The sequence below is a fragment of the Colossoma macropomum genome, unplaced genomic scaffold, assembly GCF_904425465.1.
Source record: "Colossoma macropomum unplaced genomic scaffold, Colossoma_macropomum, whole genome shotgun sequence".
Classification (NCBI taxonomy): Eukaryota; Metazoa; Chordata; class Actinopteri; order Characiformes; family Serrasalmidae; genus Colossoma; species Colossoma macropomum.
The window spans coordinates 11,961,280-12,105,458 of NW_023494797.1; the positions used below are offsets into that span (position 1 = coordinate 11,961,280).

General features: G+C 39.5%; 1 protein-coding gene across 9 annotated transcripts; it reads right to left on the reverse strand.

The window, feature by feature from the left end:
- Positions 1–5,624: 5,624 nt before the first annotated feature.
- mtss1lb (MTSS I-BAR domain containing 2b) lies at positions 5,625–109,508 on the reverse strand. 9 transcript variants are annotated; one of them, XM_036584300.1, is made up of 16 exons: positions 108,846–109,508; positions 89,057–89,118; positions 88,865–88,938; positions 33,548–33,632; positions 29,664–29,755; positions 29,476–29,550; positions 26,988–26,996; positions 25,566–25,723; positions 24,660–24,767; positions 22,569–22,666; positions 19,551–19,683; positions 18,917–18,991; positions 16,586–16,735; positions 15,937–16,113; positions 13,742–13,907; positions 5,625–13,298 (listed from the first exon to the last, which is right to left on the reverse strand). In XM_036584300.1, exons 1-16 carry the CDS (start codon positions 108,912–108,914, stop codon positions 12,499–12,501), a joined length of 2,331 nt encoding a protein of 776 aa, XP_036440193.1. In that variant the 5' UTR covers positions 108,915–109,508; the 3' UTR covers positions 5,625–12,498. The 9 variants fall into 9 exon arrangements, with proteins under 9 accessions (XP_036440193.1, XP_036440190.1, XP_036440189.1 ...); XM_036584297.1 differs by having other exon boundaries at positions 19,551–19,770; XM_036584296.1 differs by having other exon boundaries at positions 19,551–19,773.
- Between the last annotated feature and the right edge of the window lie 34,671 nt (positions 109,509–144,179).

The following is a 144,179-nucleotide window of genomic DNA, read 5'->3' on the forward strand; positions in this document are numbered from 1 at the left end:
CATCGTGGATTAGGTTGTACTTAATCAATGCAATCAATTGAACAGTCAATCAGTGACGGGCATCTCACATAAAGGCCAATTTCAAATAAACCATATATATATATATATATATATATATATATATATATATATATATATATATATATATATATATATATATATACATATATGTGTGTGTGTATATATACATACTGTATAGTTAAAAATAAAAGTGCTAAAAGGGTTCTTTGAACCTTGGTTCAGCTCGCTGAGCACCTGCACCAAACAAGGGAATTCAAAATGACCTTTTCTATACTTCGAGCAGAACATCAGAGCTACACTGACCTCATAATCTGCCTGTTTTCACATTTGACTCTGAGCGGACGCTCATGTCATTCATGCTGAGTGCTGCAGCTAGCAATAAATTAATAACGAAGCAATACATTCGATTATAGCACATGAAACATGGAACATATTCTTGGCCAGTACATCAGTAAGCTGCCTGGTTAAATTGTTAATTAGAATTTAACCAATCATAAAGCAGAGTAGGGTTGTAGGGTTATGTAGGGTTTGCTTTTATTGCTTTGATTGTGAAACACGTAGATGTAAAATGTTCCATTTTCATAAAACAAGGTAGTATAATACATTTAATTCTACAATATATGTGAGATATAGTACTGTGCAAAAGTCGCAGACCACCCTTCATTTATTTCACTTCCAGAAAAAACAGCCATTAAGTAGAAAGTAATGATTTTTCAGGAGATACAGTGACCTCCATAATGTTTGGGACAACGGCTTAACTTCTTTTTAATAGTTTTAAAATTGTACTACAACAATTCACACGTGGTTAAAGTGCACATTCTCATCCTGTGTCTCTGATCTGTCAGACAGCTGTATGGGAGTTTTCTTCATTATGGTGAAAATTCCTCTGTCATCAGCTGTGGGGGTCTTCCTTGTCCTACCAGTCCCTTTATGGTTACAAAGCTCTCCAGTTTTCTCTTTCTTCTTAAATGTTCCAAGTGGTCCATTCCGGTAAGCCAAAGTTGTGGCCAATGTCTCTTACTGTTTTATCCTTGTTTCTCTGTCTGTTAATGGTCTCCTTGAGTTTCATTGTAACAACACTGCTGACAAACAGCAATATCAGACTCCAAAGATGACCAAAAGCCTAGAATCAGGACTAGATGCTGAAAGCTCTGTTATACCAGCACTAATGAGGAAATTAAACATTCTATGTATAAAAAGTACATGGTAATTCTAAGATGTATAGAAATACCATTTTTTAAATCTGAGAATGTGCTCTTGAACCACGTGAATTGTTTGAGTATAAAAACTGTGGAGTATAGAGGCAAATAAAAAAATATGTATTGGTCCAAAATAATAAGGAGGGCACTGTATTTCTGGGAAGATTGGATAGAAAATAATACACTTGCATAAAGAACGGTCTGTTGAATAGAATGGAAGCTACAATAAAAGCAAAGTGTGGACACACTAAATGCTGAAAATATTCTATCATATTTGGTTGTTGAGGCCTCTGTGTAATTTTCTGTTAAATATATGTTTTCCTGATGAATAACTTGTACTTAACAGACATTTTGACTGGAAATAAAAAAAAATTAAGGGTGTTTTCTGATTTTTGCTCAGTACTGTATAATGAAAGGCTTGCAAACGTTGAAAAAGGTCTGTTTTTTGGCACTAACGGAGGCAAGTGTAAGAGTAACAGGGCGCTTGTATCTCTGCCAATTTGGTGCACTTTTGCCGTTGCACTGCAAAACAGACCCAACACAAAAACCCAAGCTCTGGTGCAGACTGGAACAAATGAAGTGTGTGTGAAAACTATCCACTGCATTTATAGCATAGGTTTGTTTCTATGGACAATATTTTCAACTGTACTTCCAACTATACTCTCCCTGTCCCTATATGGTAATCAACTATATGCTACAGATGCGGCAGATAGAGGAATATTCCTCAAACTACCTCCCACTGAAAGTTTCTAATACACCTGGTGGTTCCTCCAAGTTGTTTGCCATTATTTCAAAAAGCAAACATTATGTAGATGTCACCATAGATTATAAATCTTTTTTGTACATATAAGTACATTTCTGGTTCTGTCTGTACTTGATAGCCTTCAGCGATGCCAATAATTGAGTAATAGCTCAATTCAGCGCTCCATTCGTCGTGCCTTTGTAAACACAGCTGGACATGTTCTTTTAAACATTTAATTAGTTTTACAGAATAGCAGGCTAAGCCGAAGCAGCATATGAAACATCCCTCTGTTTCGCACCCTGAGAGTCTTATGTGTGGTTTTGCGCTCACACTGAATTTCATTGTGAACTATTTTCAAATTAACTGTGGCCTACTTAATTTTAATTAAAGTTGCCTTTGTGTAGTTTAAGAAGTCACAGGAGAGATGATGTGGTAAGAGGATCTGTCCTCATTAAGTTAGTGTATTATGTGAAGACAGAGAGACTCTACTATCATTAAAGGCGCACACTTGAGCTCGTAAAAGTCTATTGCACTGTTGGGATTCACTTATATACTCTAAGGAACAGCCAGTCAATATTGGATAGTTATTGTGACCTCTTGCCACACTGTACTTTTTAACCTACTCTCATGTGGGAGACATATCCTAAGTGTTGCCCCTCATATTACATTAAGCTACATCCTAACCATACTTAATAAATGGTGGGAAAAAAGATTGAGAAGTGTGCTGACTGTATGATCCAGCTGCAAGTATTCAAGTATTGGTGGCCCTCTGGAAGGTCACTGGTGCCCCCTGGCTTCTGAGAGTGAAAATGCACAACCTCTCAAGTCGAAAGGGCTTTTTATTTTTTTTATTATTTTTTTTTTTTACATGGACACTTCCTCGGTCCTCGAACCATTAGCTTATATTGTAACTGGGATTGAGAGCGTTGGTTTGATTTTCCCTTAGATCCATTTGTGTGAATTTATGTACCAAAAACAGTCTGAATTAATTAGTGCTGTAGGCTGAATAGACCTCTGAAGTCATATCAGGTACTCTTGGTCTAAGCTGGTTTTCTCTATGACAGAAATGAACAGCATTATTCAAGAATGTCCATCGTCGCATCCTGTGATAAACCAAATTGCTCCAAATTTTGCTGTATGGACATTTTTCCTTGAAACGTTGCTGGATGCTCTGAAATATGGGGTCATTAAGGAGCTGAAATACAACATTGCTACATGCAGCTAACACTAAATTTACATCATATGACTGTTAACGTCACCAAAATACCCCACACAAACCAGCAAGCTTTATCAAATGTTGGTAGTTTAGAGGCATTGGCAGGTTTAGGCTGCTATTTGAATAGCTGATGTATAACAGTCAGATATATTAGCATGAAAAGTTAAGACTTACTTTTACTTACGTCATTAAATGAGCAGGAGCATTAACTTGTAGCATGTATGTTGCTTTATTCATATTGACTACTAAATGACCTCATAATTCAGAGAATCCAGTGACACTTGAAGGAAAAATGGACACAGGACACAACATATAAGTTTTGGAGCATTTTAGTTTAGGATGTGACAGCGTTGATTTTTCGAAAACGGCATCCATCTTTGTCATAGAAAAACAGAAAGACGCATGTTTTCAGAGGCCTATAGGCAACATAGGATATATGCAGTGGTGTGTAGTAGGCTAATGCCATACTTGAGTAAAAGTATTAACACTTGGGTAAAATAGATACTCGAGTAAAAGTACCTTCCCAAAAAACAACTTGAGAAGAAGCACGAAAGTATTGGGTCAAAAAATTACTTCTAGAACTGCAGAAGAACATCTTAGTAAATCCAGGATCTACCAGCAGAGAACTACTGTTTTTTTACGCTCTGTTCTTCTCTTTTTGGGATTTTGCTAAAGCTCCAAAGTCAGAGGTGTGACCAATCAGAACGCATTGCACATGTCACCACCAAAACATAATGGCATTAAACACAAAACAGGAATTAGTAACTAAATATGAATGGCTAAAATGTAACTGAGTAAAAGTAACTGAGTATTTCTTTAGTATAAAACGGATAGTTCCGGTCCTAAAATATGATTGGTTGAGCTGCGTTCAAGGCCAAATCCACAATATATGCACACCTATGACCAACTAACAGCAAGTGAATTCTGTACTACCACGTCACGGCACAGAAAAACATGCTAGATGGCTAACATGCTGGACAGCACCATCATTAATATCACAAGCTGGTATTAAAGTACTTGCGGTATGATTAACTGTAAAACGGCAGTATAGAAGTCTAAAAATGTCACTTGAATTGATTACTTGCTTCAGTTGTGTTTCGTGTTTCATCAGATGTAGCCTCAAACCCAGACTGAATCCCAAGTAGCTTTTTATTCCCTAAATAGTGGGCTAGCTCTAAAAGTTAAGAAATTCTAGCTTCTACAGCCAAACAGTGCATCATTTACAGAGTATGAATGTGTCTGAGTCCCAAATGACTATTTCTTAGATATATTTTGCACTGTTGGGCTGCAGGATCCAGTATTTAAATTCCTATGTAGTGCACTATGTAGGGAGCAGGGAGATATTTGAGATTCAGCTCCAGCAGAAGAAGAGGGGCACCGTTGGACTGGTGCTATATAAGACTCACGGTGGCAATTTGGTGACCACTTACAAAGCAAACGTTTTTGCATTAAATAGTGCTGTTATCATATGTTCATTGTTATATGACAAAAAAATTTTAAATTCATAAAATGACTGCAGTATACAGCGATGGGGAACCAAATGTTCTCCTCATTCAGTGGTTCATGGTTGCTTGGCAATGATACTATACTCTAAAGGAACTACATTCCTTGGCAGAATACGTGTTTGCTGCAATTTTATAAAAGCTATAAGCTACTTGAGGCTGTGCATTACTGGGATTTTATCACAAGGAAGGGAATTTTAGGCACTCCCCTTCACATTGTGCCTAATAACAGCCTTCCTGTGATAAAATCGCAGTAACTCACGGCCTCTTGTGGCTTATTGCTTAAATATGCTTGAGCATAAGTACTTAGGAGAGTACACATCCATCAGTGTTTTACTTAAGTACACATTCTAGAGTAAATGTAACTTGTTACTACCCACCTGGATATAAGAAAATCTTTTTGTTTTAGTGACCTCACAAAAACAATGCAATTCAAAACGATTGTTTGCAGCATTACTGCATTTGGACTGTATGGACTGGAAAGCGAATGTTTTGAAACTTTAACAATGCTAGCACATCAAACTTTTAGAGCAAAAAAGCTAGAAAAGGTTAGTTTTCCAAGACACTTTTGCTTTAAATAAGCATCCTATATATCACACTGATGATTAATTCTGCGCTGGCAAAATTTAGAGCCAAACTGTGGGAGTCAAATGTATGAGTTTAAGTGTGGTTAATATAATGTAGTGCATAGACAATGAGTAAGTGTTTCTTCCAGGACAGACAGGTGCTTGCAGCCTTTTCTACCACTTAAAAGCATGACTGTTTTCAGCTGTAGAGGTAGAAGTAAGGGCTTCATTTATTTAGCTGTAATTCAATTGGTAACTGACTCCCAAAACTTTCTGCTGTGTTTCCACACGCCGTGCTCTGTTGTGACACCTGGGTTCTCACTTCCCACGCAGACTTCAAATTACACAAAAAGAAAGTACATCACTGCCACGCGCACATAGAAACACACGGTTTAAGTACAACTTTTATTAATACTGGAATCATCACAGTGCGTTTTGTTACATTAGCAGTGACTAGAGTTAACAAAATAAAGAGGATAAATATTACAAAAAAGGAACAAAAAAAAACGTCATCAGCAACAGAGGCAAAGTAGCCTTAGAGAGAAATAAAAGAGAACACAATAAATTAAAGTGAGAGATAAAGAGAAGAGAGATAAAGAAGAAGGAGGACAGAGACGACAGCACCTGTAGCATTACTTGACTCCATTGGAGGAAGGGGGTGGGGGGGTGGGGGGGGGTTTACAAAAATTAATGCACACATTTTCTCTGGTGGTTAAGAACAGTGGCGAAGGCCGAGCCGCCTTTTTCGGGGCTCGGGAGCAAACCGAAGGATGAACGAGAGACTTAAGTGCAGGAGAAGAGTGCGCAGAGTGACGCCGTTAAGACATTCAGCTGAGTTACCATGGCACCTGGTTGCCGAGCATCAATCTCGGCTTGTGTGCGTGTGGAAAGGAAGCAGAGGTTCCACTGCTGGGCGAGATTCAGGGCCTCTCTGAACAACAGAGCTTGTGTGGGTGAGACTGAGTGGGTGTTGCATGTGTTCGGGCCAGAACAAACCAGGCCCAGCCAAGCGATGCGTTTTAGACTCATTTGAAATATGAAGAACAATGCGAGACCAATGAGATAAAAGAGGCAAAGCTGAGGATGCACTACAACCTTCAGTTTGGGTTCAGATGAGTTAAATCTACAGCATATGCTCACATAATTTTGAACACTTTAAGGTATCCAGCTGTTTCTTTATTAGAGTAAAGAGACCCTTATCAGAAGGTACGCTTTCTACACTCCCACTACCTGGTAGCTTAAATTAGAACACAAAGAACAATAGACAGGACCGCGCCAGCCTTGTTATTTTGCTTTTTGCACTAAATAAGTGGCAAATTGCAGGATTTATGTAACTAATTTCATAAACAGGCATTTTCATTTAGCAATAAACAAAAGTGCAGCTCTTATGAAGGGTTCCTGCTGTATGCTAATGGTGTTATTTTCAGCTTGGCTCTTCTACAGTGAAAAATCGTTGCAAGCCCAAAATCGATTTAATATGAACATGCATGCAGCTGTACCGGAGTTTGGACCATTCTGGAGATGATGCAATTATTTTTGCAATTACTGCTAAAGGCTATGAACATACAGTCTTTACAGATCCTTTTAGTCATTAAAAAAGAACAAATGCAAACTGAAAAGGCATTGTGGAATGATAAAATGGTTGGATTTTTGGAGCTACTATCTAATGTCCAGATGCTAGAATGATGAAAGCGAGTACAATGGGCTTATATATACACAACACAGAAACATGACATCACAAGCAAACTAGCATGGAAGCCTATATAGCTATTAGGGACGGGCATTTCAGTCAAATTTGAATGTGTAAGTCATTTCAAAAATATTCAAAAACACCCCTCCCCCACCCCCCAGAAAGTATAGGACATTGAAGGCTACAAGGCTACTGCACACTGGACATATTGGCATTAAACCCAGACCACAAATCCATTTAGATGACCAAGAAAGTAGCCAAACTGGTATTTTTAAGATAACAAACAAATGCTAATCATATGTCACAGCCTAGATAGCAAAAAGATAGTAGGCCACTGGTGGTTAAATGGTATTACACAAAATGCCATTTTTTTCCACTCACAGTCCAATTTACTTATTTTGCCTTTATCTCTTTCTTTCGTTCTCCTTTGTAAATTAATTTAGTAAATGATTCTAACAGCAATATCATAAGTAAAGCTGTGTAACCAGTCTACCACAGTGTCAGCAACAACATTTTCAACAAAATCATTTTATATCAGGCCTAGTTTTGTCTCTCAATTCTTTATAATATTTGTCTTAGTTTTATTTTCTAAAAGGCCACGGACATTTTAAAATCTGTTAGAGGAGATTACAAGCTAGTAGACCTTAATCTGGGTGGTCAGAGGCTGGATCAGCAGTGGCATATAGTCAGCAGGGTGCCGACTTTATCAAGGCAGCAGACTAGTTTGCTATCTGGGCTCAGCTAATGTTACTAGCCTAGGAAAACAGTGAGTTTGTTAAGTTAGTCAGCTGATCCCAAATGTTATAAATTCCCTAAATGATGTTGAAACTTTTATTCCATCAGCTCTACAAATGTAAGATGAGCTTGTTTATCTGCTCTTTTCTGTGATGCTTCCTATGAACTATAGCTGTGCTCTGTACTCTTTGTTACATGGCACCAGCTTCTTGCTCAGTGTGTGTTAGCCTTTAGCCAGCTGCAGAAACATTTCTACATTTATTTCTTTGGACTAAACAGATAAGAAACTCTGACCAAAACGTAACATGCACTGCCTTATGGTGGAGCATAGCATGTCATGATTTTCATGACTATTCAAATATCTGAAAACTCTGACTCATCCCTAATAGCTATGGAAAAATGTGAAAAATGAACTGCCTAACTTTGCAAGATAAACTGCTTATGATCTGTTTTTTACAGACTGTGGCCTATTTTATGTACAGGTTGGCTGCGTAGTTCATATCCAAGGCATTGAAAACCACTATACTGCTTATGGAGCTAGCTTTGAAAATGTTGTGTCTGATGTCTAAAATGTAATAGAGTCAAAGTAAATGGCTGCACTCTCTTCACTGTAAAGAATGCTTTAGGGCACCTTCTGACCAGCAGGGGAGAGAGCAAACATGCACTCCATCACACAGCTCCCTCTGCTCAGGCGGTGCTGAAGCTAACTTCAGCTAGCCCAGTAGGAGCACATGGAAAAGGAGGCGAGCACAAATTCAGCAGCATGTAAACATTAATATTAATGAGAGTCATTTCATTAGCTACATTAGCCTCTCTTAGGGAAACAGTGTCACGCCGGCCTTACAGAGACAGTCGCGGTGCAGTTTTTCGAGGAAACAGCATCTGAGCGAAGTCACACTTCTGGTACGAAATTTGGCATTCGACTGTTGGCTTGTAATAAGGCAGAACATGAATAATGCAAAAAGTAAGAATTTTAACAACCACGCGATATCATGGATATGAGTGAAATGGTGAATGATACAAACAATGGCAAAGGTATGTCAGAGAGGAAAGAGAGACAGACAGCGTGTCTCCTCCTCACCTGTGCCTGTGTACGTTCAATGCCCGAAGAGTGACAATAACCAGGTTTCCATCCAATTTGTGGCATATACTGGGTCTGATTCAATGCACAGTTCCATACAAGCATGATGATACTGTGTTATGCTGCTCTCTGAAATGGTATCCGTCAGTAAATGCACATAAGCTTAATGCACCATGTTTTGCTTTGCTATGGTGCTGGTATTCCCCACGCTGCAGTCACCCAGTAGAGCGGTTTAGTCACAGTATTGTACCAGAGCATGTCTAATTTTATTACATAGGCACCATTATGTCCAGTTTGTAACATTTTCATCTAAGAATGACCATCAACCAGGTATTAAACAATTCTCAATAGGATTTTGTTTTAAATCTGGGTCTTTATGCTAGCTGGCTAGTTCTGAAGTGCTAAAATACTTGTGCGACCTTTTTGTTTGTTTGCTTGTGGTGTTTTGTTTATATTTAATGCACATTATATGCACATCATAGCACTTGTTTTCTTACCTCACTTTAGTCGCACACCTCTACTGCATGATTTCATTTTTTCATAAACTTTAAAATGATTTCATGAAATTGGCTCAAAGTGGATGGAAAAATAGTTCCTCTTTTTCCTTTTAGTTTCCAGCATATGGTTTTTAAATCGTCTCACTGTAAGACATCAAGACTTGGCCTCATGCTCTGCCCACAAATGCATTCGTTCCTTGCAACTGTTGCAAGTTTGGACAAGCTTTACGGAACCACATTCAACCAAACTGTAGCGCACTTTGTATAGAGGTGCTACATAATGTTGGGTTCCCAGTTTAAAATGCTAATCTACTGATCTGCACTATGTTGTAGTTTTAGATTTGCCAGTATGCTAATGTTAGCTTTATTACATGACAAAAACATGTGATCTATCCTTATAGAGTGCAAAAAGGTGATTCAAGTTAATGAAAAACTGTAGCTCACAAATCAAAATATGTAAATTCAGAACGTGTTATTAATTACAAATGGCCAGTGTTATCATAATGGCACGTGTTGTTGCTTTTAACCTGCAAAGTCCAGCTCCATAGCGGGCATTTTAAACTGGAAACCGGAATCTAAACTCTAATCTAATATCATTAAGTTCGATGGGATTTTATCAAAGTTTGGCCTTGCAACTGTAGATATGAAGAATGCAGTCATGGGCGGAGCCTGGATATCAGTTATGCAGGGGAAGCTCTTCACTGTGCAGAGCTGTGGTCCTGGATGGAACCGCACAGCCCTGATATGGAAAACTAATGGTGAGTTCACTTCCTGGGATGATGCTCTACATTATACTCAGTCAATCTCCACTATTGGCTACACGTCTCACTCACAGCTGGATATATTTCGCAAACCACTCTGTAATTTTCATCTTCTATCCCACTCTGTCTCTCTCTCATTCATGCCTCCTCATTTCTCGGCTTTTCTCTCACTCACTGATTCGTCCGAAAGTCAGTGTGAATTATAATATCAGAGCAGACTAAGCATGAAAAGAAACTGAGACCATAGTAAATTAGCACGTTGCACATTGAAGAAACAGTATACAAGTACTGGATATCGAATTGTTAGACATGATCATATTCTCTTTTTTTTTCTAGAAAACTCCGCCATATTGCTGTCATACCCCGTGCCACTTGACCTCTGCTTTTCTCCAGGACTGTTAGACAATATTTGTGTCAGACACATTTTGTTATTTTTGTGATGAGGCTAGTACAGTTACTGTCCACCTTCTTTTACAGTACATGTATGTATATATATGTGAGTATATATACAAAGTTATGACCTGTGCTTTCTGGAAGAGTCTCTGTGGGCTGACCTCTTGGCCAGGGTCACTGTGGCTGGCGTGTAGTACTAGGCAGTGGTCCCCCTTCCTGCTCACTCCTAGCAAAGGATCAAACATTCTGGCACAGTCTTACTCTTGCAAAGCAGGTACACATTGTTTTTTTTTTAATTAGCTACAGGCATTCCTAAAACAGAGTGCTCTATTTATGCAAAATAAATAATCAAGAAAAAAAATCATTACGTGTCCATTTAGTCGCACATGTAGTGGTCATTTTCGAGCGACAGAGCTATGCGAGACGGCAGGGGTTATAATGAATCATGGGAGCACAGAAAGTCACTCACAGACAGATACTACAGGACTAAAACAGTGTTTTTGGCCACCTATGTACTACTCCATGTCCAGAGTCACCAATGATCATCCTTTTTCTCACACTTCAAAATGGGAACTCACGGGATGTCTCCACACGATACTTCATAAAATGCCAAAGTGGTTACTTACTTGCGTGAGTTGTCCTAAGTTCTAGATCAGGCAGTGGAATGCTTGCGTTAGAAAGAACTGGACTTGCTTTCCTTTGCCAGAGATCATTCTCTCTACCTCCCTGCTTCTTCGGCCTCATCCTCATCCTCATCTTTCTTTCGTTACTTTTCCACACCAGGTCCCTCTCAAACTCTTCCCAACCAGGTCTGTGCCTTCATCTTAGCTCACTGACCCACCTCCAGCACATACAGCTGAGTCAGGGGGCTGTGGTTTGAGGCTTGATGTCCAAAGGTGAGGCGAACCCACACCAATTCATGAAAAAGATATATATTCTATGTAAATACTCAACTTGGAACAGTTAAAAATAACAAGAGCATAAAAAATAACCATCACTTACCACCCCAACTCATTCCTTCTTTTACACTTCACTTTCTTTTCCTCTCTTTTTTCCAAGCCTGTTTACTTTCTACCTCCCTTAAGGTAAGTGCCTTTTCTCTTCTCTTCTGCACACTCACTGCACACAGTGCAGCCACAATGACACCCTGTGGTCAACATGAACACTACATCTTAAAAAGTGCTCTTCCTCCTCTTCACTTTGCTCCCCTTGTATTATGGCCAGAACTAAACCAGACAAAGCTCAGGCTCTTCTGCTGATAACCTCAGCACCCACACTGAAGAAAACTACAGCCAAACTACTCTCATGATTCCTTCTTTCTTCCACCAACGAAAAAAGAAAGAAAAGCTTTATTGCTCCACATTATATTGGCATTTTTTATGTCTACAAAATACATACACCTGACGCACGCACACGCTCTGGATCAGAATCTGGGATTAAGATTAATTGCTTAGAAAGAAAAGAGAACAACGAACAGAAGACAAGCCCCGCCCCCCTCACAGAACCACAAGCTGACCTGCAGCAGAGCCCCGCTCACCTCCAGCTTAACTGACAGCCACACCGACCAGTCATAAATGCACAACAGCTCCATCACCCTCACGTTCAGACGGCAGTGTAATGTCAGCGAGCTGGAGGTGGGGGTGGGGCGTACAGCACCTCCTCACCCTACATGAGCTTTTCCAGCACTGACTCCTGGGGTCCACATTTAGAGGGTAGATGTTGTACAGGAAAACTCAGTCCCCTACAACACCGGGCCTTTATTTTCAGACCCCCTTAAGGTCCCTGTCCCTCCTTCTTTCAGCCGCCCAGCGTCTCGCTACAGTCTGACTACAATCCCGCCGTGATTGGGTGGTGTTAATAAGACAAACATGCGTCCAGACACGCTAAAGAGTTATAGTGGCCTGAGCCTGTTGTTATTTAGCATTTTTACTTATTTTTTTTTGTTATCGTTATTTATCATTTCATCACGTATTTAATTCTAACGACTTCTTTAAACATTTAGCTTTTTTTTTTAATCCTCTTTTTCATAGGTCGTTCTCTACAAGAGTCCACAATGTGTAGTGTTTTTTTCCCCTCAATTTGCCTCAAGGAGCCATCACAAAATGCGAGGCGCCGAGCGGTCGTTGGAGACGGTCTTGCGCAGCCGTACGCCACGACGGATGGACACCAGCATGTCCTCGCCCTCCTGGGGCTCCTGCGGGTCAGCCTGGGCCTCCGGTCCAGGAGGAGGCCTGTCAGGGAGGGAAGGGAAGGGGAACTGACCTTCGCCCAGGGCGTGGGCGCTGGCCACCAGCTCGCCGATTTTTTCCACCAGGCTGTGGCGGTTGGCGGCCAGCAGCTGGTCCTCTTCTCCAGGCTGGCCATAAACGCTCATCTCCACTGCCCCTGCGCCCCAGGCAGTGTTAGGCAGGCTTAGACGCTTGGGCGATGCTTTCACGTACTCCAGAGCACTGGGAGAGGCGTCGTCCGGCACGTAGAACACACACTCCTCGCTCCCCACACGAGCAGGAGGCCCCGGGTAAGCACCGCCAGGCGAGTCGGGCACAGTGGGGGTCTTAACCGGCACTATTGGTGGGCGTATTGGGATGGGGCCCGCATTAGACAGGGTGCGTCTCACGCCGGGTTTGGTGGAGGGCGTCCGGCGGATGGTAGCAGTACCTGGGGTGCCCGGTCCTCCACCGCCCCCACCCCCTCCGCCGCTAGCACCCGGCGGGCCGCCCTGAGCACCCGCTCCGCTGGGTAGGCCAGCCGTGCTGGCAGGACGCTTGGTCTGGATCATGCGCCGGTAGTTCTGAGCGATGTTGCTGTGGCGAGGGATGGTGGAGGATTTGTCAAAATCGGTTTGACCATCAGCTTCAGCATCTCCATTTACAGAGTAGCAGTCGTAGTCAGAGCCTGAGGTGGTGAAAGGAAGATAGAGAGAAATGAATAACTGGAAAAATAACAATGTAAATGTGTTTTGCACATTATATTATACACTGTTATCTATAAAAATGAACTAATTTAAGACATACTGTGTCCTAAACCACAAGTTTAAGTGTGACATTAATGAAGACCTGGATGCAGTTGTGAGAAGTTTTGGGAATGTATTTAGGCGACTAATGACTTCTAGCTTCATTAATGTTTGCCTCGCAGCTCTAGCGCTAAACTGCAGAAGCAAATTCAGACACCAAATGTGTCTTGGCTGATTTACCACATCTTAGAGTAAGTATAAAGTTGCATAAATTTCATTTTAAGCCAAACCGTTTCTTTAACTTCTTAGAAATCAATATAAAAATATCTGCTGAAGATCACTGTCTATCATTAGTCTGAAAGAGGTGTGTGTATGTGTGTGTTACCCTGGGAGGGGATAGTGTCCTCAGAGCACGATGGTGTGGTTGTCTGAGTGCTGTATCCACTGGAGTACTGGAGCGAGTCTCTGCTGCTCTTCTGCTGCTCCATACTGAGGCCCCGCGTCAGCACCATGGCCAGGTCACTGGCCGCCGGAGACACTTCCTCACCGTGCTGTGACACACACATCTCCACTCAAACAAACACCCAGAAATGGCTACACAAAAGCTAAACAGGCTGTTCCACTTCGATTTCTTCTGTGTAGGCCATGACTTAAAAGTGCAGCTCCAGTCAAAAGATTCTTCAGAGCTGTTAAACAGTATTGCAGATATTTTCATCACAAAATGCATTAGAAACCACTATCATACGTTTTCTCTTTTTTATGAAATAGTTCGTTGGGAGTGGGTTTCACATCCATGAAATATGAATGTCATGTTATGATTAATACCATCTTTACCAGAGAAATAAAAATGCATTTTGCTAAATGTGTGTTAAATGTCAGCTGGTATTCATTTCACACCTCTTTTTCTTACAAATGGTTACATCATGCAAAGGTTTGGGCACCCCTGGTAACATTACATGTTTTGTTGATTTGTTTGTTGAAGCGAAAACAAGTCAACACATCCTCTACAGAGAAAACACTTCTGCACATTTTTGCAATAACTATTTGCTGAATTCAACACACTGGAAAAAAAAAAACAATATGGCCTGTGCAAACATTATCACACTTTATATGTTATGTTTTATTTTTTCCAATATGTTAAACTCAGCAAATAAACAGAAATTGTGCACTGAAATGTGCAGAAAAAATGCGCTCTCTGTACAGAATGTGTTGACTTATTTTCACTTCAAATCAACAAAACATGAATTTTGAAGTTTGCTGTAAATACACTATATGGACAAAAGTATTGGGACACACCTATTAATCACTGAATTCAGATGTTTTACTTAGTCCCATTGCCACAGGTGTATAAAATCAGGCACCTAGCACCTTACATCACCAAGAACAATGCCAAGCGTCAAATAGAGTAGTGTAAAGCACGCCACCACTGGACTCTGGAGCAGTGGAAACGTATTCTGTGGAGTGACGAATCACGCTTCTCTATCTGGGAGTCTGATGGACGAGTCTGGATTTGGTGAAGACTACCAAACACTACCTACCTGACTGCATTGTGCCAACTGTTTGGTGGAGGAGGGATGATGCTGTGGGGTTGGTTTTCAGGGGTTAGCCTAGGACCCTTAGTTCCAATAAAGGGAAATCTTAATGCTTCAGCAAACCAAGACATTCTGGACAACTGTATGCTTCCAGCTTTGTGGGAACAGTTTGGGGAAGACCTTTTTCTGTTCCAGCATGACTGTGTCCCAGTGCACACAGCATGGTCCATAAAGGCATGGCTGGGTGAGTTTGGTGAGGAAGAACTTGACTGGCCCACACACAGCCCTGACCTCAACCCCATCAAACATTAGAATTAGAATGGAGACTGTGAGCCAGACCATCTCGTCCAACATCTGTGTCTGACTTCACAAATGCTCTTCTGGATGAATGGGCAGAAATTCCCACAGACATTCTCCAAAATCTTGAAGAAAGCTTCCCAGAAGAGCGGAAGCTGTTATAACTGCAAAGGGGGGGGCAACTCCATATTAATGCCTATGGATTTAGAATGGGATATCATAAAAGCTCCTAAAGGTGTAATGTGTAGGTGTCTCAACACTTTTGTCCTTTGTTTCCTGAAAACATCTGAGCACAGAGATGATACATGAATGCTAGGTTGTGCGTCACACTGAACACTTTCTCTACCAGTTATGATGGTCTTAACACTAACTACTAATACTTTCGGGAAACTGGAACCCTGTTCAACTGAATTCTGTATTAATGTGCCAAGCTATTAAAAATAATGTGTTGTTAATGATATAATCTGTGATCATTATGTTGTTTGGCAGCCTTAGGCTATTGTTAATGAACTATATTTCTTAGTGGAAGAATTGCTTATTGTGCTTATTATTTATAATATATTAAACAATTCATTTAACTTTTGTGTGTTTTGGGTTATTTCCCATGCTTAAATGCCGTTGTAAGCAGAGTGGCTAAAATCTCCTTAACTGTGGTAAAATTACTGCATCTCAAAGACCTCGAGTGGCTTATTTATAATAATATAATTAGAAGAAAAATAGAAGATGTTTTGCTCTCCATTCTAAACATTACCTTAGCTGCTATGGTAGCAGGGGTCATCCTTGGCCTCTGAGGGTCTTCAGGATGGACCCCAGCATAGCCCTGTGATTGAGGCGATGCCTCTGACTCCCTTAGCCTATCCAAGGGCTCCTTCCTCCTCTGCAGCGTGTTGACCAGTGGCTGCTCATGTGGACCTGCCTTGGACCAGTCCTGAAGAAATGGGCATGGTTATTGCAAGTCTATATAATAAACAGAATCTGTTCTCTCTCGGATGAGAGGGAAGACCCGCCCACTATCCAGCAGTTTGAGCGTCCTTTCTTGCAAATATCGTAGGTGTGTGTTTTTGGTGCTGGCCAATACAGTGTTATGTGTCATTCTGAGTTGAGGGAACTCAAAAAGGACTAACAGGTACCATCCTTGGCCTGCTCAGTTTAACAAATCTCTAAGGCAGAGATTTGAAACCGGTATCCAGCAAACAGAAAAGGTTGATGTTAAGGAGCAAAATGAGGTAATGAATGAAGTTAAGCAGGAAATGAAATTAAAGCAGGACAATTGTAAATATGCATTATTAAGGACAAGCAAAAATTAATGCACACATAGATACAGACAAAGCAAAAAATATATAAATAAATAATAAAATAAAATAAATCACTGCAAAGAAAAAGTGCCCATGGAAACAAACCTTCCAGCAAGGAACCTTGGATGTGGGAGAGGAAGTGTTGGATCCAGGGGAGCGGTTATAGGGTGGGGACGCAGGAAGTATGACAGAGAAAGGCCTGATGGAGCCAGTGTGAGAGAGAGCAGGGCGGAAGGTAGCGAAGGACGAGCCAAACTGCGGAACGGAGAGACAAGATCGAGATGGTCAGAGTAGCCACACAGCCCCGCCCTCTCGTGACCCGGGACCGGAGGGGCTGCCTTATGATGGTCATAAGAGAGCACAGGGCAGATGAGTGGAGAGAAATGTGCTGTGCTGAGAGCAGAGAGAGCATCCACTCATGCCATTCTGTGCCATAACCCATAAGAACAGTACACAACAGTGAAGTACATACATTCAGCTGTCATATCAATACGCCAGTGGAGTGGATTTATGAATTTCCTATACACATATTAGGACTGCAACAAAAAGTTGGCAGCTGATTAATCAGCAATGATGTCAGTTTTGGAAAATGCCAATAGAAAGATGCAGCGTTTACTTAAAGCCACACAATGTAAGTTTGGGGGATTTTGGAGACCTCTCTGGTGGAAATGTGTAACTGCACATGAAGAAAAATTTCTAATGTTGTGCTTTGGACTCTTGGTGAAGGACGTTTTTTTTCTGAGCATGTAAGTGAATGAGCTACTATTGTCATCATACCTTCATCAGTATAATGCTGATTTCAAATTTGAGACCTAAAAATTCACCGGATCTTCTTTTTGAGCCTGTATGTGTGACTTTAATACATAAAAAATATAATGTCCAAAAATTCCTGGGAGATCTGACCCAAAACCTTTAAAAATATCATTTCAGGCTTTACAGAGTGACTTGCAGCAGCGCACGGACACCATATTAGCTATTTTTAATTCTTCTGGCAATGTGTCACCATTGGCTTGATTGTGGGGGCTTGAACCCAGATTTTTCTATAAAGCTGCTTTGTGACAACACCTGTTGTAAAAAGCGCTATATAAATAAACTTTGACTTGACTTGACTTGTATACGTGCTGGCGTGTCCAGGGTGTTTCCTGCCTCCGCCCAATGACCGCTGAGATAGGCTCCAGCTCCCCCCACGACTCAGAAGGATAAGCGGCTTAGGTAATGTGTGTGTGTGTGTGTGTTTCTCCTGACTCAGTAACTTCTGTTTCTTTTATTTTAACAAAAAAGATCTAAAGTGCTACTTTAAAAACAAAAGACCTCTATGATGCTGTATAACAGGGGTCACCAATCTCTTCAATAAGGGCCAGTGTGGCTGCAGGTTTTTGTTCTAATCAAGTAGAAGAGACTTGATTCCACTTGTTTAATCAGTTGTTCAAACAACTTATTAGCTATATGAGGGAAATCCTGCTGAGCTGGAATGAAAACCTGCAGCCACAGGTTTGTGTATAAGATTGGTAACCCCTGCTCTATAATGTTCATATGACAGAAGTGATCATTCTGGCAGACTGCAATATACTACAGGAACTTTTGGGGGCGATATGGCTTCTATTGCATCATGTCACTATAAAAGAAGAAATTCCTTCAGACAAAACTTTGGCTGTGTTCAAAATAGCCTGCTATCCTGCTTGCACACTAACTGTGCCCGAGGAGTAGTACTATACAGTATGTGACCAGCATAAGTTTCTCCAATACACCAAAGGTACCTGGATGATGTTTTACTCTGGCCCAATATTCCATCATGCAGCCAGAGCTATGCTGGTGATATACTGCATTCAATGTGAAAAATCAGCTTGCAATGGTTGCTTAGCAGTGACCGGGGGGCTAAGAAAATGAGGCGGGTCTTGGCATTGGTCTGGATGGCTCAGCCCCTGATGTTGGTATGGTCTAGTCATGCTCCCTGCCGTATAGTACGGTACAAGCAACATGATGGTAATTGTGGCATACAGGATACTATACTACATAATGACACAAGGAACTGTGTATGCAATATATACTGGCACAGTAGACAGTACACAGTACACAGTATGCTATTTTAAGCACAGCCATTGAATTCTGGTGGAGCTGAGATGAGGCAAAGCGAGAGAAGAAGTGTGAAAGGCATTATTTTTCCATTAGATGACAGAATTATCAATTTTAGGAATAATCATTAGTTGCAACCCTAATATGAATGTTGTGTTAACAGTGGTTAAAACAAATGGGATTAGCACATTTTTATATAAACAGTAAAAGACAAACACTGAGCCATAATAACTATATATAATGTCATGGATGTACAGAAGCAGATCTGGTACACCGATATGTATTGAATAAGCATGCTGTGGTAAAAGGGAGTAACAAAATATGCTTAAAAGCCACTGTGGGAGTGAAAGTGTGTGTACTTACTGTTGTAGGAGAGCTGCATTCACTCACTGACTGACAGGTTTCGGAGGCCTCTGAGGATGCTGAACTCGACGACTTCTACAGAACAAAGAAAGAGAGTAAAAGGATTTTAATGGGCAAACATATCTGTCTCAGTACCTCAACCTCAGTACTAACACTCAAAATGCTACACATGCAAATTTGTCTATAATAAAAATGAAACATTGAAATTTGTTGTTAGTATTTTGTCAATGTCCAGAAAATGTCTTTTTTATTTTTATTTTTACTTTTTTTGTGTAAGAATTTCACAATAAATAGTCTAATAGAAATGCTCCAAAATAGCTTGGAATGAAATCTCTTTTCAATGATGTGCATTTTAGGAAAAGAACATTTTTATTTAGGAAGTGATTAGTGCATAACAAAATCTCAAATTTCACCACAATTTAATTTGATTATTAATAATTACTTAAAAATACGCCGAATAGGCAAATGCAACAAATTATTTACACAGTGGTGAAATATAGACAGTAAAAAATGTTGTTTTTTTATTTTTACATTTGAATATTTTTTATTTTGAAATAGCTCAAAACTTAGTTTTGAATCACCAACTTCAACAGCTGTTGCTAACTGAAGCTCAAGCTAGCTGAGGCGGTGCTACCTGGCTGGTGATGTCCGATGGCATGGGCGAGGGGGGCTTGGAGTAGACATTGGCATCCTGAGAGATGAAGCCGGAGTCGTGGGAGGAGACGCTGCTGAGGCGGTGAGCGCCCCCCGGTGGCGGCTGGGCCAGGCTGCGGTAGCGACAGGATGAACTGGGTGAGTGAGTCTGAGAGCCTCCCGAGGAGCGAGAGGCGCTACTGTGGGCGCTGTTCACACTGCTGCTGGGCCGCAGACGACGAGGAGGACATGAAGGGTGTGGAGGGAAAGGTGGGGGGGGGGTTTGAAAGGGTGGAGGCAAGGGGTTCAAAAGCATGAATGATGGACATGAAGAGAGAAGGAGGGGTGTGGAGGGGTTTGAGCAAAGACATATGATCCGCAAAGTCATTCAGATGGAATGGATGGAATGGGGGGTTTTATAAGGTTGAGAAAATAAAAGGACCAGGGAGATCAATCACATACATGAGGAGAAAGGGAATAAATGTAAGAATGAATGTGAAGCAGTGGGAATGTAACAGAGAGGAATATGGTAGGTGATGAGAAAGATGGTTCAGATCATTTACAATGAAGATAACAAGGGGTGGGATGGAAGGCCATAAGAAGAAAAGGCCAGATTTCAACAGATTGACACAAATTAAGAAAGGACGATGTGTTTGGGGAGGTGAGGGGGTCAGAGCAGGGGAAGACACAGGTTGGAGAGAGTGTGAGAACGAGTAACATCCAGGCATGGGCTGACACTGTACAGGACAGGGGGCCTGGCATGGAGAGCATGGGTTGTGTCCACAGTGAGAAATCCACAAATGGACACTTCCCCTGCCTCCATGCAAGGCTGCTAACACACACAAACACCACACACATACACACAGCACAGCAGATCCACAGAGCACAGCTGGATGGAGAGCTTTAAGTGCTTTATAAATGGGCTTATCAACAATCCAGACGAATCTGTCTCAGACATTCATTTTTAATTTGACCTTGGTATCTATCAGCTGCAGCTGAAACATAATGCTTGGGGAGTTCTGCAGAACAGAGAGATTTTAAGGGCCCATATTTTTCTTATATTTTATTGTTGTTCTCTGAGGCCTGCTTGTAATGTTTGAGCGGTTGTATGCATTATACAGTAGCGTTTGTCTTGTACAAAACCATTTTCAGCCTGTCCTTATTTCTTAGAATGAAATAGGCTGTTTTTGTTATTGTACCTTTAAGAATATTTATATAAGATATATATAAATAACTCAGTTCTGATTTGCTGCCCTGTACTGTATCTCCGTCCAGGCTGGAATATGAGCAAACTGAAAAACTGTAAAAAAGGAATAGTCTGGTGAAGAAAACAAATCTTCACAATTTTCCACTTTCCTCAAATGTAGTCGATCAGCCAAAACATGTTTGGTGCCCAATTCTGCTTCTTTAGCTTGGTGCTGGAGCTGAGAGGCTAGCGTTGCTATAACAACAGACGTCAATAGTTACCCAAATCTTTTCCATAAATACATCCCCAAAACTTCTCTGCACCAGGTCTTCATTAAGGTGGCACAGACGTGTTGATGTGGTTTAGGACACAGTATGAAAATAAAAATAAACAAAACTTCACCGCATATATAAATGCAAAGTGTGTTGTGCCGAATTCTGACTCCTCTTCCCGTGCACACACTTGACACAAGCATATGGACAGACTGATTTCTGTTGTTTCTATTTGTAAATAATGGTTCATCTTGAATTTTCAAACTGAAGACATACATTTCAAAACAGAAACAACAGAAATCGCAAGCATTTACAGGTATCTTACTCACTTACTGTAAGCTATAAAGCTATTAACCACCTGTTGTCATTTAGCTACACTGTGAAGTTTTGTTCATGTTTACAGACCACTGTAAAACATACTGTGTTCTAAACCACATGGACAAGACTGTGCGACCTTAAAGTAGACCTGGATATGGTTTGGGTGGGTTAAGTAAAATTTCAGGGATGTATTTGTGGAAAAGGTTTCGGTGACTATTGACTAGTGTTTGTTAGCAAAATTAGCCTCATAGCTCCAGTGCTAAAATAAAGAAGCAAAATCTGAACTCTAAACATGTCTAGGCTGATTGATTACACCTGGGATAAGTGGAAAATTGTGTAAATTTTATATTTCCCCAAGCTGTTACCTTAAGTTTGAACTGAAATTATCAGGAATGTCTGCTTTTTTGGATGTGTGGATCCTTTGGAAGGCTGCACTGACACATTTGCTAAACAACCAGGAACCAGGAATGGGATTGTGACACCACAACCATGATGAATTCAAAATGATGTTTTGGCAGCTTATTATTCCATAAATGGACTGTGTGGACTGTGTGATGTGTGAAGGGCACAATGTTTACGAAGTACATCAACCTCTTATATTGGTTTTCCATGATATGGGCCCTTTAAAATCTCTTGTTTTCAGGTATCCTTTTTCAGTGGCTTAATTGCAAATCAGACCTCAGGGGATCACAGACAGCATCGGACTTACAACAGGTCTCTGAACTGCATTTACTGAAGCATTTGTCAAATGGCATAAAGGCAGAATAATTTGTCTCAAAATCGACAGGCGTAACCCGTAGCAGATTACATGCCCGATAACATATTATTACATTTCATTTGGATAGCCCACGGTTCAGCAGCAGGCCCTCACACATAATTATGGTTTGATATGGCCAGAGAGCACCACTCATGCTGGGTCATTAATGCACTTTGGGTTTGTTATGGGCACAAAGACAGGCACAGGATCACACACTGACACGTGAGCACTCTTTAGAAATACAAAGACAGAGAGGTCGCAGTGTGTGGGCCGGAGCAGCAGGTAGGCAGACATGCAAGCGCCACTTTAGCAGAAATCCCCTCTCACACACACACACTCATACACATACTGAGGCACAACTGAAGCACTATTCATAAAACACATTAAAAGTATAAATATACTGCAGCAACACTGAAAATAGTTAGAGAGAGAACGATCTCCAACTCCTCCTCCATCCCTCCTTCTCTATCTATCTCTGTCTCTCACCTGCACATGCTGCTTTTCCTAGAGCCGGAGCTGCTGGGGGAGGAAGGAGGGGTCTGGTAGGACCAGCTGTAGTCTGACCCCTTCAGGTCCTTTATTACCTGAGAGAGTGAGACAAACAGAGAGGGAGAGACATAAGCACTGACAATGATCATTTTTCAGGAAGACAATTAAAGCAGTAATTCTGTGAAAAATCATAAGTACATAATTTTATTTTTACAAATTTCGCTGATCAGCCAACATGTTTGGTGTACAAAGTTTGCTTCTTTAGTTTTGCACTGGACGTAGAGACTAACAGGTAGTGGAAGCTTATACACCACCAATCAACACAATTATTTGAGGTGACTTAAGAACTTGATGCAGTTTAGTGTCATGATTTAAGCAGTTTGTATGATGTTAATTGGTGAGTTGGTGAGCTTCCATTACCTATTAGCTACATTAGCCTTGTAGCTCCCTGTGTAAAAATAAAGAAGCAAACCTCGGACACCAAACATGTCCTGGCTATGTGAATAAGATCTTGAGGTAAAATTGAGAAAATTTTGTTTTTAGTTCTAAACAAGCCCACCTTGATCAGGATCAGTCCTGTAAGCATGACATAAGCAACTGTTTAAAACTTTAATCAAGCATATCTGGCTGTGTGGTGTTCAAAGGCAGTGATAATGACATGCTTTTCAAATGATGTTTATCGTGCCTGGCTATTTATTACTAAATAAATGACCAAAAAGTTCCTTTGTACTTTTCAGGTGGCACATATTTGTATGGGTTTTAGAAAGTACCTTAAAGTAATGAAAAATATAAGTGAAATTCATTTTTTTTTCAGGAAGTCCTACGTAAAGTAATCTCATTACAGTTTGAGTTTGAGAGTAAGTAATTAGTAATTTGTAATCTTTTTTTAATTTAAGTTTTTATTTAATGAAGTGGGCATGTAGCGATTATGAAACTGGTAGAGATTGTTTCAGAAAGTGCTAGAAAAACAATGGAAAAAGCAGAAAATAAGGAAAAAAATAATAAAGGCTAATTCATTCAGCGAGGTTTATTTATAATTTGATAATTTGACTAAAAGCTAATTGTGCAGTTATATGGTTCCTAAAACAGGCAAAAAGAATATTACTGCTCAGCTTTACAGGATGTTATTGTAGAAGATCATCTATCTGGAGGAGCTTCACCACTACCTTTACACATTACACCATTACACAAACACTAACACAACTGACAAACTGTATCTGAAATGTGCACATTTTGGTCTACACAACTTCTTATAGCACACTTAAACAACTCGCAGTGCACTGCTGGGTGTGCTATAGGAGAAAACGTCTGTTATAAGAGCGCAACATTTACAGATAAGATGGAGCTCAGCTCAAATAAAGGTCTGCTTTATAAAAGTCAGAAGAGTGAAGGAGGAACTTTAAAAATAAAAATAAATTTAAAAAATCAACAAAAAAATGGTCTATTTTTGATTTTTATTTTTCTACATCATTTGAATATGGCCATTGTCTCTGTGATTTTTATGACAAATGGACCAACAGAAATGCTCAAAAATCTCCTATTTTGCTCTAAAGTCTCCTGTTTTATAGATACATATATTTGTTCAGTGATGGTCATTGTTCTTCAGGAATATGGTCAATTTCTGCAGACCTGGCTCTCCAGGATCTGTGTTGGAGTATTTACATTTTTTGAGCAACTACCCCAACACTGGTCTTGGAAGGCCAGACTTCCGCAGGATTTGACCATATTCCTGCTCAAACACATGATCAACTCATCAGTTTATTGCCAAGTTTAGTTGGAGTGGTAAAGCAGGGAAAACACTCAACTGTGCTGGAGTCCAGCCCTCACTCTCCACCCCTGCTACATCCTTCTAGGATGAGTTTGGGTCATTTGGGACAACATGAAAGCAAATTACCTTAACTCACCCTTTTAATTAAGATAATAATGGAGAAATCTGTGTAATTTAGTCCAAAAAATAGCCCCAAATGTCTGATTAGGTTACCGTCCTGCCCATATTATTACTGAAAGAAAGTACAGTCTTCAGCAGTAGTGCTAATCCTTTACATTCAATGTTTTGCTGGGTTGAACTCGAGACCTGTAGGAGTGTACCTGCTCGCTGGCTGGGGGCAGTTTGTGGGGATCAGTGGTCAGCACAGTGAGGTCATCAATAATGGCCTGGAGATGTGTGATCTCTCCCAGCATGGCAATTTCTCCATTCTGGCAGGAGGAATAATCACAGATACAAAGGTTACTATATTTCTGACTATAACTGAAATGTACCATTTGTATCTAAAAAAAGAATATGTTCATTTAATGGTGCAGGCTTTCTAATTCACTGCCTCTTCATTCAAATAACAAAAAATGATACAGAACAATATGTGACATGAATAGTAATAAAGGGGAATGTGCCACTCTAGAGAAACGTACCACCTCAGAATTGTTAACAATGGTGGTCATAGGAACCAAACGTCTGAACTCCTTAATGCTTCTAAAAGCTACTTCACAGAAAGCCATCATATGGTTACAAACACATTGTTTAATGCCTGGGATATTTTTTATGATTTGTTTGGCCTAAAATATATATTTTTAATCCATTCATGGTGAAGAGGTACATGGTGTTGTACAGCAAAATCATGTCCAAGGTTTTCACCATGATCAACAATGATAGAAAATGAAATGGTTGTACTTGTAATGTACACATCAAAGCCTCTGGTTCCTATCACCACCACTGTAAATAAATCTAAGACAATAAACAAAAGGAACACACCATAAAACAAAATGAACATCCCAAGGATGTTAACAACAATATGTCATGCACAATGCACCATTTCACATCAGTGCAATGCATTCTGAATGACTGTGTTTCTCAAGGATTTACTTCTTAATCATATAATTATGCATACATTTTGAAAAAACCAGTGGAATTCCTCTTTTAATTTAATGAACACCAATATAAAATGTGAATACTCAGCATGAAATATGAGCACTATAATAAGCATTGTGCAGGGTTCTCACCACTACAGGCTGCAAAAAGCTGATGAAGGTGCAGAAGCGCCCTCTCTCCTCCACCAGGGCGCGCCGCACTGCCTGCTTCTCTGTCTCCTCCATCAGCAGGTACATATCATTCACATCCTGCATGGCACTGTCCAACTGAGGCTGCAGGTCCCCTCGGCCTACAGGGGGCAACAGAGTGCAGGGCACAAGAGGGACAGGAGGAGGAGAGATAGTAAACAAAAAAAGGGGGGCAGAAGGACAAGGACCAGGAAACAGGTTGAAGTGACGGCATGAGACGATTTAGAAAAGCATGGAGGAGAAGAGAGGAAAACATGCCACAGAGCAGGTAAAAGGGTAAAATAAACAGTAAAACAGGGCAGGAATATCAGAGAGAGTGGAGAAGGGAAGAAAGAAAAGAGAGCTGACATTAGGATGGACAGTACATTGTCACTTTTGCTACTCAAAATGCACAATGAACACAGAACAGACTTTGCTAGTTGACTCCGACTAGCATCTACACAGCCGATGGAGGACAAACAGATGGACTACACAGCCCCCCGACGCTTTCTACTCTCAGTAAACAAAACGAACACCCCCAGGACGTGAACAATGTTAAGTCATGCAAGACATCAACTGTTAGAGATGTTCGTAACCCTGACTGAGGACGCAAAGTTGGTTATCCGGAAAAAGAGCATCTTCACAAACAGCTAGCATGCTGAGAGATCATCAGCTAATCATGCAAAAATAAAAGCGAGGCCCGGGGCATTGTGGGAAGAGGGGGCAAAGACAGCCGCTAGAGTCTGATTCCATGCAGCATAACAGCATCTCTGTTAGGGTTAACTCTGAGTGTCGCAATATTAGTGTTAGAAGCAAGAAAGAGAGACATGCAGAGAGAGACCGTAGGTTCTAAAAATGAAGGTGCCAGAAGGGTTCTTTGGGGCGATGCCATAGAACAGTGTGGTCCAATCCTGGTTCTGGAGATCTACCACCATGAAAAATTTAGATCTGGCGCCCCTGGCTCTGACGCTCAGATGCTCCTGAAGGCCTTCATTGCTTGGATCAGGTGTGTGAGGTTGGGGTTGGAGCTAAACTCTGTAGGGTGGTAGAAAACCAAGACCAGGGCTGGTCACCCCTGCCCACTTTTGTAAGTGAAAGAATAACTTAAAGAACCTTCAAGTGGGTGGTTTAAAGATCCACTTTCTTAAGTGATGATGATGCATGAGTATAAAGAACCATTTAGAGGTTTTCCACATAATGTAAAGGTTCTAGGAAACATGTATATGAAGGTTCTTCACACTTGCACATCTAACCCATTGAAAGGTTCTTTAGGGAACCAGAAGTGGTTCTTCTGTGGCACTGTTCCAGAGTTGTTTTGGGACCTTTTTTAAGAGTCTAGAAGATGTTCAGCAGGAGCAGCAGCTTTGTGGGGAATATCATACTCACCCTGCAGCTCTACAGAGGGACAATGGGAGATATATAGGGAGAGAGAGAGAGAGATAGAGAAAGAGAGAGAGAGAGAATGAGAGAGAATGGAAGATAGCAGGGGTATTCAGGAGAAGGTGAAGGATATGAGAAGAGAGAGAGAGAGAAAGAGGGGGGAGAGCTCCATGTTAGGGTTAGTATCAAGAAGCCATCACAGCTCATTTCACGGCCAAAGTGCTTTGGGAATGTTAGAGCAAAACCACTGCAGCAACCAAAAAAACCCCAAAACCCAACCAAAATAAAGCTCCTCACATTAACAGGTAAGCACTGTACTCATACACTTTAATATGGCGTAATACAACGGCACCTTCAGTCTTACACATGGAGTCAATGTCAAAACCTTGCAAATTATTGAAAATGCCAGCCGCCTTTACAGTCCATGAACGTTTCATGATGATATCAATAGAAACTGTCCTAAATTACTTAGAATGAAATCTTGTTATTTTAACCCAGGGCTCAAAGTTTTATTACACACTTCTATAGTCTAAGAATAACTCAGTCAGTTTGCACTGACGTCCCTGTAGATACTGAATAATAAGCCTTAGTATGTAATTAGCCTGGGATTTTAAGGGGTTAACATACAGCACTGTGCAACAGTTAGAAACCATACTTCACTTATTTAATTTCCAGCCCAAACAGCCATTACATACAAGTTATTAATTTTTAAGGAGATTTTACTGGGGAGATTAGATATAAGGCAAGTCAAAGACTTGTATAAGAAAGTCAAAAGAACATAAGTGAAAAAAAAATATTATATATACAGAGAAAATGGGACTCCTAACAACCTGATAGAGCATCAAAACTGCCCCATCTGATAAACAGAGCTTAAAGCTTTCATAAAGCTTTTGTGAGAGAGAAGAAAATCAAGGTCCACTCTTGCTTCAGATCTGACAAATGTTGATCTGATGTTTCTGTTTATTCTTCCACTATGAGAAATCTGACCACACCAGAGTCCAGACCTCAACATCACTGAAAATGTTTGGGATTATTTAGAACGTGAGAAACAGAAAATGCAACCAACGTCTAAGACTGAACTTTGGAGATGTGGAAAAATATCCCTGCAGATCTCTTTGAAAAACTGAAAGCAAGTCTCCTGAAAAGAATAGAAGCTGTAATAAAGGTAAAGAGTGGACACACTAAACACTGAAAAAATGATATTTTATATAGTTGTTGAGTATTCTTTGTATTTTCTGCTAAATATGCTTTCTGCTTTTTTCCTGATGCAGAAAAATGAACAACTGCTACTGTTTTGGCTGTTTTGACTGGAAATTAAATAACTGAAGGTTGGGCAGGGTGATGGAAGGTGTTGCACCTTGCAAAGATCTTGAGTAAGATGTTTTTCTTCCCCTACAAAGTTACCATTCCAGAGATAAAACGTTTTGTTTTGTAACAAGGTGTTGTATTACACCACGTATAATACAATATATGTGGTATAATGCAATAAATGTTCCTGTACCTACACAGAACATCATTTACTTGTCTATTTTAAGCTGTAGCCTTGTTTAGTCTTCCCAGTAACACACTGAATTATCATCCACGCTTCAAGAGCGCGAATTATTGGCTGCTGAGATGAGAAGGGGAATGGCTCAACAAATGACATGAAAGCTGTAGTTTCACTCAGCAACCACCAGAGGGAGGCATTACATTACAAAATCAATGGCTTCACAACTGAGAACCATGAGACAGCTCTCTCGTTCTGTCTCCACAGCTTTAAGACAGCAGATATCAAACGCTTTGGGAATTCGGCTGTCCATCACAAGCCATGGACACCACTGAAGTGAAATCACAGTCCATGAAGCATAGGTGTCAATCAAACGGCACGTGACTGCACGAGCTGCTCCGAGCTGCTGGATTTCACCTTGAGGTGATGTCCTTGAGTTCCTCTAGCAGGCTGAGATTTCTTCCAGGCAGCAGGGGACGGTTATGTAACACAGATCACTCAGCTTTACCTGTCGCTATAGCAACCGGACATAAAGTTCCTGCTGTTACTATGGCGGATTAGATGCTTTGGTGCAAAGCTACAGTGTTTGCAATGACCTTTTTGCAGCGGTTCCGACCGACATCCTGGTCTTAGTCTTTACAATAGCTGGTACAACAGTGCACTCAGTTAGGCTGGGTTTGTTCCATTCATTCCAGCGTTGCATACAGTTGATTACCACAAGCAATAATTTTGATTTTCCTGAATATTTTCTTGGTCTTTAGATACAAACATAAAACCTGATGACTCTAAAAGTAGAATAGCAGCCAATGGGCAGGTACTTCAGCAGCAAGTCAATTGTCTAGCAGTAATGAATTGTATAATACTGACTCTAGACTAGGTTGTAGAAAGCTGGAGGATTCCTTTAACCTTCTTTACATAAAGAAATAAAGGTCTGAATTTGTCACTAAAGCGGGCAGCGAGTACTGTTCCCTTTGAAAATTTGTAACAGTCGAAAATGAGGTCACATACCTTTTCTAGCTTTCTTCTGCAGTTTCATTGTGTCTGAAGATTTCTTCTTTATCTCATGGCGAGACCGCTTATACTCTACAACGAAAATATGCAGAAATATGCAGAATATTTCGGTTTGTGGGAAGTCTGTTATCAAATATGTTTAATAATCCAATTATTTTTGTAATCCAAGGCATATTATGAGTAACCTTTGGCGTGATCCTTGTCCAGCTGATTGGCTGTTTTCTTCCAGTCCTCAATTCGCTCCTGCAGTGGGTTGATCAGGCTTTCCATTAGAGCACTGAGAGAGAGAGAGAGAGAGAGAGAGAGAGAGAGAGAGAGAGAGAGCGAGAGAGAGAGAGAGAGAGAGAGAGAGAGAGAGAGAGAGAGAGATCAAATGATAGAGATACAGACTTTATTTTGTCATGTTTCCCAGGATGATTTCATAGCAGACTTTGGTTAAAATTCCTTGACTCTCAAAATCTCTCTCCAGTTAACACTCAGAAGCCATAGTTATATCATGCGCATGATGTAATTTAAAATGAATTATGATCATAAATAGAAATAGAATAATTGATTGTATTCCAATATAGTCACAATCGCGCTGCCACCATTTTGGACGGCAACTTGAAGTTCAGCAGTGCTGTGGCTGTTTGTACTGAGATAGCCATAGCAGATCCAGCAAAGGCAGTGAAACACGTTTTTAAACCTTTTAAATCTTTAAAGCACATTAACTGATGTGTTTGAGTGCACTGACTTGATTTTGTTTGATATGTGGTTGTAGTTATGACCAACAAAAGTTATCTAAAAGGCAAAAGTTTGAGTTATTTATTGATTTTGGATCATTTATTAAAGTAAACTGAAGAATTTATTGAGGTAAGCTGATGTTGGCTTCGTATTCACTTTCGAAATACATTCTACGTTTAAGGCGCCTCAGTGTAACCGCAGCACCATTAAGGTGGAACAGAAAATTTAAATGAGAAACTGGCAAATAAGAAGCTGATTTGAGCTTAATATATAAGCTTTATAAATAAGTTTATTGTTTAAGAGCTTTGTCAGCTTTAGGAGCCACTTTTATTAGTTTTTATAAAATCTTACACACTGGAATGTTCTGAATTCTTGAAAAAATGCAGGCTATACGGATCCAGCCCACCAATCTAGCTAATCTTCTCGTAGTGTTTTCTGGAGACGAATCTTAAGCGTCTTTTTAGTGGTCATTCTGGTCTATTTTGCGTGGTTTTTATCCATTTGCAGGGGTGTAAATGCAGTAAAGGTGATGAGACGAGCTCCAACTGAGCACAGTCGGAGTCACAGCTGGCCTACCAAAATGGCGACGTGGTCTTCTTAATGATGTCATCAAATACTATGAACTGTTAATTCAAGCGGAAGAATTCTGATGAAACTACAGATTCTAAACTTTCAACTGGTACCATATTTGTGTTTGCAAGTAGATTTATTTTATTATGATTAGAATCTGGTGTAAAGTTATTGTTGTGTATACAGTCTTGTTTTGGGCAAAGACAAATATCCTTTCCACCTTTTTAATTTTGCCTCTTTTTTGTCATTCCTTTACACGAAAACAAACACAAAAACAGTGTAAGGAGGCCCTGAACTGGTCGATACAGAACGTAAATTGAATGCACATGTAATGCATAACTTACGATGAAATTAAACATGTAATTATGCTATTATATTTGAATAGTATTGCTGAACAAAATAATACTCTTGGCTTCTAAGGGTTAACCAAACCATGAAAATGAGCATAGAAATGTAGAGGATTTTAAATGAACCCTCATCATTATCATCATCATCATCATCATCATCATCATTTCTCTTGAACTGTGTAGATTTTTGCCTATGTGAGTGGAATTTTAAAGTCAGTGAAAGATGATGGCCTTCTGTGAGGTTTACAGTGTGGCTTTGAAGGTTGTGGGGCTTCCATTCATTAGGCTGTCAATGGAAATTGTCAACAGATGTCATCTAATGAGGTGAGAGAATGTGAATGGGTGTGTGTGTGTGTTTGTGTGTGTGTATACTTTTCTGCTCTGTGTCATCAGATTTTGAGATGGTGTGAGTTCCTGACAATGTTGTTTTGGAACACCACAAGACAGAGTGCTGCTGTGCTGCTGTACTAACATAAAAGATTAAAGTCCTACACGAGCTTGGAGAGTGAGGTGTGTGTTTACGTGTGCTTGACTGTGTTCATACATGGCCCTGACTCTGTAGTATGTTTTACAAAAGCTAGATATTTCATTAAACTGAAAGAATCAAACCATTTCTTGGTTGGTAACTGAGGTTAGAGCTTCCTTATTATATACAAATACTTACAGATGCTTTCAGCGAGACTAAGCCAATTGTTTAAAGCCATTTATCTCAGTAAAAAGTGTTTTTTGCCAGTAAAAACACTACATAGCATTAGAGTAAATACAAATAAACATAACTACACTAATGCATAACTACTAATGCATAAACAATGCATTAGTAGTTATTAAAATATAAAAGTAGTTGATATAGTGTGAGGTGTGAAGTTAGAGGTTTGGTTCCAGATTTCTTCTAAAGTCACCAGACATCGCATAGATTTGTCCAAATCCACCACCAACACTCTTGACTTAATTTAATGAAGCATTGATTAGCCAAACCAGCCACTGGATAACTATAAACAATACTGGGGTTTCCCAAAAAGAGGTTTGGAAATGGTGAAGCAAACAATAACATATATAAAATCAATATTTATTGTATTACTATTAACTGTATTTTTTCTAATATTAGCAGTCTAAACACAAACTGTCCAATTAAATAGCTCTTAAAATAAAATTTTCTTAGGTGCCTAAAACTTGTACAGTATTGTATATATAATACATGCAGAACTTATTATTACTGTTATTGTTATTACATACAGTTACTTACATACATATGATACATCTGGGACATGTTATTGTTACATGTAAATATTTACATATACATAACACACAAAGGACATATTATAACTAGATATAGACACTTAAATCAACAGTCTTGAAAAAGTTTGAGTGCCCCACGCAGACATAGGGAGAACCTGCACATAGAAAAGACCCTGGACGCTCGGCCGGGGAATCGAACCCAGCTCTACCCACTGCGCCACCTACATATGTACATTTAATATCTCATGTCATGACATAAAAATGCCATATGTAACTGTGTTCCCTGTAGAGGATGTGGGGATTTATTTTCACTTAGAAAATCAACAAAGCATTTTACCAGGTGTGTTCAAACTTTTGCATACAACTGTGTATGATAGATGTGGGACCCACGATATTATTATATACAGATATTTGCATATATTTAATACATGTGACACGTATGTATAACCCTATATCCTGATATTGTGTGTGTGTGTATGTGTGTGGTCTGGCAGTGCTGGTCGTGTGGATTTACACAAGAACTCTGAGTGACAGATGGCTCTTCGGCTCAAACCCTGCTTGTAGTCACACTCTAGCTGTAATTTTCTTTGTGGTTAACATGGATTCTGTTTATTGTTTGTTGAACCGACTGAAGGCTGCGGTTTACATGTGTTTATGTATATTTATGAATGCACTTTTAAAATATGAGGCATTTTGGATATTAATTGTATTCCAACATCATTCTTTATTGTACACCAATTCTTCACGGCCTCCGTTCATCAGCCTGGACACTATACTTTTTTTCAGCTTCCTAACCTTCCACTAATTAATGCCAAACCTGTGAGGTTCCACAGGGCTAGCATATTAGAAACACCATCTAATGCAGGGGTGCGCAATCCTGATCCTGGAGATCTACCACCCTGGAGAGATCAGATCCAACACACCTGGCTCTAACATTCAGATGCCCCTGAAGGCCTTCATTACCTGGATCAGGTGAGCTTGATTAGGGCTGGAGCTAAACTGTGCAGGGTGGTAGGTCTCCAGGACCAGGACCTCTGGTCTAATAAATATGTGTAACCAAACTGGTTTTACGTTAAAACATTGTTTTCAAAATTTGAATGATCATTCCAAACTTTGAATGAATGTACACAAAATGCTAAAACGTGCAGTATTTGAGACGCATGGTTATTAAACAAATGTGTATATGTTCATACTTGGTGAAGTGGCGCAGTTTGGCCTCAATGCTGCGATGCCGCATGCACATCCGGGTCAGCGCCGATCCAATGTCCCGGGTGGCACCTGAAGGAAACACAACCATCAGAGAAAATGTCAGAACAAGAGTGGAAGAAAGTCAAATAAACACTAGGGTCGCACCTAGAAAGACACACCAGAGGACGAATACAACGTCTGTATGAACATCTCAGGAAAAACAATAGTAAATGTTTGCCACAGTATGGAATGTCATGGATATAGGCCGCACACTAATCACTGTCTTTTAAAAAGACTCTCATGTGTGCCCCCCAGAGCCAGTCAAATATTTATCATACACATAGTCCAGCCATTTACTCGTAATGTACACAGTCCGCGCCGCAATCCAAATAGTGCTGCTATTTGTGTGTGCGAGAGAGTGAAAGAGAGAGAGAGTGAGAGAGTACAACCTGTAGTGGTGACATATATCAGGCTATTTTTAGCAGCCGCTGAGCGTTTGGAAACTCCTGACCTCAGTATTTGGAAGAAGTAGCGCTCTCTCTTCCAAAGAAGGTGGCCTGAGAAGCTATTGTTTCTCCTGTGTTTATACGACTATTCCACTTGTTGAACTGAGCGAGTAAAAGCCCTGGATCTGGTGTCATTCCTGCGACTGATCTGCAGTTTAAATAGGTCAGCCACTCTCCAATTTACACAGAGAATAAAGGTAACACAGCTGACAGCAAAACAAACCACATAAAAGCGGGAAAATAACATGAGCTAGATGTTTATGATTTAAATGACTTGATTTCAGGAGAAATGAAAAAATGAGGGTGCTGATTCAACAGCATCTGCTGTAGAATGCTGGAATAGATTACAGTAATATGCAGTAAAGCAGGCACTCATTTTTTGACTGAAATAAAATTCTCAGGCTATTTTCAAATGTGAAAATCCTTTCAGAACAGCTATATTCCACTATTCCACTACTTATCCTAAAATAAATTGAATTTGAAATGGAATGTGAAATTTCACTACGCACTGAATCATTGCCTAAAGAACTGTAATTGAATTTATTTGTCATTAGCAAAGAGGTTTACTTGCACTAAATATGTTCAGCTTTAAACTTTTCTGTGGCAACATTGCACTTGAGACAGTCATTAAATAAAGCCACATTGAGTTGATCTACACTCTTAGTTTCAGTTAACTGGCTTTCAAAAAATTAGATAACTTTTTTTTTTTTTAACCATCAAAGATCATTTCATGACATCAATACTAGGATAAGACAAAGCTGACCAATGTTTGACTTTAGAGATAAGTGGACTAATGGTTCTGTAGCTGCATCAGCATTTTCAGCTTGTTCCGATGAAGCTCCAGAAGCTGGTATAAGTCCTAAACCCCAACCTAGGCCCAACACAGATTTCTCTGGGTCACACTTACCGGCCTGCCAATCCAGCCTGATTAGGCCTGATCCCTAATCCAGGTTCTACAGGGTTAATCTAGGCAAGGCCAAGGTGACCTATGAACATCATTAACCTCCATTCCCACTATTACCCTCAATGACCTTTCACCCTTCTCTCATGCCAAAGAGTCAATCGTTCAACCTGGGTTAATAATACAGACAAGATGCTGCTCTAATCAGATGTTTTGTGTTCATTTCTGGACTAAATTATAGTTATTAATAGTATAAAACTAGGCTTAAAGTGCTAGTTAGCCCCACATGTATTGTGATGATCATCTAAGACTTTTACTGAAAAGTTCACTGTTCTTTACTCACATTGGAGCTACTAGGCCAATTGTAGCTACCAAGTAATGAAAGTTTATGCCCTACCACAATGCTTTCTCTTCTGATACTGATATCCAATCTTCAAGTATCTGCCAATGCCAAGTACTGATAATGATCCTAAATCTTAATCCTGTTCAAAATTGTTATTATATAATCCTTAGATAAGATTTTGCAATAAGCATTTTTACTACAGTTCGTCTCACGAGTAAAATAATCCCACAATCCCAGACATGTTCCTTGCTTCAGTTAACCTCCATCCACCAAGCCTTACTTTGTAGTATGCCTTGGTACCAGTATTCGAGGGTCAGTATCAGCACCAATAAGGTATCGGTGCAACACCATATACTGCTATATATAAGATGGAGAAAAGTATGTCGCATAGCTAAAAACAGTATCAGCCATCTTGAAGCTTGAATTTTGTCTGTACTTTTGTCCAATTTTATGATAAAAGTTTGTCACAGAGTGTCAGAAACCACAAGCAAGTCTATTTGAGATTACATAACAATTCGGAGATACAACGCAATGTTCAATAAAGTTTTCTGATATCAAGATAATAACATCACAACTGATAAATTATTAAACTAGTGTGCCGTTAATTAACTAAGTGGATTTCAACAAGAACAGGCTTTTTGCTGTGTAAACAGAAATCTAACCTCTCCCTTAAGCAAATAGCAAAAAAAATAAATAAATAAATAAGTAACCATTCATTATAATAGAACAAGTTCATTCACTGTTGAGCAAAATAAAAATAATGAAATATATCAGAACAGATAGCACATTTTTGTGCACACAGTGTCACTGATGCAAAGAACTGCTCTTATAAAGTATCAGAAGCTCTTTGACTGCTAATGGCGCCCCTGGTGGAGAATTTGTAGCCTGAGAAATGTGAGTGAGTTCCATGAGATGCTTCAGTCTAAAAACAGTCAACAGCTTTTTGTATTCGTGTTTGCAGTCAGGCTACAAATACAGTCAAAGAGTAACAAATAAATATAACAAAAGAGTAACAAAAATATATATTTAATTCCTAAAAAGCTCCTTACGATGATGCAGATTTGTTGTGCCAGTGGCCAATACTGCTTCATACATTTTATTATAAGTCCATACATTTTACACACATCACTGAAAGTGAGGCTAGTCATCACATTTGAGGTGTTTTTACAGGCTAAGATTTCAGGATAGCGTAGTTTTAGAGCTGTGCATGTACGTGTTGTGTGACTGGCTGTTTAATCGAATGCTTAACTTACGTGCTCCCCACATGGAAGAGCAGGGTTCAAACCCAGCAGTTGTTGGGCTTCTAACACTTCGTTCCTATTGATCTAATTACATCACTCTGGCATTGTGCACGTGAGATAATTTGAACTGTTCTGTCATTATGGCTTGATGTGTTCATCAAAGAAACACATATTATGATAACGATAAAATACGGTGTATCATGCAGCCCTACAACTAAATGTGTGATGCAGTTTGCATGATGCTAACTGGTGGGCTATAAGCTTGCATTACATTTTAACTAAATAGAAACACCCCTGAAACTCTTGTTCTTGTTTTCCAACTTTTATTTTGCAAAGAAAATCAGACTTCAAAGCTTTCCTCCTAGCGGTGTGCTGACCAACCTCTGAACGACCTTGAAGATGGGAAAATGATCACAGTCCTTCAAATGAGAGAGCAATGACACACACACACACTGCTGAGCAAATCCATTACTATCAGCATTCTAACAGATGCTCTTGTGCGTCATAATGGGGGATCTGTGTCACATGACCTTTGTCCCAAAAACACTCCCTCAATGACATCACAATGAGGCAGAATTCGAGCGAATCAAAATCCAGCTGGTGCAACGTTAAAGTGCCAGGCACTCAAACAGGCCCTCCAGTGTCAAAAGCATGCTGATTTTATTACAGCCTGCTAGCCCCTTATTACTGTTGATATTTCTTTTGCACTTTACACAAAAGACACTGACTTGACGATCGGGCGGATTTTCTGCTCGGCTGCTCTGCGCACACACTATAAAATATGCACGCATGCAAATACGCACACACGCAAGGACAAACTCACACACATACACAGCTACCCAAACACACATACAGAGAAGCTCCATTCATAATTAACACATTCCTGCCTTGTGCCTACTGTTCTACCCAGCAACCATTCATTAATGCAGCGCACACCACTCAGAAAGCTGAAACACAGTCTAGTGTCACAACACCACAGCACCTTGAGATTAGGAGTGAAAACAGCGAGAGGAGTAGCAAGAGAGCAAGAGAGAGAGTAACAAAACAGAGAAGAGGAATGGAGAGGAGAGGAGAGGAGAGGAGAGGAGAGGAGAGGAGTGACAGACGGAATGTGAATTACATACTGAGAGTGTGAGATGAGAGAGAAAATAAAAGAGAGAGAGAGGGAGAGAGAGGAACAGAGAGAGAAAGCCGAGTGGGAGCATCTCACACATGTTAATTGCTTCTGGATTGATTTAGCAAGTGACTATGTATGTGTTTGTTTGTTTTCACTCATTTACAGGACAAATCCATGTCCAAATCCAGAGAAAAACAAGATAAACTTATAATATCCGAATCAACAAAATGGAACTGAAAGCTGTGTGTATGTTTCATCTTTCAAAACTAAAATGGGAAAAGCATTTCTTTTTAAATTAATGTGTTAGGACTGATTAGGCTGGTGAGCTTGTCAGCTGTCATTAGGAATTGTCAGCTGAAGAAAATCCAGAGCATAATGAATTCTCTGATGCTTCAAACCCTAAAACACAACAGCGATGGGTTCTTCTAAGCAGCTGGCTGAGGGTGTGAAAATAAAGCTAACTAATGCCTACAATACAGTGGAAGAGGCAATATCTGAAAGTCCAAAGAAACTCTCAGATAGAGCTACCTGGCCAAAAAGGTCCCCATATGACAGAAGTTCCTGCAGGAAGGTTTAGCTGACACAGGAGCGGTGGGCTAATGAAGTAAAAATGAAACTCTTTGGCCACAATCACTAAAGGTGTTTGGAGGAAAAAAGGAGCAGCATGTGATGAAAAGAACGCCTTGCCAACTGTTAAGCATGGGGGTGGATCTATTATGCTTTGGGGCTGTGTCTCAGCTGGTGACACAGATCAAAAAGACTTATAGCGTGATAACGTGATATGACACCATGTTATCACGATACACAGATAACACTGCACAGGTAGGTGGAAGAACGTATTCCACTAAATGTCAGCGAACTGTGGAGGCAAATGGACAATGACCTAAAACACTCTCCAAAATCCCAAACTACTACAAGAAGTGCAAGTTAAAGCTTTGGGAAGGTTGGCAGAACAACTACCCAAACTGGAACTCAAAAACAAACGGAATGCAATTCAGCTAAAAGGATGGGCTATGAAACACTTTACAGACTGACTGGAACAAAATGGCATTAAGGTACATTAGGTAAGTATTGAAAAAACTGGATCTGATATTGTGGCAGCTGTATACCTCTGTCCATACCACTAAAGGCCACTCATTTCTTTGATGGAACTGTTTTATAAAAGCCTTCGGCTTGCACCTGTGACCGAATCACAGTCTCTATTTAAATTTGCAATAACACATGACCTCAAATGCTCTATTGCTCAAATTTAATACTTTTATATATATATATAGAAAGAGACAGTGAGTGAACACAAGTTCAATAGACTGACAGAGAGTAAGTACATGTGTATGGTCTAGAGCAAGGAATTATGCAGGTGCTGCTGTAAGCCCTTATTTAACATTATCAGTGCTAACAATGCAAATAATAAATAAGTCTGTATACTCAATGGCTCCTTTATTAAGTATACCTACCTTAGCAGTTAAATCACTGTATCATATCCTGTTTGGTGCTTTTGACTTCCTCAACATTCTAGCACAACACAACAAGGTCTGCTGACATCTGGGCAGCACATTTCCATCTGCCCATGTGCCGAATGTCTGTGTGTAAGTAATCTGGTGAATTAACCTCTATTGCTCTCACATAACCTACTCAAAACACTCCAGCTGATATACGGGGTGCTTTACAAAGTATTTCTTCTTACTTAACCAGATTACTTAACCCCAAAGTCAAGCATGTCCAGTAATGCACATTTCTGCTGGACAGTCTTCAATTTGGCCTAAAGTTATTCAGCTAACTTAACTGACTACTTTTTAAAACACTTCCACCTCGTTAGTATCTGTGTCGAGGCCTTGACCAGGCTTCCCCGTTCAGAGCCGCTGAGTTTGTGCAGTAAAGTGGGGCAGTGTTCACACTCTGCTGCCACCTCCATCTGCTGTGGGCAGCCTGTGTTTACGGTTAAAGACCCCCACCACACTGCCCACTTATTGATTTTTCTCATGACACTTACTCAGCACAGCCGAGCAGAGACAAAGGAGTGAGCGAGAGAGAGAGAGAGAGAGAGAGAGAGAGAGAGAGAGAGAGACATATATAATACATATACAAGTTTTGAGCCATCAACATTTACATACCCAGAAATAAGGCACTCACACCCAGCTCTGTTGACAACACACACACCCAGCCCTGACAACTGACCACACGCAAAGCACACCCCACACACACACCCATCACACCTAAGGCGAGGAATAACCTGAAAGTAAATGACTTTCTTATGTATACCAGTGCAATAGTTGTACGTGTGTGTGCTTGCTAAAAGAGAAAGCTCAATTAATCAAAGTTTTATTATTATCGCAATATATTATTAAGGGCTGCAGTGATAGAACAGAAAAGACAGAATGAACAGAGTGATGTAATCAGATTGGCAGGTGTGCTCCCGTGATCCACACTCAGTGATTTAACCAGAGCCAGTTACAAAACCCATACATGTGCACAGCTTAAAAACTAATCTATCCTTAACTATTAACATGTAATAATACTTTAAACATGATGACTGTTCTCAAGCCTAGAGTTGTGTTTAAGTGCATGAAGCAGTATTACTTACTGTCACAACACACGTGCATCACCATAAGGAGCTTTTAAGGGAGTTAAATAAATATTTTATTGCTTTTTGTAGGCTGATAGAAAAAGCTATTCAGGGACTGCTGACAGCTTTACAGTTCACAAAAATGTCATTAATTTTATTTTGCACGTTGCACAACAGTAAATGGTGCTATTGTAATTTGCCAATCTGCTTAATCAAACAGCTAAGAAAAAAGCTTCTTCCTCACCTAGTCAGAGACACTGTTTTATCATAATTTATTGCTTCTCATATGGTCATCAAAACGTCCAACAACTTTATTGATCATTGCATTTCATGTCCATATCATGCAGTCATAACGGCCTCACCATGTCCACCATGCTTTGTTTTACCATGCCACATCCGCTATCACAAATATCCATGCTAAAACATTTGTCCTCAATCTGCTAACACTCCAAATTTGTGTGTGTGTGTGTGTGTGTGTGTGTGTGAGAGCAACTGAGACAGCAGTTCTAGGACCGTGTGGGGTGCCCAGAATTCCACCCATGGTCTTAATGAACTTAATGGAATAACAGAAGCAGACAAACTGTGTTTGCCTGGCTAACAACCAATAGACTGACAGAGAGTAAGTGCATGTGTATGGTCTAGAGCAAGGAATTATGCAGGTGCTGCTGTAAGCCCTTATTCAACAATATCAGTGCTAACAATGCAAATAATAAATAAGTCTGTGCAATCAATGGCCTATTTATTGAGTACACCTACCTTGCATCTACACTCATTGTCCATTTTACCAGCTCCACTTACCATATAGGTGCATCTTGCAGTACTTCAGTTACAGACTGTAGTCTTCTGTATTTCTGAGTAACTAAGCCCCCTTTACCCCATTCATCAATGGTCAGGACCACCACCGGACCACCACAGAGCAGGTATTATGCGGGTGGTGGATCATTTTCACGGCAATGCCACTGACATGTTAGTGAGTGTCGTGTTGGTACAAGTGGATCAGACACAGCAGTTTTGCATCGCATTAAAACCAATAATCCAATTCCAATAATGAATAAGTTAATATAACCTGCAGATGTCTTTATTCAATTTAGAAATCAAATAAACTCTACATAGACGGCATCTGATCATAACTATTAGCTGATCCCCTCATCAGTCTAACAGATTCCAGAACTTAATACAGTTTGTACTAGTCCCACATGGAAATACAATATTTGGCCACATATGCACACATATCATAAAGGGTCAAGCATATATTTCTAAATATATGTACATATATGTTGTGAACATTTTTGTAAGTATCATGTATAAGTGTATATGGATGTATATGGAACAGATGAGGAAGGAACTTAAAAACCTTAAATAATATGAAGCCAGGAAATATGCTAAATAAATGGCATCCATATAGGAATAATGGGAAGAGAAAGGCTAACAAATGATGTAGAGACATGGACTGTATGGTCTGTAATTGTAGAACTACAAAGTGCACCTATATGGTAAGTGGTCCTGATCAAATTGATAATAAGTTTGGGTGGCCAGTTGTGTGTACATTGCAATATTTCATACATTTTTAACTAGATAAATTTTCAGAAATTATACTTTCAAAAAGCATTTGGCTCCAGCAGTGCAAATCTGCAGCCATTGCCAGTCAAAGCACAGGCACTGCCACAGCTGTATGTGCTGAGATTACGTCAGTTCTAGAACCTGCCTAGAGAGCTGACGACACTTCCAGTGCTCAATATATAGAAAACAGGCACTGATTAGCTGACAGCACTGTTGCCTCCAGCAAGTTCAATCTATCGGAAGGCTACAGCAAGGCTCCTGCCTCGTTTCCAGGGCAACAGATGGAAGGAGCGGCGAAGGTGTGCGGATGGAGAGAGCAGAGCAGAACAAGCGCTGCAAAAATCAATCAGGCCGAGCCGGCCATGACGCTGCATAATGCTGTCTGCTGGAGCCTCATTCATTCTAGCCTCATAACGTATCTGCTTAGCTCTCTAATATACGCTGGAACACATTCACCAAGATGGTATTGAAATGAATGATAGGAATAGTTTGGTAGAAAATCAAATGAACACATTCAATTTAAATAGTTGATCGAGGAAGACATGTTTGGTGTTTGAAGTTTGCTTCTTTATCCTGCTAGAAAAACCATTAAAGATTAGCACGTCTGGTCACCAGCAAAACCATATGTTGTGTTTTGGACACTGATATGCTGGTATATCAACACGACCATGCTGGATGACCAGCTAAACCAGCACCAGACCAGCATATACCAGCTTAGACCAGTATAGAATTCATGATGGTCCATGCTGTTTTTTTCAGCAGGGCATTTCTGCACTAAATCTACAAAGCTAATGGTGCTAACAAGCAGTGGAAGCTTATAGTGGAAGCGAGCTAGTGAGATATTTCAAGAAGACTTGTGATTTATGGCACACTGGATAAAGATACATTACACAGCATGCAGTTTGTTGCTGATTGGTGGGCTTCCATTACTTGTCAGCTACGTAACAAATATCAACCCCTGACAAAAACCAACAGTACACACAAAGTAGACCTACTTCATGTGTGCAACATTGCTTCAAATGAACATGGTACAGATATTACACACTTATTAGTGTCTCAGTTGTAATACATCAGACTTCTACAGAGCCTGTGGTTTTTTCCCACCCTCCATTGCCTTCTCTTTCTCTCTCTCTCTCTCTCTCTCTCTCTCTCTCTCTCTCTCTCTCTCTTTAATCCAGATGTCTCTTCTCTCTCCGTCATGAGACCAGGCAGTGCAGCATGTGTGCAGCCCCATGACTCTGTGTGGCTTTCGAAATGAGGGGCTGTGAGCCACACAAACAGACCTAACCTCACCACACATTCAAATCCAAAACATTCCATCACAGCTTCACACAGACCAAACACAATGCACCTAGTAATTCACACAGGTAAACAATCATTTAGTAGCTAATTCATACAGGTTTACATATTTAGCTTCAGCGCTCATGCTAAAGCAAATGGAAAAAATGCATTAAATAACATAAAAAAGCATATTTGAAGATTTATGAACAGTCTATGTCAGCATTCACAAGATGACATCAGATGTTTTATGAAGTAAATGACTTGTATTGACATAGAGGCCCTTAAACTAAAGTGTTAGACATTTGTTCTATTTATAATACAGTTATTAAGCATCATTCCAAAGCAATGGAACATAAAAGGATGATACCTAGTAGAGAACACCATAAATAAGCTTTTCCTGTATTACTTTAGAATGAGGGCATCTTTCATAGAGCTGATACAGAATAAGGTGCTTAACTAGGCCTCATAAAGTTCATCATAAAAGTGTTATAAATGGAACAAACGTCATCACATTACAATCACATCACAATGTCATTTACTTCATAAGCATCTGATGTCATCTTGTGAATTCTAGCATAAACTAGAAGCATTACTGACTACTCAAATATTGCTTTTTAACTATGCTGCTCATTCTTATGCATGCGTCTCTATGCAGGACACCTCCCAAAAATGCTACCAAACCAGATAAAGCTAAAGCTTAATGGACAACTTGATCTTATGACATCCTGTAACATACACTAAAGCTGATACCATAAAGGCGAACAGACTTTTGAATGCAATCGATCTCATATCGACAATTACTCAAATCCATTATGATCCCGTTTCAGCTTCCTGGAAGTGAAGGCTCATTTTACACACAGCGATGTAGCCGAAGTGCCCTACAGCCCAGAAGACCTCTGAACAGTCCTAACTGTGTGTGTGTTAGAGGGCTTTCTGCACTGTGAAAGATGTTATGACACAGAATACAGAGCCGTTCTGAAGACGCAGTGACAGTATGTATGAGCATCTTCCCCACGAAAACCACAAGAGCATGACACAATCAGATTAAGTCATCGGCACTTGTCAAGACTGACCTCATCCCGCATCCACAGCCAGCGCACATTTACACACTAACCTGGTAGAGCACCCCAGAGACACACACACACACACATGCACACACTGACGGAATGGGTCAACAAGCACTCAGTGAAGAGAAACTGGAAAATAGGTCAGACAAGATGTATCTCACTCCAACGCAACTCATACACAGAGCAAAGCAAAAAGAAATAGGAAGGCATCGTATTGAAGAGCCTATTTAATGGAAAACCATATTTGTTTTTTAAATACAAGTTGTTACTGTTAGTTTCAAAACGTGCCATTCACTCCCCGGTCCATGCAGTCCATATATGGAAACCAAGCTGCAAAAATGGCCTAGTTATTGCTTTTGTGATGTCACAAAAGCAACAAATTTACATATAGTATAGTGCAAAACGTTTTGAAAAAAAAAGCTTTAAAAGGCTAATTAGCTGATCAATAAGCATGTATTTGCTTAGAAAAAAAAAACAGTTGTATTACAACAAATAACAATAATATTATATAAGTTAGTGTGGTGGCTTAACCATTTCCAAACCTTTCAATGTGGCAACCCAGTATTATTTGTAGTTATCATCCAATACCTGGTTTGGCTAATCAGCGCTTCTTTACATTAAATCAGGAGTGTTGGTGATGAAAATTATCCATGCAGTGGCTACGGTTTTGAGCTCGCTCACAAGAAATTAACAACAACTGTAAGCTTATTTGCATTTATTCTAATGACATATGGTGATTTTACAAGCAAAAACACACTTACTGCCAAAATAACAACCTGTTCCATGCTAAGACACAGAAAGAGGTTGAAAAATGCTCCTCTAAAAAATAATTATGTCTATTCTGGTACATAAAATCCACAAAAGCATTATAATTGGACACTGAGGTAAGAAAAATGTAGGATATGGGCCCTTGAAGTATTATTAGTTTCCATCCTATTATTAATTATTATGGCTTTTATTTTTCTTTAATATGTTTGTAAAGTGCTGCACTCAGACATAAAACACACAAAAACTTGGTGCTCTGAAGCCACACTTGAGCCCATAGCGTGATCCTGAATACTGTATCATGAGCTCAATATGCATAATTTAGTGATTACTGCATGAGCAGAAAATAGCTGCTGGGCCAGAGAGAGCAGCACTGCTGGAGCCACCAAAACTGACTTTTTGCCACTGACCACATTATCACTCAGTCCTATTTTCTCTCACTAAGGGGCTGAGGGGTATGAGCAATATGACAATATGGTATCAATATCATCATGAATAGGTCATAATACACTTTTCTGAGTGTATCATGAGTATCAGCAGTACTAGAATACTAAACAACTGTCATTATCAAAAAATGATTTAAACCAATTAAAGACAGGCTATAAACAATAACAATAACCAGTTTATAGTAAGTGCATCAACTGCAAAGTAATAAAAAAGAGCTGACTGGATTTCAGCCTGTTATTTCATCTTGCTTTGTTCATTTTTACCAATTGTTGACTGATTTTGAATTGTTCTAAAAAAGTTTTATTTGTAAATGTTTCACCTAAAATAGTTTATTCTAAGTAATAAAAAATCAAATACTTGTTAAAAAATTAAAAATACAATACTATGACATCATGATAACATCCTATTGGCTCCTTGTTACTATGCAGTTACAGTTTCACTGTTACACCTAGTTTTTCATTACAGGCCCTCCAAAGGCTACTAGGTCATTTTTCAGCAACACATGCAATTGATCAGTGTTCAATTGCATGTGTTGCTGAAAACTGTTGCTACCTGCAATGTATCAAAAGTGCAAAGTATTGCGATAATAATAACACATCATAGAGATGGACTGTAGTTTTTTTAGAGACTGAGTTGTGGGTTTGGAGGGAGCTGGTTTGGGATTCATTCATGTGAATGAGAGGCTCTCTTTCAATGCAGTGAGGCAGAAAAGGGGATACACGTCCCATCACCCTCAAACAAACCTAATCATTCAGAGAGAGAGAGAGAGAGAGAGAGAGAGAGAGAGAGAGAGAGGAGAGAGGAGAGAGAGAGAGAGAGAGGGAGAGAGAGAGAGAGAGAGAGAGAGAGAACTAATTTACCACATAAACACACAGCCCTTCTTTTGCAGTGAATTTCAATGAGACTCTTTAGTAGTTTTTGCACAGTATGTACCACCCCTCTCTCTCTCTCTCTCTCTCTCTCTCTCTCTCTCTCTCTCTGTCTCTCTCTCTCTCTCCCTCTCTCGCCCATGGCCTTCCCACTAGTACATCGCCATGGCAACGACAGAGATGAAATCTGCTGAGAGACTCGTCTGCCCCCCTTCCTCTTTCTGCTGCGCCATCCGTTCACACACACACACACACACATGCATGCATACATAAACTAATATACTATTGCTATCACAACAAAACCCTGTTAGACATTAAACAGACTAGGAGACAACCTCTAATGTACTCTAATGTATGTTAATAACAAGATTTTAATCCAAGTCGATCCAAATGTGTCAACACATTCAGTGATGTTGAGGCCTGGACTTGGGAGTGGTCAGTTCATTGTTTTGAGATTGATGTGCACAGCTTATTTCGTCTATTCCTTTTTCTCAGTAAGGTCTTCTTGACAGCTACACATCCTTTCAGACCCATAGTGCTGAGTTGTCTTCTCACAGTGGAAGGATGGACAGAAAGTTTTCAGATCTGAAGTAAAAGTGGAGCTTGATTTTCTCCTCTCTCTCAAAGATGAAAGCTTTAAGGACCGTTTATCTGACGGGGACAGTTTTGGTGGTCTACCAGGTCTTTTTCTTATTTAGGAAATTCCAGTTTTGGGAACTCTTTATCTTTCACCTGCAAGTGGATTATCTTATATCTGATCTTCTCAGAAATATCTCCTGAAAAATGATTAACTTGTACTTGATGGCCATTGTGACTATATTGTTAGAAATAAAGGTTCTGTGTAGACACATTTTTCATTCATCAAGGTACAAGCAATGTTCCCTCAAAGGCACAACAGTAGTTTTAAGATCCAATTGAGTATCTTAAATAAGTTTTTCCAAGAGGAAAAGTACATATTTGTACCTTTTCATAATCTAATGTTCTAGGCCAAAATAAAATCAAAGCCTGGAGACGAGACGGGGTGTGTGGAGTCAACACAACTTAGAAAATATAATTTCAGAGGATTATGGTACAATGATGTTCCCTGACTAAAGGTACTGAGATGTACCCTTGAGAGTACCACCCCAGTGAAAAGAGGGGCACTGCCCCAGTGACAGCTTCACACCTTTATTTCTGAGAGTGTGGGAATAAAATATATACAGGACAGTCTCTGTGTTGTTTGAAGTTTTGTTATGATAGTAATCATATGTGTCATGGTTAGACTTGCAAATACACCACTTTTGCTCCTTAATCAGCGCACAGCATTGACATCCACATAAGTATGTAAAGCAGCTGAGCTTTTTCTGTCTGTAACTGAGCACATGCATGCAGTCTGACCATTCTGAGCATTTAAACATCTGGAGAAAGAAATGAACGACAGAGAGAGAGCGAGAGAAAGAGAGAGAGAGAGAGAGAGAGAGAGAGAGAGAGAGAGAGAGAGAGAGAGAGAGAGAGCAAGCTGGTACTAATTATCGATAGTTCCTCTGGGGGATAAGGAGAGTTTTAATAGCTCTGTTTTATGGGTTACTCTCCTGCTGGGAGACACAGGATTACAGACAGTGCTCCTCTAACACACACACGGAGAACATGCAAAGCACACGTACAAGCTCAGTCCTGCATTCCCACACACAGGAGCACTGGAGAGCACCGCATGGGATTTTTGCTGACGCACACCACAACAGCTTACGTACACACTGAAGAAAGTGGATCACTGGAGAGCAATGTGTCCTATATAGGCTGTGTATTATTATGTAATTATAATACACAAATGTATTATGCATTTTCTGACAATTTTAAAGCACATATTGGAAAAAAAAACATAAAATCACGTGTCATAACATTTGCACAGGCCATATTTTGTATTATTTTCTCCATATATGTCAAATTAGCAAATAAACAGTATTTGTGTGTTCTCTGTGGAGGATGTGTTAACTTATTTTTACTTAGAAAACAAACGAAACCTGACATTTGTGTGTGTGTGTGTGTGTGTTGTTTTAAGGGGCTGCCACTATCGATTATACTGGTAATCAAATAATTTAGCAATTGATCTGATGATTAATCGAGCAATCTTTAATGTTGCTTTTAGCCAGTCATTTAATACATTTGTCACAGCTACATATCATTACACAGCAGAGTTCACTGCTGAAATCTTCACTTCATAAGTAGCCTAAGTACCATCCCAATGACAAAGCTCATTTTTGCCAGCATCTGAATGGGAATTTCAAGGTTATGTTGGCGTCACACTAGCGGGGGTGTGCATTCATTTCCTATGCATACTTTCATGTTACTAAAAGGGAAAAAAATGGTTTTACTTGTGTGGCACACATTGTGACCCCTGGTTCCTATGACCACCACTGTAAAGACATCTGAGCTGGTAAGTTTCTCTACAATGCACTATTTCACATCAGACCGCTCTGAATGAATCTCAAACATTTAATTATTCAGATAGTTACATAAAAAATTGCCGGAAATCCCATTTAAGCTGGGATTTGAAGCATATGGAACTTGTAACGGACATTCTGGTGGTGATGTTTTACGCTGTATTTCAGAAAAGTCAAACTATGTTCTATATTCTATATATTCTATATATTATCTATAAACACTGAATTTTACGTCATATGAAACTCTCTTTTCACTGATGTTCACAAAAACGAGCTGAGTGCTAATGGCACTGGGGAAAAACTGTAGTCCTCTTTCCATCAGAGGTTTATATACGTATGTAAGAGTGTGTGTGTGTGTGTGTGTGTGTGTGTTCAGACCCCTGTGGAACAGTAACCCACCCAAGCTGGCCTAGTTCTCAGGGTCCACTGTACCCCACAGCAGCCCGTTTGGCTTTTAAACTCTCAGCTCACGCTTTACACAAGCGAGTGAGCATCGAGAGTGCCCTGATGCACACACACACACACACACACACACACCCATAACCTCCCCACTAACTGCACTTATACACACAATCAAGTCACATACAGTTCACACAAAACCAGCCAATCAACATTCACCACATTGTCTGAAAGCAACTAAATAAGCAAAACATTCTGGCCCTGATGGTAGTTTGATTTGCCACTTAAAAAAGAAGATTAAAGACAATTCCACCGTATTTTGTTTAGAAAGTTAAGGAGAGGCCTGGAGAAGGTTAACCGTCTCCAAACGCTTCTTGTAACCATCAATTAGATTGCTGCACCTTTTCACTGACGTTCTGCCTCGCCCTGTTTTACTGGAAACTCTGTGATTTGTGTTGTTCTAGGCACTCTTAGGCTCTTAAGGAATTCTGAGCTGATACAAATCTCATACTTGTGCGTACGATGCCGATCCTGATGCTGATTCATGAACATTTATAAAATGCAGAAATTGAGACCAGGAGTTTTAAAGAAACATCCTGAACAATTCTGAACTCTTCTCTTATCTGTTTAGTCACCATGACAATTTCAGTTCGGATCAAAATAAAAGCTCCCAAGTACAGTCTAATCCTAACTCCAGATAAGAAAAGGGTTATTACAGAAGCAAAGAAATTTCTTAACTACTGGCCTAACATCCAACTCTAAGAGGTAAAACCATCCCTGACCCTGTAGGTATGTTCCTCTTTCCTCATTCGCTCTTACTATCTGCATGCGTTACAGTTGGTAAAAACTTGCCAAAAACAAAATGTTGTAGCAATGATTATGAATAATCATATGAGTAATGAGGAGTCAGAGTTGAACGAGTGGCTGTTTATTAGGAGGAATGGCATCACCGTGGCTCACACGCCGACTAAAGTTCTGGGAAACGGATACTGAAACTTTTTTCAAACTACTGAATTCTGACATCTCAGTCTGACAGATAGATTTGCTGCTATGATTAAAGAATGTACAATATTTACTTACATAGCATTTCAAGCCACTGATCATGTGCAGCATTTCTACACCAACCACGTCATTCAACACCCCAATACACCACCACTCCACATCTGTCACAACACACCTTTACTGCACTCATTGCTGCTGATGCTTTTTGCACCCTGATGTTAGCTGTATTTTATACTGTATATTCCTTATATTTGGATTTATACAACTTAGATTTTGTACTGTCATATAGCTAATTTCAGTTTTTATCTTATTCTTGTCTTATTTATTATCTGTCATAAATATAAATGCACCATTTGAGGTTGATGCACTTCAATACTGTCTTGACAATAAAGTTCTTGATTCTTGAATCTTGAATCTTCTTGTATATCACACTTTAGTTTAATAATTTTTGGTTTTGTTTTCATAATTTTTTATAATGGTAGCTGTCTAGCTAACTAACTTCCATTTTTTAAATGTTATTTTGATTGCGTGTTTCCTTTTCAACTGTTTGAGAAACATCATCTAACATAACTGTTTATCCACCCTAATTGAGTAGTTTAGTTTAGATGAGATACTATAAGATATAATTCCTAAATTATGATACAATTTGCAGAAATCGTTTCTTATCCTTGTCAAATCTTAACTTAGGACTAAAGTTTCTGTAATAGGATTACAAATGCTGTTAAAATGAATAAAATGTAGATGTTGTAGCACAGTAGCATACTGTCATACTGGTTTGAATTATCAGTTAAATGTAAGCATCGGGTGTGGACACACTTCCTTTAAATAATTATCTGCGAATACCAATATGATTCTGACATCACTGTGCATGTGGATTTGGATTTCCTGAACTGAAAAAGCAACCTTTACACATAATTAAAACTAACAAATATTCTGTTTCTTTCAACATAGCAAAATCAGGATGGTAATAAATTTGACCATGAGTGTATGTCTGCAGTTGGAACCTTTTTTTTTCACCCTTCATCAATAGTGGGTCAGACAGAGCATTGTCCAACAATGAGTCCAGACACAGGCCTGAGGGCAAACAGTCCAGCAGCCTTTCAGCACAGGAGCCGAGAGCAACTTACAGAGGCAAGACCGACTTTACAGATTTACAGTCGTACGCAAAGCTTAAACTCCCCTGGTCAAATTACATGTTTAGGTGATTTTCTAGATGAAAATGAGATGATACATCGTCTACGAGGAATGCACAATTTCTACTCATTTGCTGATTTTCACATTTTTGAAAAACATAAAATCTAAAATGTGCCATAACTTTTGCATACATTGTATATTTATTTTTTCCAATATATTAAATTCAGCAAATAAACAGTAATTGTGTATTATGTGCAGAGGTATGTTCACTGTTGACAATGAATTAACTTATTTTCACTTAGAAAATCAATAAAATACATACATTTGACCAGGGGTGCTAAAAATTTTGCACCGTACAGCTAAGCGGGGCTGTATATGGGAATATTTCAAGCATTAAACTTGTACAGTGTATTACAATTGTTAGCTTTTTGTGTATGACAGTTGCTAGCTGTACACAAAAAAAATTAAATGTTCCATGTTTTCATTTGTTATTCATAACGTTATGAATATGAAAACGATGATCTTCAACACTGCTGTAGTCAGTTAACTCCATATTCCTCCTATTTTGTTTTAGGAAATTTATATTTTTAGCAATATGAAGTAAGCATACGCAATACTATGTTTGGTTTTCTGTACTGTCCCATGTAGCTGTGTAAGATGAGTCTGAGAAAATCATACTGGAACGCTGTGTAAGTATAAGATCAGAGTAAACATCTTTTATTTTTCTCCTGGATAACATAAACATGCACATACAGACATACACGCATGAGCACTCTAGAGGGTCAGGAGGTCACCGTTATCCCACAATGGGGGGTGTGTTGGGTTGAGACGGCAGTCAGAGGAACTGGACTTCACACAGTTACTGCAGATACAGATCTCATATGGAGAGATCAACAGCCAGCGGTTTACACTGGAGCCATTCATCAGCTTGTTTTCTTCCTGCATGCCTCCTCCTAACTAGGACAACCCCCTTATCTTCACTCAGCAGTACCAGCAGTATGCACAGCTAAAGCTCTTCTGCCCCAGCAGCATGACACACAACACTGTACACACATTAAAGTGGAGGAGAGGGAAATGTGCTAAAAGTTTGTGGTGCAAAGTGAACTAGAAGTGTAAATCAGTCTGAAGGCAGTTGTTCAGCTGCATTGATTTTGGAACTCTATCACTTATACTATAATTACTTATATGAATATTTAATAAAGTAAGCACTTATTTTTTATAAATCAAGAAAAACTGCAAAAGTTCTGTGTAGGGTGCATATTTTGGCAAACTCTTTTGACCTATAAACGACCATTATTAGCAAGTACGCCTAAAATCAAGGCCCAATCCATCAAAATATCAATTATAAAACAAATAGTTCCGTTTCTAGGACATCTAATTGTCAAATTGTAAAATACTTGATATACACACACTTATGAGTAAACATATCATCTGAATTCTGTATTAATGCGACAAAATGCTCATGGAGTGTAGTACTGATAGATGCAAGCAAAATCCTTCATAAGTTCATCATTATATGACCAAATACTAAAAAGTGAGTGGAATATTCAAAGGCCTACCTAAAATTCTATATTCTAAAATTCTAAAGTTACATTTGCCTCTCATTAGTAGCCCAAATAAGAATGAACATAAGAACCATGACCGGTGCTCGCTTTGGCTCAGGACACCTCAGCGGCTCCTGAGGTTTCCTTCTACATAATTTTGCACGCCCATGTGTGATTTCCTCACACAACCATGCAACACACACAGTTGTCTTGCCTATCGCTTATGTTTGCTTGCTGTAGATGTTACATTGTTGTAGTTGTGCTATCATCTTCCTGAAGTAGTTGCAAACAGCACTATTTTAGCTCGGCATTACGAGCACAACGAATTGCTCACTGAGTCCTCATATGTACAATTAAAAACGTTCCACCATTCCGAAAGCTACTTGAAATAGGAAGTGCTATTTTATCAGGAATTAAATAAAATGAACATTTTTATGTCCATACCATTGGTTAACAGTTAATCAGTTAATCCCTGACATCCCCAATTTCATGCATTGATTTTATTGTCTATACTGCACTATTGTGTACCTATGGCTACGTCACATCTGTGTATTCAGTGTATTTTAGAAAATAACTCCAAAATAAGGAAACTGAATCAAATTATGGCTAAATTTCTAATTTTACAATGCATTTAATGGTAACCTAATTAAATCCACCCATCAGAGATGTACACCCCTACTAAAGATAAAAGAAAGCTTTTGTCCAAAAAAGAAACCATTTCATTTTTGAGCAGTGGCCTTTCCTAAGTGATGTCTAATTTATGCAAAGGGAGTATGAGAAAATACAGCCATGACGTGCCAATAGCACCTCATTTATACAGAAAGCAGCAGCTAAAAACAAGAGGATAAATCAGCAGCCGTCCAACAGAAAAACAAAGAGGGATGAAAATGAGAGTAAGAAAAGCAACACAAAAAACTGTAGCAGCACATAAAACAGAATAATTCATGCAATGCTCTATTCCCAGATCAGCACGCATCCAGGCCTCTGAGCCTCTGCTCCAAAAACACAGCGGCTGCGCGTGTGATTATACTGACGCCATGCACAACCACTGACTAGCAGTGACACATATGAGATGAGGGATCTCTGAGAATGACTGACGAGTCTTAGTGATAGCCTATCTGTGTGAGTAAGAGAGACACACACAAAACTGGAATCTGAGAAGAATAAAATACACACTATATTTGTACTATATACAACATGTAAAACCAGTATATGGCATATCTAGTATAAAATAGGTATATAAAACTAATACAGTATCCATGTTATAAAACTAATATATAAAACCAGCATACAAATCCAGTATATAAAACACATGTATAGTATATGTACACTACCACAAAAGTAAATAACTTCAGACCTACTATACACAGAACTACTATATAAGTCCAGTATGTAGTATATGTAGTGTAGCAATCCAGTTTATATACACTTTAAAACCAGTAGGTTAAATCCAGTATGTGGTATAGATACTATAAAACCAATATATACATTCAGTATATAGTATATTATAACCTCTGTGTAAATCAACTATACAGCTTGTATACTTTGAAAACAGTATATACTATAAAACCAGAAAATGTCACAAAAAGTTACGTCTGCATAACAATTATTTGGAAAATATCATACTATCATAATACAACAATTATTGGCTTCATAATAAGTAATACATTATAAATACATTATAAATAATAAAAAAGATAACTGCTTAATGTGCTCAATGTTAGCTTTTACTAACATGGCAAAAAAAACCATAACCCTAACACTCTTGCATCCTTGTCTAAATGAAAACTCAAGAACAAGCAATATGTCAAAATCTCAGAACTGCACTGCTTTGTGACTGACCTAGTTTTCTTGAAGCCTATGAAGTGTTTGATTCCAGTTTTTTGAAACAGAATCAATGCGTGATCCTCATTAGGCTCTTTTGCACTCTGAAGGCATAGCTTATAGAACATTGTTTCTACTGCACCACATTTTGGGTTCTTGTTTAAGGGTCAGACGTGTCAGCCTGATGCAAACCGGTCACCCTAATGCAAACTGAAAATAACCCTTTCTTTCGGCAGGCCTTGGGGGCTAAGGAGGACCCCTTTGTTTGTTGTCTGCCTATAAACGAGTGCATATGTTTAGACTGGATTAATTTAAGACGCTACTTTTTAAATTAGGGCATATCAACAAGCACAGCACTCGTCAACACTCACAAATACAAACACAGTCAGTAGTAGGTTAACATTAAGGCCCAGTTGTAGTTTAGTGTAGAAGGTGCTCTTTTACAGACTGTCATTACAGATTGGATGCAGACTGCTGTTGAGTGAACCCTCCCTGAGGCAGCGTAGGTCTATAGCATAAGGCCATGTTACATGTGTGGTACATAACCATCAGCACACTCTCAGAGCACATACATTAGTGCTGCACGACATGAACAGAACACTAGTATTGTGAAACTAAATTGCAAAAACAGCCCGTTTTTAATTCACTGTTTCTTAATGTCACAAAACCCAACATATTTACATATATCCACCTATTCAGGCTGCAGCAGTTTAGCATTCATATTGAAGTTATAAAGAGTGTTTCAGTCTGCACAGCTATTTGAATGAGGCACAATACATGGCAGCCAATCATAACTAAGGTTATTTACATATATCACTATTAAAAACAAAGCAAAGTAATAAAATCAGTCAAGTTGGAAAACAGTAAGCTTAAAGTTGACCTAATGGAAAAAAAAAATGAAAAAAGGAAACATGATTGATTAGAGGGCTCATTTGCATATTAAGAGGTAATTTACATATTAAACCTTTCTGCGATATTAGTATTGCAAAGGCCAGTATCACAATAATGATAAATAAACAATATATTTTCCCAACTCATGTTCTGACCAGTGACCCAAATTTGTCTATGACACCTCATCAATGATCTCAGCCCATGAAATTCTGGGTCAGTGTTGTTTTGAGAGGGGTCAGCTGTCTTGCTTCAAATCTGCTCGTTACACTGTAGCTACATTAACCAGCAGGCCCACAGTCTAATTAAGAGACAGAGGGAGAAAATAGGTCTGTGGTCCACAATGCTCACTTTGACTGAGGACACTAAGCTCCAGAGAACCTTTAATGTGCCAATCATGTCGCTCCCTCACCAATAAACATGTAGACCTGTGTCCTCACATAACTAGGTCTGACTCGCTGGACATTAGTTCAGTTCAGTGGGCCACTGTCCTGCTCTGACACCATCTTTCCCAGTGTATTCTCAGATAATTTAGAAAACATAAACACGTCGTCTCAGCGCACCATGTTTCTCACGCTATGCCTTTTCTCCTCTGTGTGTCTGACTATTCTGAAAATCCAGTCACTATCCACGGCCTCAGTGGGACTGAATATGCTTCCAGAGTTTATTTTCAAAGTGATCAACTCTCTTGTTGGGATGTTTTAGTGAATTTAGTTGATGTTTTAGCACATTTTGATTTACTTCTACATAAACTACACAGTTAAAAGGGTTAGCCACGCAGCTGTAGCTTAAAAACAACCAGCGGTGTCAGCTTTGCTTGAGGCGAGCACTTCAAAGCGTTAGTTCGTCTCTGTTAGCATGAGCCGAAACAGATGATTGGTCCCCAGGTGGACGAAGAAAAACAGCCGGCCAATCACAACAGCTGTTACTAACTACAGTGGAGTAACGGAGAAAGATTAGAATCAGCTGGGCGCCGGGCCACGATGGGGAATGGGTTTGATTAGCGCGCAGTTACGAGACTCTCTTGGGGCTTGTGGGGGGAAACGAAAAAGACAGAGGCCAAAAGATATTTTACTCCCAAAAGGAAGTTCCTGGCAAAGGACACTAAAGTGGCTAAAAATACCACTGCCCGGGCCAGATGAGCCTTGTACTACCCAAAAAGAGAGGGTAAAGGAAAAGAGAGAAAAAAAGAAAAAGCCAAAAGTTTGGCCTCACCTTCTTCCTCTCTCCCTCTCTCCCTCTCCCTCTCTCTTTCTGTCTCTCGCTCTAAAAGTTACTGCAGTATTTCTGGAAACATGCTGACTTCATGGCTGGCGTGCCTCAGAGGCCATGTACAGTAGGCGGTAGAAACAGCACAGGATGTGAGCTCACCGACAAAACACAACAGAACTGTTTTTTGTCTCTTATTAAAAAGGTTGCCATGGCATTAGCTGGCCATTCTCCTTACCTCACCTCTTCAGACCAAATGACCTACTAATACAAAGTACTGGACAAAAGGTTCCACCACTTTTGTACTAAATGCTTCTTCAATAATGGAATAACAGTAATAGCGATTAGTCATTTCACAGACAAAACATTGTCTGATTTTTCCTTTTTCTGCCTTCTTCTTTCTTGAATACTCAGTTAACCCACAGATGTCAAAGTTACTCCAAGGTCACAATAAAAGCACATTTTATGATTATTGATTATTGATTACTGATTATTTCTGCCACCTTGCTCACTTTCAGGTGATATCATGTACGTCTACATGTTTCCCGATTAAATGGGAATCACAATTTTTTGGGCTTAAAACTGAGATCACAATTTTCACTTATGAGTCTTAAATATACTAATTTCGTAATAGTATGTGTACAGAGTGATGTGCAAAAGTCATAGACATCTGAGAAAATGATCTATAAAGCCATTTATCTGGGCAGTAGTTACTTATTTGTTAAAAACAATTAAAGTAAAAAATAACATTCTAGGAAATACACAGTACATTGTGATTGGTCTGTGTATGAGTGCTTTATCTTAACTATTTCCAAATCTCTCCTCAAGGAAATCCAGTATTTACAGTTACCATCCAATATCTAGTTTAGCTAATCAATCCTTCATTAAATTAAATCAGGCGCTGTTGATAGAGTTTACCAAATCCACACAATGACTGTCCAGCTAAAGTCAAAAACCAAATCTGTGCTCTTCTAAATGCATTCTTCTAACCAAGATATCAGAAAAACAGTCTTTGTGTGTTTTACTGAGTTAATGTTTATTTCGATTTATTATAATCACATATAGTACTGAGACGTATATTATCAAACTCACAAAACTGATCTCAGAGATCAATATAAACAGTTATAATAAACACAAATAAATGCAAAATAAATTGCTTGATAAACAAAATATAATTTAAATAAATAAAAGATTATATAAACAAAATAATTGCAAAAAGAAACTTCTTGACCTGAGCTTTGTCCTACAAATCAACTGTAGCCTATGAAAGGATTACATAAACAGCTTATTTGGAATTTGCAGACAGCAAAACTATTCTTTATATTTTTGCCACATTTTCAAGATCTTGTGATATAAAAACAGATTTTTTTTATCTGATAACACAGAATATAAATGTTTATTCATTGTGTATCAAATATTGTAAACTAATTTAGCCATTGAATGTAAATTGTATAGCAAAATGACAGCAATAATACTGAACCTCTAAGGGTTAACCTTAGCTATAGACCTATAACAGTGTCAGTGTCTGCTGTATTAAGTGGCGGCTCCAGTCCGTATGGTACATAATCTCCATATAACACAGTCTGAGCCACTCTCAGCACTGAGGGTCAGTATCAACACTCCAGCCTGAGCTGTATTTGATGTTTGGGTGTTCTTGTGAATGACGTAGGTGTGTACATTTGAGGTATGCAAGCATATGTGTAGGTGGTGTGTGTGTGTCTGTGAGTAGAATAAGGTAACCAAGGAACTGTAACTAATAACGTGATTATACACACACACTCTCTCTCCATCGCAAAGAGCAGAGAAGGTCAGCACACAAATGTGAAGGACAGAGAATATAAGCTGTTTATAGCGTCATATAACAGTCAAATAATACCACAGAATGACCAGCTGTAGTGAAAATGAGAGCAATCACTGCGCATAGCCACACATGCAAATAAACCATCCCCAGCTTTAGGTGCTAGTAAAATTTGCGCTGCAATCCATCTAGTCATAAAGAAACTGAACAGCAAAGTTTCACACAAACTTTTCCGTCCGGAAGTTGGTGGCTGCTTTGTGGTACGAGGCTGTTTGAAGAAGTTCACTTCGCCTGATACGAGACATGTTTTTTCTCATGTTTTTGCTGAAACCTGAAGCCATTTTGTCTGATGTCTGAAATCTGACGCTGTGATCTGAGGATGTCCTACAGTGTATAGCATATCTTACGAGGCTTTTTTGTACAGGCATGATATCTGCCTGCTGCACCGGGCATGCAGCACAGCCACATTTCTAGGACAATCTCATCTGTTACACTGAAAAAAATGTGGTATTTATGTAGGATGTCACTTCACCAACATGTTCAAAAGTTTAGTCACATTCACATGAGGTGATTTTGTACATTTGCATGATACAATTCAATAAATAAACAACATTTTTTTACCAATACCGGGAGCTGTTACTACAGTAACTCTGTTAACTGTCAGTGGGCAGAGGTAAAAAACATTTGATTAAAATGTCTGTAGCAACAGTGTCCAACTAGCCGACTGTTAAATTGTTTGTCCTGCAGCTCTAAGCAGACCCAATTTCCCTATTCAGATGCTTGTGAAGGCTGAATGAGGCATGCTAAATTAGGACTTTATAGTTTAAATAACTAAAAACTGGTCAGTATAACTGACAGTTAACTCACAGTGCGAAGGCTGTCCCCTATAATGTGTTAGCAGAAAACCACTGGAATATAGCAAAAAGCTGTACTGAACTCAGATGTCAATAGATTTGCAGTGTTACTGTTGGTTGTTTACTCAGAAAAAAGCGTGAACGTTGCCTTTTATAAACCTGATGTCTATCTGCTCCCAAACAGTGTGGTTCCATTTAACAATAAAATAATATAGACCAAAGATATGTGAATAGAGCAGACCTTCTTTGGTACCTGCAACAGACAATTTCCTGACACTGTTCTAACATGTGTATGCGTTTTGTCATCTCTCTGTGAGCTCTGAATTGGTAATTATAAATCAGATTTTATTTTTAAAATATGGCTCAGATGCATTTGGAGCCATTATAAAATACTCAGTGTACACAAATGACTGAACACATCAATTCTATGATATAATAAATAAACGCAGCAAGTTTTCACCATTTTATAAAAGCAGTGATCCACTCGACACAAGACATATATAAAACCAAGGCGAGTCCAGCGTGGTTCAGAAAGTTTGTACTGTCGCCAAATGTACAAAATCTGGGATTGTTTTCATTGAGCTATTCTTAGGTTATAGAAGCATGTAGTAAAAGTTGGCCTGCCAGTGAGCCCTGGACTTGTAAGGGGTTAAAGCAATACTAAGAAATTCTGAAATTCACATTGTAGACAGGAATGCAAAATAGAAGCATTTTCACAAGTGGTCAAAGACTTTTGGACACCACTGTACATTACTAAATCTGCCCAATTAGGTTGACTTTTCATTCATATGACCTTTGTTTGCATCGATTGGTTCAATGCCAAATGTGTCAGTGTGAACGGTAAGCAAACCAGAAATAAAACACGACAATGTGATCCATTTTACCGTTTCGTGATTTGGTCCAGACCAAGTAAACAGAACTGCAAATATAAACACATCCTTAACTGTGAAATATTTGCTTGTATGTTGCTTGCTTAAAAACTTTCCGAACCTACAGCATATCTCACTCTACTCTAGAGCTACACCACAAGAACCACCCATATGAACACAGAGCGTAGCTACGCAAAATTTAGCTTATGCAGAAATTACGCTTTCACTCCTTTCACAAATAACTCATGCAGGAAGTGGATTTTTGTCTAAAAGGTGTTGTTAGGGAGGACATACAGTAGAAAGAGAACTTTTTTATTGCTTAGACATAACTGACCATCAGTTTTAAGTCATAAATGCAACCAGTTAGTTATATCTGACAATTACTGTTTCAAAACAACCGCATATTAACAGAATATCATGAGAAATAATGCATGTATGCTTATTTGTCAGGTTTCAGAACAAGCTGGTTACAATGAAACATTAAGAAGATGGCTAAGAAGATGGATTAATCAATTCTGGCCAATTTACAGGCCAATTAAAGTTTACAGGTACTGGACTTAAGAACCTCAATCAAAACATCATCTTCATTATCTTCTCACTATGAAATTTAAAACTTAGAATGAGAAGTAGAATGAGACCTTTCTATAGCTTACACATCACTGACCAGCATGCTAGTATGTTGCCTATTTTTCTTAATCACAGTTACTGTTTCAAAATGATTGCATATTGACAGAATATCATGAAAATAAATACATGTATGCTGATTTGACAGGTTTTAGAACAAGCTGATTGCAAAAAAAACATGCCTAAGAAGATGCATTAATCAATTCTGGCCAATGCTAGTACAGGTACTGGAATAAAGAGCCACTAGCGTCTAAAAACCTTGGTCAAAACATCATCTTCATTATCTTCACACTACAAAGTTCAGCAGTAGCTCAGATTTGTTTTAAGGAAGTCGTGCTAATGCTGACGTGTGTTTGCTGTCGTTACTGTTACCAGCAGACAGAACTTTCTGGATTCTCAACCTGTCTGAAGATGATTTCTGACCCTCGTTATCTGCCTCAGCTGGGAGGACAAAAACAACAGTAGCTGCGGCCAGCTGCTTTCTGTCCAACTTGCTCTTTCAAACATACTTTGCGTGACGGGTTTGCTAAACTTGAGAGCACATTTAAATCAACATGAAAATACAGTGTTGTTGTTGAGGCTCCTGCGGCCACTCTCAGAGACATCAACAGTGATCCAGCTACATCAAATAAAGGTGCCGGAAAAGTGCCAATGAAGAACCTCGTTGGGTTCTATAGATAACCATTCAGTGGATGATCCTGATCATACGCCCAGGCCAAAATCCCTTTAGGAATATTTGTTTTCAAGAATGAACTTGTTTCCTCGTCTCTCTCCACTGCTGAGCTATTCCCTGTCCAGCGCTCTACAGCTGACCACAGCAGGCTGAACGCTTACTGTCACAACAGCTTAGTCTAAGTGGCCACAGTTTCATTTTTACGTTTCTGTGTTCCGCATTACAGTCTCATTTAACTTTCCTTTATGTATCATAATTTAAGTTCTATTTTGTGTGCTTGGCTGATTGAAAGATCATAATGCCTTATGAATAGGCCAAGTACTTCCAAATAGGACATGTCTGTACTTCTCACACAGTGCTCAGAAAGAGCATTAAAGCGATAGTTTGCCAAAAAAATCAAATTGACACAATTTTCCCCTTACACTAAATGTAGTTAGTCAGACATTTTTGGTTTGCTTCATTAGTTCTGCATTGGAGCTACAAAGCTACTGTAGCTAACAAGTGATTAAGGATTTCAGTACCGTGCAAAAGTCAGCTTTCATTTATTTATTTTTTCAGTGAAACCAGACATTTTTCATTTCTAGGAAGATTTAATTTAAGATAACCCACTTGTGTAAGGAAGGGGAACGTCAAAGAAAAATAAGTGAAAAAACAGGAGTTTCCAAAAAACAGGAGTTTCCAAAAGTGGACTTTCATTCATCAGATAAACAGATCTAAAAGCTTTCATCTTTGAGAGAGAAGAGAAAATCAACTGTTTCAGATCTGAAAACATCCACAGGTGTTTCTGATCATCCTTCCACTGTGAGAAGACAACTCAACACTATGAGTCTGAAAGGATGTGTAGCTGTCAAGAAGCCCTCACTGAGAAAAGGAGACAGATAAAAAAGAGTTGCAAATCAAAGAAAGAAGCTGCTGATGTTCTCAGAACAATGGACTGACCACCCCAGAGTCCAAACGTCCACATCACACAGTTTGTTCAGGATTACTTCAATCATGAGAAGCAGAAAATGCAACCAACTTCTAAGACTGAACTTGAGGTGTGAAAAAATATCTCTACAGATTTCTTTGAAAAACTTAAAGCAAGTCTTCTGAAAAGAATGGAAGCTGTAATAACGGTAAAGGATGGACAAAGTATAAACTGAAAAAAATGATAGCATATTTAGCTGTTGTTTAGTTTTGGCTACATATATATTTTCTGCTTTTCCTAATGCTGAAAAATGAACACATTTTGATTGGAAATTAAATAAATGAAGGGTGGTCTCTGACTTCTGCACAGTACTTTATCTCCCACCAATTTACACTGTGCAAACTGTATGATCCTGAATTTTATGCATACATTTATAGCCCAATGTGTGATGACGTAGGGATCCAGTGTGCAACATGCTAACTAGCAGACATAAGCCTCCATTACCAGCTAGCAACATTAGCCTCGTAGCTCCACTGCAAAAGAAAGCAAACTTCGAACACCAAGCACGTCTTCGCTGATCGACTACATTTGGGGAGAAAACGGTGTACATTAAATATTTCAACTGTCGCTTTAAAACATTCCAGACTCTCTCACTGGTTCTCTCTCTATGCCTCTCTCCCTCTATCTGTCTATCTCTCTCTCTAAATGCTATGTGCTTGCATACTGATCGCTCACCATGGTGCAGTGCTTTCCTGTTCTGAATGCTAAGTGTATTTGTGTGTTTGGGTGTGTGTATGGCTGCAGCACACGCGTGTCCACCTTCACACCACCACGCGCGTGCAGCCTCCCTCTCGGCTGCGCCCAGATGGTTACCGTGGTTACGCGCCATCTGCAGAGCCGGGGTCTGCCAGTGGCTTACGGCGGCACCGCCCCGCCCAGCACACACACATTCATCTGTAGAGGCACGCCAGGTCGTCAGAAAAACTCGGTCTGTGTGTCACGACACAGCAAAGAGGATTACACTCACACACACCACGGTATGTATGATATCCCAACATTAACCCTGCAATAATCCTGACAAATATCCTGCAGTTAACTGCCCAGGAACCCAATAGAACACAGATTCACAGATTCATAATCACATATGCATAAATATGCCTGCCCATGTAGCTATACGCTTCAGTCAACATGTTTAATGCATTGCATTTGGCTTGTAATGATAAGCATCCAATGGCAACTAGCGATATCCGAAACGTGAATTCTTGACCAAAACCAAAATTCAAGACACAGGACAAAATAGAAATTCAGGACAAAACCGAAACCGAAAACCCCAAAAAAAGGTTTTTATATATAATTTGCAATTTTATTTATGCTTTTGAATTAATGTAATGCTGACGATGCTTTAGAGGTGTCTATCACTCTGTTGGGAAAGAACTAGGAGAACTAAAGGACCAATTTAATTTTACCCAGCTTGCTAAATAATATTAAATATTGAAAGTTGTAAAACAATGAAAATATAATACTTTATGGTTTCCCAAAGGCATCTAAAGCTGAAGTCCAGGATGCCTCTGCTATTACAACGCTATTACAACAAATAAAAACTATGTATAGTGTTTGGACATGGCTTTGTAACGCCCGCTTAGCAGTCTAATATTTCCCCAGCAGGGGGCACCTTTGAGCATGCAGTTGCTTTAGTGTTTTTCATTTAAAGAAGAAACAGCTGTAAACTTCAGCAAAATCTAATGAATGCACATGTTTATCATAACAACTTTCAAAAGCAGAGGTAAAGAGGTTTATTGCCAAAATATATAGAGTTACTCAGCATTATTTCTGTGATTTCCATTAAAGAGCTTCATTAACTCAGTTAATGCTAAAAAGCATGCAAGTTAAAGACTGCATAGCATGTAGGTTTTTCCATCTCATTACAATTTGAAAGAAATAATGAGTAATTTGTTATGTAAATCTGTATAAATTGTCCTTTCAGAGATGAAACTAGTCAGCCAGAGGGAAGGATTTGTGGTGTGTAGTGGTATGGATGGGGTCCAGTTTTCCCAAGGCCTGTGCTGTTATGGTTGTAGTTTTGAATTTGCATTATATAATCATGCATTTCAAGCGTTTATTCATCAAATTCAGCAACTGCTTCTATTTGAAGTGATTTTCAAGTCAACACATTTTCATTTCTTTTCAAAGCACAGCGAACTGCATCAAAATTACTGTCCGTGGTAATTGTTGTTATGGCACAGATGCAACAAATACAGATCAGGAAGAAAAATTCTGGAACATCCCTTTAACTCCCTGAACGCTCCATTAACACGCACCCTTCAGCTTTCAGTTTTTGACAGTCTGCGTCTTTCTGTCTTTCTCTCTCTCACACGCACTCATGGGTGTGGTTGACACGGATGAGAGATGCTGTCTGACCCCACGTACACACACCCTGCTGCTTTGGAGAATCAGGGGAAGTGAAGAACTCCAGAGTCAGTTCCTACAACCGGCAGCCTGCCAGGCATCTTCCCACACATACAGACAAACTAACACCACACCAGAAGCCATTTATCATAAAAGAAATATGACTGCGCCTGTAAACCTCCAACACCTTTCTATTCAAAGAGGGTCTTCCATCACCCAAGAAACATTATCTCATGTCCTTCCTCAGCGAGCGGGAACGATATTTTCCCTTTATTGCTTCCTGTTTTGTCACACAGCTCTGGATCTGTTTATTTTTGCAAACGGATGGAGTCAAACATGGAGCAAGTCATTAAAACAATTACATCCTGAAGTATCATATACTCAACTGTGACTGATAAACAAAGAATCGCTGTATCATCAAGTTCATTACAGAGCTCAGAATAGAATTCCAAACATTCAGAGCCTCCAGGCTTTCCCAGAAGGCTTGTGACCCCACTGACCTGTTGGGAAATCCTCTGAGCCAATACAACCCTTTGCAGGGACCTTGGCACAGTGAGTGAGGGTCACTAGAGGATTATGGAGTGGTTTAGGGTATGCAGGCTAGCATCCTGTCAGCATATAAACTAAACTTCTCAAATTAATCATTTAAACTAATCAAATTAATCAATCACCCATTACAGAACTGACTCTGTGTGTTTTTCCTTTCTTTCGTTTCCTTTGCCGAGTTGAACAGCTGCCCATCCTGTGCGTCTGATGCTGCTGCCTCTTCTGCCTTGATCGGGTGCCACTGCTCGCCAGCCCTCTGGACCGGCTTGACCACCATCAAGCTCCACGCTGTACTACGCCGTGCAAACCTCACCCTCACAACCTGACCCCACTGATGCTGATGCTGCCTCTGCTGCTGCTGCATGAACTAAACTAATCAAATTAATCATTGCTCCACCTGTTTTCCCTGTTTTTGTACTAACAATGTTTACTATCCGGTGTCGACCAGAGGAGGATGGGTTCCCCTTCTGAGTCTTGGTTCCTCTCAAGGTTTCTTCCTGTTCCTAGGGAGTTTTTCCTTGCCACTGTCGCCACTGGCTTGCTCATGGGGGCTTGGACCCGGATTTCTTTCTGTAATGCAGATTTCCTTGTAAAGCTGCTTTGTGACAACACCTGTTGTAAAAAGCGCTATGTAAATAAACTTTACTTACATTAGACCATGTTCTTGGTTTCGGAGGAAAAGGAAATAAGAAGAATGAATTAAAGTCCAATATGGGAATATTGAGGAGAGGAAATTTAAAGGAAAGTTGTGATGAACTGTACACATTTTTTTCTTAGCAAAACAGGGCGATCTGTGTAAGTTAAAGCATATACTCCTATACCTCACCAGCTGGCACTGCGCAAAGTGCATGCCTACATGAAACGTTGAACAGTAAGACTTACTCTTATCTATTATTTATTATCTTCAACATGACTGTTTTTAGCTATGCAACATACTTCCGGCCTTTTCAAAATAACAGAATGTCATATAGTGTCAGAAACCACATAAGCAAGTCTACCTGAGATTGCTTATCAATGTGAAGGGTTTATCAAAGGCATAAATCATGGAAAACCAAAATTCATGCATATGAAAAGAAAATTGCATATATGGAAAGAAAATTGCAAAAACAGCCTTTTTTTATTCCACTGTTTTTGTGATGTCATGAAAAGCCGAATCATCTACCCACCTCTTCTAGATACAGACGTCTAGTTCCACCCTTTCACACTGAAGTTATAAGGAGTCTTTTAGCCTGGATTGCTTTTTGAATGAGGTATAATACAGGCTAGCCAATCAGAACACAGGTCATTCAAAAGGTGCAGTAACAAAAACAGCTTGCTCAATTCTAAGTGATAAAGAGAAGCTAGAAAATGGTCAAGAAAAATGAATTATGATTGTTTTGATACATAAAATCATATAAATGTTATAGGTGGGCCTCAGGATTAAAAAAAATGAAAGAAAAATGTAGTATATGGGCCCTTTAATTGAGGGTATTAGCTTCTATTACCTGTTAGCTACATTAGCCTTAGCTTAGACTTCTGCTGTCTAACCCGAGCCTGACAAAACATCAGGTTTTAGGGTTTGTTTTCTAATGTCATTTTTTATTTGAAGGAATATGACTATGTAAATTTTGTGCACTTTTAAGCATTTTCTCTCTCATGCAATATCTATCTATCTATCTATCTATCTATCTATCTAGTAAAATGAAAGTCTATAGCTGCATTCAGAACAGTACTGGAGTTGAAAAACTGGAGGCATGTGCCTCTGAATGAAACTGGAGATGAAGTTCAGCATTACATCTGTCGCAATCACACCATGGATGATGAAAGGGATGTGTTGGGTTGATGGAAAGTTCACAGAAGACCTTTCCCCTCACTTGTTAAGCTCACCCAAAGTGTAAAGCATGTCTACAGTAGCAGCAGTAGTACAGCAGCAGAGGAGGGTGGATGCTGCTCTCTGCCAGATATGATTCCATACAAATTCCACAAACATATTTTGATAATAAATACTGTTAGTGATAAACAGATGTGTAAAATACATCAACCTTAAGTGCTTAGTGACAAAGTCAAGCACTGTATAACACTGTCTGCAATAACCATCTCTGGCTGAGTTTAGGCTTTTAAATTTAGTATAGGTTATGACTGGTTGGGTCGGGTACCAAAGTTGCTGTTCTGCTCAAGGTCTTCAGAGGCAAATGTAGAGTTTTGTTGAAAAATCAGTATCTTCTACCCGACCTTCCCAGCCCAAAACAATCACCCCAGATCACCCTGTTTTGTTAAGTGTAAGGAGCTCCCTGAGAATGGGCAAGCTCAGAAGAGTCTGTCTGGCCCAGTCCCAGCCTGCCAGAGTGTGGGAAAAGCGTCCCGGACAGCAGAGCTCCATAATCGTTTCATCAGGCCTGAAAACCCTGAGCCCCCACTGACCTTTCCCGTGTTCAGCGATTCAAGAGTGACAGGACAATGGCAGCGTACCAGGAGGAGAGCAAAGCAGGCCATTTAGGAAAACCTGAAGGGGCCTAAATCTGTACCCTGGTGCACTCCTCACACCTCCAGAGGAGGAGCACAAATCCTGCACAAGCTGTTGGGGGTGGTGGGGGGGTAGCGGGGTGGATGAGATGGTTTGCCAAAGCCCATCCGCTCTCACTCTCGTGCTAATCTTCCAGCTTTCAGCTACAGTATATCGAGCATAAATCCGCCTACACACATGCAGCCTTTGGCTCTCCACAGGAAAGCCGGACAAACACAGGCCGCAATTAGCCCTGCATTATCTATGAGAGAGCAGACTCTATTCCTAGATATATGAACACATTAGAAGACTTATGCTAAAAACATCTTTATTTGTTCAGTAAATACTGAATCGCACACTTGATGCACATGCAATACATGAACACTCATATAAAAAGAATGGCGCTCTATAAGTGTACCCTGCCGGACCAGTCGCCATGCCAACGCACCCAGAGGACCAAACAACACAGCTGCGTGCCCAGACTGGGACCTTTTAAAGACACTGTCCAAGAAAACAGTGAGAAAGAGAGAGAGCAAGGGAGAGAGAGAGGAGCGAGAAGTGAAGGAGGTCAAGAAGAGGGTGAGAGGGAACAGGAAAAAGAGGAAGAGAGAACGGGGTGGAGTGGCTGAGGGAAAAAGAATAGAACCGAGCAAAAACAGCAAGCCATTTCCCAGAGAGGGAGATAAAGGCGCTATAAATAAAGTAGCTTTGCTTGGGGGAAAGAGAGAGTGCAAAAGAGAGAGAGATAGAGAGAGAGAGAGAGGGAACGTACTATTAAAGAACAAAAGACAGAGAGGGTGTGAGACTGGAGCAGAGTAAATAGCGTGAGGAGAACAGCGTGAAATCTGAAGAAGCTTCTCATTAAATATATCACATCCATAAGTTCACAGCACTCGTATCTCCTTCACTAATATTCCACTGAGTGATTCTAGTGTCTGTTCCACCAGGCATTACAGCAGTACTTTTATCTGTGGAGTCACACTGCATGCTTTTTTCCCAGGGTTGCCAGATTTCTGGTTAAAAAATTCACACAATTGCTGGAGCACACTGAGAAGTCACGAACCAAACCTGTGTTCTTCTAACTATAGTCTTCTAACCAAGACTTATAAAAACAAGTACCTTTAACTGTATTTCTATTTATTCAGGTTTTATTTTGTTAGTTCTGACTACACGTTCTACATGTGGCTCTTGTATGAGAAAGATCGTTTGACTGTAGAAGGGGTTAGAACTCTGGTTGGAGTTCTGGGTGGCTGCTTTCAGCTAGAAGGCTGTACATCCTGGGTTGAATGCAGGTAATACGGAGAGATAGGACTAACAGAAGAGATGGGGAGGTGGCAGAAGCAAAAAACCTTGGAAAGCTTCAACTTTAATATTATTAACTGCATATAGTGGCCATTTTACAGGCAAAAACACATTTGATAACCAGCTAAAGTAGATTTAAGCAATGTTCAAGGCTGCTCAAGACTCTTGCCCAGTACATTCTGTCACTGTTGTAACTCCTTAACTAATATATGTTAATGTAAAGAGATTTTATTGCAAATGGTGCAGATGTTAATGATAAACAAATTACCTGTTAACCAGCAAATATATAAAAGTTTGACCAATGCTTTCGGTTAAAAAGCTCATTTAATTTCCAATATTTGAGTAGGCAGGCCTTTCATTTCAACTTGAGGACCGGTTTTGAATTGTATGAGGGCACAAGAGTAAAATTTGTTCTGGAAGCCCTACTTAGAGATAAAAAATTCTAGGTATTCTGAATTTGACTCCCTCACTCGACTTCACAAAGCCTAGGATTTAACTGACTCTTGTCAGTAATGTAATGTTGCCTCTGCTGAATGTAGCCTTAAGCTATAGCCGGTGAATGTGTTTGTTAACTAACGATTAGCCTGTATAGTGTGTCCCATGACACAAAAGCTTAAAAGGTGTGATATCGACTTTCTGTTGATTGTTGTTTAACCTGTGCTTGTAAACCAGCCAGCGCCGGACAGGCCTTATGTTCATTAACTTGGGCTAATAATATGTAGTAAATATAAATTTGCAGACTACATTTTCATCACTCTCATAAAAAAAACAAAAAACAAACATATATGGTCCATGGTTTTAGGTTTGTCAGCTAACAGTTGATCACTGTCCGTTATCAGTCAAAACAATTTGCCAATATTCGCTTCCCTAGTGTAGAGAAATAAAAACTGAAAAAATGGAGTGTCAAAGTTTTGATGTGACAGCATTGGCATCTGCAGTGCAGTGACAGCTGTGAATTGTTTATTTGTTGGCACTTTGACACAAGAGCTCAATGAGGGAGCACATTAGAAACAAAACAGTGAGGCTAAAAATGATGTGATCATTCATTTGTTGCAAATATTTATAATTTATAATAACATTCAGATATCTGAACTATGAGACACTTTGCACCACCAGCTCATCTTGGTCTGCTCAGGACATTCAACATATTTCTAAGGGAAATATATGGGCTGGAAATTCTGCCAGAACCTGGCAACCCTGTCTATTCCCAGCCTGCACTGGCAGCTCGGGGCAGGCTGAAGGACAACACCACTGGCTTCTGTCATTGCATCAGGAGAGTGTGTTTGTGTGTGTGCGTAGGTAAGTAATGGTGGGTGAAATGAGGGCACCAGAGAGCCACAGATGTATTGGAATGAAGAAAAGCTCATGCAGAAGGTGAGAGAGAAACAAAGAGAGCTGAACAGACAAAGAGACGAAAGATTAAAGACCCTGGACTGTCACAGTGCGTCTGGGCCACGCAGCAGACACAAAGCAACAACACTGCCAGAGAGACACAGAGAGAGAATCAGTCAGTCAAACAAAGACAGACCATAGAGGAGAAGGAACTAAAAGACAGAGAGAGAAAGAGAGATGTACAGACTAAGGCCATGGAACACTATGAGTACACTAATTGTTTTTTATCTCTATAAATACAAAAATAAACTATTTATAAAGAAACAGGAGGAAAACCATATAACTGTTACAAATAAATGTCATAATGGGTGTCACAGTGGTCATAATGAACAACCAGTTGCTTGTTACTGTAAAGTTTATACATTTACTGTATACTGTTTGTTGTTGTTCACAGGCTCTGTCTAACTGAATCTGTAAATTTAATCTGTATTTTTATGATATACATGCAGTTCAGTGTTATAGAAGTCCTGACGATACCCATGATATTCACAGAAAGGTGCATTGGAAACATTTTCTCATGATGACGATAACAAAATATTGCCCACTCTAGTCACATTTTCCTCAAAAAAGACAATACAGGAACTTTTCATCAAACTCAAGACACAACAAAATATCTCCTCTTGTACTTGCAAACAAAATGTATTGATTGGAAGTTTAGAATCTACACGTCCCACTGGATTTCTCTGTTTGTTTTAATGAGCTACAAGTGCGAAATGTCAATTACACCACACTTTCGTTACTGCTGTTGATTCTAAGACTTCTAAGAATCACATATCAGACGTGTTTTGTCCATATGGTGCAGCCCTAGTACAGAGCAAGAGAAAGAGAGAGAAAAAGAATGAGAGACGGAGAGGGAGAGACAGAGAGAGAGAGAAAGCACAGCGGGGTTAATGAAAACGTGTGATGATAGCAGTAGCTGAGCCAGCAGTAGTAGTAGCAGCAGGGAGAACACGCCTGATTACTAACACTTAATGGTGAGGATTACCTCCAGCCTGGTCTGGCCTGGCCTGTCTGATCACCCTCAGCCATCACACACACACACACACACACACACACACACACACACACACTTGACAGGCTGAGCAGTAACAGAGTATTCCCATGATAAGAGTCCAGTGACCTTATCTACATGACTAGACCAGACTGCAGTTTGACTTGGGCCTCGTTGTTTTTTTATTGTTTTAGTCTATCAGGAAGGAACAGGAACAAGGCCAAAAGCCTAGCCAGATCCTAAAATGGAGTGAATTTAACGGCACTTAAAACACTGACGTACATATAAACTTAAGTCCTGCAATCAGCATTGTAACTGTGGTCTATATACTGTTACTGAATAGTGAAACTATGTACTTATGAAATCACATCTACTTCAGACATGTAGCTTTCCTTTTTTAGGGATGTTTATGGGTACTTGAGTACTTGCTTAACCATTCAAGGTGTCAGTATTCAAACACTGAAATCACTATTTGTGTATTTGTTGTGTTATATCATGAGAAGACAGAGAAATGTGACATTTTTGCTCCTATTTACGAGTACGTATGTTATATTAATTACACTCTTCTGTAATAAAAAAGGTGAGCATGTTGTCAAGGACGAGACCGAGAAGGCATAGCTTTTTCACTAAGCAGGCTAACTGACTTACTGTAACTAATTTCCAGCTTCCATTATTCATCCAGCTCGAAAACTTACTGATTCCTGTCAACTAATTTTGAATAATGAAATGTTTTCAAATTTTCAGCTCCTAATACGAATGACATAAAAAGTATGCCTATGGCTCTAAGCTAATTTTGGTCATAGTCTGTTTTATTTTTCTTCTTTGTGGCTTTTTCCTTCCCTATGGTTTATTGGCTATCCCTCTCTTCTTTAGCAAAGAGGATGCTGATTTCCAAAATGAAGTTCAAATTTTGATTTGTCTAACCACAGCACACTTTTCACCTCGGCCCAGAGAAGATGGCAGTGTTTCTGGACCCTGATTATATATGGTTTCTTCTTTGTTGTTTTGAGTTTTAACTTGCATTTGTGGATGAAGCAACAAATTGTGTTCACAGACAGTGGTTTTCAGAAGTGTTTCTGAGCCCATGCAGTGATTTCCACTACAGAATCATATCTATTTTTAATGCAGTGCTGCTTGAGGGCCCAAAGATCACGGTCAGCAAATACTGGTTTTTGGCCTTGTCCCTTGCATACAGAGATTCCTCTGGATTCTCTGAATCTTTTTTTGATGTTATGTACTGTAGATGATGAAATTCCCAAGTCCTTTGCTATTTTATGTTATTCATGATGTAGTTGCACTATTTACCCTCACAGCCTTTCACATAGTGGTGAACCCCTCCCCATCTTTACTTCTGAAAGACTCAGCCTCTCTGGGATGCTCTTTTTATATCCTATCATATTACTGGCCTGTTGCCAATTCACCTAATTAGTTGTGAGATGTTCCAACAGGGTTTTTTTTTAGCATTACACAACTTTATCAGTCCTTTGTCACCCCTGTCCCAACTTTTTTGAAATGTATTGCGGCATCAAATTCAAAATGGGCATATATTGTTTTAAAAATCAATAAAAATTGACGTATTGTCCCTTAACTATTTTCAATTAAATATAGGGTTTACATTATTTGCACATCATTTCATTCTGCTTTTATTTACATTTTGCACAGCGTCCCAACTTTTTTGGAAAAAAGGTTGTAGAACCTTTTTGAAAATGGTTCCTTATAGTGCCAAAAAGGGTTCTTCTATTGTTACAAACTTGATAAGAAAGAATGTATTAGTGGGCAGAGCATGGGTAGGTCAATTGTACCAACAATAAGACCATGACCATGGCAAAAATCAAGCACGAATGACATGGCAAACCTCGATACATACACAAAAGCACATAAAGGAACAAATGTTGTTAAACTGAACTTGCTAGAGATTCCATCTCATCCACAACCACTCTTTATTTGTTTAAGTGCTTAGAGTCCATCACTCTGTGTCTCCCTCTGTGGAGTATCTAGGCCATGTCCAGCTCCCTGACTCGGTCCCTTTGTTTTTGAAAATGTGCAACAAAAACAACATTATTGTCTTTAATTAAGCTTCAGTCACAATGTTCATCTATTGGCCTTGCTCCCTCCCTCTCTCTCTCTCTCTCTCTCTCTCTCTCTCTCTCTCTCTCTCTCTCTCTCTGCTCTGTGAGGACACTTCCTCATGTCACAAGCTCTCTTTGTGTCCATAGCCAGCAGCAAGTACGTGGGAAGCAGCACAAGCTGGCCTTCGATGCCAAGACCAAGTCTTCTCTCTTCTTAATGAGAGCAGTTTGTTTGTGTGTGCATGTGTATGTGTGTGTGTTCATGTCCATGTGTGTTAGGACTCCACAATATGGTCAACATTTCACAAAGATAGCACATAACTGCATTTGCCATTCGCCAGTGTGACCTTGTTAAAGATCAACTCTTAAACTCAGTTATCATCGGTGGAAACAGTATGAATACCGTCTCACTCATATATCACTGAAACAAGCAAAGAAAGAAGTCTGACTTCCAATCAATACCCTGCTAGCAGTGAGGAACTCTCAGGGCCTTCTAGGCCTTCAAAGAAGGCCTAACGCTTTTTACATGTCAGTAATTTTTAGTTCAATTCTGTTTAATATAGTCATCAAGCCTGTTGTATGTAAACAGTATACAGATTGAAGTAATGCTCTTAAGTTTTGGAAAGAAACAAAATGGTAAAATGCTTAAAATGTCCAACAGAAAATGATCCAGTTGAGATTTTTTCCCTGTGGTATCTAAGCAGATACAGCTAAGTGAGCTCTCCCATTGGTTAGGACTTCAGGAACTAACACGTCAGATCAACCTTTAACATAATCTGGAACTGACAGTGGAATCAACCAATCAGGTCCAATGCTGCAAAAAAAAATGTCAAACAAGTCCTTCTGAAAGGCCTAGATACATCACTGACAGCAAATTTGAGCAGTAACCTGACCAATGCGTTTTAGTCACTTCACTGTAAGAGTCACTGTAAAACTGATACATGACAAAATGTGTTAACGGACGTTCGCATTATCGAAGAGGTGTTTTTTTTATCATTTTTTGACATTTGTGGCCTGAACTGAAGGCCTAACTCTAAAGGTTAGAGTTCGCTACTGCCCACAAGTGTTTCTGTACAGAAGAGGAGATATTTTATTAAGACATAAACTGAATGGACAGTAACTGTTGTGTGTAGAGTCCTGTTTTGAGGAAAGAGAAAAAAACATCCTTTACATTTTTTACTTTTTTTTATTTCTGCACATTGAAACAAACAGAAAAAAGTCTAAAGTACAGACTCAAACTTGTCCATACAGAATATAAACTGAATGTGAATGTAATTCATTACATAACTTAGTGTGATTAAATATGCTATTACGTAATTACTAGGGATTGACAATGACATTAGACTCATTAGTATCAGCAGATACTTGATCAAAAAAAATTACTGGCCTTAAACAGATGTTTTGATAGCAAACCAGTATTTGATGAAGTATTTACTGTATTGGTATGTACATATACATGAATAATATTAACATCGGCCCAAAATTTCTGTATCAGTGCATCTCTACACAATTGTACTATATGAATATAGTATAATGAACTATATAACTAAACTATATGACAAAATGAATGTAGTACCACTGAGAGTTAAAACTGGCCAATGGGCTCCCCAAGATATCTTTCTCTCTAAGCTTTTTTTCAAATACAAGGTCATTAAGTCATACTAGAGGCACTGCCAGCCTTCTGAGGCAGTATGTATGGAATACTCCCCAGCAGTGCTAAACAGGACTTTCATTCCCTCATTACTTGGGCTTCAAACAACAGTGGAACAGCTTGGGAGAACACACTCATCCGTTCGTACCACATCACTCTCCACTACTCCTCAAACACTGTAACCGACCGCAACATTTTTTCCCAGTCGCTTAGCAACACAACAAGCAGCCAGGGAACCTCCATCTCTGTTGCTAAGCAACACTGTCGAGATCCGCCTCCTAATGCATTAAGCTGATTGGCAGCCTGGTGCAGAGTCTACCTGAATGATGTTCCGCCGTGGAGCATCTTGCGCTCTCAGAGAAAGTGTTGCTATTACGAAGCGCAGTGATCCATAGCGACGGGAACAGAAGTCGTGGTGGAGAAAACAGCTAAACCAGAGATTCTGATCAACTGATCCCTCTAGAAAGAGAGATTTCTTATTGTAGCAATGGTACTGGTTTCCTATTAAGAAGGCTCTGTCACAGGGACATATTATTCATGAAGTTGGTAGAACTTTTGCAGTAGCCACTGCAATTATAATAAGAATCCTTGGGCAAGAGTCCTAACACTAACTGTTGTAGATTGCTGTGGATAAGAGCATCTGCTAAATATGTAAATGTAAATTTTCAATCTAAAGCATTTGCACCACTATATTTTTCCATTATTTGAAAACGCCATCTGTGCTTTACTTACTGACAAATGGATCAACAGAAATAGTCCAAAATTTCTTGGAATGAAATCTCATTACATTGACATACATCAACGTTTAGAAGATGTTTCCCACCATTTTGGAGTTACGACGTTTGCTTACTTAACAACAATGATATTCATGAAGGACCCATTTCTTGGACACATTGAAAGGATCCTACAAAACGCAACAACCTTCAGTGTCGTAATGGCTGAGAAATGCAACCTTCCTCGTCTGTGTCCTTATCTTTGAGACACAGCTTTTGTGTTTGTAGTGACATGAAAATGTAGGAGAGCAATTTTTATTTAAAAATTAAACTCATTATAAATCTAAAACTTCAAATTTCACTTTAAAAGAAATGAAAAAGATCTTTTAAAAAAATTAAAAATACAAATTCTCCTCATATAAAGTATATATTTAGCTTATTACTATCTCAATCAATGCCCCAGTTTTAAACAGATCATAACATAATCCTTGTCCCTTTGAACTAGTTCAGTAGAATAATCAATATATACACATTCTTATAATTATATGATAAAAGAACTAAAAAAGAAAGGCAAATACAGGGAGACTAGTTGTTAACAACATATACAGGGAAAGAATAATAATTCAGGCTACAGAAATCAAAAATCAAGATGCCTTGAGAATCTGTTTATAATCTACGTAGCCGGAATCTAAATCAAATCATGTGGTGTCTAGAGATTCCCACCCCTTTGAGTGTCCATGGGCAAGACTGTATTCAACTGCCATTATAAGCCACTCTGGATTAAATCATGTCTGCTACACATGCACAGGTAAATCACTGCTCACATATCCAGAATGGTAACTTTCTAGGAGGCAAAAATGTCTTAACTTTAATATGTTAATATAATAAGCTTCTATTCCAAGTGAATTCTGGACTATTTCTGTTGGTCCATTCATCATGAAATGCTCACATAATGTAAATGAAGCCTGATTTGACAGCGGCGAAGCAAAATGTAAATACAAGTGAGTGAATCCAGCCCAGCAGAAGCCAACCTATAAGCTGGGCCAAGTTCACCCCCCGCCCGCATGGATTAGTCTATCATGACGAGCGCATTGGCCATATTGAGCTGTCAAAACCAATCGCAGAGATGGAATGGAATAAAACCGGGAGAGATGGCGCAGACAGAGGGGGAGGCTGACAAAATCCCCTGTCTGTGGCCGTGACTCGCACTTGCCCCCCACACGACCCTCCATTCTATACTACCTTTTGTGCTTGTTTTTCCGAAAGGCACGGTTGAGGTTGCAACGTCATAAACCTCCATCATTTGTGGGATGGAAACAGACGAGGAAATACTCTGTCATACATACACAGCAGGATGTCTCTTCCTCTCATCAGCACTTTCAGAATAGCCAAGGCATTCCAGACACACGTCAGCAACCGCACGCTCTACCTATAGGGACCAGAGCTTTTCACTGAATTTCTGATATCTCTTCCAGCTCTGGTCCTGCGCTCCGTTTCACGTCCCAGCGGAGTAGGCTCTCATGGGGGCATAGCTGGAGGGGCTACAAAGGCAGACATCTTAATTAGGACTATAATTCTGCAATCCAAAGCTCTGTTAATATTTCATCAGAAATAAGATGAAAGTGCCTTGCAGAGCCTCAACTGTTTTCATATTCCTCATATGCACTCAGGCTTCCTGGGAAAGGCAATAAGAAGCACAGAGCAAGAAACGGTAAATCTTGAGAAATGATTAGGCTACCACTTGGGGAGCCCAAATACACGTGAATAACAACCGCCGAGGCCACACTTTATGGGCTATGGGTCGGAATGATAAAGGACACGTCCCCTCTCGGCCATGTGAACCCAAAGGTCATCATGGCCACCGATTCTAATGGAAATCGACATTCCTCTCTTCTAATTAACGATCAGGGAATCTGGCGCTAGGTGATGACCAAACAGCTGCCAAGAGAGAGACAGAGACGAGGCTGTTCATCCCTTTTTATGGAGCATGACATTGAAAAGATGGGTCTCTTCATTATGGCTAGATGGGGATGAGTGGTCTTCATTATGAGGAGGACATGGATTCTGTGGAATATCACCCTCAAGAGCAGTTGGTGAAGGTCTGTTGTGAGCTGTTCTGGTCTCCAGCAACAAAAACACACTTTATCTTCCTTTGCTACTGGAACCACTTTGAGGATTTCAGTGTGCTTTTAATGCCATTTAATGATATGTGTAAAGTGTTCTACTACAGCAATAAGCCACTGGTGATTTTACCGCCATCATGCTAAACAGAGTGTTTAATTGCGGTAAAACGGCTTATTGGCGAAATACAATGTGACAAAATACACCAATGTTCAAAACAGAATGTAATTAACTATTATTTATAATGATCACAATTATTCTTCTGTCAAACAGTGTAGTTCATTAACAGTACACTACAGTTTACAAGCACTATAACGGTCAAAGATGGGGGTCACATTGCATTTTTTCTGAAGGTTTTTTTTTTCTAGGAGTTGCCAGCATGTTTTTGGAATGTTGCTTCTGGCTGACCGTCTCGCTGTACTGTTGCTAAGCAACAATAGCGTCATAAATGTCAATCATCTCTACGATCTAGCTCTCGTTCTGATATGTACAGGTTGAAAGTTCCCTCACACCCTTTTAGAAAGTGATCTGTTAACTAGCAAGTAGGGTGCTGCTATAAAATCAGCCTAAACTGTTAAAAAAGCTTCTATTTTTTAATATTTTGCTAATATCATATAGTTCAGGGTGCTGCTGTTATCGAAGGCCCACATTCTTTTTCATCCAATTGGTCAGCACAGTAAAAACCCCTCATGACGCAGATACGATTTTGTCTTTTTTCAACTTAAGCTCTGCATAAAAGAGAGCTGTGCAGAACACATGACAGAAAAATCCACTAAAAACAGTAAAAAAAAGACAACTAAACACTGTTATGGGTCTAATAAAGTTTGAAGGGCCCGTATCAGGGAAAAACTGACCTTTTCCTTAAAAGAATGTAGTGTTGTAAACGCTACTGAAATTTCAAAACATACCATTCACTCTCCAGTGCATAGACCATACATGAAAACTAACACAATCACAGTCCATTTCAAATTCACTTCTTCTTCGCGATGTCACAAAACCAACAAATTTACATTCCTATATCCCTCCTATTCAGCTTAGCACCATTTATTCATGCTCAAGTTTGTTGATGGAATGTTTCAGCTGGACTGTGTTTTGAATGAGGCCCAGTACAAGGCAGCCAATCAAAACATGGCTTATTTACATATGCAAATCTTAAAGGAATTGTAACAAAACAGCCTGTCTAATTCTGAGGGATTAGGAGAGAGGTGATGTTAAAAATGAAATATTACTGTTTTTGGTACATAAAACCACACAAATGTCATAAGAAGATAAGAAGGCCTCACGGTAGGAAAGTCAAATGCAAGAAAAACATAGGATTTCAGCCCATTAGGTGATCTTATAAAGAATGTTGTTGAACTACAAAGAAAAAGACAAAGTGACATTTTTTAAGAAACATAGTTCTTTCTAGTACTTCGTTTTTCATAAATATGCGAAGTGATGGCCTTTTGTCTTGTCAATTAACCCCTTAAATTCCCAGGCTTATTACATACTAAGGCTTATTAATACAGGGACTTCAATGCAAACTAGTTGAGCCATTTGTGGGTTACAGAATTGTGTAATAAAACTTTGGGCCTGTAGGTGGGCCCTGGCCATTTAAGGGGTTAATCTACACTGATGTAGATAAGATAACCTGAATAGGTAGAATCCAAAGCCACTATAGATCTTAAGAACTTTCTGCTCATTCTGATTCTTTATTGTAAAATGATAATAAGAATAATGACGCCAGTGGTGAGTGTCTGCCTGAAGGGGGGTGTTTAAGAGTGCTGATCTCCACATAAACTCTCTCAGTAAGAAACAGGTGCTCTCTGGGGCGGAGAGTGGGGGGGGTGGCATGGAAAGAGCTGAGTCAGGAGCCCTCTGCCAACGGGAGGTCCTAAAGAGCTACACCACCCAGCAGAATTAGAGAGCGCTTCACCTCCTCTCCTGTTGCCTGTAATGAAGGAGCGTTGAAGGGGAAAGTGCAAGGCCGGACATGCTTACTAAGAGTTTTTTATGGCTTTTTTTCAGTTCTTTTTCCTTTTGGCATAAGCGAGGCTAACCTCTAGGGTCTCTGACCGACCTTGACTCCATGTTCTGTTCTCTCTCTCTCTCTCTCTCTTTCTCTCTCCCTCTCTCTCTTCTTTCCTTACAGTGCCTCTCTGCTTATCCAAAGTCAATGACATGACACTGCAGTGATCTGACCCATGCATAAAGTACAAAACTGTTTTTCAAAACTTTCTCTAATAGAACCATTTGCAACCAGTGAGTCCCTTGAGTCGGTCAATTTCTCTTTAGAAAACAAAGAACTACTCATTTCAATCAAAAGGAAACAGGCACAATAGTGCATGTCTGTACTGAGACAGGACCATTCAAGACGCTGCATGCTTTAGTGCAGTGAGACACTGAGAGACTATGAGCCACTTAAAATGGACGGGCAAACCCACAACTCTGTCTTTATCAGTGAGGACTGCGCAGTGAACATTTTAGAGCTCACTCTTTGTTCCAGAGCTAAAACATGCTTTCATATCAGCCATAATTCTGTCATAAAGGATACAGCAGGTTGTCTATGCAGCAGCACAATCTTAAAAAAAGATATCAACTGTAAAGGTACTGACCGTAACCACGTCTCTAAAGAACCTTTCAATGGGCCAGTCTTTAAAGAACCATTTCTTGCAAGCATATTTTGTCATTTTAAGAACCAGCATGTAATGCAAATGCAGAAATGCTGAAAAACATGTTGGAATTTAACTTTTTTAACTTTTCTCAAAAGATGAAAGAACTGTATGTTCCATGCGGCTCCTGCTGTCTTGATGCGCCAATCAATAAAAAAAAGCCCAGGACACAGCCCAGTCCACTCAAGATGCTCCGCCTAGACCTATCTGGCCTGTGTTTGCTAACATGCCTGTGTGAACAGTAACACCCTATGCCTACACTGCTCACATCTGCAGTAACCCCCCCCACGACACTAGTCCACACAAACACTGACATGCACAAAAATACAACCTGACCCAGTGTGCCAGTTGCTGAGCTGTTCTCTGTGTCTGTGGAGGGAAGCCATTTTGCCCCCTGGTGTATGAATTAGATTTATGATGTTCATTACAGTGGCTGCGATTGGGCTCACGCAGACAGGCAGTAAAGCGGCGGGTGAGGCGCTCAGCGCACATTTGCATGCTCTCCCTTTACGAGCGCCGCCGTGCCAGGCTGTTTGGGCTAGACCCCTGCACTTTAATATTCACGCCTAGCACAGCTGTGAGCGCACAGACTGCCAAAGGGAAACTCATATGAGCAGCACTGAGAGAAACAGAGGAAACGACGAGAGAAGGCAAGCCAAAGATCGTCTTCTTATTTCATTTCAGTTTCCACACACGTATACAGTACTGTGCAAAACACAGAGACCAGCTTTCATTTATTTATTGGTCATTAAGTACAAGTTATTCACTTTTCTGAGGAGATTAGATATAAGATGATCCACTTGAATAAAGAAGTGGAAAGTCAAAGGAAAATAAATGAAAAAACAGGAGTTTCCAAAACTGAAGTTTAATATTTAATTAAATATACAGAGAAAATGGGGCTCCTAACAACTACGAAAGAGCTGGTAGACTACCAGACCTGTCACCATCAGATAAACAGCACTTAAAGCTTTCATGTTTGAGAGAGAGGAGAAAATCAAGCTGCTTCAGATTTGGAAAAATCCACAGGTGTATCTGTCCATCCTTCCACTGTGAGAGGACAACTCAACACTATGAGTCTCAAAGGATTTGTAGTTGTTAAGAAGCCATTACTGAGAAAAGAAAATGCTGAGACCTCATCATTATTGAATATGCTTGTGATTACTTGGACAGTCAGACAAAGAAAATGCAACTGAACTTTGGAGATGTGGAAAAAATATCCTTGCAGATTTCTTTGAAAAACTGAAAGCAAGTTTCCTGAAAAGAATGAAAACAGTACTAATGGCACTTTGAATACTGACAGATGTAATATTATATTTAGTTCTTGAGGTTTTTGTGTAATTTTCTGTTAAACTTAAACTCAGTAACCGAGACCAAAGATTCAAGTTGTCACTACATTTAATGTGACACTAAATTTAACGTGGAACTGCGTTTTAGGTAGCACTGAATTTAAGGTGGCAGTACATTTAAGTTAGAACTGAATTTAAGGTGGCAGTGCATTTAAGGTAGCAACCAAATCCAATGAACTTTGGATACCATATCAACCGGCTAGCAACATCTAAGCAACACTTTAGCAGCTATCAACAGACTACCACTATTTTAACGTTTTAACATTAATAACTGGCTTTTCCAAGCCAACTTAAAGTTTGTTCACAAACTTTCTCTTTCAGCTATAAAAAATGAAACAAGTATCTTTTCTTGATCCTGTTTTCCTCTGTATTTTTTACACAGATCACCACATGTTGGTCTTGAAAATGTACACAGACCATCCATACAGACTGTGACAATAATCCATGCCTCCTGGTGCTACTCTTTCTCCTTTGGTGCTTATTACACACACCTCAGAAAGCATAATGCTCCTAATTCCCCTTAAATGAAAGGCAGGCTGCAGTCTACATCACTAGATTCTCAACAGCTCTGCTCCAAACCAGGCTGCAATAATAACACAAGTGTTTTTGCATTACTGAACTAGCTTGAAGAGCAGCGCAGAAGAGAGGAGAGGAGGAGGAGGAGGAGGAGGAGGAAGACTAACGGAAGGAGGGATGGAGGCAAAGGAAGAGCAGTAAAACGATAGCAAATGAGAAGCAGATTAAAGGCAGTTACTGGCAGGAAGCGTTCATTTCCTTCCTCGCCACAGCAGACCCCCACTGAGAGGATGAAGGTCTGGAGTATGTGAGTGAGTGTGTGTGTTTGTATTTGTGTGTTTGTTCCCATTACACTATGGTTCACTGCTAGTCTGTCTATGCTTTTGTGGCCATACATCCACATGTGCTACTGAAAACTGAGATAAGCCATCGATAGAGCCAGTCAGGGATAGTTTACAGCAGTCAAGGCTAAATTCTAGAGATGCACAAAATAATGGCAGTCGATACATTATTTGTTAAAAAATTAGTTCTCTAGTGCAAGGAAAATGCTTGCATTTGCTCCAAAGAACAATGGTGCATGGCACCGGCCTTGAGTGCTTCTACATTTACAAGGCATGATGAGGTAATTAACCTTTTGGCTCATCACACAAGTCACAAGAAGCCTAACTAATGAGCTAAATAGCTAACTTTGGCCCAGTTTCCCAAAGGCATCTTAGTGTTTAAATCATCTTAACTGGTAGAGAAAGTGTTCAGTGTGATGCTCACTCTACCATTTAAGAATCATCTTTGTGCTAAGATGCTTCCAGGAAACCTCACCCCACTGATTTACCTTAAAACTCGCGTTTCTTGTCTTTGCTGTGGACCACAGCAGAATGTTCATTTCTTTGGGTTAAAAGGTTTGTCGTACTGCGTGCGGTGCAGGGGCGTCACAGAAACAGCCCATACTAGGCTCAGCTATGCATTTACAGCCAAAGCAGCCCCTTCAAATTAAAGCCAAGGGTGTTCATTTTGCGCTGCCTTTTAAATAGGCTAACAACATGGCTAAAGAGCGAAATGATCCTCATATGAAACAGAAAAATCATCTGAATAGAGTGTTTAATTTGACTGCAATAAGAAATTAAAAAAATAATAAAAATACAGTTAAATCACTGTAATGCAATGCAATCATTCATATGACAATTACTCATCAGTTCATGACAGAGCTAGAACAATAACAACTTTATTAACCAAAGTTGAACTGACACGCTTTGTTCCATATTCCACCCTGACCTCACCTTCACTTATCTTCACTCTCTCTATTTTGTTTTGTCTCTCTCTCCATCTCTCTCCACCTATCCCCTCCAGCTGCCCTGTGGTATACTCCAGACTGTTTGATCCCAAGCCGAACCGCCTCTCTCACTCTCCCTCTGATGTTGTTCCCGGGCAGGTTTGTGAGGTGTGTGGACGGTTGGCGAGGGCTTGTCCTTTGGCGTCCAGCACGCTCATCAATCAGGTCACATGACCAACAGGCAGGCTACAGCCCCCATGCCGCATTTGGCATGAGAGCGACAGAGCCATTCGCACCAACGCAAATGCACCAAAGGAGATCTGCTGGAGCTGATTGAAAAAGGGGCATTTGATAATGTACTGCAAGTAAAGCTGAGATCACTGGAACATCAGAGTGTAAAAATTCGTGTTAAGTCATGCAGTTTCTTGCCCACTTAGACCTCTAAGAGCTATCTGGGAAAGTACATGGCAGCGAGAGAACAACAGCTCATCTGTCTTCAGCCCATTCTAAGCCTGAGATGAGGTCTGGGCCAGCCCTAGGGCTCCCATCTGAGTCAGAGATGAACCACAACTCAAAATGATTCAGTCCAGGCCTTTTATTGGAAAATGCCATTTGAGCAGAGTGATAGTACAGCGCTCTGTGTGGACCAGCAGCGTAGGGCGTGCTAAATTCACAAAATTTCTACTTTGTATTTTCCCATAATAACTTAAAAATTGACATCAAATAAATGTGGTTTATTTGTACATTTTCCCTAATATTGCTGTTCATATTAGCTAAAGTTTTTGCAGAGCAATACATCCTCTGTTAAATAAAATTTTTATGTGGTTACCAGGAAAAGCAGCGAGCTTTTCATGGTAAACATTTAAAAGTTTAACATTGATAAAACAGTTTTTTTTTAATTTTCAAACACAGGAATAACTGAAAAACCATTAATAACCTATACTTTGTAGACATGTCCCTGACCTACATTCAGGAGACCAGCTGTGAACACTGTCTGCGCACAGATCTGCTGGAATCACAGCGAGCATCTGCGACAGTCCCATCTGCTGCCTGAGCGGTCAACATCACAGAAGTCGCCAGCCAATGGACTCTTTCTATAGAGCACTGTTAAATGTCTTCTCTGTCATGCTTGTGGACAGCCTTGATGGAGCCAACCCAGTCATTCCTGAGCTAGCTGTCCTCAAGAGCACACAAAGACAGGCTTCTCTCATCTAATTCAGTGACCTAACTCCATCCTGGTCAGCACGATTACTCTCGGTTTGCAATAAGAGCCAATAGCCTATACCCATCTACATGCTTAGCTGGTTAAAGCAATAGTCTGGCAAAAAAATCAGGCTTCAAAATAGCTCCTACCACCAACATACTTTTTTTAACAGTATATCACACAATGATGATTACTTAACAACTTTGACACAGTTTGAGGTAACTGTGTGATGATAAGGCACGCAGTTTGCTCAATGCTAATTCAAAGTCATACATTTATATTACTTGTTAGCTACATTAGCGTTATAGTTCCAGTGCAAAACTAAAGACTAGAGTTGTCACTATACTAACATTTTGGTAGTTGATACCAATTACAATGAAATTTGACTATTATTAGTATCACAGCAAAAGCAGAAATGCCATAAAGTACAATCTATTATATCATATCAATATTAAAAACCCCAACAAGCCATGCGCATTATAAACCAGCAAGCTTAAGAGCTGTGAACATTGACCAAACATTCTAAAGCAGCTGCAACATGCTGATGTCCAGAAAAAAGAACTGGCAAGCCCAATGAACCAGACTGAATGAGGGAGAACATTCTACTACCAGCAATCACACAAGTTTGATTTGATTTGGATCTGTCTAGTATTAGTGCAACCCAGCAACATCATGGCAGCATCATACTTCTAGATAAAAATTCTGACAATACAGTATAACTAATACCTGAAATGTTCTATTCGGCAAATTTTGCAAATTGGCTTTGAGCTCTACTATATTATTTTTTTTCATCTGACTCAAATTCAGTGTTTCAATAGGCTCTAAATGCCTTTTCTACTAATTGGAGGCTCAAAAACTGAATCAGTGCTGAACACAAATTCTGTCAAAATCTCCTAAAAGCCTCTATTCAGTGACAATGTAATGTTTGGACCAATCACAGTAAGGAGTAGTATCTATGTGCTCAGTTAACAGGAAGACAGCAAAAATGTATGATTAATTGACACTTACACATTACCAGGATTTTAGAATGTGACAGAATATATGTATTTTTTCCATACATAATACATTTATGACAAACTAACATGACAGTACATCATCCACTGAATAGAAAACAGAAAAATGAGTCCTTATCAGCATTTAACATTGCTCATTTGAAAGTAAGCCTACAGCCCTCTACTAATTTTGGCGTAAGTTTTTTTTTCCCTTTTGTGATTGCTTTTGCGGCTATCCGTTCATAAACTCTTACCAAAATTAGTCAAAACTCAAAATAGCATGTCTTTCTGGCTCCAAAAGATATCTTTTTTGCTTTGCAATGTCTTTTTTAAGCAGGTATAGGGCAGCAGCAGCCGTGCTGGTCACCAGTGTGGTTTCTGGTTTCTTTATTTACAGTCAGTAAGACAGGGCTGTAGTGCCACCACTACATTAACAAAAATCATATATATATATATATATATATATATATATATATGTAAACGCCTTTGCTGAATGACTACACTTGGAGTAAGAAGAAAACTGTGTACATGTGATTTTTTTTGCTATCAAAATCACTTTAATACCCCCGTCTTTCTTCTTTCCCTCCATCTACAGTTCCCTTACCCCCCTCCCCGTCTGCAGGGGAGGTAGGAGGAACCCCTTGCTGCTTTAAGAGGCCATACAGGAAAGCTCCAAAACCCTGTCAGCTCATTAAAGTCTCTGAGCCTGTCTGCATCTCTCTCACACACTTCCTCAGCCTCATATACACACACAGATGCATACACACACTCTCACTCACCGGGATGGGTTACTACCATAACCTGGGGCAGCCTAAAATGAGATGAGAGAAAAAGAACAAGAGAACTCCCCACAAAGGAGAAATGGCAGACAATTAAGGTCGTAATCATAACAGTGTTTTTTTTAGTATCCTTTTACGTGTGTTCTTTACCACTGGACAGCTTCCCTAAAGGATCTTGACTCCGTCTCATAACAATGACTGGCGAGCAGTCCAAAAATAACCTGACGCCCACCATCCCTCTCTCTCTCCCTCTCTCTCTCTTTCTCTCTCCAGCTATGAACTAAGGCTTTGTTCCGCTTCATACACTTTATCCATTTTTTGAAGACAAGCATAGCCTTTTTTGTCACTAGTAGCTAAATGAGCATAAGCCAAGTTCAAGTGTACCTCAAGGCTTGAATAAGTAGGCTGCACTTTTTAATCAATGAATATAATTATAACGGCTGATAAAAATCTTCAGAAGGGGATGCCAAAGACAATTAGGGGTAAAGTTAGTTTTTCCAAAAAGCGCAATTTAAGGCAGCACTAATCTTATGTGACACCACCGCATAATGTTCCATTTACAATCCACAGACTTCTAAACACATCTCTCATGCCCTACAGTCTTAAAAATAACAGCGACAGAAAGGGTTTCTCAGTGCAGCTCCATAGAAGAACCACTTCTGTTTCCCTAAAAAAGCTACGAACAGATAGTTCTTTAAAGCAGTGGTTCTCAAACCGATCCTCAGGAACTCCAAGATGATCCACATTTTTGTTCTATCACTGTGTGTTGCACGGTTGGAGCAAAATTATGGACTGTCTGGGGGGTCCCTGAGATAAACACTGCTTTAAAGAACCATTTTTATGTAAAAGAGAGTATAAAGAACGTCCAGGTTCAAAGGAACTTACACATATCTATTTAATTTAATATCACTAATACGGGGGGAAGGGCTTATGTTACATACTGGATTTTTCTAAAACTTTTTATCAACTTTTTAGAAATCAACTACAAATTCAAGAAGTTGTGATTTTTTTCAAACAATGAAAGAACTAAATGGCTGTGAAGTAAATATGCTAAAAAAGAACTCGGTGTATGATGGTGTAAGAAGTAGCAAGCACCACACCAAATGAACTCAAACCACCAAAAAGGGCAAGAAGACATTGTTTTGCTTTGGAAAGTCGTTTTTTGCTTAAATACTGACAGCTTAAAAAAAACTCAGTGTAAGTCTCAGCACCGCTAAAAGCAAGCTCATGCCATGGACCAATCACTGTTAAGGGGACGACTCAAAACGAGTGACATGGAAATTAGGAGTTCTGTTCAGCTCACACCATATAACTAATTCTGCTTTGAACCAGCCTTTCCTTTCATGCGAAGTATACTGTGTATTATATCGTCACTGTCCAAAGAAAAACAAGTATCTCCAAAATAGTAACTTTACAGGAGAGGGCAAAAACGTTCTTTACTTTCAATGTAAGTTAATGAAAAGAGATTTAATTCTAAGCAATTTTGAAGCATTTCTATTCATCCAATCATCACATAATGTAAAGGACAGCTGCTGAGCTCAAATGATGCAGCAAAGTAAAAATCACAAAAAAATGGAGTTGCATGTTTTTTTATTGGACAGCGACGATATTCTCTAGCATACACAAGCTCTGTAGAATCATTTTTAATATTTTAACAGATTAAATATGAAAAATCTAATTGAATCTTTTAATTCAATTGAAAACTGAAATGAAATTTGTATTGAACCTGAAATTATGCGCACTGTAATGCCCATAGTGTGCATACATATAAGCTGTGCACATGGTGCAAACAGAAACATATTAACATAAACATATGAACATAAGGCTCCTTATTTTTGCTGTATAGACAAATGTACTGTAGTAAGACACCACAGTAATGCACTGAATTAAATTTAGCATTTTCTGTATCACTACACTACAGGTTTTACCTAGAACTGTCTGCCAAAGCCAAAAAGCATTTTGGAACCTTCATTTCTAGGATTGTATGCTGATCCATCCACACAATACTTTCCAACAAAAAAAAAACTCTCCACTGAGGTTCCCTATGACATGATCCCGTTTTATAAATCCTCCATACACCACATCCTACCTCGCGTGTTGGTTGCCATGTCTGCCACCTTCTGAAAGGCATCCAGAAAGGCCACTGCTGCTAGCACGGTGGTTCTGTATAAGAAATAAAGACAGAAATGATGACATGAGCTTTTCTCAGTCTGCAATAATAAACGCATGTATAATGTCCTCATAATGACAGGTACGGATGTGAGGCACAAGGTAGTCTCACCGGAGCTGGGCATGCAGCTTGGTAGCCTTGGCACTGAAGTCCTCCCAGACAGGATATGAACACTGCAACAGAACAAAGACACCCGTTAGGCCAAGCACACTCAGTGTGTGGAGCAGCTTTTCATGTATGTGCTGATAACATTGTAATCTTTGAATGGGGGCTGTTATGCTGATATATCTTATAACACTTTCAGGGTCAAACACAGACCAGAAGATCAAGGCGGTGATGTTCGCATTTAGTGCTGAGTTATATATCATCTATACTGGTTTTACAAAAATAATACTGAATTTTAGTTTTTGTTACATTGACAAAAAAAGGTTAATGTATGTTATTTGCTTGGTGCTTCAGATAGTTTTAAAAGAACAGTTCAAAATACATAAAAACGAAATAAATTATAGATGTATGATGATATCAGAATAATATCAGAATTCTATATGATATTTGAGCGTATTTATTGTACTCCACAATAGCAGAATATTTAGGAGACGCTACTAAAATTTCAGCATTTCATTAATTTTACTGGAAATAAATATTTATATTTGTTTGTAATGCTAATCTAGGTAGATTTAGTCCAAATTGCTACATTTTATAAATGTTTATGCATAAGTATGTGCAGATATGTACATGGAAAATATTGGAAATTGGCATCGGCACACAATTTGCACATCAATGCATCCCTAAAATAAATAGTAATTTTTCTTTCGGAAACCTGATTTCTGTTTGGCTAATTTTTCAATACTGTTTAAGGTGAAATCTGTTGAACGTTTATGAGAAAAAACAACAAAAAACAGTACAAAATAATACACACAGAGCAGCTTTTCACATACAGCAGGGTTTCCCCATCTTTTTCATGCCAATCAAATTTAATGTTACTGTCCTTGGGCTTTTAGCCTGCTTTTATGCAATATTATAGTTCTTTCAATTAACAATAACATGCCATGATAAAATAATGAAGGATGCTTAGGCATACACTATTACATACTTTATGTTATCCATTCCATCATGATATCCATGCTGTCGGAATGAAACCTTTTTCAGTTTTTGACATAATTTGAAAATGCCTGTTGTTCTTTACATTATGTGTAAGTTTCGTGATGAACTAACCTAAAGAAACAGACCAAAATGACTTGGAAAAAAGTCTGGTTCCATTTACTTCCATTAAAAGTCAAGTCGTTTTTTCCTTCTTAGTTACCATTTTGGAGATACAAGGTTTTGTTCTAACAGTGATACACGATACCACCAGCGGTAAGTGCAGCGTTTAAGACTGGCATACATGCGAACATTTGTTTGGTATTACAACAATAAAAATGAACAGGCACATATATTTGCATTAGGATTGTTTGGCATAACTGTGGTTATCCCTCGTGTTAGGCTATTGCATGCTTTGTCAAAATATCAGCAGCATAAATTAGGCTAAAGCAAGCTTGCTTTATGCAGCATGGCAGCAAAGTTGAATGTTTTTGCATCATTTTTATATGACGACAATCACAAGTAGAAAATGGAAAATGTATTTTGCACTAGTGGTATGAAGCTCACTGCAAACAGCAAAAAATAGACTCAAAGCTTTGAATGATTTGACCACTTAATCCTACCATCACCGTTCACATGAAGCTCGATGTAGAAAGCTTCACTTTGTGAACTCAAAGGCCATTGCTAACACACAAGAGCTCTGCAAACGGTGCATTGCAAAGCAGAAATGGCGCAGTTCACCCTTCTGATCTAAAACGCACTTCATTCAGCTCTGCTCGTGTGGAAAAGCAACCAAAATTATGAATTGACGCAGCATCCTCACGACCCACTCATCCCCTCCCTACGACCCCAATGGGTCACCAACAATTTGAAAACCACTCGCATAGAGTACCAGTATTCAGACAGACTAGGTTCACTGACCATAACATATTTTGAAAATATCATGAGCTTGAATTTTATTAATACCACCCAGCAGACTGCATTAAAGCAAACACATGCAATTGATACTAGTTTTAAATCACAAAGCCAAGCAGAGCCATGCAAGACACAATCTACACACACAGACTGTGTGCAATGCGTAAAAGTGTGTGTATATGAGTGCGTTTGGGAGGGGGGTGGCATTGCCCTGCAGCAGGAAGAGGGGTGTCGTCCCACGATAAGGGGACAAGCCACGTACAAGGCTCTCTGCCTTGTTACCACGGAAACAGAGAGGGCACAGCACTTTCTGTGATGTCTGCTTAAAAGGGCAGCAGCGGCTCGACCTAACACAGCCATCAGCAAAACACAATATCAAAGCCTGAACACGATCACAGGAACTCATAACCTAGTGATTAGCGTCTTGTGTTGATTGGCTTCTTATTCAAAACAACAGTCAGTCCATCAGTAATTGCACCTTACTGCAGTCAGGGAGAAAGCTCAGTATCCACTGGAGCTGTGCCGATACTATGATAAATCGATGAATCACTATTCTATTTTTCACAAAGGCCTCATTTATGGATGTAACTTTACACATTTTCTTCAATGTAATCTTCAATTCTCTAATTATTAGGTTGGGGGGCATTGTAATATATACAGACTCATCTCAGTACTTCTTTTACTTAATTAGGTCTTCAAACAAGGTGTGTATGCTTTTTAAAATAATATAGTATATACAAATATTTAAAAATACATTCATTATAAAATATTTTGGAAAACTGTTAAAATGGGACAAACTATGCTATTTCAAACATTTGATTAATTTTTCTGATGATGATGATTTCAACATTTCAATGAAATTGTTACACACAGCATCAATGTTTATTTATTTATTAATTCATTTATTCATTCACACCATTTCTAAAGTTCAATCAGAGTCAATAAAGTAGCGTTTTGAGTGGTAACCGTTATGATTCAGTTGGCATTTTTCCGCATTATTCACTGGATCCTGGCTGGGTTTCCCAAAAGCATTCGAGCACAAAGAATATTCTTAAATGGAAGAGCGAGCATCATTTTGAACACTTTCTCTACCAGTTAAGATGATCTTAACACTAAGATACTTTTAAGAAACTGGGCTCCAGTGACATTTAGTGGGGAAATGTACACAGTACAAAATGTATTGGGCTTGGAACTTTCTAGTTTTTGAACTAATTTTAAATTTTCCATGCCATGCCTGTAGAGAAAATCTGTTTAGAACGCCCCATTTCCTAATATGGGCAGACATCACAAAATGATGGCCTAGTTGATAAAACTCAACCCTAATATCAGCCCTAATATCCTCAGCTAAACAGCATTGTTCTCCACACATCTGGCTTTGGCCTAAAACTGTACAAACGGAGCTCCTGTCTTGGCTGCTGTGTGCATCTGTGAGGCAGGGACAGTGGAGGTGTGCTTGGTCATGGTTCTCTTTGTTAGTGGTGCTAGCGTGCAGGCTTGGGCAGGCTTTGAGTGCAGCAGATCAGACGGCTGCGTAGCGAGGGGTGAAATTAGCCTCACTTGAGAGCACAGCTGGAGGTCAGGATTCAGCTCAGCACTCCTCACACTAACGCCACTACACACCCCCCCCCACTGCCTCGCCTCACCACCCTAACACCACTACACCCCCTCCCGACTCACCACCACACGCCTCACCCCTGTACCGCAGCCCCTCTGCCTTTAGCACTTTATGGGGTTTAGGGAGGTGGGGGGTGTCAGAGAGAGAAATAGAAAGAGAGGGAGAGAGAAAAACAAAGAACACCTACAAGGAATGAATTTGATATAAAAAAAAAGCTCTGACTCATGGGGATGAGAGACAAACAGTAAAAGGGTACCAAATAGGAAGAGAAGGGAATGATAAAGGACAACAGGAAAACCAGTAAATCAACACAGGACAAAGAGGGCACAGGGAGGTCAGTGAAGACAGCAAGAGAACAGCAAAAAAAAAAAAAGGAAATTTTAGAGGAAGTTAATGTTGCTGATTTAAGGTCAATATTCCTTAACAGTAACAGATCTAGATGAACGTCAGCCTCATGTCAGTTTTGCTCTTCCATACTGGGTGGTGGAACAGAAAAGAATGGCAAAAGACAATCGAAAGATACAGAACACAGTCTTTAAAAAAACCCCGTAATGCTGCCACTATGGCTTTGTTCACACAGCAGGTAAAAGTGGCCCAAATCCGATCTTTTTCGTTATTTGTGACACAGATGTGTGTCTGTGTGTCAGTGTGGACAGCAAAAACTCACTGAATCTGACATTTTCAATTCCGATTTGAGACGCTTTCATATGTGGTACTGAAATCTGATACGTATCCGATATGCGGCAATGCGACTCGGTCTGAACAGCCAGATCGGAATTCATGCAACTTTTACGTAAATCCAACTCGACATTCGTCATACTTTCACACTGCTGAGATCTCATAAACATTTGGGGTGATATTTTTGTGCAAAAAATTAGATGACGCTCAACCAAAACCCCTCCATGTTCAAAGAGATTTAGAAAGAAATGGCTCAATGCAGCCGTAGGAGAACGAGGCTGCAGCGTCAAAGAACAGTTAAAAGTCTGAAAGCACAGTTTAAAGAATCCGAGGACATGAACCAAAAAGTGACCGCGCCCTTTTTACGGCGAGCTCAAACACATTCTTTGTGATGAGCCCAGTTGTCAGTCAATGAAGCTTCATGATCGCTCCTGTGATGCTGGTGAAGATGAAACTGAAAGCTCTGGGAGTGACTGGTGTTCTTTGGCAGTTGTGATTGTTTACCCCTGGATGAGCCACGTGAAGCAACATGAAGCATTGTTGTTTTGCGCATGCAGGTCAGTTTAGGAGCTGATCTGTTCAGACTGATGTCGCATACAGGTCACATTTAAAAGATATTGTGAACAGTCAAACAAAAACATCGGATTTGGTGAGAAAAATCAGATTTGGGCCAGTTTTACATGCCGTGTGAACATAGTCTATGTTACTACTATGTTGATGTGCTGAGAATGACCCAAATAATAACTTGTCAGAGGTGGTCCTAGAGCTGGGCAATATGATGATATTTTATTCTTTTCATGATATCATGACAAACAATATGCTTTTCTAAGCATGTTATGGATATAGTCCATACTTAAAATCAAAGACCAATTGAACGTTAATTACAAAAATTACTGTTTTAAACAACACAGTGACAATAATAGTAGTGCACTGTGTCTGTGCATCAAATTACTGCAATATTTATCATGTAAAAACAAATTTTGTCATAAAACATGGCTGACAAATATAACAACAGATAAACTACAATCAGTAATTGTAAACCTACAAAGTACACTTCATTATGTACTCTTACCTCCTTGTTTCTACACTCATTGTCCATTTTATCAGCTTCACTTACTATAGAGATGCACTTTGTAGTTCTACAATTACAGACTGTAGTCCATCTGTTTCTCAGTATACTTTGTTAGCCCCCTTTTACCCTGTTATTCAGTGGTCAAGGCCCCCACAGGACCACCACAGAGAAGGTGTTACTTGGGTGGTGGATCATTCTCAGCACTACAGTGACACGTGGTGGTGGTGCGTTAGTGTATGTTGCGCTGGTCTGAGTGGATCAGACACAGCAGTGCTGCTGGAGCTTTTACACACCTCACTGCTGGACTGAGAATAGTCCACTAACCAAAGATATTCAGCCAACAGCGTCCTGTGGGCAGCAACCTGTGACCACTGATGAAGGACTAGAAGATGACCAACACAAACTGTGCAGCTACCGTCTCTGACTTTACATCTACTAGGTGGAGCAACAAGGTAGGAGTGTCTAATAGAGTGGACAGTGAGTGGACACAGTGTTTAAAAACTCCAGCAGCACTGCTGTGTCTGATCCATTCGCACCAGTGCAACACACACTAACACACCACCACCACGTCAGTGTTACTGCATTGCTGAGAATGATCCACCACCCAAATAATACCTGCTCTGTGGTGGTCCTGTGGGAGTCCTGACCAGTGAAGAACAGGGTAAAAAAGAGCTAACAAAGTATGCAGAGAAACAGATGGACTACAGTCTGTAATTGTAGAACTACAAAGTGCTCCTATATGGTAAGTGGAGCAGATAAAATGGACATGAATGGAGTGTAGAAACAAGGAGAGGTGTACTTAATAAAACGGCTATATTGTGGTAATATAATGGTATATTGGAGGTGTTCCTGATAAAATGGCCATTGAGTTTAGACACAAGTTTAACACAAGTGTAACTGGAATGCATTTTTGTTATCTGTATACAATACGCATCTGCTGAGTGATGACTAGATAAAAGATGGAGAATATGGGAGGCTGGAGTTCCCCAATCCATGAGGCTTCTTACACTCTGGGATGATAAAAGTGTCCAAGCCAAGCTTGTCGACTCGTAACAAAGAAAAAAGTTAGCAAAAGTAAAACAGAAACAATTTATGTGTTGACGTGTTTTTTTACGTGAGTAAAGTACAGCTGACTCTCTTCTGGTCACAATGGGGATGAATTTTAAGCAAAAGTATAAATGGAATCCGGCCAAAGTATATCCAGATACAATCCGCACACAAAATACATGTTAATGCAAGATGTAAACAGGTCCTCAGATCTAGCTGGATGTCATTAGTGATACACTGATACGATTTGCCAGTTCTGGGAACAATACTAACCTTATTAAGAAAAAAAGTAAGCAAAAGTAAAATGGGGGGAAAAAATCCACCAATTGTTTTTACATTTCTGCATAATTAAATCAATAAAATGTACACAAAGTCATCTGAAGCAGTTTGATGTAAAATGCTCCAATCTAGCGAAACCTAGAGAGTCAGAATTGTTCACAGTGGTGGTGATAAGTACCAGTCATCTGAAGCATTTAATGCAGGGGTGGGGAACTTGAAGGGCCAGATTCCTGCACAGTTTGGTGATTTTCCTGCACAAGCACACCTGATTCAACCCATCAGCTAATTACCAGGTTTGGCTGGTGCGCTAGAGCAGGGAAACCATCAGTGTGCTGGACTCTGGACTGGCCCTCAGTTCCCCACCCCTGTTCTGATGCCTCTGAAAACTCCCTCAAGGAACAGTCAAGATGCTGCCTGATGTCTAAAATATTGTATGACAGTGTTACAATCATGTTTTGGCCTGAAATTTACCCTTTGAAATGCAATCACTGCAAAGAGGTTCAAAGGAAAAATCTAAGAAAATCTTTTTTGGTTTTATCTCTGTTTTACCATTATCACTGCTTATAAAAACTGGACCCCTGGTTCTTTTCACCACCACTGTAAAGCAATCGGTATTTTCTCTACAATGCACCGTTTCACATCAAAACACTCTTCAACCACTGAATTATGCAGAAATAGGTGGAATTCCCCTTTAAATTAAATGGATATCAGTCGGACGTGATCAATCATCCATATTCAATACTGTGACTTTGTAATTGCAATTGCAAGAGTGCAAATTTATACACCTTCTGTACAATTTATTTACTGTATTGGTTATATTAGATTCAATGGGTTCATATCAAAATCGTTATGGGAAGAATCCTAGATGTCAATTTTGCTTTCATACACTGAGGAATGAGAGGAAAACAGCAAAAGGGAGATGAAACGGAAAGAGAAAGGAATGATAAAGGACAATAAGAAAGACACTACACCTGCCCAGGACAGAGAGAGCACAATAGAGAGTCACTGGTGACAGCGCCAAAGCAGCGGATGCATGGGCAGAGACACTGCGGGCATCACCCGTTTGATCCGCCGTCTCGCCCGGCCTGTTTGATGTCTGCTAATTCGCTCTCAAACCGGAGCGTGATATTCCCAGTGGAACCCCCCTCGCACTGTTTGAAGTGCTCTAATCTGGGGTACAGGCCTGAGGTCCAGACTAAGGGGGGCTTGTAGGGAAGAGATAAGGAAAGAGAGAAAGAGAGAGAAAGGCGACCCCCCTCCTCTATCCCAGGACACTCTCTCATACCTTATTAGCATATTCACTCAGATAATCCAATAGGAGAGCAGAGCAATCCCAATTATGCAAAGAGTATCGGGCCAGCTCGCTTTCACTCCCGTTGTTGCCCGCCTTCCTCTTGGAATTTCTTCCTCTCTCTTTCTTTCGTGACTTACCAAATGATCCACAAACAATTGAATAAGTACCTGCCTCGGCCGTGCGCTCTCCGCACTAAGAGATGCTCGGATGCAGGGTAAGGAAGCAGGCTATTTTCTGTTTAGCCAAACCAAGCGGAAGAAAGGCATTAAAGGTGCATTTTAATCAGGGCAAGAAAACAACCAGAAGGCTGGCAGATGATAAAAAGACAAAGGCATCCGTCCCATCAGGAGAACAAAACACAGACATTGTGAAGTATGCCAGCATCGTGATAAGCCCGAGGCTCGGGACACAACAGTGATTCTGGGAAGGATTATTGAATTAAATGGTAATGATATTGTTGAGGAGAACATAACAATCCATATTAAGAAGCATATAGATGGGCATATAGAAGCATACAGATTTGCTGCTTAATCAGTATGTCTATTGATCAGCCATGGACATAGTATTCACTGCACTGTTTGAGTAAATTAGTCCATTGGAATTCTAGGCGGTGTGTTCTAAAGCATTCCCAGACAGAGATACTGTATATCAATAATAAGTCAACAAGCACAACAAAACTATATATATTTTTTTTTTGTTTTGTTTTGTTTTGTTTTGTTTTGTTTTTTTGTTTTTTTTATGTCTGCCATGAACAGCCAGATATTTATAAATGTTGTGGTTTCGTGACATCACAAAAACAATAAATGTTTTTGCAGCTTTGGTTTTGGAATATGGACCATATGGACTGGTCAAGGTTTTGAAAATTTACCAATGTATACATCCTACATCAAACTGTTTAATTTCAAATAGACAGAAAAAGTTTATTTTCCATGAAACGGGCCCGTTAATGATGTGGATTTAAGATATTACATCAGGGTCTACTATCCTGAAGGGTAACTGTGAGTAGATCTAGATGAATGTCAGCCTTATATCAATTTTGCTTTTACATTTGACTATGAATAGTTCTTCTTTTGGTGGCATTCCCCTTACAGTCTTATTGCTCTTCATCCGTCTCCGGCTCCAATTGCCCATAACTGTCTGTAGCATCAGAAAAGACTGATTTTACAATCGCCGATCTTTCCAAACAAAGAGCCTCTCTCCGTTAACTTCTCCCGCTAATGAAAAGCTATTGAGCAGCCATTGCCTGGGAGCTTAAAAGACAAATTCTGTCAGTGTTCAAACGAGTCATTTTCATTTCTGCAACTAAAATGAATAGCTCACTATACAGCTTAATTTCTCCTTTCTTCCCTATTGATTTCAGTGGGGATCCAGCGACACAAAAGTGGATCCGCATTAGCCTAATTCCATCTCCACAACTGAACCAGTTCAGCTACTGAAACAAAGGCACCAATGAGGAATAACAAAAGGGGGGGGTTGGCAGTGTAATTTACACACTTAATGTGCACAGTACACAACTACGGATATGCGCTCCTCTAAATAATCCATCATAGCTTTAGTTGATCATAAGCTTTTAAGATGTTTTGAAGGGCTGGGGACAATGCAAAACATGCAATATAATTTTCCAAGTATATCACAGTATTACAGTATCAAATGATATGAATTATGCATTAATAAATGTACTAAACACAATTTTACTAAGTAATTGTACTCTAACCTAAAACTAGACAGTGCCTGTAGGAGACCTATTGATAAGTCAATGAGCAGCAAACTGACAAAACAACAGCAAAATGGAAATCTCCAGTTTCCCTTGAGAGCCTCCACTGTAACAAGAATCCACAAGCTGTTTGAACAGAGTGAGAATGAGAGGCTACAATCACGTATACACAGATCAGCCATGATATTAAAACCACCTCACTGTTTCTACACTCATTGTCCATTTTATCTGCTCCACTTACCATATAGGAGCACGTTGTAGTTCTACAATTACAGACTGTAGTCCATCTGTTTGTCTGCATACTTTGTTAGCCCAATTTTACCCTGTTCTTTAATGGTCAAGACCCCCCAGGACCCCCACAGAGCAAGTATTATTTGGGTGGTGGATCATTCTCAGCAATGCAGTGACACTGATGTGGTGGTGGTGTGTTAGTGTGTGTTGTGCTGGTATGAGTGGAGACACAGCAGTGCTGCTGGAGTTTATAAACACCTCAGTGTCACTGCTGGACTGAGAACAGTCCACCAACCAAAAATATTCAGCCAACAGCGTCCTGTGGGCAGCATCCTGTGACCACTGATGAAGAACTAGAGGATGACCAACACAAACTGTGCAGCAACAGATGAGTTATTGTGTCTGACTTTACATCTAGAAGGTGGACCATAGAGAGGACACAGTGTTTAAAAAACCCCAGCAGCACTGCTGTGTCTGATCCACTCGTACCATACATCAGCCAGAATTATTGTGCAAGAATGGTGGACGGAGAATACGTGGCCTTAATGTAGGCTCACATCCACCAGAAGATTCTACTGATTTACTACTCCTAGTATTCCGTACACACATTCCTTTTACATAATGTCTTCTCCGCAATTTATAGCTGGAACATTAGTTTGCCGTAAAAACTTCCAGGTGCTGGTGGTGATGAAATGTACAGAAGAAAACACTGCAGATCCTGCAGCTGTTTTCCTTGCTGAAATCCTTCCCAGCCACCGACTCTTAAACCAACAGAAACAGCACGCTAAAATGACACATCAGCATTCGTAAGTCCACAAACAGAAACTCTTCTGGGACAGCCTCAGCTCGCAGACAAAAGGCGCTGCATCACATGAACCGAAACAGTACACTGACAGTGCATCCAGTGTGCATTAGGTTTCTTAAACACTGCGTTTGGCAAAACACCACAATCAAATTACATTAGCAGACAGGCAGTAAGTTGTTGTCAGATGAAACAGAGAGATTGTTTGCTGCATAATTTATGAGCGGGAGAGCGCAACAATTTTGCTGCGCTAATGAAAACCAATACCATTGATGCCTTTAGCCAAGGAGCTCTGATAAAGCTATGGGTGTATCGGAGTATCGGAATCATATCAATACCAGCAGATGATGGCATAAAAGAAACTGTCGGCACTGGATAGATGTTTAGATTTGATTGATATTTCAAACTGATATTTACTTTATATTTATGTACTCTAGAACAGCAGAACATTTAGGTGACATTGGGTTACTGCGCTAAAGTATCTGTATTGTATTTCCGTTTGTAACTATAAAGAAATAAATGTCAGATTTCTCCATAATGCTGGTACATCTAGTCTCAATTTCTACAGTTTATACATGTTTATTTATCGGCATCAATATCAGCAGTAAATGAAAGATAGCAGATAATTCCAATATTGGTGCATCCCTATAGAAAAATACAAAATATTAGCCTGAAATGAATTTGTTTGTCTTCTGTTCTTTATCTTTTTTCCCTCGTCTTTGACTGATGAAGGGTTGCAGCCTTTGTCTCAGAGACCTCGATATGTCTTGATAAGAACGTCTCCTGAACTTGACATTGCGGCATGCAGACGTTACACAACAGATAAAACATTGAGCAAAAAAAACGTTGCTTAATTGCTTTCTCTCATCCACAACCCCTCCTCCTTCACTTACACAAAAGGACAAAGGGTTGAATGGGGGGATGAAGTGATGTGATTTGCTTGAGGGACAGACACTGAAAGGCTGGTAGTTTCAGGGAAGGTCTGATTGACTGAGACACTTCCGCTGGGCTGCACTGTAGCTATCCTGATTGGCTCTTTGCTTTTGTGGACTGAGGAGGAAAACAGGCGGTTTGATGAAGGCCTACACTGTACATCTTCCTCACCAGTGTGAATGAATGAATGAACGAATGAATGAATGATGGAGAGGAGCAAATCATCTCCAGCGTCTGCAGCCTGCAGTCATGCTATAATGAATAATGGAAACCACTTACCATGAAAACTGCTCTCTCTCTCTCTCTTTCATAACTGCCTTAAATCACCTAAGAAGTCCTTTACCTTTTTTCCTTTCACTAGTTTCTCTCTGAAAGGGGTCACTGTGGTCACCAAAATGAGGAAAGGCAACTGGGTTGATTTACTTCCCACAGCTATTCTCTCCCCAGTTATCCTCAGTGAATCTGACTTGGGGTTTGTCAACATTACCGGTCTGATGACCAGGAGTCATGTTGATTGGATCTTTTTGGGGATGCACAGTGACATTGGACTCATATCAATATTGGCAAATAATTGTTTTAAAAAAAATTATCAGAATCTGAAACATATTTCAAGCACTCCTGCCTCACAGCAAGAAGGGCCTGGGTTCGTGTGGGTTTCCTCTGGGTACTCCGGCTTCCTCCCACAGTCCAAAGAGATGCAGTCAGGCCAACTGAACATGCTAAATTGCCCCTAGGCGTGAATGTGTGTGTGAAAGTACTGCCGGCCTGTCCCGAAACATATTTCATACCGTTAATGACTGTCATATTTACTGTACTCTGGAAGAGCAGTAATTCCCTTCCAGGTATATGTATACATATATGTATGTTTATGTATCAGCATCAGCATCAATAGATATGTACATGAAAAACAGTGGATATCAGTATTGGCCCATAATTCCCATATTCATGCATCCCTAGCATATATATTCTTGTTACAGTGGAGGCTCTCAATGGTAACTGTAGCTTTCCACTTCAATATTGCTTCTGTTAGTTTTCCACATAGGCTGCGCTGTGGAGATCTAGCCCAGCATACAGATGGACATACAAGTATATTTCATCCCATTTGAACCAATTCCAGTGCCAGTGATTGTTTAAAGAAAATAACACACAATATCATATGCAAAGCATTACTCTTTGCACATCTCCACAACCTAAACCTTCACTTTAAAAGAAGCCTTTGTTTATGCAATTTCATCATTACGTTAACGCCATTCTCCATATCCATATATTCAAACTACCTCCCTTACTCCCCCCATGGTGCCCCCCCAGGCTTGTTTCAGACCTGTGGTAAACACTGTACTCCTTTTAAAACCCTACAGAAATAAGTGTCTTATTTATACCTAATGCTCTTTCACGTAGACTAGGCTCAACTTCTACATTTTTATTTGCTTATTTATCAGCATTGGCAGAAATGTACATGAAAAATGCCAGATATCTACACAGGCCTACAGTTCAGGGACACTTGTTTTTAATAAAATGGCACATCGACTTTTTTCCATACTCAACGTTGCTGTGGGTTAACTAATTGGTGTGTCCCTATTTTCTAATCCAGTCACTAACTCCATTAACCTTAATGTTACAGTTTGTTATGTGTCTCAAACTAAGATAGCATCTCATCCCCAGGCATTTGTTCTTGGCATGACAGTCACTCACTGAGTTTTAAAAACCTTTCCACTAATATAAGCAAGAGTTTTCTTTGATCAATGCCATAAAAGAACTATTTTCATTTCATGTTTAAAACAGAGAACTTTAAACTTTTTAAAATTTTAAAGAATCTTCACCTGACATAAAGGTTCTATACCAATTTAAGGTAATTTTACATTACGCAGAAATTCTTCTTCACACTCACATATCTCATTTACAAAATGGGTCTCTACAGAATCACCCACTGAAAACATCTTTCAGGAACCAAACTAGGATCTTCTATAGCATCTTGCATAGATGAACCGCTTTTGGTTCCCTAAAGAACCATGTTTGCAAAATGAGATTTGTGAGTGTGAAGAACCTTTCAAAGAAAGAAGTTTTTTACTTACTTACTTTTACATTTTAACTTATTCTAATTCACATAATGTAACAGTTCTTTAAGGAACCAAAAAGGGTTCTTCTATGGCACTGAAAAAGCTTTTTGGCTCCTTTATTTTTAGAAGTGTAGAGGAAACTTCAAAATAAACTTCAAATAAGGAAAAGAGTGTCTTGTTTGTTTTTTTCTGAGATAGTACTCTTTAAAAAAAGATGGTTCTTCAAAGGTTCTTTTGTAAAGAAAATGGTTCTATATAGAACCATGAACACTCAAAGAACCCTTTGCATGATTAAAGGGTTTTTGCACAGTGAAAAGATTGTTTACATCGATGGAGAACATGCTGTAGACAGTTCTACACAGAAACTTTTTTGAGCAGGGTCATATACAGCACCAAAAAGGATATCGTAACCTATATAGAACCCTTTCCAAAAAGGTTCTATATAGAACCATATACAACACATTCTCCAACAAACTGAAGAACGCTTTTGTGATGCAAAGAGACTTTTAATCAGGCAAAGGGTTCACTGAGTGTTCATGGTTCTATTTAGAACCATTTTCTTTAGTAAAGAACCCTTGAGGAACCATCTTTTTTGTGCCTTTGTGCAGAGCATGTTAAAGTGGCTAAACGAAACCAAAATGTTTTTGGCCCCAGGTCAAATCTATGTGATGACTCATGCTTTATACTGTTCATGTGACACATGGAGCCATTAGGACAGAGTGTAGGTGGCGATTTGGCTTCTGTTACTTCATTTCACTATGAAAGCAGACATTTCTTGTCATAGAGACCAAACTTTGAATTATGGCAGCACTATGACGGGGAAAGGTTTGTGGAAACGACACAACGGTTCAATTGATTGATTGAATAATAGTTAACAGATTAATTAATTACATAAACAATCATAAGTTAAAACCCTACGGCATAACATAACCCTGGACAGAACCTGGAAAACATGCGCATCGACCTGACACATTTCACCCCCTACTACACAGAACGATCACTCCTCTGGAGCTTTTCCTCGAGTCAGCAGACGTAAGAGACGAGATGGGTTTGACAGGTCCAACAAAGCCTCAGCCGAGCTGGCACACTTCCAAAAAGGACTCCGCCGTCCAAAATGACCCGATTCATCTTTAACGAGCCTAACGAAGGGCGCGGGAAACACACGTTCATTTAGATACCACAAATCTCACGGCAGCCCCCCAAAAACTAAATAAATAAATAAGCGAGAGAACATGAAGAGTGGCCTCACGAGGATTCTCAGCATCGCTGGTGGGGCAAAAAAGAGAGGAACAGAGAGGGGGAACACGTGCTCTTGTTCACACGCTCTCTAGCCCTGCGAATAACACTGCTTGTGTGGATGTTGTCCACTCAGTAAGCCCCTTGGGTGACATTAGAGCCAAGTCCAAGGCTATAGCAAAGGGTCTGAAAATGTGCTATTGGTGATATATGATGTTAAAGTTAAGACTGGTCCATGGCAAACTGAGGCTAAACTAAGGCTTAGAACACACTAGGGGTGGACAACATAACGATATATTTCCATTATCGTATTAATTACATCATGATACATCTGTCTGAGTATATCACAGGTATCATCAGTACTTCTAGAACAATGAACAACTACACGTATCATGAATGAACAGACTTGGACCAATTACAAAGAGCGTTTAAACAACAAGAGCCAGTGTATAGCAGGGATGTTCATGTCACAAGTCACTTCATGCAAGTTCAAGTTGAGTCATCGTGGTGCGAGTCCGAGTCTCTGAGGTGCTAGTGCGAGTTGAGTCTTGAGTCTCTGGGGTTCAAGTATGAGTCGAGTCTCGAGTCTTTAGTAAAGAATTTTAGTTTTGTCTCATTATTTGCTGCAGGCATCGCATCATATAAAAGTAAACTGTCTGACACCTTTAATTATAGAACCAGCAACCAAAACACAACATAAGCTGGTTTTCCTGGTGACCAGAAATGCTGGTCTATAACGATTTTTCTAGCAGGGTAGTTAGAGTAATAGCTAATCCAGCACATTTTAAAGAAATGTAATCTGCAACTTCACCTAGGTTATTTGACAACTTCAGCCAAATTAGCTAGAACACTTGCTATTCAAATTACATGCTAGCCAGCCTTTTCAAGTTGTTTTGCCTCTTTCCTTAAAGCACCGCATTTACTGCATGTAATGCTTTACTGTATGTCAGATTTTTCTCATTATTTGAAGCTACATCTAACCTGACACAGCTGCAAGGTGCTGGAGAACGGCATTGGAATGAAGACTGTGCATGAACATAAAAAAAAAAATGACAGGTAAAGTCACACAAAGTTAGAGACGACTATTTTTATCGCATCAAGGATCTCGTTTGGCTGAAATTTCAAGTATCTTTGGCCTTGATTTTGAGTCATGTTAGAAGTCAGTTAGTTGAGTCATGAGTCAGTCAACATGCGACTCAGGTGTGCATAGAGTCCGAGCCGCTAACTACAGCTTCCTTCTCTGGTGTGGAGTAACTGCATATACTGCATAGTAACAAGCAGCTGATTGGATGTCAGCCCATAATGACATTATCTTATTTTAATCATTTAATTCTACCATTTTTTTTCTCATATTCTTTCTTAAATAGTTTCTTTTTACACTGAATTTTAAAAAGATGTTGTACGCAGTTTTTCATACCCTATTCACTAATGTGGCTCTACTGTTTTGCAGGTACACTGTATTCATTCCAACATATTCACAAACCTCAGAAAAGTCAAACATCATGATGAAAATGTCTTCAACTATTGTGATGTTATATTTTTGCCATTAGGCGCAGCTCAGATTAGCCCAGGGCAGGCTGAGGTTTAAACTGAGGGTCAGCACACATAAAGCTGAGCTACCTTTGTCTATGTGTATGTGTGGAATGCCTCTACTGTACAGACCCTGGTATGCACATCTCAGTAGGTGGCTAGTAAATGTAAACAGTAGTGATATATGGCTAGTCCAGCTGGCAAACACATGGCCACATGAGCTTGCATCACTGGTTTCCCAGATTTTTCCCTCCACTATAGGCCCATGGGAGGGAATAAGTATATAGGGCAAGGTGACGACTGACCCAGCATGTGACCCTTCTCCCTGCATTCAAATCCAATCATTCTTCCTTATAATCCAAGCCAATGCTATTATTTCAGTGCCTCCAGTTCAAACACGCAGGGCCAATTTAGAAACACGGTCAAATACAAAGATATACACACCCAAAGAGGCTCATCTTGTCTAATGGCATTCTTCTTCATCAATAACAACACATCAGAACAGTTAAGAGAAGGTATTACAATATGCCTATTAGTTCAGCTTGGACCAAAAACTAACATTAATTAATAATCACTCGTCTATTACACTGTATCCTCTCGGACAACATAGAAGAATAACACTGGACTGAGTCCATGGCTCATTGATTTGATAGGGTTCCTACTGTATTCCTCCACCAGAACAAAGACAGCCCAGACAGCATGCTGGTTGTCAGATACATACGAGAAGTGAGCTAGAATGCCCTCAGGGTGCCAACCCCCAGCAACAAAGGAATACAGGCATGGAGACGGAGACTCAGAGGGTAAAGGAGACAAATCAAATCTCAAGAAAACATGCACACAAACACATACAGGGCATATATTTATGTATTCAACAAAAGAAATACTGGTGCTGATGTCTGCATATGCAGAGAAACCAGATGGCTGATTATTCCATTTTCTGAGAAATGGCCAAGAAACGGCAGCTTCCGCTAAGACGCTAAATAAGAATCTCTATGATTGTGAAGCAACCCCAGCACTGACGTAAAGGACGAGAGAAACCACAGTGAATAACCGGCATTCTCTGCTTCCATCTGATCATAATAATTCTTTGGCTTCAAAGAGCACTGAAATGTCACTATGCTTACCAGCGAGAATTCACCAACAAATGACACTTTAATGACTGATGAAGTGTGGGAATTCTCTTGGCCCTGTGGAACGAGAGACTGAACGAAGCATGTCAGATTACAAGATCAAAGAGGCAGTTTCTCCAAAAAAAATCTGTGTTAAGATCATTTTAATCATTAATTTAGGTCACTGGTGCTTGTTCCATCATTGTAATACACTCCAAGAAGAGTTCTTTGGAGTGATGCCATAGAAGAACCTTAAAGAACCTTTTAAAGGTTCCACACCATAATTTTTTCTTGCACTTTGTTGTTTTTTCCAATGAGGTTCACTTATAATATTCATGAGGTTTTGCATCCAGTAATTTCTTTTACATGATCATTTTCCAACCTCTTGTTATCTCTTTATTGTGCAAAATATGTAAATGAGCTCTGTTCTGATTGGCTGCCCTGTATTGTGCCTAAGTACACAATCTGGGCTGAAACACTCCTTATGACTTCAGAGTGAATGGGTGGGGCTAAACTGCTGTATGTTGTGTAGGCGGATATATGTAAATCTATTGGTTTTTGTGACATCACAAACACAGTGAATTCAAAATGGGTTGGTTTTGCAGCCTAGTTTCTATGTAGGGACTATATGGAGTGAACTTTAACGTTGTTTACATATTACATCAAAGTATTTTATTAAAAATTAGGGAAATTTTCCTTATTATGGGCCCTAACTGAACCTGGACATGAAGTAAAGATCTTGTACTCATTAACAATTTATCCTAGAACTGTACAAACTCACTCCCAATTCAACCACTATTCATTTAACACTATAATAGGGCATGCGATAAAGGGCACCAAAGTAACCAAAGCACCACATCACACTAAAAAACCTAAACTGTATTGCACATAACTGGACTATTTTAATCACTACCCTTATTAATGTGCCCTTGAGGCACTGCTAAGTGGAACACCACACTCAACTAGGCTGACCAACAGGGGTGCCTCCAAATTGAGGCAAACAGTGACCACCACCAGGCGACCTAGTCCACCAAACGGTCCTCGTGACACAGAGCTGAATGTGGGGAGTCATGTTTTGACCCACATTTTGCAATCTCCCGGCGCACGGTGATCAGCATCAGCATGCAACCAGGAGAATCTAGGGCTAAATTATGAATGAGATCAGCATGTGTGTGTGTCAAAATTGCACCGAGCAAGGAAAATAAACTGCACGGAGCAAAAAAGGGGGGGATGGAAATGAGAGTGGGCATTAAGGGGAAAGATGAAGAGGGATCTGCATGAATGAGTGTCCTCTTTGATGAAGTCACACCGCTTTGCAGGCTGGCGGCGAGAAGCTATTGCTCTTTGCATTGCACCATACAGCAGCCTGATGGTCAAAAGGGCTCGGTATGGTATAGTGCTGGACAGCTGGGTTACGATAAGCTTCCTGTTCCGTTTGAATATGCCTTGCATTGCTCACAAATGAAACGAAAGGGGAGAGAATAACATCTAAGGCTTGACAGACAAGGTGCATAGCTGGACACACTGACTGCCCAGCAGCCTTTGTAGACATCAGAATGGCACAGCAGTGCTAGTAACTTTGGTCATAACTGGCTTCTAATACAATTCCTTCCACTCAAATATTCTGCATCACCCGCAAATGGAGGAAAGGGCCCAGTCTGGGCTACTGGACATCCCAATGACTGTCCAACATCCTATGCGTCCGCCCTGTTACAGGGTCTTCAATAAAAATGATGCATGGCAGAAAATCAATGGATCGCTTTCCACGTTACAGAGAAGGAGACAGTATTTCTGTCGTGCACAAGAGAGAGAGGGAGAGGAAGAGTGAATGGCACAGAATGGAGAGGTTGCGTCTGCTTAATCAGCAGCAGACCGGCCACACGTCTGGCTCATTGTGTCCGTAAGGATTCACTCTCCATCAGGTCTCGTACAGCTGCAGAGCAGCTTGAATAATGAACCCTGTATTGAGCAATATGTACCTGCAAAGTAGAGCCTGTATGAGCGACGGTATGGCCAGTAGTGAGGAACGTGCCATCAAATACCACAGCATGGCTACTGAATGGCACAGCAGCCCCGGTTACCATGCAATGGTGCTAAGCCCAAGCAGAAAGCGCCCATGCATACTGAACGGAACTGCACAGCGAGGAATCTGGTGTTAAATACGCACGTAAAGCAGCTGCTCTGCATACGAAGACAAACAGAACCTGCACACAGTGCGTTTTGGAAAACAGGGCTTTGCGATGAAACGCAATCCGCACGGAGGAAAAAGCATGCAGATACAATGCCACCTCTAAGCCCCACCGCCTACCTTCATGTCATTGACAATCGCCTGGAATAGCCCACCAAGCGCCCCGCACTCCTTCTCCACCGTCTCCATGCTTATAGGATCCAGCTTTGCTGATTGAGAGGGAGCCTCGAAGGCTTATGTGAAAGGAAAAAAAGGAGGAAAATCAGCCCTTTTCTACGAGGATTTCCACGATAGCAAAGTCGATGTCCCTTCCGCTGGGCAGAGCGGTGCGTCTGAATTCCCAATAGTGGATGTCGAGATGGTTCAATGGTGGAGAGAGAAAAGGCTAAAGCAGCGCAGTCACCCCGGTGCCCGGCGATTTGGGGCAACTGTGGTGAGAAGAGAAGGGAGAGAAACAGAGAGAGAGCGAGAGAGAGAGAGAGAGAGAGAGAGAGAGAGAGAGAGAGAGAGAGAGAGACTCTCTCTCTTCCCAGCTCCGGGTCTACTCCCCACGGGTGGAGGTCAGGCTCGCAGATGGCACCTCAGCAATCACGGTCATCTTCGGACAGAGCAGAGAGGTGGAGTAGGAGCTGGATGTGGAGGGGAAAAGCTGGAGGAGAGAGCGTGTGTGTATGTGTGTGAGTGTGTGGAGGTGTGGGGGGTGCGAGTGTGAGGAGATGCAGCGAGCTCAGCTGCGGCGCGGACTCAGACTGAGGGCGTTGTGTTTTGTTTTCCACCCGTACTCCGACAAACCACTCCCTCCTATGCTGGGATTGGCTGGTGGTTTCACGCCTACGAGGGCTTTGGTGTTTCTTCGCAGGTTAAATGCTATACGGACTAAAATGGGTTTGCACTATTTCTGTATTTCTGTCTACGTTTGTTTTTTTCTCCTGTGTTCGGCGTCCAACTTTTTTCAAGTTGTAGTTTCAAAAGTGAGACATTTTAATGCGGTTAGCGCTGAGTAGGAGTCGCGAAAAACTACAATGTCCATAATGCATTGCGCTCAACACTCATTCATTGGTAGTTTTGATCATATGTCTCATTAAAGCACATTAAAATTGTATCCTTCATGCTGTTCTCTTTTCCTTTGTGACTATAGCGTACTATACTATGCTTTACCTTTTGGTGAAAATATTATTAAAAAAAATTAAAAAGCCTTTTGATTAGTGCTTATTATTTTGTGTTAATCAATAATATTCACAAGCAACCAACCAATCCGAACGCAGCAGGCGGGGCCTGCCAGAATACAGGTGGGGAAAAATAGCGTGGCTAGAGGAGGCAGTAATCTGATCCATGGGAATGGACGCGGGGCAGGACAGCTTTCTTGTCACATGGAAAAGGGGGGGGGGAGAAGAAGGGGGAGACGACGAGACACTCTCACACGTTTGTATTGCTTCCTTTGTGGGGTATTTCCATCGCTTTGTGTATGGCTGTAGCTGCTGTGCTACACCCTAACCTAATCCTAACCTTAACCTCAGGAACCAAAAACAAATATTTGGCCTCTTTCACATTCTTAAATAAAAGCTGCTTTTCCTCATGGGAGCCAGCCAGATGTCCCCACAGTGTCACATTTCCCTGTCAGCAACGGAGCGATTGGTCCCCACAAATACTTAAATACACACCTACACACCAAAACACACATGAGAAGGGAGCTCATGCAGCTAACTCTAAATTTAAATTGAAAACCTTGAGACCTGTCAATGATATGAAGAAAGACACTCAGACATAAAAAATGTTTTGTAAAGGGACACGACAGCCTCGCTGTGATGAACCTGTTTTACCTGTTTTATTTATGTATAAAGTATGAAAAGAACCTGTTTTATTTATGTATAAAGTATAAACAGAATACGTTTGCTCTCTTTTAGTCACTTTCCATATGTAGCTCTGAACCCCAGGGCTAATTATTGTATTTGGTCTATAAAGTCATAAGTCAGTACTGTCACATCATTTACTGCATGCTGAACAAGTAAAATGTAATGCTGTGCAAATAATTTAAAGCATGTAGGTGTAATGTGTATTCAAATTTGAGCATGAATCCACATGTGACAGACCTTTGAGTCTAAACAGTGACATATTTTTATGTAAATGTTAACACTGACAATTATTTGTAGTTTCTGCTCACATTTGGTCCACAATTACTGAAAATAAAATCTCCTTACATTAACATACATTAAAGTTAAAAACATTTTTACCTTCTACAAAGATATCACATGGTAATAGTAAAAGGATGCAAGGTTTGTTATTATCACATGACCCATAATCTATAACCTAGACTCCCAAGCCTTTCTTCTGGTCTTATTATGGCAATTGCAACAGATCATCACACCTCTAACCAATCAAGACTTTATACAGATTTGCTGACAGATATACAGTCGTATGCAAACATTTGGTACCCCTGCACAAATGTTACATGTTATATGTACATAAATATACATGTATATTTATTTGTGTGTGCGTGTATATATATATATATATATATATATATATATATATATATATATATATATATATATATATATATATGTCAAAAAACTGGAAAATGTCAAAAATGGAGATACGAGATTTTCTTCTGGCAGCAGCATTTTATATATATATATATATATATATATATATATATATATATATATATATATATATATATACATGTTTTACATTTTCCAGTTTTTTGACATAATTTGAAAGTACCTGTTGTCTTTTACATGGTATGTAAATTTCATGATGAATAGACTAAAAGAAGCGGTCCCAAATCACTTGGAAAAAAGTCTGGTTCCATTGACTTACATTGAAAGTAAAATAGGTTTTTTCCTTCTACTCTAAACATTTTGAAGATACACGGTTTTCTTCCAACAGCAGCAATATATATATGGAAATAATGTGCAGAAAAAAACTATATTTTCTGTTTTTTTTCCTCTGTAGAGGGAGTGTTAACTTATTTGTGCACTTAGACAATCAAGAAAGAGGGCCGCCCAAACTTCACTAGAACTAGAACAATAGAAATAAACTCTTAAGGAGAGGTAAATGTCCCATAAAACTCTGCTAATCATATGGAGCTGTGATAATTTTGGTGCTGACTGGCTTTGTCTATATTAACCTCACCAGTAATTTCACCAGATGAATGTGGCTAGAATAGGCTACACCCTATAGGGACCTATAATACCAATTTATTGGCAGTTTGCTGAATGCTGAACTCTAGGCCTATTATTCAGTTGTTAATCTTAATACTTGTTTCTGTTTAGTATTATGTAACTACTATGAAAATAATATATAAGTTATGCAGTTATGAGAATGAAGAACTGACGAGTGGCCTACATTGAGGCCTTTAGGTTATAAGGAGTTAATATTAATGACTTCCATGTCAGCTCAGGCCTAATGGAAAAGATCCAATCTGCATATTTCAGTTTTTCCATAAGTGGGCATATTATGCACAGAGGAAGGCTAATGAAATTTAAATGAGATCCCATGTTATGACTTGTGACAGAGACAGAGGTTAAGGAGGGTGAGGGGCGAGTGGACAGTGAAGTTGTGGATCACAAGGAGAGGGTAGAGTTCATGCGAAAGCAAAAAAAAATCCAACACACACTTCTAGAAAGGGGGTCCTGGGTGACCTTCTTGAGCTGGATGTAAAATAAAGCGTCTTTGATGGAAAAGCATTTTCACTTCTGTCTTTTACTGTCATTTTCTCTCTCTCTCTCTCTCTCTCTCTCTCTCTCTCTCTCTCTCTCTCTCTCTCTCTCTCTGAGGGACCCCCTGCCAGGCCGGGCATTACTCAGCATGATGGAGGCTGCTGGCATCAGCATCCTGCCAGTCTCCACAGAGCGCTCCCATCATGCCCAGACCTGCCACTCATCCTGCCAGCATCTATCCCTGCCTTAAAGGAATACTCCAGAGTTTTTCAGCCTAACCTCTATTTACCACATCTGAATCACACTGTTTATTACCACACACAATAATTTCGACACATTGCCCTGTACTTAGAAAGGAACAGAAAACCCATGAACTCAAAACACACTTATAATAGAAGCCAACGGGCAGTTGCTTCAGGAATGTTGTCATATTGTGGCCTCTTTTACCTCTTACTTTCAATAGTGCAGGAATGTGATGTTCTGTAGTTACACAGTCGTATGCACATGTTTGAACACCCCTGGCCAAATGAGGTGTTCTGTTGATTTTCTAAGTGAAAAAAAGTTCCTCTACAGAGATCGAATGTAAAATGGCAGTTTTATGCTAATTTGAGTGCACAATTTCTATTTATTTGCTGAATTTAACATATTGGGGAAAAAAATTAAGCATAAAATTCTTTATGCACATTTTTTGTTTAATTTGTTTATGCAATATATTATATTCAGCAAATAAACAGCATATTGTGCATTAAAATGTGTTGAGTGTTGTCTGTAGAGGATATGTTAACTCTATTCTCCGAGACACGTGAAGCACCACCGCAACTTTTCCGACTGCCACTAACGCATCATCATTAGACAGCTCAACACGCTTGGAGGAGAACACTAACTTCTGTTAAATCAGCTAACACAATGCCAGTTTAGGCTAGCATTTCACTAAGCTAAATTTTTGGATAGTGCTTGTTCACCGGTGTGTGGTAGCCTTCAAAAGTCCCATGTGGAACTTATTCCAAAAGATACATAAAAATCATGCCAGTACTTCCTTCAACTCAGTTTACATGAGCTTGTCTCTTGTGTTGGGGGAGCGTTTTGGTATTTTACCTGCACACTTTTAACTCTGCTTAGCAAGGGATTGCAGTTGTTTTGGGGGTGTGCTTTGTTGAGAGATTTACAGGGGACTTTGTCTCTTGTATTAGGGGTGTGCTTATTACTGTTGTTGGAATTATATCTCCGTTTTTGACGTTTTTGACGTTTTTCAGTTTTTGACATAGTTACCCTTTACATTGTGTGTACATTTTAGAATGAATGGACAAAAAAAAAGATCCAAAATGACTTGGAAAAACGTCTGGTTCCATTGACTTACATTAAAAGTAAAGTAGGTTTTTTCCTTTCCCTGTAAAGTTATCATTTTGGAGATACAAAGTTTTCTTCCAACAACAGCGATATGTTGGTTAGATCTCACCAGCACACTCCCGACTCAGCTTACATGAGCTACTTGATTATTTGTTCCACCTGGGTTTCAAACAGGTAAGAGGGACACACCTGTACATTTGCTTCACGCAGGCGTCTACTGCCTAGTTCCCTAGGTCAGAGGGCGGACACTTCCCAATGTACTTTTGATAATTGGCCAGGGAAGTCTAGTGTGGTTAGCTTGTGGTTTAGTTTTTGTACTTCTTGTTTCAGAGTAGGCAAGCATGGTTGGTTTGTTTTTTTCTTTGGTGCTGTCTACAGTTTGATTCTCCCAGTGTGGTACTAGATATCATAGCACAGTGTTTTGAATGTGGTTTGTTTTTAATAAAAAAACGGCCTCAAAAGCTCTTGGTCTCTGTTCCTTGTTCCTTTTCCATATACTTCACTGATCCAGCAGTGCCCTAGACAGAACGTAGAGTTGTAACATTCATGAAAACTTCAAGTGTTAGATTTATATAAAATGAAAGTTTTACAATTTCTTCTACATACAGTAAAAACAATTAATGTTAACATCTGTTCACATCTATTGAAAACCTTCAAGGTAATTTTGGACAATTTCTATTAGTCCAATAAAAAAAGAGTTTTCCTGGAAAAGGTTTTCTTACTGACCTTTGAAGGTGCATCGTCATTCTGTAGTCAGCATCATGCCCATATTAGGACCTGTGGTAAACAATTGTTTCAAAACATAAAGAGATCTTTCCTCAAATTGCTACTGGATCAAGGTTATGAGGTTGTTAAGGAGCTGAAATATGACCTTTGCCACTGCTGTGCACAGAACTGACATCACAAGACTGGTATCCTCACCGAAATACACCCCACAAACCAGTACACTTTTTCAAATGTGGTAATTAAGTTGTTTTGGCAGTAGCAGGATACAGTTTGAGTAGCTGGTGGTGATACATAATAGTGCTGATGATGTCGTTTCAGTGTGACAGTGGTTTAATTTGATGTCATTTCAGTGTGCTGGAGAGATATCTTGTAGAAAGTATGTCGCATTATTCATATTGTGACTGCTAAATGACCTGGTAGTTCAGAGCATCCTGTGACTTTTGGGAAAAAAAAAAATAAACATACACAGGACAAATCGCACCAGGGCATTTTTGATAACCATAAGCAGTAAAATGCCATTAATTTCTGTCATAGAAAAAACTGCTTAGATCCAGAGTTCCTAATATGAGCAGGAGTAACTACAGAATGACACATGACTCGGGAGGTCTACGACAGCGACAATGTTCTTGCTCCATTTTGAGCAGCTAGCTTAATATCTTCTAAGTAAAAATTGGTTACAATGAGGAATGGCCTTTACCTCTGCACTCTGGGTACCATCCTTTACCCCTGCCTTTTCTCTTTTTCCCCTCATCTCTTCGTCTTTCCTCTACAAATGTCATTGTTGTCACAGTGCCCTGCTCTCTGCCTCCTGCCTCAGCACTGTCTCATCCCCTCTGCTCCATATTCACCTTTCTGCATTCATGTGCAGCAGATGGACAAGGAGGCCCAGACAGGACAGAGCAGCCTAAACTGATAACATATGGTCCACGTTTTATTGAAGTCTCCCTGGATAACAGAGAACAGAAATCACACCAGGGGCACCGTGAGAGCATGCAGAGAGAGAGAGAGAGAGAGAGAGAGAGAGAGAGAGAGAGAGAGACCAATAAGGACACACAGAATAACACGAGTGATGAGATGCTAACACAAAAGGAGGAGATTTGATCAGATATGCCTTTTTCGTCCTTGTCCTCCTGAACAGGGACAGTATTAGGTAGACTAAGATTAGGAGAACTGAGATGGGACAGAGTGTTTGGGACAATCCGGACATCTAGTGACATTGTGATACATCTGATACGTCTAATGCACAATTACTGTTTATTTCGCTGCTGTCAATTTCATGGTGAATGGACCAAAACAAATGGCTCAGATTTACTTGGAAAAAAGTCTGGTTCCATTGACTTACATTAAAAGTACAGTATGTTTTTTCCTCATTGTTCTCATTTTTGAGATACAAGGTTTTGCTCTGACAGAATTTAACATGTGCCTGGGCACATTTTATATTTTATGTAGCTAGACAGAAATTGTGCACTTAGGGGCTCCCGAGTGGCGCAACCGTCTAAGCGTTGTCCCTATCGTCAGGAGATCGCGAGTTCGATCCCTGGTGATGCTGCAGCCATCCGATGCTACAGCCTTGGATCCGTAGTCCAAGAGAGCACAATTGGCCTCGCCCTCTCCCCCCATCACTCAGCGCGATGCTAGTCAGCGCAGGCGTCTGTTAGCTGACGTAACAGATCTGGCGGTTGGCGCTTTCCTCCGAGCGCGTTCGGCTGTCCAATGACGTTGCGTGAGCGGCAGCTCGAAAAGAAGCGGTGTCTGGCTTCACAGGTCTCGGAGGAAGCCTGTGTTAGCCTTCACCCTCCTAGCGTTGATAGCATCGTGTGATTGGGGGAGTCCTAACTAGCGGGTGGAATTGGAGACGACTAAATTGGGGGAGAAATGCACTAAAATTTCAGGAAAATGTAAGTGTGTTCTCTGAAAAGGACAACAAGGCCAACTTATTTTCACTTAGAAAATCAACAAAACATGACGATTGATTGAGGATTGAGAAGTTTAGCTGTATATTTTGGAAAGAAGCAAAACTTCCAACATCCTGATGATGTTCAGTATTTGTTGGTTTCACTTAAAGGGATACTCTGACCAAAAAAAAAGGCATAAAATGCTGCGCTACACAAGTAAGATAACAAATTATATATTAAATGGTATTATAACACAGTTCTATTATAGGGGTCAGTTTGTCATCAAGGAGCTATGACTTTGTATGTGCCAACTTACGTTTGCAAGTTGTCTGAGTTCCTCAAGGATGTTTAGATGCTATGTGTACCGTGACGCCCCAGTGATTGTGGACAGGCTGTTCTTTCCTCCCTGCTTCCTCTTCCTCTTCAGAAGGACTTGCACTCATTCAGCAACCGCAGCAGGTCAAGGGTCAGCCCTGACATTCAGCCTCAGTGCTATTGAACACCATGTGACCCACTGTGTGTTACACTGCTGTTTCCACTGTATGTGTGTGTGTGTGAGGGTCTTGCTGGGGCTGTATTTCAGCTGTTGACCTTGGAGAAACAGGATCCTGTCATCTAGAGACCGTTTAGGGTTTTTAGAGCATCGATCGTTAAATCAATCAGTGCTGGAAAACAGTTCACACAAAGTTCATAATCATGACTTTAGATGGAATATCAATAAATAATGTTAATGATAATATTAAAGTGGTAGTTTGCTGTAGTTTTTTCCTTAACTCAAATTAATCAGGCAAGACATGTTTGATGTGTGAAGTTTGCTTCTGTAGTTTAAACCAGAGCTACAGGGCTAATTTAATGTAATATCTTATGTACACTAATTAGCATCATTCTAACAGCACACTTACACTGGCATACTAGCACACTAACACCATAGCACAATTTTCATAATAAAATATTGCATTCATCATTTTATTGTCAACTCAACTCATCTTAAGATATATTCATAGCAATATATATTTTCATAAAGATGTTTTAAATGTTTTTGTTCTGTTTAAAAGTGTTTTACAATGGATTTTTTTATTTGTTTAAATAAACACATACAAAAAAAGGTGTGGACAAAATACTACAGATTATTGGGTCATGTTTATGTACATTATAAGCAAAGTTAAAAAGTCTGTAAAACACTTGCATTGAAAAAAATTATTTGAGACATTCTGTGGACATACTGTGTAAAACATGGTGAACTAACATGCTGATTGTGTTAATATAAATGTAGAGTAAATTATTGGCTATAGAGTTGCATTGCCTTTACGGTCTGTTATGTAAAAATACAGGCAATTACTGTATTTTAAATGCAGCTTATTAAGAGTGCAGCAAAATACACTTCACAATAATCTCATGGTCTTATGACTGTAGAGTCACAGTATACAGTAGATGGTTAACTGATATTTATTGATAATATGGAACAGTAAAATATTGTGAAAGTAATGCAACTAATAGCCAGTAATTCACTGTAATCTTACAGTGACGATTTTTACAGTGGTAGCAGCCACTTCAAAGTTCTAACTATGGTTTTAAAAATAGTCACATTATTACTAAATTTCTCTTTTTCTCACTCTGTCTTTCTCTGCTTAATGCAGTCAAAACCAAATTCCAAACGCATTGTGCAACTGCATGAGATTCATTCCAAAAATGGGTTAGAAAGCACAGCCAAAAGCTGCATTCCTGACTTCGTTACATTACGGATAGTTTCTAATAGTGGGAGAAAAAAAACAAAAAATGATTTCATGTGTCAAATATCTATGGAAAATATTTCAAACTCCATGAGCCAAAGAAAACCTCTCATTCATTTCAGGGGTCTTTTTCACGGCCTAGTTGTCGCAATATCAGCATGTCACTGGGACTGTTGCACAAAACTTAAGCATTTGGCTCTGAGAAGCGATACCCTTAGTCAACAGCCTAAACCTCCCACAGCTCACCGTCCTTGCCCACATTATGTAGAGCTAATATTAGTATTTTGCTCCACAGAATGCCTCGGGGTCTTTATGTGTTACCACAAGCCACTAACTCGCTCCTGAGTAAAAAACTGGGCATTCTGACAGTTCTAGGGTTTTAATTCCATTCCTGCTCACGTGTTTAGGTTTGAATTCCAGCTTTATGAGCAGTCATAAGGGTGATATTACAGTGCTGGAGAGATACTTGCTCCAAAATAGACCCAGGCTGCATATGGCAGGGTCACAGAGACACATAAACCACAGCTCTAATGACAGCTTTTTGGGGCTGAGATGATTGCTTCCATTTCAGTGTGAGGCCCAGTGTTTGTTGCCCTTTAGGCATGTTAGTTGCCACTAGGAGCCAAACATACTCCACTTTTTGCATATTTGTTTCTTTGTTTGTTTGCATTAATATTGACTGTTGACAAGGCCAAGGTCAGTGTGGAATGTAAGGACGGTGGAATAAAGAGCAAATCTTTGAGTGATATACACTTTATTCCTTACAGCAAAAGGTGGCGTTCAGTTAAGATGTTTGATGTACGAAATTTGGTTGTTTAGTTTTGCACTGTGGGGAAAGCACACCAGATGGGAACCCTCAGGGCCTTCTATGCCTTCATAGAAGGTCTAAGGATTTCTGTGAAAAAAAAATGGATACCTGTAATTTTTAGTTCATTGTATTTTATATAATCATCATGCTTGTTGAATGTAAACTCTGCAAGTTATGTAGTAACACTCTTATTTAACTTTTATATTTTGGTTAGAAATAAAGGGTTTAAAATCTTGAAATGCCCCGTGGCAAAACGGTCCAATCAGGATTTTTTCTCTATGGTATCTAGGTAGATACAGCCACTGAATTCTCCAATTGGTTAAGACTTCAGGAGCTGAACTGAAAGCCTAACATAATTCGGAAGTGACAGTGGAAGTAACCAACCGTGTTTGATTTACAAAAGTTAAGAAAAAAATCACTTTAGGCCTGGAGGGTCTAGATACATCACTGACTGTAAATTTGAGTGGTTGTCTGACCAATGCATTTCAGTCAGTTGCTAGAAAAGGAAAACATTTTTTGCCAAGAATCTTTACTGAACTGCTACCAGGTAAAATATATGTTAATATGTCTGTTGTATGTTTACATGCAATGTCTTTTACAAGCCTTAAAATGTCCATGTTTAATCTAGACTGGCCTAAAATGTTTATGTGAATGGCTTTTAGCTTGGAGCTAGCATACTACTAGAATCTTATATAGACACTAGCAGAAATTACCATTATCTTAAAAGTGCTTTTGATATTTGATATATTCCTTGATATTGACCGAGTGTTGACATTTAGCTTTAATAGTCACAGTTCACCACCATACACTGTACTGTAACAATCAGTATATCATGCTAACTGCATGCCTACATCTTCACACATTTGCCTCAAACTACATTAAGTTGTTCCATAATCTCAAATGGACTGTTTTCAGACACTATATGACATACATGAACAAAACTACAGAAAAACTGGTTCAAGATGGCTACTAATACTGTTTTTAACTCATCCTTATGTTCCCAGGGTGCTTTATTGCCTCATTAAAAATTTCTAGGAAAAAAAAACACATGTTTTCATGGCTCCACGTTTCAGCCCCAATCATATCTCCTCAACATGAAAAGTAAGACTGACTGCCAGTTATTTATAAATGTACATATTTAGAAATTATATGTTCAACAGATAATATCTGAAAATTGGACTTTTGACATGTTGCTTCCAAATGGATTCGCTTATTCACCAAACTCTGGGTTACATTTCAGTGATTGAGAAAATCTACCCAGTGTTTTAATATTTGAATGTCACAATATTAAGAAAATTTCAAAACCTGACCAAATTTGGCATGCATGCTATTAATGGAATTTTTAGATTACATCTTCAAGGAGAACATCTATCCCTCTGTTTCACAATTTTAGCATGCCCTCGTCAACTGGACCCCACCGTTATCCCTCGGGAGGAATCCTCAGTGGCATCTTCAGGGCCATTCTATTAATGTATTAGCTCAAGTGACCCTTTGAGCAGTGCGGGATCAAGTCAGCATAAACATTGACTTCATGAGCAGAATTTGTTCATAACTATTCACATTCAAACTCTGTGCTATTCAAGTGTAGCAGACTACTGAATCTATTATACATGTCCACAGCTGTCTCAAGTCTCAAGGTTTCCCTGTGAGACTATTTTTTGTCTTTGCAGCAGTCTCACTGCCACAAATGCAAATCTCATGATTTCATATTCTGAAACAAATAAGGTTTGTTTCCAAAACTTCTGGTGTGCTATGCTGCATCTTTGACCAATACAGCCACCTCAGATTAAACACCAGAGTAGTTTTCACAAAATACTGATTTTTGGCCTACTAAAATAGATGCTAAGCAAAATCACAGATTTAATCAAATTGAACAGGTTTACCATCACCTTCCTCAATATTTCTATTAGGATTAAGTTGACAGGTATGTGCATCTGCTTGTGCAAGTTCATTGATTTACTCTTATACCTTGCTAGTTAGCAAGCTAAGGTCTACACAACTAGCAACAACAACAAAAAAGGACAGTATTCACAATTATGCTATGCTCTGATTTCGATAGAAATGCATGGTTTGCAGTACAAAGTTCTAGCTAACTACCTCACCATGGCTAGCCTAGCCTAGAGTAAGAGGATTCCAATTAAAAAATCTGCTCCTTGTTGTCCCCTGTTTGACTCCGGCACCTAAACATAACTGAAGGAACCCTATGGGTGTCCCTAATTTACCATAATGAGATATTATGTATCACATAAAGAGCTGAGGGAACACAGCACCCTGGAAACATAGGACCCTGGGAGGATAGTTACACTCCCATGCAACACACTTCTGTTCATTTGATGTACACTTACAGCATCAGAAGACGTATCTTCTCACAGTGGAAGGATGGACAGAAGCAGCTGTGGATTTTTTTCAGATTTAAAGCAAGAGTGGAGCTTGATTTTCTCCTCTCTCTCAAAGATGAAAGCTTAAGTGGTGTTTATCTGATGTGGACAATTTTGGTGGTCTACCAGGCGTTGCAGGTGGTTGTTAGGAGGCCCATTTTCTTTTTGCCTTTTAAACATTTTTTTTTAATGTATTTTCCTTTGACTTTCTCCCTGCTTAGGCAAGTGGATTATCTTCTATCTAATCTTCTGAGAAATAAATCCTGACAAATGAACAACTTTAAAGTTGTTAAAAGTTCAAAATTTAAAGTCTCTGACTTCTGCACAGCACTGTATATATGGAGTAGGGTAAAAGTTTTTTTGCAGAATCTGCCAGATGTATTTCATATTAAGTCTACAGACCAACTACTGAAGAAGAGTCTAAGCATCACAGAATAGGCAAGTTTATCCACCTGCTGAAACGGCAGAACAGCATACATTGAAGTATCTATGGCTCTGAGAGGAGAAAGAGGAAGTGCTTTCATTAGCATATTTCTGCCTTACGCCTGCTTACCCATCTCACTCCTTAAAGTGGGTCAGGATGAGTCATTCAACACTTTCTCTCTCTGTGTGTCTCTATGTCTCTCTCTATCCTGCAGCAGCCTGTGAGAGACACCACAAAGCTGCCTACACTTTCATACTCATGTCTGGATTCTCTTGTTTGAGCAGACTGGAAAACCAGCCAGGAGAAGGCCAACAACACCTCAACCTATCGTGTTCCCTGACACCGAGTGTGAACATGCATCCTACATGCTATACGAAAAGCAAGGCTACATCATATACATCACCAGAGTCTCCATCATAAGGATGATTAAGCTCTGACTTTAGAAGTAATGAACAGAGTGTTTAGTATATACAGTGCATATAGACCTCATTACTGTATTACTTAAGTGCTTTTTTCACTGTTTTTCAAGTATCTATATCCTAATTTCATGTCGCTACAAAGTAAAACATGTTTTACTCTTCTACTGTCTCCAAGGTGGAAACTAGACTTTCTATAATATATCAAAGAATGTGATGCACTTTCACAATTAAATCAAACCAATCATGTCACACTTTTCACTTAATTCCTCCCCTAAATACAAAAGTCCAATCACAGCAGCTGTAACTAGGCCCGGGCAACTGTGACAAGTTTTAAAGTGTCTATAGTATGGAATTTCCCCCCTTTTTTTAAAAAAATAAGAATTTGAGGTAGTATAGTAAATATTGCTACTCTTTAAAACTGTTACCCAATTCAAACAGTCTGTATATGGAAGCTAAGCTGCAAAGAACAGGCCATTTTGAATCCATTGTTTTTGTGAAGTCAAACATCTGTCTATTCAGCCTACAGCAGTTTGGCCCTGCTGATTCACATGGAAGTTATGAGGAGTGTTTCAGCTTGGACTGCTTTTTGAATGAGGCACAATACAGGGCAGCCAATCAGCTCTGTTGTGTTAACATATAGGCTAGAATATAGATGGTCATCTAAAAATGAATTATAATGCATGTCATAATATGTTGACCTTAAGAATATGTAGGATATAGACTCTTTAAAAATGAAAGAAAATGCCATAATGTTCAAATCAGACTAATGATATGCTAGTAGTTCGGATGAGGAGTGAAATTTTACCCATTTCCTAAACCAAAGACACAAGAGGAGGAATACTGCTCAGTGTTGCTGTAGCATCCTTTAAGCACCATAAGCAAAGTCTTGTATGAACTCTCCTTGCCTTGCAATATTTAAGGGCACTGTTATGTAATATTTTCGCCTCGGTTTCTTGCCAACAGAGTATTACGCAACGCTTTATGACAATGTTCTATGATCTTTAAAAATTCACTTTGTTCCATAATGCATCTGCCTCCAACACAAAGCTGATTGTGGAACATATCCCAGCATGAGACACTGTTGCATGGCTAATTTAGTTTTTTTGAAAAACGTACAGCAACTACTGAAGGCTGCTTTAAAAAATGTACAAGAAAAGCGTGCGTGCTTGGAATAAATGCTGGACAATAATGATCCAAGGCCACCTCCTAAAGCATTTATCAGAGGAGGCTGATCTCACAGTGATGTTCAATTAGGAGGAAACACAAATTGTTTCCTTCAGAACCCTTGTACACAGGCTAGTAGACCAGACTTTTATTATTACGTCTGCTTTAGCTGGTTAATTTCATTATGTTTCGTTATTTGCTTGCTTTTAGCATTGGCCTACAGTAAAGCAATAAACCCTTGCCTCATTAACAACTCAATGCACTTAAAAGATAATGATGTCAATGCTCATGAGACGTTTACTAGGCTAATTATGCTCAGCAGGCTAATTTGCCACAATTTACATTTTGTCATTTTGCCCTAGTTCTGGGAGTTCACCTAGGTATATCTCAGAGCTGGTTTCTGGAAAGTGTCAGCTGGAATTCATTTCTGCAGTGTTTGCTGCAGGTGGCTGAGGTTGTATTTGACTGGGTGAGTAATCATTAGACTCCTGTTTTAGGCCTAACCATCCTGCATCATCATACATAGCCTTTGTTACCTGGCTTTTCTATCCTTTATAGTCTGTAGCTGTTTGGAAAAGTAATAACTTTGGTCAGTGGTTTATCTCATTTGCTCCATAATAGCAGGAGTTAAATGTTGTTAACATACCAGCTATAGATTTAGGCCCAATCCCATTTCTTATTTTTACCCCTCCACCGTGCTTTCAAGTGTCACCTTGCCCCTTGGAACTGAGTTACAAGTTGTAGTGGTTGAAATCTTCCCTACGAAATGGTACAACCCTCAAATAGAAAGAACATTAATTTATTACCAGGCTACTAGTGGTGCTCTGTTGGCAACCCTGCCAGCCTGCAGTGAGAGCAGAGGAGGGTAAAGTTCAGCAACCTCACTGCTGGTCTTTAGTTAATTTAGGGCATCATTTGCCTTCAAAGAGGGCGGAAGTGGCAATTACTTATTATCACCCACCCCTAATTCTTTGGTGATATGAAGCTGAAGTGAGCTATTTGCCAGCTTCTTGTTCGAATTTTCCCATTCCACCTTGAATGGAGCAGCAGCTACATTCTGGCGCTTTAGGTGTCAGAACTGCTGGACTATTTAAGGTGGAACGGGAAATTTAGCTAGCTAGCTACCGAGGCATTAGCATACTATCATATGCTTGTTATGAAGAAAAGATCATTATAAACTGAAATGACATTAAACTAAGATAATATAATGTTTATCATAATTTTTTTTTAACAGAGAAAATACTTAACGTTACATTTGTGGGTTTCTTTGGTCGCTTGTGCAGCCATCTTGCTGGTTTTTCTTTTTTTCTCATAACACTTTGTTTGGAGGGTGCCTCTGAAAAACCTTCATTTGGAGGGCCATGTAGCCCCAACACTTCACCCTACCCCTCTATCTCAACAAAAATCAGGACTCCCTACCCCTTGACATGACTGCGTAAAATGGAGGGCTAAGGGCTAAGTGTTAGAGGTAAGGGGTGAAATGAGATTGGGCCTTAGATATGGCTAGATATGCTAGTCCCCTGTTAAATTAGCTATTTTAACTGAGTACATTTACTAGATCAAAGCCCTAACTCTCTGCATAAAAGCTGCACTATGTAAGATGTTTTGAAAAAAAATGAAAGAAACATCATTAATGAATCAGAAGGAAAAAACATGCTAAAATATGGTGTGCGTATGCTGCTGAGAATCACCCTGTAAAGCCTAAAACAACAATTTAAAAGTCAGAGGCGTCCGGATAGACTTTGCAGGAGTTTTTAGGCCATGTTTTTTTGTTTTATTGGTCCTTAGGGAAATTTGTCATTTTGAGCAGCACCACCAAGGGCCGTGCCTTACCAAAGTGCACAGCCAGGTCAGCCCAACCCACAGCCTTCCAGTTGCTGGCTCACCTCTCTGACCACTTGGCTATCCATATAATGAATTTTCCTCAATTTTTTGAAATAAAGCACCCCGAAGTAATATGTAACCATTTTTAAGTTTATTAACTTTATCCCAATAAAGTCATGAGAACCAGCTCATTCATACATCTACCTATTTAGTCTACAGTAGTTTAGCTCCACCCATTTATACTGAAGTCATAAGGAGTGAGCCTAACATTTCTAACATTTGTCTCGAATAATCTGATCACAAGTGGATGGCGAAACGTAAAGCCTTTGAAATCTGGCATTTCCATGTCTCAAATGTGCTTATAATTGGATATCTTGACCAAAGGAAGGGTGTGCACTTTGACTACATCAGTTTAAGTTTGTTGGCAGACAAAAATGAGTGCTTGTCTGTGTAAATGTAAGGGCTGGTACAAACATTTAGATCACATATACTGCTAACAACTTAAACTATGCAGCTCCCTTCAGCTCTGCTGTGATTAACATGGCCTTTCCTTGCTGTTGGAGCATATTTTGATGCATTTAAGCATATCATCCTCAAAGATTATGTGCTCATGTGTCCTCGACCACCTCCAAAGTGGGTTTGAGTGATTGCATGTGTCTCCGAGACATATTGGACCCCTTTCACACCTGTACTTAGCCCTTATGATTGGATCACTCAGGACATTAATGCCTGGTGTGACCGGAGCCTTAGACTCTCTGTTTCTTGGGTATAAAACTGCTGCTGTTATACTCATAAGGGTATGAACTCAAGATGTTCAGTGACGTTCTTTCATGTCTTAAGCTGACCTTCCTCTCATTGTGCCTCTGCGATTTCCTAAATTATTCAGAAAAAGCTGCTTTTGAGGAAGTAAGCACTTTAAGTCTCTTGAAGGCTCTTGCTGCGCGAGTGTTGTGAATAAAAAAGGTTTGAAAGTTTGGCAGATAGTAAACTTGTGCTACATGGATATCTTCATTATTTTCAAATAGGATATTATTGTGTTTCATCAGTTTCACTTGTCAGTGTCAACATAATTTTGAGGTACAGAATGGGGTTATTTGTATAATCATAAATCTTTTACACTGCAGGCTTATAAGCTTACTAATCCTAAAGCTGCACTATGTAAGATTTTTGTTTTAAAACTGAACAAATTAGCATTACTGAGTCAGAAGAAGAATAAAACATGTTAAAATATGGTGTCTATCTACTGCTGAGAGTCACCCTCTAAAGCCTGAAATAATAATTTAATCAAAATCTGCATTATACTGATGATGATATGATGACAATTGTAGCTAATTCACTGACATCCTCCAGGTTTTGACTGAGTTCTCTTTGAATACTCTTTCAATGCGCTCACAATTGTCAGATTCATCTACTCGGGGAAGGGGTCCAGAGCACAACCGATGTTACAAAATGTTCTTCTGCATGTGGTGTGCAATTACAAATTTCCACCAGAGAGGTCTCCAATAGCCACTAATTAGCAGGGTGTAATTAGTGTCTCATTTTTAATTGTCTCATTAAATAATTTGTAATTAAAATGAACTACTAATACTGATAAAGCTGTGTAGACATATACTGAAGTGATGTAGTTGAGAGAGTGAGGAGTTGAACTGAACCCATATATGCAACGTTGCCATTTAAGGTGTTAACCTCTGCACAGCTAGCATGCTAGTGCTAATGTGTACTTACTTGAAATGGCAGCAAGCCTTGAACAACCTGCTATTAAACCCACAGGAGACACCTGCCCTCTAGCATTACACTGTTCACCCTTAGCCTTTGACCACTGACCCTGCATGAAATTCCCGAACCCTCAGGCTTGTCTCAGAGGGGAAGCGGAACACAGGAAGCTGGTGTGAGTGGCTCAATGCCTGGGCAGTTAGAGTAGAGGTCATTACCCTTTGAGCCATTGCTGATTTAACACATCCTCTTCACAGTCTGAACTTTCAGTACAGTCCACGTAGCACAAACTTCATTCATAGGCGTATGGTATCGTTTCCTACCACACTTTTAGGTTTAGGGTTAGGATTAGAGCCAGGTTTAGAGTTAAAGAACATTATGGTCAATTTAGTGGATATTTAATTGAATGTAACTTGAAAGTATATTAAGTATCTACAAAGCATCTAAATTGGACTATCCAAATAAAGTGTTACCAGGTTTTATGTGTCACGCTGATACTGGTAAAATAGTGCTCAATTCGAAAAAATATGTTTTTTGGGTACTATTTTTTCCTTACAATGCCCTGCATGTACATCTCCACCCTGCCCACATTTTGTGTTGTTATAGCTTATGTGATTATTCATTAAAGGAGCTGTGAAAGATCACAGTCGGTTGCCATTACAAGTACTAGAAATCCTGAAGTTGTTGCTGTTTAGAAGCTACACACAAATACAGATATCAAATAACTCTACAAACTGAACTAAATACTGCTAAACTAAAAAGACTAACTATAAGGAAACTGCTTTTCCCTGTGCTGTATTTTCCACCTCAGAAACTGTCTAAGGGCCATGCAGTAAAATAACTATCCAACTCGCTATCCTACCCCATACATGTTGACACATTGACACCACCAACTTCCATTTGGCCAGAGTTGTTCTGCTTCAGCACCGGTGGGTTCAGTCTCTCTCTCTCTCTCTCTCTCTCTCTCTCTCTCATTTGCTCTCTGTCTTCTTCAAGCCGCTGCAAGTCATTTGTGTGTTCTGGTTCAAATTGATATGGCTCTACAACAATTTTGGAAGCAGAAGTCCTCTGAATACTCTGCCACCTTAAAAATAGGTAAGAAAACTGTAAAAATAAACTGCAAACAAAAGCTGCTGCTGGCGTCAGCCATGTTGAACAGGCTAGTGACTACGAAAGTATGTTAGCTTGCATGCATTCGTCTCAGTTGAGAATGCAGTTTTGAGAGGAAACACAGAAGTAATCCTGGAGCAATAGTTTATACTAAAAATATTTATACCAAAACTTTATAACAAAACCATCACAAAACAATGTCTCAGGTATCAAGCAACATATATTTTTTTTTTTGTACAAATTTTGTGTAATAACTTACTGGGATGTAGCTTTTAGAGCCATTAAATGCTTCAGACATTTGGTTCCTAGTACTATAATGGTGAACAATTCTGACTCATTACATTTCTCTAGAAAGGCGCATTTCACACCGAACCACTCTGAATGGTTTTGTTTCCATCGAAATCATTAAATGTTTTAGTAATTTTGCAAAATCGGTGGAGTTCCATTTTAAGTACCATGGGCCTCTACAGCTCATCCAGCTGCTTCTGCTGCCCACCGTTAAGTGTTCCAGTCTTTCTGATGATCCTGGCAGGCTTGCCTTCATCTCTGGCTGTTAGGTTCCTAACCAAATAGCAACATTAGAAATACTTTCCACAAAAGTAGCACACAGATCTTCACACCTGCAACTAGAACAGAAGCAAGAGTCACCTCCATCCTGGATGAATCAGTGACACTGTCTATTTTTCCTTTCATCACTCTAACTTTCCTTTCTCTATACAGCACCACTTTTTCACTTTAATCTCCCTATTCCACTCCTCTGTTCATTCTTTCGTCAGCACATCTTTGAGGCTGCATTTCTGAGTCATAGCTGTGTTTACGGGATGAGAGAGGAGAAAAGAGAGCTGGAATAACTCTACCAATCTGCATGCATAATTCTCCCTGATAGCAGGCCAGCAGATGGGTCCGCTCGTGTCCCCAGTGATTGACCTATCTGTGCATCATGCTTTTTTTCACACCCTCCTTTCCACACTCTGTCTCTCTTAATAGTTCCTTCACTCATCTTTCATGCTTTCAGATTAGTTCTCCTCTCTGTCCGTCAGTTCATTCGTAGTAGACGGAGATATTCAATAGAAGAGGCCCTCAGTTTGGGACACTGAGCCTAAACCAATCAGCCACCCTTCCTACTGCTCTCTCCTCTCTCTCTCCTTGTCTCTCTGTCTTTCTCTCTCATCCTACAATCTGTCTCTCTCTCCATCTCTCTTTATGAACAGGGCCTTAGACTCTCTGTTTCTTAGGTGTAAAACTGCTGCTGTTATACTCATAAGGGTATGAAATCAGTATGTTCAGTGAAGTTCTTTCAAGTCTTCCCATTGTGCCTCCGCATTTCCTAAATTATTTGGAAAAAAATATCTCTGAGGAAAACTTAAAGCCTAAACCAGCCACACTTCCTTCTGCTCTCTCCTCTCTCTCTCTGGCTCTCTGTCTTTCTCTCTCAGCCTACTATCTGTCTCTCTCTCCATCTCTTTCCCCATCTCTCGCTCTCTCACTCTCTCTTATCTTTTTCTCTCCCTCTTTCTCCTTTTGCGCTCTCTTTTCTTTATTCTCTCTTTCTGTCCCTCTCTCTGTCTCTTTATCTACTTCCTCTCTCACCAATTTTTATAAGGTGCTTTAAAAAAACAAACGTAAGGAGTTCTCCAATATCGCTCTCTCAACTGTCTGTGTGTCTGTTTCTCTCTCTTTCTCTCCCCCTTCTCTCTCTCTCTTCTCTCTCTCTCCTTCTCTGTCTCTTTCTCTACCACCCGTCTGTCTGTCTGTCAGTCTATCTCTTTCTCCCTCCCTCTGTTTGAGTACTGTCTGTCTTTTTCTCTCCCTTTCTCTCACACTCTATCTCTCTCTCTCGTTCTACTATGTCTGTTTCTCTCTCTCTCTCTCTCTCTCAGTGTCTGTTCTTTCCTTTGCTGAATGTAGGTCTCTACACGCCTACAGCCATCAGCAGCAATCAGTTCTGCCCCAGTTACTGAGACGCCACAGAAACATACACTCAAAACATATGAACACATACATGAGTTATGCATAATCACACAAAAAATCATCTCCAGTGCACTTTCTAGGAGGTACTAGGTATGCTCTGAAGAGTAAGAGTATTAATATTATTGCTAATGTTTGCCACAAATTGGCTTCATACATTAAAGACATAATGAAAGTCACAGCCACATCTTATCAGATTGTCAGCTATGATTACAGTTAATCATTAGTGATTATAGATGTTGATCATCAATGTGTCCATCAATGTTACCATGCTCAGTTCCTAGACGTGAATGAAGATGCGCAGGTCACTGGCATAAGCTCTAAGTGAAGGCTTCCCATCACAGTATAGGTCCAAATGTATCCAGAGACCCCCCTCTAAATACTGAATTTGACTACTTTAAGGTTTACCCAAGCATTGAGAATAGAGTGGGATGCTCTGGAGTAGTTCCACATGAGCCTGAAGTCATCTTGCCTAGTGCAAACTGTTGGCTACAGGGGTATAAAGCCTTCCAGCATTGGGCTGTGGAGTAGTGGAACTGTGTTCTCTGGAGTGATGGTGCTCCATCTACTACCTTGGGGATGAGTTGGAGTGATCCAAAACTAGTCATGACTGAATGCAATCAAATCCTCACAGCAATGTTCCAACATTGAGTGTAAAGCCATCCCAGAAGAGTAGAGGCTGTTACTGCAGTAAAACTCCTGTTAATACCATTGATTTCAGAGGAAATGCTGGATGAGCAAGTACCTACAAACCTTTGCATATATAATGTGTATCTGCATGCAAACTCCAGACTGGAGAGGACATTGAATGGAGCCGCTAATCCTGAACCAGAGCTTTACTGTAGGGTTAGGGTTACTTTTGATAAGAATAAAAGAATATTATCCACAATCAGAAGTCAAACTGATAAAGCCACTAATATGGACTGGAGAGGACTTGTTTAAGTGAGCGAGTGAATATAATCACAGTCACTCTGACATAGTAACTTTACAAAAGTAGGGAGAAAAAAAGTTCTTAGCTTTGAATGTACAGCATTGTGCAAATGTCAGAAAACAACATTTTATTTATTTAATGTACAGTCAAAACAGCCATTAAGTCCAAGTTAATTTTTCAGAAATACAGAAAATTATAATGAAATTATTATAATAATTAAATTAACAACTCAATATATTTAAATACTGATATATTTGATACTATGCCTTTCAAATGCTCAACCTTTAGGAACCTAGGGTAATTTGGGGTAATTTTTTGGTATTTGGGGTAATTACAATTACAATGGCAATTAAAAAGTATTTTCAAGAGACACACTTACCATATTTTCAGGAAACCCTGGGCTACTCAGATATGCCATTATTTGACATGTGAATGCTAACAGAAGTTTGATATCTTTATGAATTTGACCTCTTTTTTTGTCAGAAATTTACCTAACACCTGCAAAATTTAGTAATTCTTTGCTTATGCAGATCTTGAAAACAAGTGTCACCTTAGATACCTTTTCAGAAATTGTTAGTCTGGAGTGTCTGTGAGCTCAAAGTGCAAGAATTCTGATGGTGATTCACTCTATTGGTCATTACTGAGTAAAAATAAACAATTAGCATAAGGCGGCCATGTTTTTTTATTGATTTTCTGTCCTCTTGGATTCATGCTGAGTGCTAAAACTCAGGCTTTATTTTTAATTACAGATTGAGTTGTATATTGAATATCAGATATTGTTACTACTCAAAATCAATGTAAACTAAAGACAGAGCTGAGTATTATTAATTTTCTGATGATATTCATCAGGTTCTTTGGGTCCTAAGGGTTTTCAGACTCTGAAACAAAACTAGATATTAAATGAACAAATGGGTGCACATTAAAGTAACAGGGTTTAAAAGTAATTTTGAATCATTTTTATTGTTCCATAAATCATGAAATGTTTACACAATGGAAGAGGGAAATCAATGTTTTCAGAAAAAAGAAAGAAAAAAGAAGGTTTACTAGGTTTTCTTATGACGTTGATTGTGTTTGAAATCCATTAAAAAGCAGGCAGCCAAAGTATGATGCGAATTTTGTGCTAAGATGGTTTGTGGAGTTTTGCTGCATATTATTTAGTGACATATCTTTTGTTAATTATTGCAGCTTTAACTTCATTTAATGCACTGTTTTTTTGAAAACCCAAAGGTGGCGGCCATGACACTTCACTGTTTTCTGGACAATTTCAAGTGAGAAAAATTAAACTGGCTCTGGTTTGGAATACACGATTCAAACACGAGCTCAGGCTCAATATGTGCTGTTGTCAGGTGTTGTTAGGCGTCACAAGCAATCATGTGAACAACAAGCGAATTGCAGGCCTAAGTAATCAGCCCTGTGCTGACCTCAGGCCACAGTTTCATCTACCCTCTCTGTAAGCGGTGAGGAATTGGGCACTGTCACCACAGCCTTTTACAATGTCCTTACTAAGCAACCACCTATTATTTGTGGTGATTTTTATTAAAAAACAGCAACAACGTTCACTATTTCACTCATTCAGGACGTCTAACCGGAAACCAAAAACCAGCCTCGGCTACGAATCACGGGAAAGGATAAACGTTCAGGAAAATCGTGGATAGCTCATGATTGAGGGTTGGAAGGGCTGAGCGTACAAGATCTACATTCTTTTATCCTCAGACTCTGCATTTCACACTAGCTGGAGAAAGTGAACCCTGTGCCAAACCATTAGCGGAACTCAAGAAGCCAAGGCATACACAAAGTGAGACAGAGACACGCTTTCTGAGAAATATGACATCTCCCTGGCCTTTGTGTTTCAGCACCCTGTTTAAGCACAAGATGTGATTCAGCCTCGCTCACTCTCCCCCATCACTCACGCTTCTGTGGCAGATTCTCAACTGCACTCAGCAGACAAAGCCATTCCACTAGAGAGCTGTTGTCTCAGTGTCAACAGAGCTATGAGCGAAACAAAGAGCATTTTGGGATTCTTTTAAAGAGCATTCATTTGACCAGACATGTCGAGCTTTCACAGTATCTGTGGACCCGTCTGTTTCTCACATGCCTCAATATCCTCAATGCTGTAATCATTCTGACCAAGCATACTTTTACTCCTTGGAGCAAATTGTCACTGTCAAAAAAAACTTCTCCAAAAAATATTAAACATTCTTAACTTTCAATATAATTAATGCAAAATTATTTATGGGACTACTATTAAATTATTTATGGGACAAAATTATTATGGGACTTTTCTGCTGATCCATTCATCATGAAACTTTCACACAGTGTAAATATATATAAGATATAATATATATTCAGATCATGCCAAAAAATGAAAAACAACAAAATTTAGAGCAGATTTTGTTCCAACAGACATGATTTACTATGATTTACATGATTTATTAATAATAGATACAGGTATAAATAGTTACTGTATCACTGTAATAAACTATAATAAAGAAATATACTTTAGTTTTGTACTGGAGCTATGAGGGTAATGTATCTAACAAGAAAAAATTAAAGCTTATACACAAACTACACGCCTGAATTATTATACATTTGCCTCACACCGCACTGTTGTTAAAACTGTATAGTATAGTAAATTTAGTGTAGACTGAATTTAAGCCTCAACATTTGTTTCTTTACTTGTCCGAAAACCTGTTTCTTTCATTTTGTACCAGAGCTACAAGGCTAATACAGCTTTCTATGGAAAGTTTGTACTGTGCTAATTAGATAAGTTGTTAAGCAATTTCAGACAGACTTGCTTCTATTGTTTCAGACATTGTATAACACACTGTTATCTATAAAAATATATGAAAGTACTTCACATAGCTCAAAAGTAGGAGCCACCATGAGGCCTAAATCTTGAAAATCTTAAATCATACTGTTTTTAGCCATGAAATGTATTTTAATTCATGTTTTTAGACAGTAATAGTGTGTATCTCCATATTCATAGACACAGTGTCAGAAACGACTTAAGAAAGTCTATTTGAAATGATTTAATAACTCAGTTCAGTTTGAGGTTTGTAGTATGTGATGATTTTAGTCATGCAGTTTGCAGATGGCTGATCGGTGGAGTGTAAGCTTCCTTTAGCTACATTAGCCTCATAGCTCCAGTGCAAGGCTAAAGAAGCACGTCAGACACCAGATCATCTTGAATGATTGTAAATTCATTTTTTTGCTAAACTATCACTTTAACCTGATTGATTATGTATTACTCAGTACTCAGACTGTAGCTTTCATTCCTCTGATGGCACAGCTGCTCCATGGCTGCTCTCTCACGCCCTTGAGTTGAGTGGAGGGGTTCAGAGAGCCCACAGAGATGGGAGTAGGGGTGCAGGGGTGTCAGAACTGGGGAGTAGGGGGGATTTGGGGAGCATTCCCTAATGTTGAACCTTCTCTGATGGGTAAATCTCTTTTAACCATCTCCCTCTGGGATGGATTAGGGACATAAGAGTCTCTTGCCATCACTTTGTCTATCTCTCTTACTCTCCCTCTTTCTTGCTTTCTGGTTCGATACAAAAATGTGCATATTGCAGTCTCTCTATCTATCTATCTATCTATCTATCTATCTATCTATCTATCTATCTATCTATCTATCTTCTGTATCTCTTCTATCTGAAGCAAAGATGTATAGAAAATATACTCCAAATATACTGTATTTACATGGAATATATTGCATTTTCAGATGGATCTCTCACGTTCTTTCTCTCTCTGTCTCTCTCTCTCTTTGCCTTCCCCCTCCTATACACACACACACACACACACACACACACACACACACACACACACACACTTCAGATCCCTCAGATCCTGACAGGTCTCACATATTCATGTATGTATTTACAGTTAATCAGTATTCTCTCTGTTAAATAAATCATGGGCTGGGATTCCCTGCATTAGATCATGTACATGGATAATACACACATATTTAAACAGCTCATTTACATAACACACGTATGTGCTGCTGCTGAAGAGATGATTAGTGATGTGCTTATGCTGGTTACTCAGGGTTAAATTCTCCTCTGAACAGAGTGACACTCGTTACATTGGTCAGGATACTGACCTGTAACTGTCATGATATGTGTGATGTAATGCTCTCTCCATATGGCCTCAGACACGGTAACAGAACCGCATTGTATGTAACTGCATATATGCACAGAAAGCATATGTTTCATTACCATTACTATGTACTGTGTAGAGGTCAGAAACAACCCTTCACACATTATAATTATAATATCAACTTTTTCAGTATGTAGTGTAGCCACACTTTAACTTTTCAGGAGGCTTGCTTTCAGCTTTGTGAAGAAATCTGCAGGGATGTTTTTCCACACCTCCAAAGTTCAGTCTCAGAAGTTGGTTGTATTTTCTGCTTCTCATAATGCAAGTAATCCCAAACACATTCAGTGATGTTGTAGTGTGAAGTTCTTCTTTTACTTTTCTTTCTTTTTTCTATATTGAGCTTTTTTTTATTAATGTGTGATAATATTGTTTTGCATTAAGTGAAAAATCAACAGCTCACACTGGTGTGTGTCTCATGGCCTAGTTAGAATGGAGTGCTTGAGAGTGAGCTCACAGTCTCAGATCAAAGCACAAACACACACACACACACCGGAGATAGAGAGGAGAGAGAGAGAGAGAGAGAGAGAGAGAGAGAGAGAGAGGGAGAGAAAGTAAAAGAGACCCATGAAAGTGGAACATATTGCCCTATACGAAGGAAGGAAGAAAAGCAAGAAAGAAAGCAAGAAAGAAATCAAGAAAGAAAGAAAGAAAGAAAGAAAGAAAATTACAAAAAAGAAAACAAGAGTTCACATGAATGTGGGGGCAGATGAAGGGAGAGTTCACTGGACGTTCCACCAGCCTGCAGGACTCAAGCGCCTCTCAAGAGGTGAACAAAAGGACTGAGAGAAAGGAGGACAAATATTTCACTCATCCCTCCACCTCCCTCACTCTCTCACCTTGTTCACCTCTTTTCTCCTCTCCACTCCAGGCTGTGAGAGCGGTAATGAGCCGGAGCAGCGGGGCCAAGCACCAAAACCCTACACCTTAACCACTCAACTACAGAATGAGATCTCTCTGTCTCTTTATCTCTCTCTATCTCTCTCTCTCTCTCTCTCTCTCTCTCTCTCTCTCTCTCTCTGTCTTTCTCTTTGTCTTTTTTCCACTGATAATTATTATATGACAATTATTAGTATATTCGTGAGGAAGGGGATCTACTTTTCACTCATCTTCACATTCGGCACTTTATCTCTTTGCACTCGCTCTAAATTGGGGGCTTTTTAATTTAATTCAGTTCTGCTGGTTCAACACCTATATTGTTTTGCTTTTGCTCACATATCTCATGTTGGAGCTTTAGCATTTTGAAAAGGACAGCATCTAACACACTTCTGTTTATGTACTGATAGATGCTGTATGTACTGAAATTCTAGTACAGTTCTGTAGGGAGCTCAGTACTAAGGGGGATTTGGACCTGTTACTTTCTTATTAGAGTTGTTTTTTGGTTGCTATTTTTGCTCCTACTTGATTCGTAATCTCATTGATGTAAGACTTTTACTTGAGTAAGAAAATTTTGTCTGTAAAATATAGTCAGGAAAAGAACATCAAAGTCAAAGTCTGAAAGAGTGTGTTGATGTGAGGCCATTACTGAGAAAGGAAATAGAGAAAAAAGAAAAAGAAAATTTGCACTACAATACCAAAAATGGTCATCTGAGATGTCTGAGATGGAGTGAGGTTTTATGGACAGATAAACTGATATATCTAAATTTGGGATTATTTGTGAGAAACAAAAAATGCAACCAACTTCTAAGACTGAACACTGAAGATGTTAAAAAAATTGCTCCAGATTTCTTAGAAAAATTGAAAGCAATTCTTGTGAAAATAATAAAGCTGTAATAAAGGCAAAGGGTAGACAATAAATATTGAAATATGACATTATATTTAGATGTTGAGGCTTGTTAATTTCTGTTAAATATGTTGTTTGCTTTTTTTTTCCTGATGCTGAAAAAGAGTATTAAATAAATGAAACATGGCCTTTTCCTATGCACAATACTGTAATTGAATAGAATAAGAAGGAATTTGCCTGATTCTGAACACACTTTGCAGTAAAATAAGGTCCACTATCCAACCAGGCCTGCTAAAGAGTGCCTTTTCTGTTTCTGGTTGTCATGGTCTAATTAAAGCTCTCATTAAAGAATTGAAATCTCCTGTTTCACAGTGAAACCTTGGTATAACCTTGGCCTGCAAGTGCTTTTTTTAGCTACCTGAGAAAAGTGTCATCTATTTAGCCCAGCCTGATAGTGTGTGTGCACATTTGTGCACCTGTGTGTGAATTTAATTGTGTACGGCTGAGGATATTCCTCCATATCTTCAGCCGTTTCAAAGTCAAAGTGTGAAGTTCTGTTCTAGTGCATGCAAATTGATGAGGTCAGTTCACATTTAGAGGAGATTTTCTTTAGCTGTCCTGATCCTCCTGCGGGAAGAACAGAAGTTGCCGGCGAATAGAGGTCAACCTAAAACTAATAAGAGAGGTGTGTACATGGGTTTATGTAACATTTCGCTCCCACTGTTTTGGAGAGAGACAAATATAGTGCTAAATTATCACTCAATACTCTTTAATCAAAGATGATGCTTTATTGATGTCTAGACTTGGGATTCTTGTCTTTGAGTTTTGGGGCTTTTCCCGGCCCTCCTCCTGTAATCCTGAGGGAGAGAGAGGGAATTACAGTGACATTTCACAGCTGAACTGCTGACATTAGAAAGAGAGATAATGGAAAGGTTGTAGACGGTTAGAGTGAACAGAATCTGCTCATTGTAATGAAATGAACCGCAGACTTCAGATCACTCGAGTCCACTTGAGCTTATCAGTTCTTTCAGTCAAACAGGGACTAAGTGCTTAAGCATGGCCCATGTTTATCATGTTTCTCAGGTCGAGTGATTCATTTTGTTGTAGAACTCTAATTATAATCAAGGATGGAAAAAGTACAGAGAGATTGTTCGGGAGAGTGAGGCCTAATCTAACATTTTTTAGGTTTTTGCCTAATAATTGTAAAAGTATTTGAGCAAAATGAATCATTTTTAATACAAGCAACCTACACATCTCTGCTACAGGTGAAAACACAAACCTTTCCATCACCTAACATCTGTTTGTGAGTTCAGACCATGCCTTCAACATGTCGTGGTAGTCTGAGGGTAGAGGAAGATTGATTGAGGGAGGGTGGGAACTCTGAGAACTTGGGCTGGAGTTCTGGGCAGCTTCTGCCTGTAGCTAGAAGGCCAGATCTCCCCTCATAGCTGATGTAGGACTGATGCGGGGGCAGGGGAAGTGGTGGGAATTGTGAACACTTTGTCACAGGAACGGAAGGTGAGGAAGTGGACATAAGTGCAAAAGTTACAACTGATGCAAAACACATGTAATATACTTCAGTACAGTTCTGTGTCGTCTGGACCAGATGAGCTTTCCAACCTAAATGCACAAAAAATATGTTGATCAAAATAAATAGTTTGAGTACAAAGCAGAACAGCAAATATCAGCACAATCAAATTGTATTTACATGATAAATATTTGATAAATATGAAATAAATATGATAAATATTTTGAATTTATATGGGGGATATGGACTTTTTTCATTGTTTACTGTAGGCCTCTGCTGTGCGAAGGTTGTACTTTAGCCTGTCTAGCTATCACTGGTGGTTTACATGGATGAAAATAGTGCTCTGTTACAGCCACCAAGAAGAAGACTAAAATAATATAGGTATAATTATGTGACATACTCACTGTAATGTGACATACTCAGTAATCAAAAACCGGTTATGATAAAAAAAGTACTTTTATTTCACAAAAACATTGCTTTAGTAATACAAGACAGTGATCAAAAGGTCATCCTGCTTGAGCCTGTACATAAAATATCCATCTACTTCAGTGAAAGTCAAAACGTATCTACACTTGAAGAATTTCATTGCAAACTTCATTATAGTATATTATAGGACAGAGATTGTAATATAACTCACACAATAAAATGGAAAAAGGAAAAGGAAAAGGAAAGAGAAAATGTTTTGGTGGTGTGTGTTGCCGTGGCTAATGGGCAGTGCTTGTACAAGCATTTTATAAAATAATTTTTTTAAATACATTTTAAAGAAAATAATAAATAAATAAATATGTGGGATTTGTTTAGAACATGAAAAAAGTCCATTCTTTTGTAATGAATGAATGTAATATATATATATATATAGGAAATGTAAAAGTACAAAGTATTCAAATTCAGTAATAATTTAGTAAAGTACAAATGTACTAAAATAATGCTTAGGTACAGTAACAGAATACTAATACTTAATTGAATTCCACCAGTTTTTCAAAAACGTCAACCTAATCCAGTCATTGAGATGTAAACAAAGTCATTGATTTGATGCGAAATGGTTACTGACTCAGATTTCTTCACTGTGGTGGTGATAGGAACCAGGGGTCGCAGTGTTGCTAAAGTAACATAATAAAGCTATTTTGTTACTATCCAAAACAATCAGAAATGCTTTCCATGTGCTCTGAGATTTAACATGTAATGTTGATGATGGAAAATCTAAAAAAAAGTCACTTTTGGGAACTAGTTTGCCTTACTATGCCCTGCGATACCTTTAAAAATATGTTTTAGGCAGAAACTGTGTCATTTCGTTTCTGTCATGTAGCTTTTAGAAGCATAATTTTTATCACTAATGTGAATAATTCTGAAAGTTTTTTTTAAAGATGGAGCATTTCTCATTAAATCAGTGAATGACTTTGCATTATTTTTCAATGATTTAATTGTGCAGAAATTTTGAATTTGTGGAGTTTCCCACAAAAAAAAGTAAACGAAAGCACTTTATATGGTTCATTTTTGGCAGGGTGGCATAAACTTCTTTCTAAAATCAGATCAATGTGAGAGAGAAATACATATGAAAGGCAACAGCCATCACTAAATTAGCATTATTGCTCTAAAACAATGAATGAGTGCTTTATAGATATCCAAAAGTACTATAGATTGTTAATTTTTATTACATAAATAGATAGAAGTGCTGTACTTATATATTAGAATTCCACCACAAAATGAATCACTCTTGACCTGAGAAATGTACTGATTTATGCATTTACTTTATTTGGTATTTGGAGCTAAAAAAAAAAGTCATGCAACTTTGTAAGAGAATTGCAGACAATTCACCAATTGGTCCTGCTGCACTCTGGTTGGTAATGATGGCTTTATCTCTCTGGCACATCTACAGCAGTGCTGGCCAATCATGGACATCTGTGACCACTTATAGTGGGCAGTCAGCACTTTCCTCCAAGGATATTCTTCATGTGTCTTGGAGGAAGCACATGGCAGCCTTCACAGTGCCAAAGTGCCTGGTGCCATTCAATAGGAGAGATCCAGAAAGTGGGCAGGAACTGACTCATGCTCCACCCACAGATTTGTTCTTTCTTTGCAGCTATTATGAGATTAATCAGAGAAAAGTTTTACTTTTGCTGGAAAAATCATATTCCACCTAATGTGAAGCTGCAGCATATATTTCAGTTTTAAATACCCAAATATAATGCCTGTTATTAAATTGAAGTATTTATTTTGTATGCAAGTCCAAGTTCACACTGTTAGTTGTGCAATTAAGCTAACATTAACAGAATGGAAAATTCTATGTCATTGTTGCCAAACTGCCTAGTTTCAATTAGCGACAATAACACAGTCCAGCTTGGTCGCATAGCATTTTAAGGAGAAAACATAACTTTATGTAACTGTCTGATGTGGAGAATTTACACTATTGTTCAGAAGCTTGGAATCACTTGTCATATTAAAAATTGTTATTAATTAACAAAGAGTAACTTATACATTGTAGATTAAAATACTATAAGTTAGAAACCAAAAGATATCTTAAGATGTTTTTCTTAAAGCAGCATTTTGTAAGTTTTTTGTGTTAACATTGAAATTATACAAATGAAGGTACGATGACTATAGTAGATAATTGACTTATATCCTCACAAGACATCGTTCACCAAGTACTGACTGTGTTCTCTTTGAATACTCTTTCAACGTGCTTGCAAACATATGATTCATCTCCTTGCGGAAGTGGTCTGAAGAACAACCTACATTTCTTCAGCACAATGCATGCAACTAAACATTTCCCCCCCAGAGAGTCCCAGAATGCCCAAATCTTACAGAGTAAAGCTTTAAGGAACTTGCATTTTGGGGAACAGCAAGTTATCTAAATGATAACTTGTATATTGTAATTCTCTACCTATAGTAATTCCCTGATAAGTTATTTATAAGTGATCATTATGTTTCCAAATAAGAACAATTTTATTATATCTCCATTCTCAATGTTAATATAGCTTTCTCAGGTGTCACTGAATCATCTACAGCTCTATTTATCATTCAGGAAACATCTAAAATGTCTTTTTTATAGCTCCATACCAATTAGCATCTTAATAGGGTAATTTTCTAAACGCACCTGTAATGCAGCTTTTTTTTCTGAAGAGTGATTTCAAACTTTACAATGGGGATTCCAAATTATCAATGATTATTTAAGTATTTTGACAAAAACTGAGTTACATTTTTGGTTTACTGGGATTTTTTTGGCAACTTTCTATAAAGCTCGGCCAGCTTGACAACAGTAGCAAGTGAATGCATTTGTAAAAATAAAACAAAGGTCTTTCACACTGTACATGTTTTCCATCAAGACATTGCATTGAGAGTTAAAGCAGTGTTGAGGGTAATGGGTAACACGTCTACCTTCTACATTGTAGACTGGGGTTCAATCCCCACCTGGGCAAGCACCCTATACTATACCAATAGGAGTCCTTGGGCAAAACTCCTAACAATACCTTCGCCTACCTGTGCAAAATGATCATACTGGTCAAGTCACTCTGGATAGGAGTGTCTGCCAAATGCCATAAATGTAAATGTAAAGCAAAAAATGTGGACTATCTGGAGTGTTCCATGGACTTAGTTGGGGAACAATGCTTCGTATAATACATAAGGCCATTTTTTGGAGAAAAAGATGGCATATTCAGGCTGTTTACATGAAGAGAGCCTTTGTTGGTTTGCAGTTCCAGTGATGACAGATGGCAAAAGTAGATATTTCTCCTCCTATAAGGGAAATGTGGAGATGGGTATTTCTAAGTTTTTCCACACTGTATGCAGACAGATATACTTCTTAAGAGACAGGCTGAACCACAGAGCTATCAGCAGTGACCAATAATCTTGGCCTCCTTCTTTGGCGTTTTTGTCATGATTCCAGCATAAGTTGATGAGTAACCGTTTACTCACTTTTGAAAGTCATTGCAACAGATTACAGAGCTTTTAGTGTCTAGTATGTGACAAAGCTTTCAGGAGGTTTCTAAACTACTCCTGGCTTTGGTAGTGAATTCTTTGTTGATCAGCGTTCCTATTTTTGTTGGATGCAGGAAATGTTGAACAGATGGGTCAGTGGTCATTCTCTAAGGTTTTGTTGCTCTGTGTCAAGCATTAGTCATACTTAAGGATTGTGTTATGATGTTTAAATGAGGCTGAGTGCTCTTGTCTTGCCTTTCTGACACCTAAACAGCAGTTGCACTCATCTTTTTTGTTTCAAAATGCTCAGAAGTGTAAACCGACCCGTTTGTTTTGACTGTGGTCTGTTGCTGCTTTGGCAGTTGCAAGATGTTTTGGCTGTACAGTGTCTGCTGTGGTCATATTACTCTGTTACTGTGGGCCTAATGGTCTTGTCTGCTCTCACTGTTCTCGTTGGTGTGATTGGCGTCGTGGTTCAGTGGGCACACAGTGTCGTTGCGTTTAGGTCAGCTACTTCGGCTGTGGTTTGCGGTACTTTGACTTCTCTGCACCCCTTCTGCATTCTCTGTGGTCACATTTCCTCACAGTGGGGGTTCATTCCAGCTGGCGCTAGAGTACTGCAGCAGTACTGTGCACACACACACAGACAAACACATGCACTACCCCATCCTCCCTGTCCCATTCATAGGGACGTGACAAACCGCAGACCACCGCAGATGATAGAGTGACCGCTAAGACAGGAAGGAGGGCTGAGGCCAAGCAAACTCTGTGGTAAAGCCAGGATTTCCTCTACGGATTATTAACCTCTCTCTCTTTCTCCCACTGTCACTTTTTCTTTCTCTCTTGCTCACTCCTCTATCCATAGCCATTTTGCTATTTCCTCTCGCACTATGCTCACTATTTAAAGGATGTTGCTCCATTCATAGAAATCTGCTCTTCATAGAAAGTAGAAACCTGACCTAGTCTCACAGATAGTCTGGTCAGAGAATCTGGGGTGCTTTGTCAATCAATGTGGCCTTGGCTGGCATGCAAAATAACCAGTTACAATCGTGAGCAATTTCCAAAACGGGGCTGTAACAAAAACATATTCATCGCAGGCCGGATTCAACAAGGGTTTGCAAAAGGATGCACTGCAGTGGCAGTCAAAATTTTGCATCATCAGCTGAGCTTTGGGAAAACTACCTTTAGATAGCCTGCATAATCCCTATCCAAGACCAGTGTCATGGCATGTAGGTATCCAGAGCGGCTCTGATAGTATAGTAGGAAGACTAATGAATCTACATAGCGCTTATATGTTTGACAAAGCCTAAAACATTCATGCGGCCACTCCAAATGGTGTATTGTGCTGAGCAGAGGTGTGGACTCAAGTCATAAGACTTGGACTCGAATCCAATTTGAGTCATGAATTTAATGACTTGGGACTCGACTCGACAAAATTGAGAAAGACATGCGACTCGACTTTGACTCGAACTTCAGCCTTATGACTCGAAAAGACTCGAGACCCAAAGTGGAAGAAACGTGCTCATGCTCAGTATATTTTATACAAGTTCGCCTCCTTAAGTTGGGAATAAGCGAGGCATCAACAGCATCAATGCATCCCTGAGCACTTAAACTCTTACTGGAGAAACTCACGAGGTGAACTGACCATTTTCCTCATTGTAGCAAACAAAAGAACCCCAGCTCTCTATTTTTGACTGATTTTAACAGCTTTTTAAAGTCATGTCCTTTTTAAATTCTTTTCATGTGTAGTTGCACTGTTCTTCGTGTATACAGTACACCTGTCATTGTTATCTGTGCACCATGGATTTTGTGTTTTAGTTGGAAGGGTAAAAAAATTAGTATTATTTGTAGAGCCATACACTACTAACATTGTGTAATTAAAAGTCTATAGTACTGTTACCCTTCATTCAATGAAGACTGACTTGTTTAGGACTCGAAAATTAGGACTATTAACTTGGGACTCGACTTGAGACTTGCCTTCACTGACTCGGGACTTGAATCGAGACTCGACTATGTTGACATGGAGCTTCAGTGTCAAGA

What these genes read in the sequence shown, in the direction of transcription:
- mtss1lb (XM_036584296.1), bottom strand. Translation starts at nt 108,914, where the DNA reads ATGGAGACGGTGGAGAAGGAGTGCGGGGCGCTTGGTGGGCTATTCCAG. An exon ending in CATGGCAACCAACACGCGAG is followed by an intron (nt 33,633 to 88,864) that starts GTAGGATGTGGT and finishes TGTTTCCTTCAG; the next exon opens with GTGCCACCCGGGACATTGGA. An exon ending in CATCGGACATCACCAGCCAG is followed by an intron (nt 18,992 to 19,550) that starts GTAGCACCGCCT and finishes TTTGTTCTGTAG; the next exon opens with AAGTCGTCGAGTTCAGCATC.